Source organism: Sarcophilus harrisii, chromosome 2 (assembly GCF_902635505.1).
Source record: "Sarcophilus harrisii chromosome 2, mSarHar1.11, whole genome shotgun sequence".
NCBI classification, from domain to species: Eukaryota; Metazoa; Chordata; class Mammalia; order Dasyuromorphia; family Dasyuridae; genus Sarcophilus; species Sarcophilus harrisii.
In genome coordinates, this window is record NC_045427.1 from 310401247 (window position 1) to 310545425 (window position 144179).

Genomic DNA, 144179 nt, shown 5'->3' on the forward strand with positions numbered 1-144179 from the left:
TATCACAAAATATCAATCTGAGAGGAGAAGACCCTCAAAGTTTCTGGACAGAACCAAAAACATTTGCTATTTACACCCATTCTAAGCTATGAGAAACTAAGAATGAGCCATCAAAGTTTGGACTGTGGACTTTTATTGACCAAAATCAATTAGTTTTTCAAGCAAGAATTTGGAACTATTTGAGAGGCAGTGAGATAAGGGGCTTGGGAGGAGCACTTGATGGCTTGAGCTCTTGTTTCAACTCCATTCCTTTGTAAGAGGTAACTAAATTAAATATGCAAGTGATCTGCAGTCTCAAGAATTTGGGCAATTGGTCCAATTTCCATACAAGTTGAAACCCATCCATATATGTCCATCCAGGGTTATTCTTACCCTTTTCCTCCTATAAAATCTCCACAGGTAATCCACTTAAACTGCTCACAGCCTTCCTTGTTTTTTTGTTTTTATTTCAAGTGAAGTAGAGCATATGAAATGTCTAATTCTTGTATTTTCTCCTCATCAAATGACCAGGACATCTTTCTTTTTTATCCCACATTTCTTTGATGACATATTTTAGTCCTGTTCTTCAAAGTTACTCATTGGTTCTATCTTGCAGCCTTCTCACAACTTGTCTATAAAGTGGGGTTAATAATTCTGCTTTTATTACCTTACAAGTTGTTTTGAAAATCATATAAATGTGTGTCAAAGTCTCTTGAGGTTTCTATTGTCTTATATAAAAGTAATATCATGCACACAATATCATTAATATCTCTCTGACTTGATTATAATCTCTTTCCCTCCTCTCCTACTCACTTTGGGCCAGGAGTCAGCATCTCTGGGGATTCTAAGGTGACTGCCTTTCTCTCACAACCAAAATGATGAAAGGCTTCATACTATTATCTTATTTTGGTGACAGAGAGTAGCTTAAAATGGAATTGGAGCACTAAGAAGCCCATATGACAGTCCTCCTTTTCTGTGTTCCACTCCCCAACTCTATCCTCTTTTTCCCTCCCCACTCCCTTCCCTGTCCCTCCCCTCAAAGAACAATTACTACTTGGATTACAAGTTTTTTTGTGGCTGGGAAGGTGGGGTTAACAAAGAAGGGAAGAGATAGAACAGAAAGAGGAGAAATCATTAGCATTATTCTGTCTGCTACTGGACTTGTCTAAAAGATGCTTTCAGTGAGTCTACAGAAAATTAATTTGCATCTCAACACTTTAATTCAATTACAAAAAAATCGATCATTTTATCTACTTGCACAATAGTAGGCTGAACACTGAACATAAAAGCACAATAGTAATAATATAGTGTGACTAGTTCTAGGACTGTTTCTATCTGTACTTCATTGAACATAAAGGTGAAAACATCATCATTGTCATCGTCATCCATCATTATCATCAATAAGATCCATAATTATTGGCTCAGATGTTCTATAGTAGAGCATGAATTATTAGCAAGGCACTTTACCAGCTTAACAGAAAGCATCACATATCTATTACCAGAAGATGAGAACACCAATGACTTCCTCAAATATAAGTGAATTACACATTTTAGTACTTTATAAAAAGCATTTACAGTATCATGAAAAAAATTATAAGCACATAAAAAAACAACATATCGACTGAGCAACAATGTAAGCCAAAAGTCCTAGGATTGCAAAAAGAAACTTATTAGTGATTTGGTAACTATTGAACAAACCACATGAAAGTATTGTAACACTTATACTGCCTTTTGTTGATAGATATTTTTAGAGTACATAATTTACAGGTCAAAAACCTACAGAAATACTTTTCGAACAAGCAGACATCACTTTGCTGAGTAAAGGCTGATAACAGGCAAATGTTTTTGGATCTGTTGAATGTAACTTAAAGTGATTTATCATCAGATGGACTCTATGAAACAGCTGATATTTGAAATAGAATAAAAAAGGGCTTCATAGATGACAATTGTTTCAATTCACTCAATAATGGCACTAAGGAAGCATTAAACAAATGGCTGTCAGGTAAATTTGGGGGGTGGGGTGATGGTGGAGTTTAAGATAGCAACTTAGAAAAAGAACATTGCCATCAGAAATTACATAATGGTTATCCTACAGAAGCTCAGACTTAGTGATTAGTGTAAATGATACAAGGAAATGGCACAGAAACTATGCCACACATACTATATAGACTGTAAAAATGTAGCACCTACTGAATACTTAGCAAGGCTTGACCTGGTGACTAGAATTATGCATCAGAAGCTTGCTCAGTCTTTTGTGGCTTGATAGATGACAAATCCTCATACTACAAATTCAGGACCCTCTATTCCCCCACCCCCCACCCCCCACCAAAATCTTGACCATCTAAATCAATAAACTATTGGAACATACCATTTTCATAGACCAAACTGTTTCCCACAGTCACATGATCATAACAGTGATCCATAAAAACTTAAGATCAATTTAAAAAATAAATGTCATAATCTCAATCTACATAAAACAACATGCTTTCAAAATTTAGAAATGCAGTAGAGGAAATAAAATTCATGTGGGGATGGAATGGAATACATATCATTACTTTCATCCTCTCTGCTGCTGGAATTGTCTCAAAGATACTTTCAGTGAGCCCACAGAAGATAAGCTTACATTTTAATATTTTTATTCACTTACAAAGAACATTTATTTTATCCACTTGTGCAAGATTTCACAAAACATTAGATTTAAAAATACAGTAGCAGGATAGTGGCTTGTTCCAGGACCCTTTCTATCTGAACCAAATCCAAAAAATTGAGAATGATATTATTATTAGTAATAATAATAATAATGACAGCTGGCATTTATGTAAAGCTTTTAAGAGTTGCAAAACATTTCACATATATGTTATCTCAGTTTATCCTCACAGTAACCTTTTGCGTTAAGTACTCTTGGTATTATTATCCCCATTTTTCAAATGAAAAAAAACTGAGGTTCAGAGAAGTAGAATGATTTACCTATGGTCACATAGATAGTGAGTTTCAGACCTCTCTAGGAGTTTTTGTGCCTGGGGCAACTAGAGGTAGAGAGAGCTCACTGGTGGTACAATTTCCAGAAGGGGACAAGAAGCATCCTCTGCTATTTGAAATCTGTAAATTTCAGCCCTCTGAAAAAAGTCCCAGTCTCTCTGCTTTAGTTAGATCTTTGGGCTGTAATGAGATTTAAATCCAGCTCTCTCGTCTCCCACTCCTGCATTCTTTGCAACTGCATCACATTTTAAAGCTTGGTAGTCTCACTGTCCCATGGGATTCACTACTTCTGAATCTTTCTGCTACCTTACCGGTAAGAATGACAAATTACTGATAACCACTCCCCACACCCTAAGAAGAGTACTGGATCAGAGTATGTGAATTAGATCCCTATCTCTGCCATTCACTACCTGTGAATCCTTCAGACAAATCTCTTATACTATTTGGACCTTGATGTCCTCATCGCTTAAATAAAAGTTTTAGATTAGATTGACTAACCCACGTATCTTCCATTCTAAGTCTATGCTACTACAAAGACTAGGATCATGCTGGATACTTCTTTGTATCAGCAGGCACTCATTCAAAAGTAGATTGTTTTCCTGTACCACATAACCCAGTCAAATTTTGAATGAGCATTTAGTGATTAAAAAAGAAGTTTCAGGAGAAAGAAGTCAGGAGGATTGGGCTCTAAATGCATTTTGTACTGAGCTAGCCATGACTTTAAACAAATCCACCCTCTTTGAGTTTTCCTCATAAAATGAAGGAGCTAGATTAAGGTGATCTTTGAAGTCACTTCTAGGGTTTAACATTTTATAATTCTTCAACATGACCAGCAAATGAGCTGGAGCTCTTTCTACCTGATTCAGTTCCTTTCAGATGATTCACATGCACTCTGACTATGGCTGGACCATGGGTCCTAATACTTTTCTTAGAGAAGGGGAGGGGACAATGGAGAACATCACATGGATTTTTGTAGATTTAAAAAAAAATAGATGTATATTTATGCACACATGCATTTTTGATTTCCTTCACAAGCTAATTGTACAATAATTCAGAGTCTGATTCTTTTTGTACAGCAAAATAATGTTTTGGTCATGTATACTTATTGTGTATCTAAGTTATATTTTAATATATTTAACATCTACTGGTCATCCTGCCATTTAGGGGAGGGGGTGGGGGGGGTAAGAGGTGAAAAATTGGAACAAGAGGTTTGGCAATTGTTAATGCTGTAAAGTTACCCATGTATATATCCTATAAATAAAAGGCTATTAAATTAAAAAAAAAAAAAAAAAAAGGAAAAAAAAAAATAGATGATAGTCTTAATACCAGGGGTCAGGTATAGAGAGCAACCCAAGCATTTGCTTAAAGACCATGGAAAATTCTGCCCTTGTGTACATGGAGAGTTAGATGAGAAAATGGCAGCAGACCACTCCCTCTTTTAGCAGAGGGTTGGTATACTGGGATTTTGCTTTGACCTGGGCCTTTGTTGTTGTTGTTGAGGTTGTCCAACAGGATAGGGAGAAGGAAAAGGAAGCAGTGGAATGTGTTGGAAAGAGACTGGACCTATCAATCAACAACCATTCATTAAGTACTTCCTGGCTAAGTGCTTAGTAACCAAGTTAAAAGCTGGCTGTGACATTTATTAGTTATGTGACCCCCCTCATCTCTACCTCTTAAGATCCTTTGTTTTCTTGTTATTCAGTCATTTCAGTCATGACCCTTTTTGGGTTTTCTTGGCAATAATAGTAAAGTGGTTTGCCGTTTCCTTGTGTGGTTCATTTTATAGATAAGAAAACTAAGGCAAACAGAATTAAGTGATTTCCCCAGGATCACACAGCTGGTGTCTAAGGCCAGATTTGAACTCAGGAAGATGAGTCTTTCTGATTCCAGGCGTGGCACCCTTTTCACTTCACCACCTAGCCACCCCACTTAGAATACTGGCTTTCTTCAAAGCTAGGGCCAAATACCACCTTCTTCTATGAGTGGTCTTTCCAGATTCCCTCAATTGTTAGTACCTCCTCTACCAAAATTTCTTTGCATTTGAGAACAGAAAGAGTTTTATGGGTGACTCTGTATCCATAACAGCCTGGTACATATTAAATAAGCACTTAGCAAATGTTTACTGATTGATTTACCTTGGCAGATATGTAAGCTAGATGATCCTCAGTTTTCTCATTTAGAAAATGGAGATAACAGTCTTTGTACTATGTACCTTATAGAAACCTTGTGAGGAAAGTGCTTTATAAACTGTAAAGTGCAATATATAATCATGAACTACTGTTAGCTTCAGCTAAGGAGGAAGAAAAATGAGAATTAATCTCCATGCCTTCATTTGCTCTCAATGTCTTGATCATGGCTTAGTGTGACAGTTCTCAAGTATGTTCCATGGACCCCTATGGGATTCCATGACCTTTTCAAGGGTCTTTGAGATCAAAATACTTTTCACAATAATACCAAGATGTCATTTGCTTATTGAAATACTCTTCCCTTTTCTAACTACATATCTATATGAGGCCAGATATTCTCCATAAACTTCCACCAAAATGACCTTTCACAATGGATTGAATGTAAAAGCCAATATGAAAGAAAACACAGCAGTTTTCCAGTCAGACATTAAAGAGATTTGTGAAAATATGTAATATAATGCTATTCCTCAATTAATTTTTTTTCTTTTTGGAAAATAGTATTTTTCATAAAAATTTGTCATTTATGTTAATGTGTAATGGGTTTATTACCATTTTAAATGAATAAATATTTTAAACTTTTATCTATTATTACTATTTTAATACAGTAAATAACGATAGCTAGAACCCATATAAAGAAAATTCTTTGGGGTCTTCAATAATTTTTAAGAAGGTAAAGATGTCCTGAGACCAAAATGTTTTAGAACTGAGAGGCTGGCTAATGATAAGGATGAGTTGGGAAAAAAGAACTAATATCAGTGTCATTAGCAAGTTTTATGAAATGGTTGTCCTTGAGCTGAGTAGGATCATGGGATCTAAGATATGACATCCAAAACGATTTCATTGGTTTGGAATAATCTTGAGTTCAGAAAAACCAACTGCACAAGTACAAGATGAGGAAGATAAACTGACAAAGCAATTCATGTGACAAAGACTTGGCAATTTTTAATAGACTACAAGTGCCGTAGTAGTCAGCAGTGTGCTTTGGCTGCTGGAAAAGCTACCACCACCTTAGGGCATGATGTCCAGATGTAAGAAGTAAGCATGTCATTGTGCTCAGTCCTGTTCAGAACACATCTGGAATATTAAGCCCAGCTCTGAATACCCTGTTTTAAGGAAAGCAGAGTTCAAAAATAAAATGCCTATAGGACAACCAGGATGATGAGGATACTTAGGATATTAAGCCTAGAGAAGACTAAACTTAGTGGGGGATATTGAGGGATTTTTATGTGGAAGACAGATTCAATTTGCTTTGTTTGGCCCAGGATCAATGCCCCATTGCATTGTAGCAAGGAGATAGATTTTGTCTCAAAATAAGAGAAAACTTCCCAACAGTTCTAGCTATGCAACAGTGAATTCATCACTCAACTGAAGTCTTTCTACCCACCCTTGACTAGGTTACACTTAGGTTAAGGAAGGGAAGAATGCAAGCTCCTTGAAGGCAGGGACTATTATTATTATTTTGTCTTTGTATCCCCAGCACCTAAAACAGTCCTAGAACATAGTAGGTGCTTTATATGAATGCTTGTTGGATTGGATTGAGAGTACACATGCTGGGGGTAGACACCTCTGCAAAGGACACATAGTATAGAGTATAAGCAACTCCACAGGGCACTAAGCAAATGGTCAGCTGCTTTGAAGGGCATTCAATGCTATATGAGTACATCCTTGATTCAATGTATGGGGTGGGTGAGGGCTAGGAAAAATGGTTGGGGGTTGCTATTTCAAAAAGAAATGACAGAACTTATCACCTATTAATTTATTTTTATTTGCACTTAATTAGTCCATAGTTTTATCCCCTGATTTATTCAAAGCTTTTTCAGCTTTTGCATCACTGTCCTCTTCCCACCAAAGAGCCTACCCTTCCCTCGCCCTAACTACTCTTTCTGGCATCAGAATTGCTATGTGAGAATGGGATATAAGTTCACTGAGAATGCATTTAAGTGGGGGCTTTAGTGGCAGATGAGCTTATAACAGAGTCCTAGAACCCCGAAAGGAGGGATTTGGGGCACACAGAATGCAACAGGAGCCAAGAACAAGAGTATGGGAGGGAGAGGAAAACAGTATACACATCTACATCCCTCTAAGAGGGGGTTGGGGTCTCCAGCTCTTTCTGCACCCATCTTCCAGATGTGTCTGTTAGGACTGGGCAGGGATGGCTTAGTCCATCAGGGAGACGATTAGAAGGGACAAGCTTACAGACTCAAGATTGCCTTTAAGATGAATTGCCTTCGAAGCATGATCTTGGCAGTAGAAACTACCAACTGTGCCTTTTTTGCTCTGAAACAAACCTCTTCAGGCTTCTTTGAATCAGGGGAGCAGGGTTTGGCCATTTTCTGGCAACTGGCCAGGTTCCAAGATGGGCTTCTCTCTCTCTCTCTCTCTCTCTCTCTCTCTCTCTCTCTCTCTCTCTCTCTCTCTCTTCTCTCTGAAGAAGACAAAGAGTTAAGGGGGTTTCTGAAGGAAGGTGGGAGAGGTGCAGGAAAGGGACCAAACCCAGAAAGGGGAAATGTCCACCATGGGTCCATCTCTGAAGGAAGCTTCCTGGTTACAAGGCTTCTTTCTCTCTCTGGGAACATCTGCTGAGTTTCATCTCTGTCAGTTGGATATACCGTATCACATTGGTATCTGTAGGAAAAGGAAAGACAAATGTGAACTAATACAGATAAGGGAAAACTGTTGGCCTTTTCCCAAGCCCAAACAAACTGGGTTTATACAAAGTGGACAGACTAGAACCAACCAATTCAGCTGATCCAATACTTTTTCGCCGATTAGTCTGTGACCATCTGGCTAATGTTTTGTGAAAAGAGCCAGAAGGTTTTTTCTGAACTGGGGCCTGATGTACTTGGCTATAGACCTTCCCTTGGTGCGAGAGAGACAGAGATAGAGACAGAGAGAAAGAGAGGGAGAGAGAGACAGAAAGAGAGAAAGAGAGAGAGAGAGAGAGAGAGAGAGAGAGAGAGAGAGAGAGAAAGGAAAGGGGGAGAGAGAGAGAGAGAGAGAGAGAGGGAGGAGAGGAAAGGGGAGAGAGAGAGAGAGAGAAGACAGAGAGAAAGAAAGAGAGGGGGGGGGGGCTCCCTCTCCCAGTGAGTCTCAGTCCCTGGTCAATATGTTCATAAGGTACAGAAAGAGGAAAGGTAAGGAATGAAGGCAAGGGACACAGAGCTTTCATCTTTACCATCATTTTATCCTTATAACCAGGGCTGGTCTGACAAATTCCATGAAGCAGGCTGGACAGATTCCTACAATGCCAGACCACTGGGCAGAGTTTCCTATAGACAGCTGGCAAGATATCCCACTGGGTAATGGTAGGAACTAGGACACATTCACATACACCCTTTACTTGCAGACTGTCACTATAGTCAGTATGACAGAATAAGTACACAATAAGTACACAGATCCAGCACTATGTTAGTAGCTAGCATAGAGGGCCTTTGTCCTCAGAGAGATTATGGTCTAGCTGGAACACAAGATACATATAAATGAAACTTAAATAATACAAAACAATATGTAATTCTGTTGGTAGAGCTGTGAATTAACTGATGCAAGTATTTTAGAAATCAATTTGGAATTACATTCTATTGTTAGGCTTATATGTCAAGGAAGGGTGTGAATATGTCAGTACATACATATGTGTAGTGTATGTATGTATACAAATGGTGGGGGGGAGAAGGCAGTTAGGAGATAGATTGGTTAGAATTGGAGTCAGGAAGACTCATTTTCCTGAGCTCAAATCTGACTAGTTGTGTGACTCTGGACAAGTCACATAATCCCATTTCCCTCAATTTCCTTCCTGATTTGTAAAATGAGTTGGAGAAGGAAATGTAAGACACTCCAGTTTCTTTGCCAAGAAAACCCCAAAATAGTCATAAAGAACTGTACATAATTAAAAATGACTAAGCCATAGATATAGATGTATTTGATATAGAGACAATCATGTATATAGATAAATATCTATATACCCCTTATTTCCTCTGAATGTCTAGCTCATGAGTTAATGTAGCAGTTCTCAAAGTATGTTCCATAAATCTATGATGTCTCTATGACCCTTTCAGTGGATCCTAAAGAGATTCAATACACTTTGACGATATCTGGGAGACAATAGTTTAAAATCTGTATTGATATCTTTTGTTTTTTCATCACCCAAATTCCCATTATATGTTTCCCCCTCTCCTTCCCAAAAACATCCTTTATAACAAAGAAAAGAACAAGAGGAAAAATTTTTTTATAAAATAAATCAATAAAATAGCCAAATCTGTGTCCCACAGCATAGTGTTGTCATACACATTCATATACAGACAAGTACACAAACACACTCATATATTTATGGCAATAATTTTTGCAGTAGCAAAGAACTGGAAACAAAGTATCACATACAGAATAACAGAATTTGAGAGTTAGCAGGGATTTCAGCAGGAGTTTGGTCAAACACAAAATTATCACTATAAGTACCTAACAACTGCTCCTTCAGCCTCTTTTGACTGAACCTCTGACATTCTCAAGCTCAGCATCATGGTTTAGCTGTGCTCTCATCCTAGGATTTGAACTCAGGTACTCTTGACTCCTGAACAAGTGCTCTGTTGCTCCATTTATATATCTTCAGAGATACTTTGACTCATATTTCACTTACTATAGAATTTTGGAGCAAATTTCATAGTTTACAAATCTTTTGAAAAAGTCTTTGATCATATTCTTTGTCTACTTATCCTTTGGGAATGATAGTCATAAATTTGTGTTAATTTCCTTTATATTTTGGATATGTAAGACCTATCAGAAATGCAACAGTGTTTTTTCTTTATTTATTTCCCTTTCTATTCCAGATGCATTGATTTTGTTGTACAAATGTTTTCAGGTCCACATAATTGAAATTATTTATTTCCTTTATCTTTTATGCTCTCCATTATCCTTTTTTGTTTGTTTAGAATTTTCCCCCAAACATTGATGCATTGTTGGTGGAGTTGTGAATGAATCCAACCATTCTGGAGAGTAGTTTGGAACTATGCTCAAAAAGTTATCAAACTGTGCACACCCTTTGATCCAGCAGTGTTACTGCTGGGCTTAAATCCCAAAGAGATTATAAAGAAGAGAAAGGGACCTGTATGTGCACGAATGTTTGTGGCAGCCCTCTTTGTAGTGGCTAGAAACTGGAAACTGAATGGATGCCCATCAGTTGGAGAATGGCTGAATAAATTGTGGTATATGAATATTATGGAATATTATTGTTCTGTAAGAAATGACCAATAGGATGATTTCAGAAAGGCCTGGAGAGACTTACACAAACTGATGCTGAGTGAAATGAGCAGGACCAGGAGATCATTATATACTTCATTTTTTTTTTATTTAATAGCCTTTTATTTACAGGATATATACATGGGTAACTTTACAGCATTAACAATTGCCAAACCTCTTGTTCCAATTTTTCACCTCTTACCCCCCCACCCCCTCCCCTAGATGGCAGGATGACCAGTAGATGTTAAATACATTATATACTTCAACAACAATACTATATGATGACCAGTTCTGATGGACCTGGCCATCTTCAGCAAGGAGATCAACCAAATCATTTCCAATGGAGCAGTAATGAACTGAACCAGCTACGCCTAGAGAAAGAACTCTGGGTGATGACTAAAAACCATTACATTGAATTCCCAATCCCTGTATTTATGCCCACCTGCATTTTTGATTTCCTTCACAAGCTAATTGTACAATATTTCAGAGTCTGATTCTTTTTGTACAGCAAAATAACGGTTTGGTCATGTATACTTCTTGTGTATCTAATTTCTATTTTAATATATTTAACATCTACTGGTCATCCTGCCATCTGGGGGAGGGGGTGGGGGGTAAGAGGTGAAAAATTGGAACAAGAGGTTTGGCAATTGTTAATGCTGTAAAGTTACCCATGCATATAACCTGTAAATAAAAGGCTATTAAATTAAAAAAAAAGAATTTTCCCCCATAACATTGACTATAATGTAAATAGAAAGAATAATCAGGACAATAAATAGAAAATTAATGTTGTGATGAAACCATATTGACCAAGTTTGGTCCCCAAAAAGAAAAATCAGAATCTCTCTCTCTTTCTCTCCAAAGTCAGATTTAGTAGGTATGTCAATTTGTTGAGCTACACTAATTTTTTGTCCCACTTTTCTTTGTTATAAAGGATGAATGTCCAGGAAGAGGAGGGAAAATTACATTGGGAAATGTAAGTGATAAAAAAAAGAAACTGCCAATATAAATTTTAAAAGATTATCCCCAGTTAAAGACATAAAATGTAATGATCTCATTATTTTCTATGCTATTCTTTAGTATTCAGGTCATGTGTCTTTTTTGAGTTTATGGTGTTAAATGACATAAAGGCAGGTCTAAACCTAATTTGTGTCCAAATGCTTTACAGTTTCCTCAGAAATATTTGTCAAATAGGAAGTTTACTCCCAAGCAGTTAATGTTCTTGGGTTTATTGAAGACAGAGTTGTTGGGTTTGATTGTTTTTTTTATTCTTGTTCTGTTCTTGATCTGTTCTAGTGATCTGCTTTTATAACGTTTAACCAGTACCAAATTATTTTGCTTTATGATATAATTTGAAATCTGGCAATACTTTTGACTCTTCACTCTTTTAAAAAAATTACTTAACTTGAGCTTCTCAACCCCTGATTCTACCAAATTAATTTGTTTTAATTTTTTCTAGTTTTGAAAGTATTCTCTTAATAGTTTACTTGATCTATCATTGACTTTGCAAATTAATTTAGGTAATTTATTGTATTGGTGTAGCCCAACCATGGACAGTTAATATAGCTCCAATTATTTATATCATTCATTATTTCTTTAAAGACTTCATTTCTATGTCCTTGTAGATTGAATCCAAGATATTTTGTGACTTTTTTTTACTTATCTTAAATGGGATTTCTCTTTTCATTAGTTTTGTTTTAATTACACACTCAGCTCATTAATTCTCTCTCTATTTTTAATGTATATTTTCAGAGAAATAATTATTTCCTCTGAGGTCTGTTGGGGTGGCCTCTTGGAGATTTTGGAATGTTGTCTAATTGCTTTCATTCTCTTTTATGGTTATTAATTTTTTATGTTATTAATTTTTTATGTTTTATTCTTTTGCCTAATCATTATGTATGATGTCATTATTAAGTCTCTATTTTTGTCTACATCTGTTTTCTCCACTCATTGCTAGAGTCTATTACAAGTCTTGGCATAGTTTTAGGCTTTTTTAGCCTTCAGTTTCTATCAATATAACAAATATTACAACATTGTAATATGATATGATAACATTTATGGTATTAGCTAAATTAATTTGTAAATTTATTAACAGACCAATTAAAATACCAAGAGAGTACTTTATAAAGCTAGACATAATGATGCTACTAACGCTTAAAACTGCACGAAGATAATCTGTAGTTTTCTGCATTATGATATATATAAGAGATGTGTTTAACATTTCTGCTTCTTTTACACTTTTTAATAATTTCTCTTTTTCTAGCATTCTTTCGTGTTCCCATCCAAAAGATGGCATAGTTTTTCAATTCTAACTTCTCTAACAATCTTTTTTTTTCCTTTCTGTTTATTTTTCTGTTAGATTATTATAGCTTGATGGAAAAACACTAACATCTTCTAGAATTATTATGTTATTGCCTATGGGTGCTTTAAATTTTGGTTTAACATCCTTTGTGAATTTAAATGTAATATCATTTGATACACATGCATTAGTAACAATATTATTTAATTTTGTATGGTTCTGTTAAACACAACATAGTTTCTCTATTTCTCTTGGCATTTGACATTAATTGTATTTCTATGTTTATCTTTATGTCTCTAATGTGATTATAAAACTCTTGGGTTATTATTTTTGAAACCACATGATGTGGAGAAATTTTTGTCCTAGTCTCTTAATTTTATTCTATATGTTTATTTTGATGTGAACTTCTTTTATACAGAAGTGTTTGATTTTGCTTTCTGATCCATTCTGCCACTTTCATTTTAATAGAGTTCACATTTAGGCTTGTGTTTTTCTCCAATTATTTCTTGTGTACTGGTTTTATCTCTCTTTTAAATTCAGTACTTGACTTCATGCTTACATTTACCTTGAGGCTTTCCCCCAGCTTTCACTATTTGCAACAACGCAAGTTCCTTGAATTTATTTAAACTGATAATTTAAAAAAATTTTTTACTGCTCATGTTTTGTATTTTATCCATTAAAAATAGGTGGAAAATTACCCAGTTAATTAATTTATCCAATTAAATGTGAGGTAGAAAATTAAATCTTTCCTCTTTCTTTTTCACTTATTTACAATCTCTTATTTAAGCAGCATCCTTTTACTGCATCCTCTTTTAAGACATTTTCCTTTCTTTTGTCCTTATTTCCTTTCCCTTCTTCTCGAGTATGAATTTTATCAATCTATTCTTTTTTATCTTCTGTGTCCATAATGAGTTTAGACCTTCTGAATAATCAAATTTTAATTTTCTCCTAGCTTATTTCTAATTTATTACATTCATATACCTTACATTATTTTTCCTCTTTTCTATCACATTTCACTCTTAGACCAGCTGACCAGCTCTTTAAGGTGGCAATGTCCAATGAAAGAGATGATGTTTGTTGAGATTCACTCTGTATCCTAAAACATAAAGTCCTTGCCTTTACACCCTTCAAATCATCTCTCCTAAAGCCTTATTATTTCATGGCTACTTCTACCTTTTACCACTCTGGATACTGGTTACCAGGAGGGGGGGCGGGACTCAAAAATCCTTCCCTCTCTGCCCACCTCAGATAGGATGCAGGATGCAGTCCTGCACAACCTTTTATGAGAGAAGGTTGTCTTATAATGTGCTAATTCCTCTAAGATGAAATATTGCAACATTCCTCCCCCCTCACCATTTTATTCATGAAAAGCCTCCTCACTCCACAACTCACCTTGATCTCTTCTTTGAGGACTCATTTGTATTGAGAGAGTGAGAGAAAAGTTTTTTGAGAAGTTAAGAGGAGGGGTTCATGCACTCATTGTCAAAACAATGCTATTGAAAGAGTTAAATAATGTTGGTGATCCTGGCCACCAATCAGCCATCATGGCTAGTAGAAGCATAAGTCTCCCTGATTTCCCAGTCATATCAGATACTAAATTATACTCATTGGCCTAAATTAAAATCTTGGTGTCCTCTATATTCAGAATCTATCAGAAACTATCTTCTCTTGAATACCAGGATTAGAGGACTTCCAAAGGGCCCACTTCTTATTTTGTGAGGTAAAATTCATATGGATGTGGCTTTGCCCACTGAAGCAATGGCTGCAGGGAATTAAGTGAGATTTCTAGTACCTGAGAAAGCATAGTGTTTGGGCTTGCCATGTACTTGGTAGTTGTTTTCTGTACTTATTATGACTTCCATTGCATACTCTAATTATTATTTAATGTTTATTTTCTTAATGATTTTTTGCTGACAGGAAACATCACTTAAAGTAACCAGGTATGGCTGTCTGTTCTGCATGAAGCCCAGTCCATTATGCCAAGATCAAATGACTAATGCTAAACAAAGTAAGCCAATTCAAAAGGTGGGATGATTTCCCATAGATGGATAGAATGAAGAGGATAGAGAGGTTCCTGTGAAAAAGATGAAAGTCAACAGTTAGTTTTGTCTAGGTGCATACATTCACAGATCTCTTCATCATATTGTCAAGAGAAACAGAAGTGAGAGTCTGGCTAACAGGCAACCATAGAGTGTTGCCCTAACTGGGCATTTCAACCCCAGCTGGACATGGGATAAGGATGGGTGAATAGCTTTCAATGCCACTAGAACTGAAACTCAAAAATCTTCAGGAGCTCCCTATCCTGACAAGTATAGTTCAATCTTCTTTGCCTAGCATCTATGGGTCTTCTCAATCTGATACTACTTTAATTTTCTAGTCTCATGTCTTTATTACAGAGCAGCCAAATGATACAATGGGTAAAGATCTTGACCTGAGATCAGAAAGACCTGAGTAGCTATGTGACTCTGGCTAAGTCAATTCACCTCTGCTTTCTTTGCCTATAAAGTGGGATTAATAATAATAGCATCTACCTCCCAGATTTTTTGTGAAAATCAAATGAGATAATATTTGTAAATTGCTTTATAAATCTTAAAATGCTATATAAATGCTAACTACCATCATTACCACCACCACCACCACCACCACCACCATCATCATCATCATCATCATCACTTCCCTCCATAAACTGCAGCCAAATTGTGCTACTCTTCTATCCCTTGAAAATACAATGCATTTCCTTAATTCTATGTTCTTTGCCCACTCTAATCCCTGTGTTGTCTCTCCCTTTGCTTGTTGAATTCCTACCCATCCCTTAAAGTATAATTTAAATGCTACTTTCTTCACAAAACCTTGCATGATACTTTTTATCTGAAATAATACATTTTTCCCTTCAGTCTTACAAGTATTTTGTCTCACAATTCTCCATTGTACTTTTCACATATACTTTATGATTGAATAAGATGGTATATGTTAAATGGTTTGTAAATCTTAAAGCATTATAAATGCTAACTATTATTACTGCTGTTATTTTATTATTTCTCCAAATTCAGAATGTAAACTCCATGAAAGCAAGGACTATATCTCATTTAACAATAGCAAGGATAACAACAATAATAACAACAACAAAACAATAATGATGATGATAGCATTTACTTTGTATTTATTATGGGCCAGGCACTCTGCTAAAGCTTTATAAATATTATTTAATTTTATCCTCAGAACAACTCTGGAGAGAAGATGCCATTATAACCCTCATTTACAGCTGGAGAAATGGAAGGAAACAGAGTTGTTTTTCTTAATTGACTTACCCAATATCATACAGCTAGTAAGTATCTAAGGTCCCATTTGAATTCAGATTTTCTTTACTCTAAGCTCAAATCTAAACTTTTTGTATGAACCCTAGCATCTAACAGTATTTTTTTTGCACACAACAATTACCAAATAAATGCTTACTAAATTAAATATAATTGTCCAGATGACTCCTACACTTTTCAACAGGACAGTCTCCCAGGATTGCAGAGATCCCCTTTTTCAACTACAGTCATTCTAAATGGAGTTAAATAAAGTTCTTGTGTCTCCTGACCTTTGTTTTTTGTGCTGGAGAAGGGAGGAGGCGAGCAATGCAGCTGGCCTGCCCTTGCCTCTGACCCCTGATCTCTCTTTGGCAGCTGTTTGCAGAGTTCACTTCTGTGAAATGAGGGGGTTGGACTATAGATCTCCTCAGTCTTCCCAATTCTGACATTCAATGGCTCCACTAGGCATCCCTTTCAGAACAGAGGGAGCCTGTGTCAAGGAATTCCTGCATGCTCTTTATAAAAGTACTCACTCAGAGCTGCAGCTATACTCTGATGATATATTCCTGGAGTATGAGGAAGACTGGGACGATCAACAGTGGATGGCATGAGACCATACGGAAGCAGTCAAGGCCTGGCAAAAGACAACTGAGGCTCTTGAGATTCCATGAAACTGAACACATTTTTACTCCTTTAACTTATTTCTAGCTTCCTTTCCTTTGGAAGAAAAATCACTGTTTGGCCACACCTGAACTTTTTACCAGACCCCACTACAAAACACATTTTGCATCATATAGTTTATTAATTGAAAAGAGGATTGGTTTTTTGACTTTGATTTTCATTAGCGTGAAAATTTCATCCATCAAGGCAGTTGTCAACTTTTCCACAATTTATGTTCTTAAAGAGGTGTATCAGATACTAAGAAGCTAAGTAATTTATTGCCCAATAGCCAAGCTAATATTGCTTAAGTCAAAGCACCTGTGTTCAAATCTTCTCTTTGATACTACTTGAAATACTTTGTCACTTCATCTCTCTGGGTATCAGTTTCCTTGTCTGCAAAATAAGGGGTTTGGAGTAGAGAGACTCTAAAGGCTCTCCCATTCTTAGGTCTATGGGTTGTGTCAGAAGTCAGATTTGCATCCAGGTCTTCCTGATCCCATGACTTGTCTCTCTATCCACTGTGCTATGCTGTCTATCTCACTTTGGTAAAATGGATGGTTTTAGTCAACCATAAATTTTGTTGCCGCTTTATTTATTATATATTTCATTGTATTATATTATATATGTATGTGATATATAATATAAATATAATGTTTTATAATATTATATGTATTTTCTTTATATGGTGAGCTTTGTCAAGGAGATCAGGATGCTGAAAGGGAAGTGAATACCCATTATCTTTCGCATCCCAATCTACTTGATAAAACCAAGATGGTGTTAAACATATTACTATAAGCATTACATATATTGATCTTTTGATTCGGCTTTTTCCCTCTGCATCACTCCATACAAGTTTTCACATTTGAGAAAGGATAGAGAGTCATCTAAGGGAAAAACATAACCCAGACTTGGTGATTAAGAACTGAGTTGTATATGGGAAGAAATCCTGAGAGTTCAGATGAACAACCCACCTAAGAGAGATGCCTCACTCAAGAGGAGCTGTGTGAGAACTCTACAAAGAGAGAAAAGATATCCAGCCCCTCCAATACCAGAAGTTATAAGCTGCCTTTCCCTTATGTGTGTTCTACACGTATGCTTCAATAACACTGTAAGTCAACTTTCCCTGAGGATAATATACTTAATTTGTAGAAAAGTATAACCTGGAGAGAGAGAATATTTTATAACTATTGTTCTTGCTATACTATCTGAGTAGATAGTACTTTGGTAAGAGTTAACTAAGGTATTTATTTTTGGCTGATGATAAATGGGAAACATACCAGTGAGAGCTTAAAGGTTACAGTAATAGGATTACCCCTGGCACTTTGAGAAAATTGTCATTCTCTGGATAACCAATCTATGAGTAAGTATAAGTTTGAGGAGTAACCAGAGTAGGGGCTACATTTACAAACTATATAATTTATCCTCTTAGTTGAGAGGACCTCAGACCACAGGTACACTAGTGCCCTAAGATTTCCACCTTCTGCTAAATGCTGCTGCATGTTCCCTGACGAAAAGCTACTTGGGGCCAAGCCAGGCATCTTTCAGCTGCCCCTAAACAACCACTTTCATTTGTACCAACACAAGACATCTTGCTGCCAGCTTGTTTCCCAACTAGGCTATGGAGAAGCTTCATTGCAAAGAAGAGCAAATCTCCCTTGTCATCTCTTGCCACACCAGTCTTTTATGAGTAGAAAAGTGGTGCTCTCCACTCAACAATGCACATGTTAATACCTGGTCATACCCTTCAGATCCCAGGGACTCCAGGGATCATCATTCTGACTCCACTTCACACCCCTTTTCACTAGATTCTTTATTACCATTCCCCCCAACTCTCCTACTCCAACCTTCATCTTAGCTTCCACCAGTCCTTTCACTGTAATCTATGAAATGCCTGTTCCATATGAAAATATCTTCATCTTAAATCTATTCTTCTTCCATTCGTTCTGTCTACTAACTTACTAAATGCTGTCTTTCTTCTGATTTCATAGATTCCCTGGCCACCCTTTCCAATACTAGTTTCATCTTTACTCATCTCCTTTGGCTCACTGGTCAAGACAAGAGAGTTGTAGCCCTTCTTGCTTGTAATCCCTATTGCTACCTCTTTCATCACTCAGTAATGAGTGATTACTCTCTTTTTTTGAGGTTTATTTTATTCACATCTACCACCCAATCAAAAACCTGATAGCTTCTGTTTGCAGATCTGGTAATTCCCTAACTCCCCTTCCTTCCTCAAAAAGTTTGATAACTGGCTTACACTTTTTCTTTTTACTCCAATGTTTGCCCTCATACTAGTAGTCTTTAACATACAGATTAATTCTCCATCAAATACTATAACCATTCAGCTCCTCAGTCTGCTCACCTCCCATGAACTACTCTTCCACCCCACTTCAGTCACACCCCAAAATGGTCATATCTTTGATGTTTCCATCATGCCACATCCATGTTCAAGAATTCTGAAATTTCTTTATCCAACCCTAATCTATTGGTTTTTCATCTTTCCCTCTGACTTTCCTTATCAAACCCTATACTTTCTTCACTCTGTTCTTTTTTCACACTATAAGCTTCAATAAGTTGAATCCTCAATTCTCTCTCCTGGACCATTTCCTCTATACTAGCCACTGTCTCCACTTATCCCTATCTTTACTCCTTGATAAACAAATTCAATTTTCATAGGTCCCTTTTCTTGCATCTCTAGCTCCCTTATCTTATGGTTGAATATTCTCAGCCACGTCACTACCTTGGATCATTGCCATTATTATTGTCTCTGAGTCTACACCTGTGCTTCTGAAAAAAAGGAGGAGAAAAACTACACAAATATTTTGGCTTGGTTCACTTACAAATTTATGTTATACAACCTAAACTGGGCCCGCATTGCTGCTAGCAATTCTACTATACCTTTCTTATCAATTCACTATTCCATTTTCCACAATGGCTCTTCCAAACTTCTTAATGCCTCTTCAAACCTCCAATGGCTTCCCCTCTCCACCTCCAATCTCTTTTTTCCTTTTAGATGCCAATTTTATTTTTTAGATAGTATTTTATTTTTCCAATTCATAGCTTTCAATATTCATTTTTGTACAATTTTAAGTTCCAAATTTTCTTTTCTCCCTCTCTCTTACCTCCTCCATTAAGACAGCAATAAATCTGATATAGTTTACACATTTTCAATCACTTTAAACGAAAGAAAACTCAGAACAAAAGGGAAAAACCACAAAAAAGAAAAAGCAAACATGAAAAAAAGATGAAAATAGTATGCTTTGATTTGCATCCAGTCTCCATAGTTCTCTGTCTCTGAATGTAGATGACATCTCATCCCAAGTCCATTGGAATTGTCTTGGATCAATATATTGCTGAGAACTAAGTATTTTAGTTGATCATTGTAAAGGGCTGAAACTCTGAGTTGATGCACTTGGACAACTTAAGCACTTAAGGCTAATTACTGATTGGACAATACTGTATTAGCATATACTTGGAAAATGACCCTTCCCTCTATTCTGTCTTGGTTTGATCTTTTGGTGTATACAGAGAAGTGTGGGAAGGATTAGGGGGTGGAGTAAGACAAGCCAAAGTCACTTTGGAGATAGAGAAGGAGAAGGAAGGTTGTGAAGATCCTTCATCCATCCCTTTCACTTCTACCCCTAAAGACCAATAATAAAGACTAAGGACTTTTGCTTATCCTGACTCCAGCTGATTCTAAAGCATCCAGGGTGCTAACTCGGTCTTCACATTTGGTGCCCAATGTGTGGACCAAGGACCCTAATTTCACTGAAGAAGTCAGTCCCTGGTGACCAGGAAATAGGGTGAGTATTTTAATAGACAAACAGGGAGCTTATTTTGTTAAGGGCTAAACTAGTAACTTTTTCTAGCTGAAATGGGGCAGATGTTGGGAAAAAATTCTCCCCCAGCCCCAGCCCCAGCCCCACCCTGAGGGGGCGCTATAGAAAGCATACTTAAGTTAATCAAGGGACAAGGCTTAATTGTAACTTGGGAGCAGATTGCTGGATGCTTGGCTACATTAGAACAAACATCCCCTTGGTTCTTAAAGGAAGAAGATATAGGGCAGATAATTGGAAACTAGTAGGAGATCAACTATGTGAATACTACAATGATAAAGGTTCTGGTTCAATTTCCAAGGAAACATTCTATGCATACAACATAATACAATTGGCCTTAAAGAATCCTGCAAGTTATAGAAAAAAGAAAAATTTTAAGAACAGCCAGATGAGGAAGTGTGAGGAAAAAGAAGAAGACAAAGGTCAGATTAATGGCAATATAGCCAGAGGCATGAGGAGTTAAGTGAACCTGAAGGGCTGGTGACGGGCATGGTGATTTTCGCTCTCACAGGGCAGCTTCAACCCTACCTTAACTGGAATTGATTCTTGACACACCCCCATCAACTTTATCTTCCAGGATGGAGGGAGTAGGAGTAGTGGGAGGGGCACTGATATCACCAGCACCTCCCCCGCTAGCAATCACCCCCTCCTATTATTAAATTGCAAAAGGCACTACTTAAAGCCACAGAAGAAGGGCAGGATATAGCTGATTTGAAAATAGGAATGTATCCTGTGATTCAACAGTTTAACTCTTCAAGTCAAGAAAGTAGAAGATACACTCCTTTTGATATAGAAATCCTCAAAGACCTGAAAAAGGCTTGCACTCTTTATGGGGCTACATCAGCTTATGTTAAGATGTTATTACAGAATTTGGCCTATGAAGTCTTAACCCTTAGGGACTGGAAATCTATAGCAAGGACATGCTTAGAACCTGGACAAAACTTGTGGCTTTCTGAATATAGTGAGCTCTGTAGGATATAAGCCCAACAAAATAGTCATAGTGGAGTTCATACTCCAATCACCTATGACCAACTAACAGGTGTAGGTTCTTATGAAGACATTTCAGTACAGTTAATTACCCCATAGCAGCATATGAGCAAATTGTTGCTGCTGCTATCAAAGAATGGGCTTTTATCTCCGATAAAAATGACAAAGGTGAGGCCTTCACAAAAACTGCACAAGGGTCAAATGAACCCTTTGCTGATTTTATGTGGCATTTGCAGACAGCTGTCATACGAACTAATGGTGAAAATGCAGTAACAGAAATTATGATAAGGCAACTTTTTTTTTTCCATTGTGAGATATCTTTTTTAAATTTTTTTTTATTTAATAGCCTTTTATTTACAGGTTATATGTATGGGTAACTTTACATCATTAACAATTGCCAAACCATAAGGCAACTTTTGAAAGAAAATGCTAATGAGATTCGTAGAAGAATTATACTAGGACTATGCAAGGATGCTCCTTTAGAGGAGCTCATAAGACTCTGTGCCAGAGTGGACACAAATACCTTTTATAGCCAGGCTATGACTTAGCTTTCCTAAGATCTGAACATGGGAAGACAGGGTCCCTTTTGGCAAGGGACTTCCAAAGAGACTTGCCAATGCTTTCAATGTGATAAAGTAGGGCATCTGAAAGTTCAATGTTGGCATAGAGACAGAGTGATAAAACGGTGGAAGAATAAGACCCAATACCCCATGTCCAAAATGCAATGGAGACTTCCATTGGGCATCAGAATGTATACTGATTCAGGGAAATGGGATGAGGAGCCCAGCCCCAGGGCCCAAGGCAAAAAATACTTGGAGGCATGATGGCAGCCAATGCTACACCCATAGAGTGCCTAGAAGTTCAGTACCCAGACATGACCAATCAGCCAGGAAGCAATTTGATGGAAGAAAGGGATTACAATTGGGGAGAATAGAGTTGTATGCAGCTGGGACAACTGAGATACCCCCTGGAGAGGTGAAATCTGTTCCTCTCCAGCCTATGGATCCCTTGTCTCCAGGCACAGTAGGCTTGACCATTTCACCTCCTGAGAGTACTTACAAAACAGTGTTCATTCATTCACTGATGTGGGAAACTGGGGAATGTGTAGATAATATCCCAATTACTAATACAGGTAGACAATGTGTGACTTATCAACCAGGTGAAGTAGTAGCATCAGGTTTACTGATACAGACTCCTAATAAGCAATCTGGTGATTGTCTCCCAGATTCTGACTCCAAGCAACAAAATCCAGGAATATACTGGACAGCAGCTGTGACAGCTGACCGACCTATGCTCACTATCTATATAAATGGAATACCATTAGAAGGATTGGTAGACACAGGTGCAGGTCATACAGTCATTAGAGGTGCCAACTGGCCCAGTCACTGGCCAAAGATTAAGGCAGACACCTACATGTCTGGCGTAGGAGAATCAATAGCAGCTGAAATTAGTGCTACCTCTTTGAGATGGATATTTGAAAGTGAAACAAGAATTTTTACTCCTTTTATAGTTGAAAAACATCCCCATCAATCTGTGGGGAAGAGATATTTTACAACAATTAGGATTACAAATGAGTACTTCGGTTTTTTAGGCAGGGCTACTGTTGAAGGCCTGCCTACACTTTCACCTGTTCCTATCCAATAGAAATATGATACACCAGTGTGGATAGAACAGTGGCCCTTAGGTAGTGATAAAATTCAGGCCTTATTAGATATAGTACAGGAGCAATTTGACCAAGGACACTTACAATCTTCTCTAAGTCCTTGGAATTCCCCAGTATTTGTTGTAAGAAAGAAATCTGGAAAATGGAGGATGTTGACTGATTTAAGAAAGGTAAATGAACAGATGGAAACTATGGGAACTCTTCAGCCTGGACTTCCATCTCCTACTCAATTGCCTAGAAAATGGCCTCTTTGGGTTATAGACATTAAGGATTGTTTCTATTCTATCCTTCTTGATAAGGAGGATGTGAAAAAATTTGCCTTTTCAGTGCCCAACGTTAACTTAGCTGAGCCTTATAAAAGATATGAATGTATAGTTTTGCCACAGGGAATGAAAAACAGCCCCACTATGTTTCAAATGTATGTTGCTGCTGCTCTTACTTTAGTAAGAAAAGCATTTCCAAAAGTGATGTTATTACATTACATAGATGATATATTAGATGTGTGCCTGAGGAACAAGTGTTAGAAGCATGTCTACAAAGACCATAGAGACACTAAGGAATTACAAATTGTACATAGCTCCAGAAAAAAACCAAAGACATGCTCCTTTTCAATATTTAGGATATGAAGTATATCCTAAGGTTCTTACAGTACAAAAACTTTCCTTAAGAATAGAGAAGCTAAACACCTTAAATGACTTTCAGAAATTGATAGGAGATATCCAATGGATGCAACTCGTTTTAGGTTTGACTACCTATCAATTGCAACCATTATATAACATTTTAAGGGAAGACAGTGTTTTAAACTCACCACGCCAGCTTACAAAAGAAGCTCAAGAGGCTTTGAGAGAAGTTGAACTGGCTTTATCCAATGTGGTTGAAAGAGTCACTCAAAAACCCTTGGAAATATAAGTTTTTGCTACACAAGAGGCACCCACAGCAGTTCTTCATCAAGGAGATAGTGTGATAGAGTGGGTGAACCTCCCGGCACAACCAAAACAACCAGCCTTACTCCTTACCCAGTGCTTGTGGCTAGAATTTTATTAAAGCCCATTAAATGAGCAGTACAATTATCTGGAATAAGACCTGACAAGATATACACCTTTTATGCTAATGCACAAATTAATGTATGCTGTGAAACCATCCCAGAGTGGCAAATTTTATTGGCCATAGCTCCAAATTTTACACACAGGTTTCCATTAAAGATAACCAGACTATTACATAATGGATTCTTGAAGAAAAGGTTTCTAAAGTTCCTCTTAAAGGACCAATTATCTTTATAGATGCATCCAAACATAATATTTGTGCTGTATATTCTCATGTCTTAATTATAAAGAGAGTAGTCAGAACTCCTTTTCAGTCCATTCAGCAGAATGAATTGTATGTGATCATTCTAGCTCTTACTTATTATCCAGGAGGTATAAATATAATATATGATTTGGCCTATTCAGTAGGTGTGGTACAAAGAATTGCCACAGCCCAAATAAAATTTGTAGCCTCTAATATATATATGAGCTCTTTAAGAAACTTCAAGAGCAAGTGAGAAAGCATCCAGGTAAGATTTATATCTTGCATGTCCACTCTCATAGTGGGCTTCCAGGTCCTATTTTTGACGGTAATTCAAAGGCAGAGAGCCTTGTAACCATGTTGGCCAATACTCCTTTATTTCAAGAAGTCCAAGAAACTCATTCTAAATAACATTAGGCCACTCAAGCTTTACGTTTAAAATTTGGAATAACAAGAGAGGAAGCTAGGAGCATAGTAAAAGCCTTTACAACTTGCCTTCTTTTCCATGCTCCTACCCTGCCTCCAGGGAAGAACCCTCGTGGTTTGAGACCCAATGAAATTTGGCAAATGGATGTGACCCATTATAAATCTATTGGTCGTCTGTCTTTTATCCATGTTGTGGTAGACACCTTTTCAGGATTCACTTTTGTAATACCAGCAGCAAAAGAAACAGCCCAAGTGGTCACTGAATTCTTTATACAAGCATTTGCAATTATGGGTGTGTCACATGCAATAAAAACAGATAATGGACCTGCATATATTTCTAAACATTTTATACACTTTTGTGCACAGTATAAGATTTTACACACTACTGGCATACCCTTTAATACTCAAGGACAGGAAATAGTAGAGAGGAGAAACAGAGACATAAAGACGTTCCTCCAAAAACAAAAGAAAGGGGGAGCCACAGGTAACCCTAGAGAACTTCTAAATCTAGCTCTTTATACTATTAATTTCTTGATTTTTGACAAAGATGCACTGGCTCCGGCAGACAGGTTTTATAACCCACTGGAAGGGCAGTGTCCAGTGCGAGCAGCTCCACTATCTTTAGATAATCACCAGGTGATGTGGAGAGACCCAGGAAGTGGTGAATGGAAGGGACCAGATAGGTTAACTGCTTGGGGGAGAGGGTTTGCTTGTATCTCTATGGATGGAGAAGGAATCAGATGGGTGCTAATGAGCTGTATTTGCCTTGTCCATAGCAGAGAGACAGAGCAGATCCTTGAAACAAAGGAGAAGACCCCAGAAACATTGGGTGGTTCCATCGCTGACTGTGCTCACCACTGAAAGAGCGTGGCAGTTATGGCATTTGACTCATGGGCATCAAAAATTGTTGGACTTCAATACCCTCAGGAATCATTGGATTCTCTGAGACATGATAAGACTGTTGTAGGACTTGAAAACCCTCGGGAATCATTGGATTCTCTGAGACATGATAAGATTGTTGTAAGACTTGAAAACCCTCAGAAATCATTGGATTCTCTGAGACTTGATAAGACTGTTGTAGGACTTGAAAACCCTCAGGAATCATTGGATTCTCTGAGACATGATAAGACTGTTGTAAAACTTGAAAACCCTCAGGAAACATTGGGTTTTCTGAGAAATGATAAGACTGTTGCGGGACTTTAAAATCTGCAGCAATCATTGGATTCCCTAACACATAAAAAGCCTGTTGCAGGACTTCAAAAACTTGTGGGGATCATTGGATTCCCTGACACATGAAGCAATGGATAATAGATTGGTTTTGGACTGTCTTGGCTGATGAAGGAGGCATATGTGTGATTGTTGTTTACATACCCTCCTTCTAGGACTTCTGGAAATCTTTTACATCACCATGTTGATTTATATTGTTTGTTATATCACTACTTGCATGTACAATTTGTGTTTGTTACACCACGTTGAGCCTGCACTGGCTGTGGGGAGAGTTATCACTAATAGCCTGTGAGTTATTGCTATGTGCTTGTATAATACCTCCCATGCTGATGGGTTTGTGTATACCTGTTTCTAATAATACCCTTCAGCCCAGAAACCCGCTAGCAATATCTAGTTTGATTCCCCACTTCCCTTTGGTGCTTTTCATCTCCCTTCCTGAGAAGTCAGGGAGGGTGTGATCATCTTTTTAGTGCTTTCACCTCCCTTCCTGAGATTTCAGGGGAGACATGATCACCTCCTTTTCGGTGTTTTCACCTCCTTTCCTGAGAAGTCAGGGAGAATATGATCACCTCCTTTTAGGGGTTCTCATCTCCCTGAGAAGTCAGGGATGGCATGATCACTTGTGTTCTAAAACAAAAGAAAGCGGGAGATGTAAAAGGCTGAAACTCTGAGTTGATGCACTGGGGTCAGACAACGGAGCACTTAAAGCTAATTACTGATTGGACAATACTCTATTAACATATGCTTGGAAAATGGCCCTTCCCACTATTCTGTGTTGGTTCAATCTTTTGGTGTATACAGAGAATTGTGGGAGGAATTAGGAAGTGGAGTAAGACAAGCCAGAGTCACTTTGGCAGTACAGGAGGAGAAGGAAGGTCATGAAGATCCTGCATCCATCCCTTTCACTTCTAACCCTAAAGATCAAGAATAAAAACTAAGGGCTTTTGCTTATCCTGACTGTGGCTGATTCTAAGGCATCCAGGGTGCTAACTCGGTCTTCACAAATCATCATATAATCTTGCTGTTATTGTGTTCTCCTGATGCTGCTTGCTTCACTCAGCATCAGTTCATGTCTTTTCAGGCTTTTTTGAAATCAGTCTGTCAATCATTTCTTACAGAACAATAACATCCAATTACATCCATATACAATAATTTATTCAGCCATTTTTCAATCTACTCAATTTTCAATTTTTTGCCTCCACAAAAAACACCTCCAATAAGAACCTTGTCTTATACATGGGGAAAAAATTAAAGCCATTCATTTTGAACTCTCTCTTCTCCCCCATTTCTCATCTCCTATCACTCAGGTGCCTTCTGTCTCTCTCTCTTCCTTCATCCTTGTTTCATATGATAAACTGTCCTTAATTCTTTCTCAAGATTGTACTCTTTAACCTCTATTCTTTCAAGCAATCCCATTCTGTTCTGCCTTCACCAACAGACTATATCCCCTCTGTTACCTGACTATCACTTATTTTCAATCTCTCCTACTCTACTGGCTCATTTCTTGCTGCCTACAAATGTATTTATGTCTCCCTTACCCTGAAAAAAACTTCACTTGATCTTTCCATCCCAGGTAAGTAATTTACTCTTATCTCTTTTCCATCTTTGTAGCTAAACTCTTCACATCTACAATAAGCACCTCCACTTTCTTTTCTTTTACTTCTTATTAATCCTTTACAATCTGGTTACTGAACTTATCATTCCACCAAAACTGCTCCCTCTAAAGTTATTAATGGTCTCTTAGTTGCCAAACCCAGTAGTCTTTTCTCATTCCTTCTTTTCTCTTCCTCAATACTCTTATCTTTCTGGGTTTTTGAGACATTACTCACTCCTAGTTTTCCTCCAACTTCTCTGACCACTCCTATCTTCTTTCCTCTTCTAGATCATGGATTCTAACTTTGGTGTCCCTCAGGGCTCTATCTTGGACCTTTTTTGCTTCTCTCCGTGTACTACTTTACTTCACAATCCTATCAGCTCCCATGGATTTAATTATTATCTCTGTGTGGATTATTCTCAAGTCTACTGTTCCTGCTCTCTCTTTCTGCTGACTTCCAATCTTGAATCTCCAACTGTTTTTCATGCATTTTAAATTAGTTATCTGCTAGATAACTTAAACTCAAAAAATAAAAATTCCCTTAAACATTTTCTCCTTACTACATTCCTATGACTATAGAAAATAACAGCATCCTCCCAGATCCTCAAGCATGCAAACAGCTGGATTCTTCACTATCTCTCCCCACTCATATCCAAACTGTTGCCAAAACCTCTATTCAATGTATTAATGCAACTATTTCTTTGACACTGCCACCACTCCAGTGCAGACCCTCATGATCTCATGGTTAGACCACTGCAATAGCCTGCTGGTGGGTCAGTCTGCCTCAAGGTTTTCCCTCCTTTAATCCATTTCCATCCAGCCACTAAAGTGATTTTTCCTAAAATGCAGGTCTGATTGTTTCAACTCTTACCCACATCCCTCCAGGAACAAATACAAAATGCTCTGTTTGAAATTCAAAATCCTTCATACCCTTGCTCCTTCCTACTCTTCCAATCTTCTTATACCTTATTTCCCAACATCTACTCTTTGATCTAGGGCAGCTAGGTAGTGCAGTGGAAGTTCTGAAGTCAGAAAGACTGAGTTCAAATGTATCCTCAGACACTTATTAGCTGTGTGATTCTGAGCAAATCACTTAACCTTGTTTGCCCCAGTTTCCTCATCTATAAAAGAAGCTGGAGAAGGAAAGGTATCACTTTAGTATCTCTTCCACAAAAACCCTAAATGGGAACATGAAGAGTTGGACAAAACTAATTGACTAACTGATAACAGCTTTGACTTGGTAACACTGCCCTCCTGGTTTTTCCATGAACAAGACACTCCATCTCTCAGCTCTCTGTAGCTTTTCCCCATGTCTGGCATGCTCTCTCTTTCTCTGACTACTCATTTCCTTGGCTTCCTTTAAGGCCCAACTAAAATCCCACTTTCTATAAGAAGCTTTCCCTAACCCATCTTAATTTTAGTTCCTTCACTTTTTTCATTATTTCCTATTTATACTGTGTATATTTGAGTGCATGTTGTCTCCCTCATGAGATTGTAGTTTACTTGAGGCCAGTACTTAGTATTGTATCTAGTACAAAAAAAGGTGCTTATTAATTGCTTATTGATTAATTGATTGATTATCCATTTTCCAATTGTTGGTCACACAATTTGCTTTCAGTAAACTGTTATCCTAAATGATATGGATATTTTAATTTTCCCAGCCTTCTTTTTCAGGGGCCCCTCCTCATCAATAAGATGGGGAAAGGCTACGAGTCAGCACTGTGCTGGATTCATGGCTTTTTTTTTTTCTTGTCTCCCACATCTGTGACCTATCTGCTTGTCATGTTGACATTTTCTCTGTTGGTCTGGGTCTGTTTGGAGTTTCTGTATAATTGTCTTTAAATATAAATTCACAGAAGGCAGGGACTATGACAACTTTATTAACTATGCAGGTCCATATTCAATTAATTAGGAAACCCAATTGTAGTAACCATAAAATGGACACATTTTATCTAACTTCTCTTCCCTTTTGTTGCTTTGTCCTAGATTCCTTCACCACAGCTACTGATCACTGACTATATCTCGCAACCCAAACATGTTCATTATTGTTCCTCTTAGTCATAGTCTTGCCCCTGTCATGTGGTTTACTAAGTCATAGCAGGTTTGAAGGAGCAGCAGGACTGGTATGATGGGATTCTCATCCTATGTAAATATTGACTAGGTCAAATTCTGTTCTTCTAGATCTTTTAGGACTACTTTTGATAACAACTCATCCATTTTCACCCTGTCCCACCTTTCTTTATTTTTTTTTAAGTTTTATTGATGCCTTTCATTTTAAAATCATAGGCATTTTACCCATCCCTCCAGAAGGAACTCTTCTTTGTGGTAAAGAAAAATAGTAAAGTAAAACATCTGAATCGGAGACCATGTATGACAATTTTATAAAATATCCTCCCCCCACGTCCTTGTTATAAGAGAGATATATGTTTTTTTGTCACTTTTCCTGATCTTTCACTTTGATTTTTTTCCATTACTCAGAATCCACCTTCTTTTTTGCTATAATAGACATTGTTGTCTATTTATATACTACTTTGCATGAGGTCATACACATTTTCTTACTTTTCTCTTAATTCTTTGTCCTAATTTCTTATTGCATAACATTTTTCTGTTACATCCATATATTCGTTACAAGTTATTTTCCAGTTATTATCCAAATTATGGGTGCCCCACTTTGCTTCCAATTCTTTGTTACTATAGTGCAACTATGCAGCTTTTGGTATATTCTGGGCCTTTGCCTTTAATTTTCTTGAGGCATATGTCTAGGAGGGAGATTGCTAGATTAAATTGGATGAGCAGTTTGTTCACTTTTATTGTACAATTCCAAAATGAAATCAAGAAAAAGTACAACACTCCACAGCTCTATTAACTGTGAATCAATGTGCTTACATCTTTATATCTTCCCCCAGCACTTACTGTTTTTATCTTTTTTCTTCTTTGCCAATTTGCATTATGAAAACTGAGTTGTTTTAATTTGCATTAATAAGACTATTGGTTATTGCACATATTTTTCTCATTTGTAATTTATAACTCATTTTTAAAACTGTTTATAGCCTTTGTCCACTTACCTATGTGGAAATAGATCCTAGTTTTACATATTTGTATGATATATTATGGATAATAAAAGTGCTAGTCCCATATTGGTTATTTTTGTTTAAAATTTTTCTCACTTCTCCACTACTTTTCTAATTCCAGATCCACTGATTTTATTTATTCAAAAAGTTTTTAGTTTTATTTCCTCAAAACATATCCATTTTATTTTTCATGAGCACCTCTGTTACTTGTTTACTTAAGGGTTTTTACTCTTGCTATAATTTATCTTGTTCTCTTCTGATTTTTTTTATTATATATTATTATGGATGTGTTATCAATATTGGGTATGCTATGATATGCATGTTCAAGCTTGTGCAAGCTTGTGTTCTAAACTTAATTTCTGTCAAATGACTATCCATTCCTCCCCCTCCCCGAAATTATAGTAAAAAAACAGATCTTCCTAGGAATTTACATTCTTGGATTTATCAAATACAATTTTAAAAATTGCTGCTGTCTATTGCTTACCTATTTCCAATTATTTATTATCTAGTTAAAAACTATTATCAAATAATTTTGGTGACTACTGCTTTATAATACATTTGGAGATTTGGTAATGCTATGTTCCTTTCCTTTGTTTCTTCTTGTTTCTTTTGGCATTCTAGATCTTTTGTTCTAAATGAATTCTAATTTTTTCTGGATCTAAAAATAAGTACCAAATCAGTAATTTGATTGGTATAGCACTAAGCCATTAGTTAGTATTGTCATTCTGAACTCAGGTCTTCCTGACTTAATTTTCTCAGTTTTCTCACCTGCAGAATGATCTGGAAAAGGAAATGGCAAACCACTCCAATATCTTTGCCTCCAAATGGGGTCACGAAGAGTCAGACACCACTGAAAATGACTGAACAAATTGTCATTGTAATTACATTGACAAAGCCCATTCATAAGCAGTGAGGCTAAATGCTAGCTATTATCTCTCCCCAATTATTTAAGTCTACCATTATTTCCATAAAAAGTATTTTGAGTTTGTATGTATAGGAATCTTGTATGCTTCTTGATAGATTATTTTGCTGACATTTTGTGTCCTTTGCCTTATCTACTTTGTTTTTGTGTTATAGAAATGAAGATGTTTTGTTTTGTGGGTTTATTTTGTGTACTACCATCTTGCTGGAGTTACTAATCATCTCAATTAGGCTTCTTCACTGATTCTATGGGATTTTCCAAGCACACTATCATGTCATCTGCAAACAGAAATAGTTTTGTCTCCTCTTTGCTGATGTTTATACTTTATTCTCTAGTCTTATTGCTATATCTAGTTTTTCTAGAATTATTTGAATTAATAATGGGGGATCATCTCTCATTTTCAGAAACCTATGATAACAAAGGATATAGAATACTTAGATGCTAGGGAATTGTCTGTTGTGTTGTAAGGACTATTCAGTGGATATGGAACACTTTAAGGGCTAAATAGTTGCTTTCTCTGTCTACTATATGGCACCCAAATTCTGTCTATCCTTCATATACATACTGCAAAGCTCCAAAGGCACAAACTAACCATTGTTATCCCTTCATTATCTAGTCCTGAAAACAGGCCACTGTAACTAAGAAGAGTCCAGAAAAATCTGCTAGCTAATAAGCAACACTATCTTACCTGTTGGTTGCCGGGACCTTGCTTCTTTCAGGTAGTAGAGAGCCTTGTCATAGTCTCCCAGATGGTAGAAAGCCACTCCTGACCGGTAGAGGGCTTTAAAATTTTCCCCTTCTTTCTTCAGAACTTTGAGGCAATATTCCTTGACTCTCTCATAATTCACCAGTTCAGCTTGGAGCAGACAGGCTATAGAGATTGAAAGGGAAGAGGAGAGAAGGTTATGAACTGGAATAGAATAAAATGTGAGCCCCCTTCAGAGAATTACAGAACTGGAGAATTGGAACAGATTTGAGCAGTTGTCTACTCCAACCCACACACAAAGGAATTCTCCACATGTTATATTCACTAAGTGGCTTTTCCCAGGCTTTGCTTAAAGCCTCCAAAGAGAGGAGATCCACTATCTCCTGAACCAGTCCACCTGATTTTCAGACAGTTCTAATTATTGGGGAAAATTTCCAGACAACAAATTTAAATTGATTTATTTGAAAAAGACTTAATACTGCCAAGGAACAACCCAAACATGAAAAGATTTATAACTTGGCCATGAGATTTTGAGTTCTTTGGTCATATTAACCCAGGAGACAAAGAAAAATAGTTCTCCATCCTGTATCATTTCTGTAGTAATAGTGCTAGAACAGTAGAAAAAGCAGCTGAGGATGTTACAAATAACACAGATTTTAGTCTCTTTATAAACTTTAACTTATAGAAGCAGTATATTCCAATAAAGAGCTGACCTCATAGTTAAGAAAAATGTCTGACACATACTGACTATGTAACCCTGGTCAAATGGTGTAATTTCTTGGTTATCTAGGCAATTCTCTGATATTAAAAATTATAGAAAAGGTGCCAAAATGTATTGGAAAGAGGGAGTTTCTTTATCTAGAAGTCCACTATATCAATGAAATCATAACATTAACTGCTGTTACTTTAAACATGAGATCTTTAATGACCAATAAATTGAGAAATTATTTGAAAAACTGAATACATTAATATTCAACACCATGACTCAACATCACAGATATAAAACATACATATTCAATGTTATGAATATTCAACATAGGAAGACAAAAAGTTTCAGCTTATTTTAAGGATAGTTCAGAATTTTCTTAGAGAAACAAAAGGTTTGGTGGTGTTGGTTTCATCATGTACTCAATAGCACACCATTTCATGATTTCATTTGGCTCCTTATATTGCTTGTGATGAAACTCAAAGCATGAATAAAAACACATGTTAAAAATTGTTATAACATGTAATTGAGGGAAAATGAAATATATTTTAAAAAACTACCAAGAAGAAGACTACAATTTATGTACCAAACTACATTGTAGGAATGAGGAGATAAGGAAATTCTACAAAGAACTTGATAGACTGCTTCAAACCAAGTCAATATATATATGTTAATACCTGGTAACATCAGTGCAAAAGTGAGTTCAGGAGAGAATGGTGATAAGTTGGAAAATATGGTTCATATTGGAGAAATGAAAGGCAGCTGTCTCATAGACTACTAGACTATTAAGAAGTCTTACATTTATAGATTGTGATTACATTCCGGAACAGAGGTGGAAGTTAAGTGGAAGTTAAACAAGTTACTTAACTCTTCTGGGACTTCTGGGACTCAGTTTCCTTATCTGTAAAGTTATAAATTCTTACCCTAAATTTAGTAACGGTCTAGAGAAAGTAGCAGATTATGTAAAGAGCAGAATGAACTTAAAAAAAGATACAGACCTAGTTTACTAGAGGTACACCTGCATATTAGAACTAAATTTAAAATGCTTATAAAGATGCTAGACTTGGTGAACTGACGAAAAGCACAAAAAAGTGATCATATTAAAAGACTTTAAATGATTATTGATATAGAAGTCATATGAGAATATGGACAGTCAGATGCTTGATGAGTTAGAACAAATGGCAAAATCAGCATCTAATTAGAAGAAAAACTAAAAATAACAAGAAAATACTGTGTAATTGCAACTGCTTCTGCCTGTTCTATTCAAATCAGTCACTGACCTTGCTTATCATTATTTCCATTAAAAGTTTAACTATTATAAAGCTGTCACCATGTCAAAGAAAGAATTTTTAAAAGCCTAGAAACTGATTCAGCTGGCAAATGAGATGAATGAGAGGGCACACACATGGTAGTGAGATATCGGGGAAGATGCCCAGGAAGTAAAGTGAGTCATAGATGGAGCTTGCTTAGATATAGTGGGCCAACAAAGCCATTCATCTTTTTCCTTAGTCCTCTTTGCTCTTGCTCTCTCTGCAGCTTTTAATTCTAGGGACCATTTCCCCCAATGGATATTTGCCCATCCCTTGGCCTGTATGACAAACTCTTTCCTGGTTTTCCTATGAAACTGAATACTCTTTCTCAGCCTCTTTTGATGTAGCATATTATCATCCATCTTCTATGACCTTAGTATAGGTATTAACCACAACTCTATTCTGGACCCTAATTTTTCCCTCCTCAGAGAGATCTGATTAGATTTTCTATCCAGCTCCCTCTTTTGCTTCTGTTACTTCACTTTAAAGGATGGATCACCAAAGACCATGCCTGGGAGGAACTAGACCACTCATTATCTGGAGGATGCAGCCTCTTCTTGATGTCTGCCATTTTCTGCTCCGTCATCATACCCCACTTTTCCACCTCATGTTCTGAAAACCATTATTATGTCAACATTTTTATTGCTTCTGAAAAGGGTGTATTAATTGACTACCAAATTGTTCCATTCACCATCTTTGGGATTCCCCTGATCACAATTATTTTGCTGGGCCACCAATGTCCCATATGTGTTGTCTCTCTCATTAGAGTACAAGGTCTTTGAGGGAAGGGAATCTTTTGGTTTACTTGTGTGTTTTCTGCATTTTTATTTACAGTATAGCATGGTGCTTGGCACACAGTAAGCTCTTAATAAATGCTTTTTCTTCACTAATTTCAAAGATGATTTTTACTTAGACGACTCCAAAATCTCCACATTGATTTCTAACCTTCTTTCTGAACTCTAGCCATAGATCAACATCCTCCCAGGTATACAGAGTTTTCTTCTAATTGTTCTAATTAAAATTTAATTCTTGACTTTAGTTTTTCTTCAAATTAAATGCTGATTTTTCTGTTTGTTATTCCTCTGTCTCACCCCCATATATGATTATTTTTCAAATCTTGTCAATTTGAACTCTAAAGCATCTACCTTAATCATACCCTTCATTCCAACCATAGTGCTCCTAACTAGGTCAGGCTTCCATCACCTCTTGCTTAGACTAAAAAATTAGTCTAAGAGGATTCCCTGCTCCTAACTTTCCCTTTCTTCAATTCATTCTCCATACAATTTTCAAAATAATCTTCCTAAGACATAAATCTAACCATATCACTTCCCTACTTGAAAAATTTGAGTGGTTCCTCAATACCAATAGGATATAAATATAAATTTCTTAGTTTGGTATTTAAGATCTTCCTCAATCTAGTTCTCATATACCTTTGCAAACTTATTTCATAGTACTTTCTTTCTGGAATACTGCATACTTATCAAAATATTATATTAGCCATTCCCAGATCTTCTGTTTCCAAAAGTTTATATTCACTAGGTCTGGGATGTATGTTCTCCTTTTCTCCACCACCAAGCGCCCTCATTTTCCTTCAAAGTTCACTTCAGGTACCATATGAGATACATGGAACTTTCCCTTTTATCTTTAATTATTCGAGTGTACAGATTACTGTGCTAAGTACTTTGGGAAAAGAGAAAATAAGTAAAAGATAGTTCTTGGTTCTTGAGATATGGGAAGATAAGTGACTAATAAAGGAAATTATGACCCATTCATATTAGCTGACTGCTTCTCTCCCTGACCTTGCTAGATAGGTCCACAAGGTCTGGGAAACTATGATTTCTGAGACAGCAACAAATTGTTGAACCAGATACAACCCATCAATTTTTTTATATTACATTTATATATTTCCATTTATATATATCCATGTTGTACATTCCTTATAGTACTAGTAATAATAGTGATAATGATGATGATATAGCTAGCATTTATATAGCACTTTAGGATTTGAAAGATATTTTACATGTATTTTCTCATTTTATCCTCATAACAATCTTTGGAAGTAGATGCTATTATTACCCCCATTTTATAGATGAAGAGACTGAAGGAAGTAGAATTTAAGAGACTTGGCCAGAGTTATATTTCCAAGAAGTCTCTTCTTGTTATTCAGTTATTTCCAACTCTTCATGACCTTATTTTCTTAGCAGAGATACTGGAACAGTTTGCTATATCCTTCTCCAGCTCATTTTACAAATGAAGAAACTGAGGCAAACATAGTTAAACCATGGTCACACAACTGGTAAGTGTCTGAAGCTAGATTTGAACTCAAGTCTTCCTAACTCCAAGCCCAGCATTCTATCCATCATGTCACCTAATTGCCCTAAGAAGTTCCCTAAGGCTGAACATAAATTCAAATTTTCCTGATTCCAGCTCCACCAGCCTATCCACTGGATCACTCAGCTGTCAGCAGAACTCTCCTTAGTAGAATGACAGCTCCTTAAGGCTAGGGAATGTTTTATTTTTGTCTTTATATCCCCAGCACTTACCATGGTACCCTAATAAACATTTAATAAATATTTGTTGAATGGAGTCAGTAGATATGGAAGGCTGTGGGGGGAGGTGATACATTCTAGGGATGGTATTAACAATGATATCAGGCCAGGTGGGATAAGTTTGAAAGAAAGGTGACTGTTGTTTGTCCTTCATTCTCCAAGGGGACCATAACATCAGGGAGGTGATGCCATAACATGCAAGAGAATTGTATTTAGATGAGGGGGACTGTGCAAGGTCACTTGCCTCACTTTTTCCTCCAGAGCCCATCTGGGTCTAGTGGCAAGAAGCAGCTCAAGAAGACTAGACATGGCTCTGGATATAATGGGAGACCTCAGCCTTTCTTAAGCTAAGGTCTTCAACAGGTCTCAGTTTGACCAAGGTCACACTAATTCAGTGATTAAAACTAGGTACCAAGTGGAATAAAGAATCTCCATTTTTACCTAATCCAAAAAAAAAAATCTAAATAAATGAATAAATGAATCTGGAAAGGAAAGATCCTCAGGGTTTCTGACTAAAGCAGAAATGATTGTTATTAGCATTCAGTGGGAGTCAATCTAATTTGATTGTTCATAGATTACATGAAAAGGAATAGTGTGAGCTAAATAAATGACAAATGGTAGTAACCCTGCAGCTAGAGAGAGGGCCAGGTCTAGTGTCAGGGAGACTCATCCTCTTGAGTTCATCTGACATACTAGCAGTGTGACTTGAGGAACATTTGTTCAGTTTCCTCATCTGTACAATGAACTGGAGAAATCTTTGCCAAAAAAAAACCAACCCAAATGGGGTCATGAAAACTCTGACATAGCTGAAAAACAACTGAAAAATGGTAGAAAATTAGCAATTTTTGCCTTAAGTGTCTCCCTGATAGTTCTATAGCCTTTCCTCCACTGGAATAATCATTCAATCAATTATTAAATACGGGAAGGTGCAGAACACTCTGCTAGGGATTTTAGGAGTTGAGAAAATAAAGTGTATAATTCTTGGTTTTTGAGAAATGGATGGGGACATGAGAAGCTGATAAAGGAAATTATGGCCCATATATGTTAACTGGGCCAACTCCCCTCTCTGACCTTGCTTCAAGCCTACACTGAGAAATTGTGACTTTTGTAATGAATTGTTGCACTAGATACTAAAAAAGTTCTTTTAAAGTCTTACACAGCCAGACCCAACCTATTTTCCCATCCTCCTTAAGTGTTACTTTTCCCTTTTACACTATGACACAATCAAATTGACATTTTCTCTGTTTTTACATAGAACTCCCCAGCTCCCCTTTTTGCTTTGGCACTGGCTATGCTCCAAGACTGGACTTCACTTGTTCCTCATCTCAACTTCAGAGTCCTTCTCTTCCTTTAAGATCTGACATAATATTCTCCCCAAACCCACTTCTAGCCCCTTGAAACCTTGCCTGATTCCCACTACCCCTCGTCCAACTGCTAATGCCCTTCCTTTCAAACCATCTTGTATATATTTGTATTTATTCACTTTATATTTATGCTATATATGTGTGTATATATGTGTATTTTGTATATGTATATCTAGATTTTTGTGTTTATATATATAGTACATATATATAGCTATGTATGTATATATCAATGTACTTGTCTTACTCATTAGATTATAAAGCCCTCTTTTTTATTCTTTGAACTTGTATTCCCACAGTGTCTTAATATTTAAGATAACTAGATGGCTCAGTAAATAGAGGTCTGAGACTGAAGTCAGGAAAATCTGAATTCAAATTTAGCTTTAGACACTTAATATTTATGTGACCTTGAGCACATTATTTAACCTGTGTTTTCCTTAATTCGAAGGAAAAGGAAATGGCAAACCACTCCCAGATCTTGTGGACCTACAGCAAACCAGTCCAGTCTTTGTCAAGAAAATCCTGGTCACAGGGAGTCACACATGATTGAACAACAATGAATAAATACTTGTTAATTGATGTCTCCTGGAAAGGTCTGACTTCAATCCTGCCAATTCAGATACGTTCCCAGTCATCAGGAATGTGTCAATGTATTCATTCAGAAAGAAGAAACCTTTCATTGAGTGGTTTGTAGCTGACAAGTTTTGGATGAAAGAAAACCTTCCCATGCAACGTTTGGGAGCCACAAACTAAGCTCTCTGAAGTTGAATACCTGAGGGCAAGAAAACTAGGAAATGGAAGAGAATGGGAAAGGATGCAAGGAACTGGCTAGTCAGGTTCACTGGAAGGGAAGGCAGGAAAGTCAATAGAAGCAAAACACTTGCCAAGAAGTTAACTTAATGCTTTTCTTTTATTTCTTTTTTTATCCTCATGTCTCTATTTTTGCCAGGAAAGTGCTTCTAGGAGGATCAATTTAATTTCAGGAGCGAACTGTTAACATTGTGGGTGGCCTGTTAGTCAACATCACAAACCTGTTTACAACCAAGGGGATGACATTCCAAGGAGTCTGGTAAGGAGATAGTGGAGTCATTTCTTCCCTGGCTCAGTGACTAGTTCTCTGTGAGGTCACCAAGCCCAATCCCTTTCTTTTTTCCCCCCAAGGAAATGGAGAGATTCATTCTTAGGGAGATAAAAGCAAGATTAAAAATCTTAGAGCTAGCGTTTTAGCAACAGAGTGGCCAAATGGAAATAGCATCAGTGTTCATATCTCCTTCAGGGAAGGAGTTGTTTCATTTAGTGTAGTCTGGGGCCTGATCAATTGAGTTCTCCCCAAAATTTGGATATGTGAATAGATTTTAGGGGTCACTGAATGTGGATAAGGGAAAAATGTATCTTTTTCAATATCATTTGTTTCTTTTTAATATATTTTTTGCATTTAAAATATTATTCTAAGAAAGTAGACTTCAATGGATTATGAAAAGGTTATTATGAAATGGTTAAGAACCCTGGTCTTTTAAAAAAATTAATAATATTTTATTTTTCCAAATATATGCAAAGAGAGTTTTCAACATTCACCTTTGCAAAATCTTGTGTTTCAATTTTTTCTCTCTCCTCTCCTCTCCCCTCCCCAAGACAGCAATCAACCCAATATAGGTTAAATATTTGCAATTCTTCTAAACATAATTTCATATTCATCATGATATGCAAAAAATCAGATCAAAAGGGAAAAAACACAAAAAAGAAAAAAAACAACAATAACAAAAAGATGAAAATTCTATTCTTTGATCTACATTTAGTCTCCATAGTTCTCTCTCTGGATGTAGACGGCTCTCTCCATCACAAATCTATTAAAATTGCCTTGAATCATCTTATTGTTGAAAAGAGCCAAGTCCATCAACAGCTGATCATCATATAATCTTCTTGTTGCTGTATATAATGGTTTTTTTTGAAGAACCTCAGTCTTGAAAGATGTTAAAGGTATCTGAGTGATATATAGCAAAACTTCTTAAATTTTGGGTCATGACTCCATATGGGATCACAAAATTATGATTTATTATCAATCAATGTTTCTTTTGTATTCTTAACTTATATATCTATGTATCTGGGGTCACATACAAATTTCTCAGCAAAAAGGGATTTAAACAAAATTATTTTTATCAGATTTCACTAGCTGTATTATTGTATACAAGTCACTTAACCTTCTTCCTTTTCCTCATCTGGAAAGATGGATTCAATGGCCTTGATAATTTCTTCCAGCTTCAAATCTGTCATTTTGGGGAGTATAAAGAACTTATCTCTTTATAAGATATGAGACACAAGAGTAGGTACTTCTGGAGGGGATTCTTTGAGGCTTCACATTCCTCCACTGGAGAAAAATTAAATTGTATATATTTTCAGTCTATCACTGATCTGTGTTCTGATAAATTTCCTTCACCAGTTAGACCTGTTTCTTTGAAATTATTTTTGATATTTATGTGCTGGTGTTTGTTGATATCAGTATTTCCATTATAAATATGAAAATTAAGGGAAGCAATATGAACATTAAACATCTCTATAATACTATGAAGGATCATCCATGTTAATATTTCAAAATTTTACTTTGCAGATCTGTATTGTTGGTCTGCATCTTGATAGCTTGTCTGAATGCTTTATGTACATTGGATAGCATTTTCCTGATGGCCTAGAAATCATAAATAGTCAACTTTGTACATAGGATAAGGCTCTTCTGATGACCTATAAATCATAAATAGTCAACTTTGCACACAGGATAATATTTTTATGATGACCTAGAAATCATAAATAGTCAACTTCAAGTGCTTAATCCCTTTCTGTGAGTCCCACATCTTTTGGGAACTTTTCTGAGTTTGTTTGATTTCTTTTTAAGCTAGCCTGCTTATCTTGGTAGTGAAGGAGGGTATCCTCTTGGATATCCTCTTTTCCGTGGGGAAAATGTCAGGTGCCCAAATATGTTGCAGACCCCAAGAAAATTTCACCTAGGAAGATAAGAAGGTGATTTCCAGTCCATCACAAGTCCTGTTAAAAGCTCTATTGAGATCAGACTTTCCCTCTGGAAGGGGAAGCTCAATTTTTCTCCCAATAATTGTCTTTGGTTTAGGCAGACTTTTGAAAGCATGAAAACAAGTGGAAACCTATGAGAATTTGGGAGTGTTTGTGTGTGCTCTCTAGTCCCATCAGCTCTGGTGGAGGATTATTAATTTTTAGACCATCCAAAAACTGTGATAGATGGATTTTTTTTTAGCACAAGACATTGGGGGACACCCTTCCCCACAGACTCACCCTCTACCCTCTCCTAATATTCTATGAACTATAACTGAAGATTCCCTAACCAGAGAATTTGCCTCCAATAGGTATGTGATTAGCTCAAAGCAAAGACATTTACTAAATATATAGTATTGATGATTATTACTTTCTGACATTTGGTATATCAAAGGCAGCAGCATCCTTCCTATTCATTATGTTGAGATGGTCTGTATTTGCTGTGATCCTCACTAATGCAGGAGTAAGTGATGAAAGGAGTCTTATGAGTTTTGTGTACAGTACATAAAGGGCATAGCCAAAGCTACTAGCAATTCAAAGTAAATTTCTAATAGTAAGCAAGATATAGACACAAGAAAGACATTAACGAGAGTGAACCATACATGTTGTAAAGAGATTTGATAATATGGTATATAAAGAACAGCTGGAGGATGTCTGACCTGGAACAAAGAGAAACTGCTTTGGGTTAAGGTAGGAGGTAGGAAATGAACATGAACTTCAGATATTTCAAATATTGCCATCTCTAGGATGGAGACTGGAGAAGGTAAGGGAAAAAAAAGAATGTACATAATTTGTATAATAAATACATCTATTTTATATTAAGAGGAATAACAAGCTGTACATAATAGATTTGCAGTTTCATATGCAATCATCTATTATTCTACTATATTAAGGAAATGCTTATTTTATTTCATGAATTTCAAATTATTTTATTTTAATAAAGTTTTTTTCCAGGATTATATTTTTCTATCAATTTCTAAAAGCGGATTTTGGCTCATTAAGAGACAAACTGTTTAACAAATAGAACTTTTTTCAACAACAGAATGAAGAGGATAGAAGAAAAGAGGGGATCAAACTCATTGTTGGAGGCCTTCAAGTTGAAGTTGGAAGACTACTTCAAAAATGTATAAAGAAGATCAAAGAAGATCCTACTTCAGATAGGCTGGACTAGCATACTAAAGTCTGGGACTGCCACCTGTTTTGGTAAAGCCGGAGAGCTAAGAATGGTTTTTACATTTTAAAATATTGTACAATAAAACTTCTACTAGCAAATTTAAGTCATTCTTTTCTCAGTAGCCTTACAAAAATAGGATGCTGCTCTGGCCTGCTGGTTGCCAATCCCTGGACTAGACTGCCGAGGCCTCTTCCAATTCTGTGATTCTATGTAACAGGTTTGTTTAATACCTGATAATGAATGGATTTTGAGGTGCCATAGTGAATTCACATTATACAGAATCAATAGGACATAGGGCAGCTGGGAAGGGATAGGAAGAAAGGAGGAAATGATGGTGACTGAAGAAAAAGTCTTGAGTCAGATTTATTTGCTCTATTTCTTCTTCCTCAGGCAAATGCTGACATACCACTTAGCTTTCAAACATCTCTACACCAATGAACTGTCCTGTTTATATAAAGATTTGACTCCAAAGAACCTTCCAGATAGATCCTTCTGCTTTTGTTTATCCAAGCATTGGCACAAACTATTTTCATTAGATCCACATAAATTCATATTATTTGCCTAAAACAGTTTCCATGTCTAGAAAAGATGCTTGGCAAGGTGGGTGGCATTAATTCCAATTTACAGATGAGGAAACTGAGATAGACACAGGGAGATTAAATGACTTGGGGGAGAGAAAGTCATATAGTGAGTTAATGCTTAGACCTATCTAAACAATCCTCTTATCTAAGTAGATGCTTTTTTCCATTTAGGTTTTGTTTTTTTCCCCCTCTTTTCAAAGGGGGGTTATCTCTATGGGGGTTAGAGGCAGCAGGGAGGGAGACGAGAAATGATTGAATGTTGAATGTTCAGCAGGTAGAAAGAAGTAATAGGGATCTGGGCCAATTCCTTCCTAATCAAATCCAGATCAAACTTAGCCTATGAGTCAACAGTTGGGGGAAGGAGAGAGGGAACTTTCTAGTTGGTAGCCCTGCTCAGTTTCCCTGCAGTCTCACCATCCAGCTGTTGTCTTTCATCTCCTTATATCACCAGCTACAGATTCTGATCAGAATTCAGCTGTCAGACTGAGAGCCTTCTGGATGGTGCCTGAGGCCAGCCAGAAGTCCCTTGGGCTCCTTTCCACTCTTTCCCCTCCCCCTTTGTCTCCCTCACCTCCCACCAGTTGTATTGACCCAGCAGAGCTCAGAGCTCTAAAAGTCAGTTTGTGTGAGGGAAAATAAGCAGCTCTGGCTCCATTCTCCTTAGCAGGAGCCCTTAGCGCAGAAGAAAGAATTTTTAGTGGTGCTCTTTTCTGACCCTTTTAAGCAAGTCTGAAATAGAATTTAGGATCTGTCTCCTTCAGTTCTACCACCAAATTGCTTGGGGTTCTTAGGGTCCATGAAAAGATTTAAGGCTAAGCCAAGGGACCTTGGAGATCTTCTGGGTCTAGGTCTCTCATTTTACAAATGGAGAAACTAAGGCCCAAGAATGAAGAAAAACTTGCCTAACACTTCACAGGTGATAAGTGGAAGAACTAAAGTTTTCAATTCAATCCAAAAACACCTACTATGAAGTAGGCAAAGTACTAAGTAAGCACAAGAACACAAATAAGAGGGGGGGGGAGGAAACAATCTGTCCCCAAGAAGCTTACAATATGGGAGAAGAAAATACACAAAAGAAACTGGAAAGGAGGGAAACACCACAGGATATCCAGGGGACTGGGGCACCTTGTTCCAAGAAGTTGAATCAGAAAAATGAAATGTGGAGTCAACTGGTAGTCAAATTTGAAACTGGTTCCTCTGACTCTCAGCTCTTGTTCTAAATTTTGTCTAAAAATGATGATAAACATGCTCACAGTCCCTCAATTTCCTTTGAAGGCACTGTTGTGGGGTCTAGAAGATTTCCTGCTTGCCAAATACAGCAGTTCGGTACATGAAAGGAACCCAAAAGGGATTAGTATGTGCCAGATGTAGTGGCAGCTGTCTTGCTAAGGTGTGGCCCTTAACTGATACTTGATTGTTTTCTCCTTTTTCTTTTAAGAACCATGCGCAGGATTTTCCCTTCTGCTCCAAATGATAGGTTCAACATTTCTTAGAATGAGATAAAATCACAGGGTGACTCCTGTAGATGACCAGAATTCAGTTTATAAAAGCACAAACTCATGTCTTTTACTTTGAGCCTTTCCACGAATATATCTGGCTTCAGTGTTTAAGGGCCCAGAGAACCTGTTTCCAGAAGCCTCCCCAAAGAACCAAATTCTAATCTGTTCCAGGGTTTATAATCCACTGCATGGCAGGGACCCCTTAGAGGACCTGGTAAAACCTATGGACTCCTCAGGATGATGGTTTCTTCCCACAGATGGCAATCAGGGCTAAGTGACTGGCTCGGGGTCACACAGATAGCTGGTGTTTAAAGCAAATAATATTCTTAAATAACTGAAAGAAATGTTAAATTTCAATTAGAGGTTAGTGAAAATAAAGATTTGATTTTTCCTCCTATTTAAATTCACAGCTCTCAGATAAAGAAACTGTTTTTACTGGCCCCAAAGCTGTCCCGTCACCTGCCAGGTGGTGTAGTGGATAGAGCAAGTCTTTAGTGAGAATGACTTAAATTCAAATCCAACCTCTGATACTTATTAGTTGGGTTACCCTGGGGCAAGTCATTTAATCTGATTTGCCTCAGTTTCTTCATCTGTAAAATGAGTTAGAGAAGGAAACATCCAGTATCTTTGCCAAGACAACCCCAAATGTAGTCATGAAGAGTCAGATATGATGGAACAATAAAAGAAGGGATGAGAAGATATGCTCAGCCCACTCATTTTCAGAAGTAGAAGGACCACAGGTGTGGATCATTGAATTTATTTTCAGACTTTTTCACTGTATTGAATAATTCTGTTGATTTTTTCTCTCTTCTTTTTCTTAAAAATATTTATTATGTGAGATGACACTCTGGGAAGGGAGAAGGAGGAAAGAGATACCAGGAGAAATTCTGTTGATGTTAAAAACAAACAATATCAATAAAAAATTTAAAAGACGCTTGGCTTTAGATGATTTCTTCCTCATGGCAGTGTGTGTGTGTGTGTGTGTGTGTGTGTGTGTGTGTGTGTGAGAGAGAGAGAGAGAGAGAGAGAGAGAGAGAGAGAGAGAGAGAGAGAGAGAGAGAGAGAGAGAGAGAGAGAAGAGAAAGAGAATCTGTTTTCCTGAGTGCTCACTGCTGTATTTATTTGGTTGGTCTACACCAAGAGAAGTTTAATCAAATAAAGGGGAAACTGTTTTATTAAGTTGTGGCTGTCAGCCTACTCCTCCAATTTTCTCTTGATCTCCCAATTCAATGTAATTTAATGTTATGAAGCACAATCAATCAACAGGCATTTATTAAGTGCCTACTCTTTCCCAGGCACTGGACTAGGTGCTAAGGATACAATTATGAAACAAATGTATACACAGGCACCATGTCAGGCACCCTAGATGTGAAAATACAAAATGACCTAGGCTTTGCCCTTAGAAACTCCTAATCTAATATGGGATAAGATTTAACCACAAAAATGTGAGACAAGAGGATTAGGAATGTAGAGCCATAAAGGACCTCAGAGGTCATAGAGCTCAGCTGTTTTTAACCTGGAGTGGGGTCTGGGAATTAAAAAAAAAAAAAAAAAAAATATATATATATATATATATATATATATACACACACATATATGTGTGTGTGTGTGCATGTGTATGTATGTATACATACATATATAAATGCATGTAAATAAAATATTAGTATATAAATATGTGATATTTCATATATATATATATATATATACATAAAACTTTAAATAAAATTAGTTTCCTTAGTAATCCTATGTATTTTTAAAATTATAAAGCATAATATTGAGATGAGTTCCAAAGTTTCACCAGACTGCCATAGATCAAGACACAAAAAATCAAGAACTCATCTTGTCTAACTCCCTCACTTTCCAGATGAGAAAGGGGAAGCATAGACAGGGTTGCTTACTTCATGTTCCACTGATAGTAAATGTCAAAGGTTGAATATAAACTCATGAGTTTTGACTCTAGAAACAGAACCTTTTACTCTCCTGGTCACCATCAAAGGTTCAGACCATTAACATCTTCAAAAGCTCCTTTGCTCCTCAGTCTACAGTCCTGCTCTCTAAGGAGACAAAAACCATGAAGCTGGCCCTGTGAGTCAGTTCACTGCAGCCCCTGGGAACCAGATCACTAAGTAGTTAGTGGTTCGGAGCTCTCTGCAGCCTCCATCTCTCACCTCTGTTATTTGGAGATAAGACATTCTTGAGATAGCTATTGACTCTCCCTTGCCTCTTCATATCTCTCCCTTCATTTAATCATCAAAGGGCACAGGTGTCCCCATCTAGCAACTTGCTCAATTATCATGACTTCTTTAAACTACAACTTTAAATCTCTTCACTCCCCAAACCTGGATCTTGGGCTCTGAAATTCTTCCCTTTCCTTATCTCTTACCCTTCTAGCTCTCTCTACCTCACTCCTAAGTTTTAACATCACTACAATTTCTGGTCTCTTCATTGTTCACTGTTCTCCTACTCTATTTACCTCCACTTGGTCTTCCTTTCCTCCCAGTAGCTAACTTATTCAATTCTATGTCTTGCTTGAATTTCTTGGCTTTTTTTTAAAAGGCCATTCATACTCTTCCAGTCCTTAATCTTCCAGCCGCACTGACCATCCGCCTTCTTCACTTATGTTCCCATGCTGCCTAATGTTGCCCACAACATGACAACTAAATCCACTCCTACTTCATATTATCTAATCTCAACTGGGTCCTTGGAGTTGCATAGTTGATACTTTGATTCCTCCCTAATCAATTCTTTCAAACTCTAAGCAGGCTGTTCAAAACCTGTTTTCTGTCCTCAAGGTTGGACATCCTCTCCCCCATCCTCAAAAAACTTCCATTCACTCTTTCCTCCTTTTTTCACTGTCAGGTTCCTAGAATAAGAATCTACTTTTGCTGCATTTATATTCTTATCATCCATTTCTCAAGGCTTCATAATCAAGATTTCTGACCTCATCACTCACTACAAGTGTAATCTTAAAAGGATTTTTTAAATTGCTCAATCTAATCGTCATCTCTAGGTCTTTCTCCTCACTCATCTCTAGATAGCTTCTGAAAGATGGGCATTTAGTTTCCTATTTATTGGTAGCATTTCTCAGATGTTTGGGGGTCTCCTGAAGCATTAAGGAGACTTTTTAAATGTACTCATTCTTTGGCAACATCAGTTAATGCCTCCAAGCCTCAGTTTCTCCATCTGTAAAATGCTAATGATAATGAATATTAAACTTTCTATCCCCTAGAGGGTTGTTGGGAGCATTGAATGAGACAATGTATATAATCATTGTATTTGTAACCTGGAAAGTGGAACAATAATGGCTACTATTGTTACTATGAAGTCTGTCTACTCTCCTGAAGCACAATGGCACTATTGCTCTGGATACCACTTGTATGCATTGGTCCTGGCTGTCAAGGAGTTGATGAAGCCATGTTATGACTGTGAGAGAGGGGGCCTAGCTGCTCTTAAATACGGACAAAAGATTTATTTGTGAGTGGACCCTGGCTTGTCAATTTGGCAAATTTCGCATTCCCATAGTCCTTGGCTTTTGGAAGCCTAGTGTAAGGATGGGAAGGAAGACTAAGCACTGAGGGATGGGGGATCGGGAAAATATGCAGGAAATGAGTGGAGCTCAGCACTTAGGTCTCTAGAATCAAGCTTTGATCAGGCCTCCAAAGCAGATGAACAGAATCTGTCTGTGCAGTGGTCTAAAAGGAAAGCAATTTATTTGATAATTAGTTAATGTGGGACTTGAACCCCAGTATTCCCTGCCTCCCAGTTCAAAACTCTTTCCATTAGAACACACCATTCCTTTCCCATTTCCTCAAATCTTTCATTTTACAGATGAAGAACCTGGTTCCCAATAGAGAGAACAATGGAGTCAGAAAGAACTGAGTTCAAATTCAGCCTCAGACATGTTCTAGCTGTGTGATCTTGGTCAAGTGTTTTAACCTGTTTGCCTCAAGATCCTCAACTGAAATATTGAAATAATAATAGCACCTACCTCAGAGGGTTATTGTGAATATCAAATGAATTCATATTTGTCAAGCACTAGGGACAGTAGCTTAGCATATAACATTGTTGTTTTGAGTGGTTTTTCAATCTTGTCTGACTCTTTATGATCCCACTTGGGGTTTTCTTGGTAAAGATACTGGAGTGTTTTGCTATTTTTCTTCTCCAGCCCATTTTACAGATGAGGAAACTGAGGCTAAATGACTGGGTTAGGGTCACTCAGCTAGGAAGTGTCTGAGGCCAGATTTGAACTTATGAAGATGAGTCTTCTTGACTCCAGGACATCCACTTAGATGCTCCTAGCATACAATAAACACTTAATAAATGCTTGTTTCTTTCCTTCCTTTTCCCCTCTTATCTATTTCACCAAGTCATATTCTATGACTTGAAAGATGTAAAGAGACAAGGGAGAGACAGTGGCTTCCCCTGGTCCTCAAGGGCTGCAGTGAACTTACTCCCAAGTCCAGCTCCATGATTTTTTTCCCTCTTACAGGGAAAGGCCTTTGTAGATGTTAATGACCCAAACAGTTGAGTGGTGACCAGGAGAGCGTGGAACAATGAGAAGAGTTCTGTCTTCTGAGTCAGAGAACCTTTGACATTTACTACCAGAAGATCTTTCTGTTTTCTCCTTGTCACATTGGTATTTATATGACCTACTACAGATTCTTACTGTTTGAGTCCCGAGAATTATATTGCATATTTACTTATGAACAGCACTTCAAGCTTGTCTCAACCTGTTGGGTCAGTCATTTACAGAATGGCATTTAACTGAGAACAAGGTTATGAATTCAATTCTCATATGGACATTTAACTGTTTACAAAGTGAAACTGTTTATCACTGGCACCAAATAGACCTCGGATCATCACTTGTTGCCTAATAAATACAGAATGTGGGGAATCATATGATGAAAACTCCATAACAAATTCATCAGAACAGGTAGCTCAACAGCACAGGTAAAATTCAATTCAATTTATCATGTATAAAACACCTCCTGTGTTTGAAGTGAGATAGATGTCAATATTAAAATGATCCAAATCTTGAGTAGAACATTGTTCACAGAAACAAGAAGTTTATATAATGATAGATTTTGATAGACATGGCTCTTTTCAACATTGAGGAGATTCAGGCCAGTTCCGATAATCTTGTGATAGAGACAGCAATTTGCATCTAGAGAAAGGACTGTGGGGACTGAGTATGTATCACAACATAGCATTGTCACTTTTTTGTTGTTGTTTGCTTGCCTTTTGTTTTTTTCTCATTTTTTCCCTTTTTGATCTGATTTTTCCTGTGATGAATAATTGTGGAAACAAATATAGAAGAACTACACATGTTCAACATACATTGGATTACTTGCTGTCTAGGGAAGGCGGGGAGAAAGGGAGGAGAAAAAAATTTGGAATACAAGGTCTTGCAAGGGTGGATGTTGAAGACTATGAATGTGTTTTGAAAATACAAAAAAAAAAAACTTTATAAAAAACAAAATGAGCCAGATCAAAAAGAAATAGCATGAGGGCTAAGTTAAGAAATGAGCTAAAAGTCCATACAATTAGTTTCTCCATATATCCATCCAGCTTTGCCAGACTTGCTATAAGACCATAGGCAGATTATTTTCTCATTTTTGAACCCCAGTTCATCTGTGATTCCTGATAATGAAAAGAACATGTCTCACAAGGTAGGCTAAGCTAGACAGAATTGTTTTGAGATCTACTTTTAGTCCAAAGTGTTATATAATTATATAGTTACAATGGAAGGATTTCTAAGACCTTTGAGGTCTGTTGTTAATGCCTATTTGATCAGTAGTTAAATGTTGGGGGAAAACACCTTTATCTGAATCCTATGGACCACTCCTTTGATATTTCCTAGTGCTAATGAGTTTTAACTCGCCTATTCTAGATAGCTGCTGTCCTTAAAAACAAAGGATTTTGTTTGTTTTTTAAATACTAGGTCTCCTATCTCACAGCAGGCTGGAAGTACAAAAGCTAATCACTAGCCTGTCCCACTAACTGATTGGCATGGGAATTCTGATCTATTTTGTTTAGGACAGTGTGCCTCTTCCTTAAGCAACTTGGTGGTCCCTTAATAGAGATATCTGATCAACATAGCTCATTGCAGCTCAGAATTCCTGAATTCAAGAGATCCATCAGTCTCTGGCTGGAAGTTTTCTTAAGAATGATAGCCTCTCATTTGAATACTTCAGGAAATTTTCTGCCTCCTTAATCTAAGTCTCTACTTTACAGTGGGCTTTGCCCTTTGAAATCAAAGCTCCTAAACTCTATAGAAAGATGGAGTTCAGACTGAGAGCCAACAAGAAAGGCAATACCAAATAAGATATAGGTAGAGGTAATGCAATGGACTACAGAGTTCAGGGACCAAAGGCTGAAAACAACAAGATGAAGTTAAAAGGAAGAAAGATAAAGTCTTACATAGGCTAAAAAAATCCTCAATTAATTGTATAAATACAGATAGGGGAGATATGGCTAATAATAGTCTATGTAAAAATGCTTATGTGAAAGATTTTTGTTTTTATGTCAACAATCTGAGAAAGTGACACATAACCACAACAAAAAATTATATGTTAACTTATGCTACATTGATAGAAAAATAATGTTTAGAGCACAGGGTTTTTAGGTGGTACAATGTACAGAGGATTGGGCTTGGAATCAAGAAGACTCATCTTCCCAAGTTCAAATCTGGGCTTAGATACTTCATAGCCAAGTCCCTTAACCTTGTCTGCCTCAGTTTCCTCATCTGTAAAATGAGCTGGAAAAAGACATGCTGACTACTCTAATATCTTTGCCAAGAAAATCCCAAATGGAGTCATGAAGTTAGACATGAATGAAAAAAAAACAACAATAGGATTTAGAGTAAGGAGATAAGAGGCAATCACAATTCTATTGTTCTCCACATCGGTCAGACCGCATCTGTTCTGGGCACTACACTCTTAAGAAGGATACTGATAAAATGGAATACATCCAGAGAAAGGAGATCAGGTTGAAGGAGAATATTAAATCATGTGATTTGAAGAACAGTCAGAGGAGCAATGGCTGTTGCACCTAAAAATAAGATGATTTAATTGGCATGTGAGAGCCATTTTCAAAGAGCTACATCTGGAAGAGGGATTAGCTTTATTCTATATGGCCCTAGAGGGAAGAATGAGGTCCACTGAAGGGGATATAGAGGGAGTCAGATTTCAGCTCAATTTAAGGAAGAACTTTGTAAAAATCGGGGCTGCCCAGAAAAGGAATGGGCAGATTCTCTTGTGAGTTCCCTCTTAGGGAAAGAGTTTAAACAGAGAGTAAATGGTCCCTTTTCAGGGATGCCAGAGAAATGATTCCTATATGAGGTAGAGGTTGAAAATCCCTTTTAGTTCTAAGATTTTATATTCCCTGACAATGGAGGCTTCTGACAGTTTGTATCTTAGAAAATAGCTGTTAATATTATCATCAGTTCATAATAACATTATCCTTGGTATAATGCTGAAATTCAGTTTATCAATTATTGTTATTCAGTCATTTCCAGTCATTTCAGTCAAGTCTGACTCTTCATGAATCCGTTTGGGATTTTCTTGGCAAAAATAATGAAGTGATTTGTCAATTTCTGTTCCAGCTCATTTTACAGATGAGGAAATTGAGGCAAATACAGTTAAATGACTCGCTCAGGATACTCAGCTAGTAAGTGTCTGAGGCTGGATCTTAACTTAGGAAAATGAGTCTTCCTGACTCCAAGTCTGGCACTCTGTGGATTATGCTACTTAGCTGTCCCAAGCCTATGGCCCAAAAGAGCATTAAAAAAATAAAACAGCATTTATTAAGCAGCTACTATGAGAAAGGAACTGTGCTAAAAACCAAAGATATAAAGACAAAGGAAAATTGTCTCTATCCTTAAGGGATTTATATTGTGATAAGGGGAATAAAATACTCCAAAAACAGGGAGCCTTTAGTGATGCGACTGTTCTACTCCTGCTACTGTTTGAACAAAGCTCCCAAGAGACATCTTCCTCTCTGACTTCATTTGTAATTATCACACTGATCTCTGGAGAGGTATTGTGATATAATAGACCAGTGGAGTTGAATTCACAAGTGAGACTCAAGAGGAGCTGAATACAAAGTTTTACCCTCTTGAAACTAGTGGTTATTAGTAGAATAATAGAAAATAAATCCCCTAGGAGATGAGGAAATGCATCTATTTCTTTATGGAAGAGAGGTGGGGGATTACAGGTGCAAAAAATTGCATACTCTGTCAGATATGAACATTATGTTGGTTTGATCACTTATCTGTTTTTCTTTGTTACAAAGAGGGGAAAAGGAATTGGGAGAAGGGAGAGAACATATTTAGAAATGTTTAAAACTAAAAAAAGGCATCAGTGGAATTTATTTTAAAAAGTTAAAATTAAAACTTAAAAATAAAGTGAATTTCTTTCTTTCTGAACTTCTGCCTCTCCAAGTGATGTTATATTGTGGGTGAGTTTCATTAAAGACAATGAGAATACTTGTAACAATAATACTGCTCTATCTTAAGTTCAAGAGGATGACATTTTCAAGGATGATATATGACAAGGATAATGTATGACAGTCCAAAAACCCATCTGAGATTTTTAAAGTTCACTTGTACAAGTTGCCTGTTTTAGAAATCAGGTATATCTCTTCTTTTAATTCATTTTCTAGAAAATTCCTTACCACATTCTTTTGTATTCTCTATTTAATTTGTTGTTGTTTAGTACTTTTTCATTTGTGTCTGACTCTATAACCCTATTTGGGGTTTCCTTGGCCAAAAAACTGCTTTGACATTCCTTTTTCCAGCTCATTTTACAGATGAGGAAACTGAGGCAGACAGAATTAAATGATTTGCCCATGGTCACACAGGCAGTGTTCTGAAGCCAGATTTGAACTCATGAAGATGGGTTCCTGACTATACTCTAAAGTCTATAAAGCTGTGTATGCTCTTTGATCCAGTAGTGTCACTACTGGGGCTGTATCCCAAAGAGATCATAAAAAAGGGAAAAGAACCCATGTGTGAAAATGTTTGCAGCAGTCCTTTTTGTAGTGGAAAGAAACTGGAAATTTAGTGCATACCCATTAGTAGAGGAATGGCTAAATAAGGCATGGTATATGAAGGTAATGAAATATTTTTTATAAGAATTGAAGAGCAGGCCGATTTCAGAAAAGCCTGGAAAGACTTACATGAACTGATGTTGAGGTAAAGTGAGTAGGATCAAGAAACCATCGTACACAGCAACGATATAATTATGTGATGATCAACTGAGATGACTTGGCTCTTTTTAACAAAGAAGTGATTCAAGGCAATTCTAATAGACTTGTGATGGAAAGAGCCATCTGCATCCAGAGAGAGATCTATGGAGACTGAATGTAAATTAAAACATAATAAATTAAAGTTGTTGTTGGTTTGTTTCCTTGGTTTTTTCCCTTTCTCATGGTTTTTTTCCCCTTTGATCTGAGTTTTCTTGTGCAGCATGACAAATAAGGAAATATGTTTGGAAGAACTGCACATATTTAGCCTATATTGAATTGTTTGCTGGCTAGGGAAGGAAGAACAATTTGGAACACAAGGTTTCCCCAGGGTGAATGTTGAAATTCTTGTGTTTGGAAAAAAAGCTATTAAAAAGAGAAAATATATATGTTCCTGACTCCAGACTATTCTTATGTGATACATGTAGCTAATTCCCGTTGTTTCCTTGCCTATGACTTCAGAGAAGAGAAACCAACCAGACATGTCAGAATAAGAACCTATCTCTTTCCTCTAAAATCAAGGCCTTTGGCTTCCTTAAGTTCTGTGACTATGAGGACAAATGCCACTTGTCTATCCGTTGACCAACTCTCATCAACATCACTCCTCTTGGAATGATAAAAATATACAAGAATTGAGTATGTCAAAGCCAGGGGATGGCCTCCTTTCTAAAAGAACATGAAGACCCTCTATCCTTACAACATTATACCCAGGATTGGGCAAACTCCATGGTTGTGTTCTTCCTTTGTTCATGTCATTCCCAAGGTCCAACAATTGGATATTTCACTATAAGCCTTGAGTATTCCTTTTTGTGTTAAAACATCACCTTATTACTTTATTCATTACTAGTCTGATTGATTTTGTATGTAAAATATTTAGTCGCCATAACTACTCATCTGAACTTGAGACATTCCTCCATTCACCTTCTCTGATCTTCAATATTCTAAAACTTGAAGGGATCCTAAAAGATTTGTTTATTCTCTCCCAAATTTCACTCTCCTGCCTCCTTCACTCAACCTGGAAAGTTGAGTCCAATATATTCTGACAAACCTTCTGAGAAAAGCTTTTTGAATTCTGATTTTGCCTTCTTTTCTAGACATGACAACGATGACAACTTCATTCCATTCCAAATTCCATTCCAAAAATTTCAGCCATAGGTCTCAAAGTCGACCTCTAGGAACACCAGGAATTCTCTTACCTTACAGAATCATAGCGAAGGTGGTTTAATGGATAGAGGGCTAAGTCTGAAGTCAAGAAGAACTGAGTTCAGATATGACTTCAGACTCTGAGACCTTTGGCAAATCTAACTCTGTTTGCTTCAGTTTCTCATCTGGAAAATAAGCTGGAGTAGAAAATGGCAAAGCTTTTCATTATTTTTGCATAGAAAATTTCAAATAAGGTTATGAAATTGACCTTTTCGGAAATGACTAAATAAAAGAGAGTCACAAATTCTTCCTGACTCAAGTTAAGTCAACAAACATCTATTAAGTGTCTCCTATGTGTCAAGCATTATGGAAAGCTCTGTTGTGCCCTTCAGAATCCCTATTTATTATAAGCTGTTTTTTGTATTAGTCCAGTTTCCTGAAAATTAATTTGTGCATATTTTGTCCTTACTATATATTCACTTTATTCCATTTTTGTCTTACTTATATATACTTTATATATTATTATAGTATAAATTTGTATATTACTATATATTTACATATTATTTCCTTCTAATAGAATGTAAGCTCCTTTAGAGCTGGGATTGTTTCATTCTTGTATCCTTGGTCCCTGATATACAATGATTAGTATCTATACCTATAATATATAGTCTAAGTACTATACTTATCGTACAGGCCCCAGCAATGCTTACTGAATGTCAGAGTTGGTTGAAGCATAGGGTCCTACCCATATATTCCATCTATATTTCTCATACAGATAGTAAAGAAGTCTGCTAGAAGAGTTTTCAGTGAGGAACAACAAACTATGTCCTGATTATAGCTGATTACCCTTTGGAAGAGCTCTAATTGTTAGGAAGCTTCTTCTTACAGCAAGCCCAAATTTGCCTCTTTTTATCTTCCATCCAACAACAAATTACATGATCTAATTACAGAGAAGGCTTGCCCACCTGACCAAAAATCTCCACCACCCCCCAATGGTGCATTCAATGCTTTAAATTCATATCATTTGTAGCACTTTCGAAATCCTAAGGAATTCATGAGATCATAGATTTAGAACGAAAAGGGATTGATTAAAAATTATCTAGTCCAATGCCATCATTTTATAGTATGTTATCAGTAAACTCAGGAATTCTGCAAGGGATAACACATATTAGCAGGGTATAAGCCTAGTTGTTACCCCTTGTTACTTGGGAAAAGGATGCAGAAGAACTAGGTCACAGACTGGCACTTGGGTAGAAGAAATGATCAAGAAAGATTCAGAACTTGACATTACTAGAAAAGAAGAGGGAATTAAGTACCAAGAAGGGAAAAAGGCCTATAAGGGAACATGAAAAGTAAATAATCTAAATTATCTACCTCTTATTTTGCAATGGACTGCACTGCTTGTCCTAATATCTCAGGAATCATCACAACTCCTAGGCTCCTGGGATATTTAACATTTTTAATCAATGTCTTGTGTAAAGGTATAGATAGTATTTATTTCAAGTTTGCAAATGAAGAGAAACTTGGAGAAATAATTAATATATTGAATGCTAGAGTATGGTAGGCCAAAAAAGTTTTTTTTTTCAGCTTACTCTTTCTTTAAACAGGCTTACCCCTTCCCTAAAAATGATGACAGTAATAACAATAATATTAATAGCTAGCATTTGTATAGCCATTTCAGTTGTGTCTGACTCTTTATTATCTCATTTTGGGGTTTTCTTGGCAAAGATACTGAAGTGGTTGGCCATCTCTATCTCCAACTCATTTTACACATAAGAAAATTAAAGTAATCAGGGTTAAATGACTTGGCCAGGGTCACATAGCTAATGGTTTGACATTTTATTCTCTAGCTCATTTTATAGATCAGAAAATTGAAGAAAACAGGTCAGCAAAGAGCTTTACATATGTGATTTCATTAGACTGTTACAAAAGTCTTTAGAAGTAAGTTTTATTATCCTTTTTTACAGAAAAGGAAACTAAGGCTGAGAGAAATTTAGTGATGTGCTGAAGATCATAAGAATCTGAAGTAGAATTCCAGCTCAGGTCTTCCTGACTCCAAGCCTTAAAAGCTCTATGAACTTCTCCACCTAGATCCCTTCTTCTTTCAGTATGTTTACTCTTTTGTGAAATCTTTCTTAGGGGGAAATAACTTTGCTGGCAATTTCTAGCATCTTAATTAACTGATGCTTACCTGCCTGCCTGCCTGTGACATCATAGATGGGAAACCAATCAGGCAAGCCTGAGCAATGTCTCTCTCAATCCTGTAAAACACCTAACCTTTTTCCTTATCTCCAAAGTACAGGTTCACATTCCTGTTTTGTGGGAATGAATCCTCCCACGCTGTACTCACACTGGGTGCGGTGTGATACCCAGGTGTAGCCATCCTGAACCAGGAAGATCCAGAGGGCATGATCTTTGACTCTTCCCTTCTTCCTGCTCTACCCTCAATATTGGTGGTACCAAACTTAAATTGAATAAAGGGCCCCTAAGCAGAACATGTGGAAGGCTGAACATTGATTTTATTAATTGAGTTTTTGTTGTTATTGAGTCATTTCAGGCATGCCCAGTTTTTTTATGACCCCATTTGGGGTTTGCTATTTCCTTCTCCAGTTCATTTTACAGGTGAGGATACTGAGGCAAATAGGGGTGGGTGACTTGTCCAGGGTCAAACAGCTAGTGTCTGAGATGATACTGGAATTTAGGAAGAGCCTTCTTGATTCCAAACAAGACACTCTATCCACTGCGCCACCTAGTTTTATTGTATATTTTTCTTTTGTTAAACATTTCCCAATTTTAATCTAGTTTGGACAGTCTTTGGGAGTGTTTTGGGCCACATTCAAAAGGGTGTGTTTGACATCTCTGCTCACAATCACCTCACCCACAGGCAAAGTTGAGTATTTTATCTGGGCTTGTATCACTATCCCTCTCAGGTAACTGTGAACCCAATTCATGTTTACCTCTTTTTCCTTTAACCTCCCTGCTCATGTACCTCTCCAGATGTCTCAAGTTAAACTCTCTCTTCCTATGGGGTAAAATGCATTTTTTTAAAAGGCCTACTTTATTTCTCTGATGACCTCTGAGTCTTTGCCAGACCTAAGACTTTCTGACTCCAGGTCCAATATTCTATCCACTTTGCCACCTTCCTATTTTGATGTTTCCTCATTCCCTTGCGTCTCAATGCTCTGTGATGTAAGTATCAGTTCTCACCTCAGCCAGCTATCCGGTTTGCTAAGCTCCATAATTGATCACAGGATATTTAACTTTCTTCCAAGCAGATATTTAGCATCTGATGACAGGACTCTGTACTAGACAGACCAGTTCAAGAGCCAAGTGGCTTCACCCACCCCTTGAGGCAGGGTGGGGACTCTATCTGGGCAGCTCAGTAGCCAGCTACCCCTGGGGAAGCAGTCTGTTGGGTTTTCTCTGGTTTTGGTCCTCATTAACCCACAAAAAGGTACCACTTTTAAAAATCCCTTCAAAACGTGATGGTTCTTAGCACTTGAGGACTAGTTTTGTTGTCTCAACTGCACTTTCACTAAATATGCTGGAGCAGGCAAATCATATTCTTTCCCTTCTTTTTTCTTCTCATGTCTTTCCTTTCCTTTCCAGTATTTATTCTTCTGCTACCATCTCTTCTTTCCTCATCATTTTCTAACCATTTTCCTCTGCCAAGATAGGATTTGAACTTGAAAGCTGATGTTCTGAGTTTCATAGGCCTTAATACGCCAAAAAAAAATCACTCTATGACTGCCAAAAAGATTTGCTGTGACCTCTCTTAAGTTCCGCTACCTCTCTCTCCTTTTCCCCTTATCTTCTGAGCCCCTTTGACGTAAGGAACAGAGATTTATTGGTCAAAAAACCTGTAGCTAGATGTATGGGAGGCACCCAGATGAAAAGAAGGAAAGCATCAGATGCTCCCTAGTGCTAAGACTTATAGTAGGTGGTTCCCAGACCCTGGGGCCAAGGTGGATAAACCTGGGGAATTATCCCTTCTGGGTTTTGTCAGAAGAGGTAGTTTTTTGAGGGGTGGGAGTGAGGTAAGGTTGGAGGTGAGGATGTGTAGGAGGTGAGTATATGGAATGTGCATATGTGTGAAAGAACATATTTTTCAACAGCTAATAGATTCTTTGGGGTTTTGTAGACTGAGAGATTAAATAAATAATGAGAACAGCCTAAACTCAAAATTTGCTTGTCTTCTCCTCTGTAACCTTATTCTGATTGAAATCCACTTGAAAATCTCAAAATCTGATGTCATCATCATTCATACCTTAAGACTTGGCAGCTGCTGGGATTGCTATCTGTGGCTATGATTATATGCTATCAACTATTTGGATGAAAATGGAAAGTCGGCCTACTCAAAGCTAACAGCTGGGCATTTGGAGACAGGATAACTCATTGAAGTTTTTGGTTTTAAATATGGTGTTTGGCACCATGGGGCACCTCTGGGATGCAATACCACAAATCTGTGTGTGTAATCTGACCACCTAGAGCCTTTCCCGTTGTGTGAATATTTCCAACATCCTGAGATCTGAAGGCCCCCACAATCTTTCTTATTCTATTCTCCCTAACAGTCTCTCCTTTCACATATATTTCAACCAATTTGGACGATCTGTTGTCCTTTGAAAACTAGACACATTTTTCTGTCTTAATGCCTAGATCATATTATTCCTAACTCCTGGAATGCCTTCTCTTAATTTATCTGTCTCCCACCCCCTTCTTAACCTAACAGTTTAGCAATTTATCCCTCATGGCCCAGCTCAAATATCACTTTTATTTTTTTATTTTTATTTTTTTTTAAATGAAGCTTTGCTAATCCCCTAAGCTAGAAATGATCTCTTTGATTTAATTTCACCGAATTTTATACTCTTCTCATTCATTCACTTATATTCTAATTAGTATTACACTGATCTGTATGTATGTTTTCTTTCCCCTGCTTGACTGCAACTTCCATATTAGAGAACCTCTCTTATCTATCTTTGTAACAGTCCTGCCTCCCACCCCAGCCCCTAGTCAATACACAGACTATGGGTATTTAGAAAGGAATGGCAAACACAACCTATTGTTCTTGCTTATTTGGTCTCTTGGTCTCTCACCTGCACTGGCTTTGTGTTGCCTATTCTTTGTAGTCCACACTGGGATGGTTCTGCAGTTATAAAAGCTTTCCTGGATATACCAGCGACTGGGGAGTGGGGGAATGAGTCATGCAGTCTGCTACTTTGCATGTAAACTATAAAATGTCCATTCCATTTGTCTAGGAAGATTCTGAAGTCTCCTTTAGAAATATATCCCTTTTAATTACCTTTATAGACAAAAAGTTCTTTCTGACACCTAATCTCGTCTCATCAAGTGTTTTTTCTACAAATGCCTGACCAATGTTAATTCTCACACCATTCCTCAGAAACTTCGAAACATCATCAGTTCTATTGGTGGCAACAGTGAGAAAAGTTGATTTTGACACCTAGGAAAGGCAAGGTAAGTGATAAGATTTCTCCAAGGTCATACAGTGACTCAGGGGACAGAAGCTTTAGGCTCCTAGTTCCATGCTCTAATCCCATGACTACCCTTCTATATTCTTGACATTTGATCCTCAAACCTCATTTGAAGGCATTTTAAAAAATCAATGTGTTTTGTGCCAGCTCCTGAATTTATCCTAGCCATCTTTGTAACAGCAGCAGGCCAAGAATAAGGGGTTGGCCATTTACCTGTAAGATCATCTATATTTATGGCAATGAAGCTATAAGGGACCTTAGAGATCAATTCCCCTAAATGAAGAAACTGATATAAAGGGGTAAAGTGACTTGTCCAAGGTCACCAGGCTACAGAGGCATGGTTCAAATCAAGGTCCTTTTATTCAGAAACCAGCACTTTCTATTGGATCAAAGTGCCTCCCAGTGGGTCTACTGAGAGTAAAAAAGGTGCCTCGCTCAAGGTCAGAGACAACTCACTGATATCTGTAGTGAAATGGACTTCCTTTGGGGCCTCGATTGCCTAGAGATCCCTAGAGGTACCTGTGTAGGGCTTGAGGCTTTTTGTCAAGATTTTCTTCTTATCATTACAGGGCAGTCATTGAAATTCCCTCCTTTATCCCTGAAGGGATTACTATAAAAGAAATGCACTTCAAGTCCAGGGAAATCACAACATCATTTCAAAAATAGATGAGTTCAGTACAGGTCACCCATTTACACTTTGCAATTCACCTGTGCACTGTGGCGTGAAGGCCTGACGTTCTCCAGCCCAGCAGACACTCACTTACTCAGGGCTGGCCTGATTTAGCATCTCGGGCAGTGCCTCCTTGCTATTTCTTTGGTGAGGCGTCCCCAGAGCTGAGTGAAGCTGCTCCAATCAGCCTGGGCTGCTTCACAAATTCCTGGATGCCGCACCTCTTATTTGGAGCAGAGATTCCCCCTTAGCAACATCCTGATTGCCATGGCACTTCTGGCCCAGTTTGGGTTACCTCCTCAGCCCCTGCATTGCTCCACCCATTCTGGATTTACGCAGCCCAGGCAAAGGGAGGGCAGATCAGAGGAAATCTTCAGAGACTTTGATGCCTCGAACCTGCCTGGTTACTAGTAGCTGCAGCCCAGCTGGAGGCAGACTACAATCTTTCTATGTGACTCTGCCATTGTTTGGGCTCTCAATTTTTTCTGTGGGTGAATGGGAGAGAGTAAAGTCTTACAAGTGGCCAAATCCATCCCTGGAATAATGTTTCTTTCTCTTTATTTTTATGCTTTCTAGCTCTTTCCATCTATTGAATGTTTTAAAAAAAAATCATCCTCCTATCATCCAGGGAAAGCCCCCGAGGCAGTGGAAGTGAATTTTACCTATATCTGTCTCTCCAGACTTAATTCATGTCAACATCCTGGGAAGAGTCCCAGTATGAATGCTACCCAAGCGACCAAGGTGATTTCTCATGCAGCTGTCCACAGCTGCCTTTTCTCCTCGACATTCTAAGCCAAGGAGTCTGTTTTAATTCCTGAGTCTAAGAGCACTGCTCTGCCTCCTTTCCTTTTTCTTCCATATATGAAAATAATGTTGAGAAATAACCCCCATTTCAATTTTTTTAAAGGAGACATTGATTTGCCTAGCAACAGTGGCAGCCACCCCCCAGCGGTGTTCATGAAGCACAAGGCCTTGCAGAGCACGGGTGATATTGCATCCAGAGGATGATGGGTGCCAGGCATATTTCAGGAAGGAGGGAAGGAGCTAGGAGAATATGAGGGTCTCAGTATCTCATTACTTCTCTCTAATCTTCGGACCTAGCTACATAACTCTACACCAAAGTTGTAGAGAGTGACTTACCAAAGTGCCAGGCCCTGGCCTCAGCATCACCTTATGGAAAGCCTACAACTGACCAAGGACATGCCTCTGGTTCTGTTACACAGATGCAGCTAGCTACAGGGAAGAGGGAAAGAGTGACTCCCAGGCATGAAGACAAAAGTCTAGGGGAAGAGGAGGAGCCTAGATGCTGGTCACCAACACTGAAACTTTTGAAAAGACTCAATTACCATTGGGAATTCATTGCATTATCAAGCCAACGGTTTTTTTTTTTTTTCCCAACCTTAAATTGCTTTCTCCTCCCTCAGTTCCTCCTCAGTCCCATCCTTTAAATATTAATTGGGGAGCATGTGTGCCAAGGTGTTATAAGAAATAAAGGGAAACAAACCAGATCTTTGGATGGGTTTAGACATTTCACCTTGAAAATGGGTCCTCTTAATTTTGTTTAATAAGCATACAACCTTTCTCAGGGATCTAACTCATCTGGCTAGCACTGCTACTTAAGATTGCATGGAGGCAGGGGGTCAGCCTGCATGACAGAATCATGGGGAAAGGAACAGTTCTGCACTTAGAGAAGGACAGAATAGTTCTGGAAAATGTTTACTTTTATTTCCAAACTCCCCTATCCTCAAACATAGTACAACCACACAGCCACACCCATGAGTGTATACACAAATACATACACAAGACCATTTATGTCTAATTTTGGAAACCCTTCAAGGGTTAAGGAAAATGGTTTCCTCTAACCCAAATAGGATTGCTCAATCCATCCAGGATTGTACCAAAAAGGAGAGTATGAGAAACCATAGGCAAATTCAATTCAAAGCTACTATCTTCCACTTTCCAACAGGCAGTCTGTAGAAAGACCTAGCTTCTTCCTCCACTAGTAATTTTAAATCCTCTTCCTAAGTTAAAAAAAAGAATGGGGGCCAGAGGATGAAAAAAAGGACAGAAGGAAGAATTAGATGTAGATCACAAACCTTTAAAATCAACTCTGGAACTCATCACCATCACTATCACCATCACCATCACCTCTCATCCTAGGGGCCCACTCCACCTCCCGGTAATAGTGGTTGCATCTAGTGTACAGAACTGATGCCCTGTGCTCCAAAAATAGGAGGCAGAAGATTTCTATTTGGGGGGTTAAGGGGAGAGAACGGAACACATGGTGCAAGCCCAGACCGGATCTCCAGTTCTTGTGAGGTATCCCTCCTCACCTGACAACACAGAGGAGGAGGAAGAATAGGAAAGAGCTTAGCAAAAGTGGTCTCTGGAGAATCTACTTGGCTACTACAGTGTAGATATTGTGGCAGCCTGCTCTTGTAAAGGCGAGGAATAGAACTTTATGGAAGGGTATTTCACTCAGCAGCTTTCAATTCTAGGGTTATTTTCATTGGTGAGGGAGGAGACAGGCTTGCAGCACTTGTTCAATGAAGGAAAGTATCAATATTCCTGGGAAATTCAACAGATCTATAAATGGCATGCCTTGGTCCTCTGCTTTCCCCCAAAAGTCATTCGGTTGAAGTAAACGCTGTAGGAGAGACCCAGACTCTTATCTCATTTGGACCTCTGTCCTCTTGATTAACAGTGCCGAGTCTCCCTTTCGGTCTGTCCCATTTATTTGGGGGAAGGGAATATAGAAAAGAATCAAACTGACCTCGTCCTGTGTCGGAAAAAATTTAAAAAATAAATAAAGTCATATTTCTTCCTCTCCAAAGCCCTATTTTTGGTCCTCCAAAGAGGTGGTCATATCATAGGGGGTGGTTTCCAAGACCTGGACACACACGATTGACAATAAAGGTTACTCAAAAGATGAACTGGAAAAGTGGGAGGACTCGGGATAGATAGGAAGGGGGCGCGGAGGGTGGAAGAGAATGGCTAATGATCAAAAGATTAACTGGAAAGTAGGAGAGCGTGGGGCGCATGGCCTCGAGTAAATAAAGGGGAAGGAGAGATTAGGAGAGCATGGGGAAAGCGGCATTTTACCTGCCAGACTGTTGTAACAGTCGATCTCTACGGCTTCCACCGTCTTGCTCTGCTCCTCGGTTAGGTGGCCCAGCTTGGCCCCGTAGGCGGTGGAAGGTGCCTGGGTGTCCTTGTCCCGCTCCTCCAGGGCAGGCAGCAATCCCTTGAGCTCCAGAAGCGCCCGGTGGTATTTGCCGATGGCTTCGCGGAATTTCTTGTCCTTGTAGCACTGCGCTCCCTGGTTCTTGAAATCCTGGGCTCTCTGGAGAAGCTCCCCGAGATCCACCGCCGCCCCAACTTGGCCCCGAGGGGCGCTACCAGCGCCGCCGCCGCCGCCGCCGCCGCCGCCGCCCGCGCTGCCCAGGGCACAGGACTTCAGGGTCTGCTGCTGCCCATCCCCTGCCAGGCGGTGGCTGGCACTCAGCTTCGCTCCGCCCGAGCTGTTCCTCTCCATGCCCCAATCTCTGCAGTTACCGTGCCCAGGCTCGCCAGCTCACTGCGATCTTGCCAAGCCCTCCGGGATTCAGAAGCCCCAGAAGCGAGTCTCGGAGCGCCCAGTCTTTCCAGAAGCCGTGACACTCCTTGGATCTCTTTTGCCCCTTACTCCCATTCTTCTCTCCCGCGGCCAGAGACTGGCTCCTCTTTTTTCCTCGCCCTCCTCCTCTTCCTCCTCCTCCTCGTCCTCCTCCGCCCTCCTCTTCTACTCTCCCCTCCCCGCCCCCGGATCCCCCTCCTCCTCCCCCTTTCCTCCACCCCTCCAGCAACCTGCGGGGCTGTGGTCGGCCTCCGCTGCCTTTATTGCTGTGGTGCTGGGGATCGCGAGTGTGATTAGAAGGATGATAATTATTGTTGACCCGGAAGGAGCTTGCACACCGTTGAGGGAGAAGAAAAATGACAAAGAAAGCCGAACTCTCTCCCATTCAATCCAACCTTCAAAGCAAGGTCTGGAAAAGAGGGAAGGAAGAAGGGTGGAGGGAGCAGAGGAGGAGAAGGATGAAAAAATAAAAATAAAAACAAAACGGGGGAGGGGAAGATGGCAACGCAAGGTCTACGTGTACACACAGTGAATCATATATATACGTGTATGTATGTATATACATCCATATATATGTATATGTGCCTATACATATAAAGGTAGTTGGGTGGGGATGAGGGCAAGAGAAACAAGATCCATCACCTTGCTATTTGCAAGACCGTACAGTGTTCTTAAAGGAGAAGTTTCCAGTTTAGGGGTTCCGATTTGTGGCTAGGGTGTGAGTTTGCATATGCACATCTCTATGAAGTGGCTACCCAAGTAAGGGTAAACCGATTTATATCTAGGCGTCTCTGTGTGCCCCCTCTTCCCTTTGTGGGATAAACTGTGTCTCTAGAGATTTCCTCAGAATCCTTGACTTTAGAACTATTAATGTTGCTTATCAGTGGTTCTGCTTTTGAAAGTGTTTTGGTTTCCCATCTCCATAGACACTGTCCAGGATCACATCCGTATTAGGGAGCATCCCATCTCCACAGACTATCCTTAGTCTCTTGGGAAAGTTTTAAATTAAATATGATGTTCCCTGATATGGATGTAACACCACTACTACTACCACCACCATTTATATGGAGTTTCAGAGTTTTCAAAGGGTTTTCATATTTATTGTCCCTTTTGATCTCATAACAACCCTGTGTAGCATTACAGAACAGACATGGTTGTGGGCAGAAAGGAAATGGGGCCACAGCTGAGTTCAGCAGCAGAGCACATAGTAGGCACAAAAAATAATTTGTTGATTGCTCAAGATCATAGAGCTAAATGGATGCCAGGCTAGCCTAGAATGAAGGCTTGCAGGTGGGAACTAACTTTTTTTTCCCTTGGAGGAAGCTGTCATGTTAGAATTATTATTAGCATCATTATGTTAATTGTTAATAGTAATAGCAATAACAGCCTACATTTATAAACACTTTCCCCTACTAAAATTTCAATGCCTCATCATAGCTTGGAGGTGAACCTACGTTCTTAAAGGCTAGGGCAACAGAGCACAGGCCCTGGCAAGTCCAACTGAATCTGAAAGCTTCAATTATGGGCAGTGATGGATTGGATGTCTTTTGTCCCAATACCAGGAGACCAGCTAAATTTAGAGAGATTCTTTACCAGGGTGACTACAAAGCAATAAATTTTTCAGTCACAATAGTGCCAGAAAACCAGTTAGATCAGGGCGTCTTGGAAGCTCACTGTACTTGGAATCAGGAGGATAAGTTCAAACCCTAGCTCAGATTTTAGTGTGTATCTCAGGGCAAGCCATTTAATCTCTCAGTTTCACTGTCCTCATCTATAAAAGGAGGATAAAAAGAGCATTTCCTTCCCAGGATTATTATGAGAATGAAACGACATAATATTTGTAAATAATTTTTCAGACCTTAAAGAAATATGTTAAGGACTATGCGTAAATGAAGGGGCAGGCCAGTTCTCTGAAAGCCTCCACAGCTGTGAATGATAACACTTGAAGGAGACTGGGAAGGAAATAAATTGGAGAAAAGAGGGAAGAGGAGAAAGAGGTCATTGAACTGCAACTGCCTCTCAATCTCCTTGTATCATCATCAATCCTCCTCCTCCTCCTCCTCCTCCTCCTCCTCCTCCTCCTCCTCCTCCTTCTCCTCCTCCCTTCACAGAGATCCATTCCACAGGTCTGAGTTAGACCTCCAGCAGCCACTGGCAGGTGGCTCCCGTATCACAACAGAAATATATACTTGTTAGTCATTATTATTATCCAATAAGTAATAAAGAGTTTGGGATTTATATCCAGATGGATGGAGAGTAGCCACACTAACAATCTCACAGATCCTTGAAGTGTTCAAGCATATTAGCCCTTTACAGCTACAAAACACTTTACTATTTCACGATTTTCATTTTATGTTCACAAAAACCTTTTGAGACATGTAATAGGAAAGTGTTATCATTTCCATTGTACAAGTAGCACAGTCTCAGAGAAGTTAAGTGACTTACTTGAAATCACACAACTACTCATTTCTATGAGGTCTTTTGACTTCAAGCCCAACAAGCTTTCTATGCCTTCCCCCCCATCCACATTAGTCATGTGAAAGAAGAAACAACAAAAAGGAAAACTCTCTCTCTCTCTCTCTCTCTCTCTCTCTCTCACACACACACACACACACACACACACATACACACACATACACACACAGAGTGAAAATAGTATGCTTCTATCTGCATTCAGACTCCTTATTTCTTTCTCTGGATGTGGATAGCATTTTCCATCATGAGTTCCCCAACCCACTTTGTACAACTTTAGTGGAGAACAAAGGTAAGAACTTGGAGACTGAGTACGAGTAAGAGCTTTGAATTTTTCACTGCGAAAGAGGATTAAGGATACAGGAAGAAATATTGAGGCATAATGTTGGAAAATTCAACCCTGGGATTTGGCTAATGACAGAGCCAAAAGATGAATTAGGGCTGCCAGGTCATAGACATTTTAAAGGCAAGAAGCCCAGAAAAGAAAAAGGAGTTAAAAAAAAAAAAGCTTTTTGTTTCCCACAATGCTTTCACTTAATGGTCTAGAAGTTAGTTCTTAGGTTTTAAGTTTGAGAAAATGACAGCAAAATATAAAATCTATTATGTTATGTACATTGAACACAAGGATAACTCATATTTTTGTATATTAGCTCTACAATTTAGAAATCGCTTTCTTTTGATCACCCTCTGAGGTGACAGTGTTAAAATTCCTGTTTTTTAAAAAATAGATTTATGGTTCAGGTGGCTGGATGATTTTTTCCAATTATGCATTTATGCTCACACAAGATACAGAAACAAAACTAGAATCAAGATCTTCTAATCCCAAATCCATCAGACCAGCCTGCCTAGAAATGGTTTATTATATGGATGTGAGTCATAGCATCTATACCACACCTCTCTACAATACATATCTTCCTTGTACCTTTATTTAACATCACAATTTTTCTTGTTTTGTCACATATTGTTATTATTACTAGTAATAATAATAATAATATTTATTTTTGTCAGAATTTAAAGTTTGCAAAAAATTTCATATGAATTATTTCAATGATCCTGGCAACGATCTTGTGGAGGTAGGTATTATATCCATTTGACAGACTGAGGAAGCTGAGGCTTAGCAGCAATATGACTTAGCCATACTCACTCATACAGGATTTAAAGTCAGATTCCCCACTTCATGACATAGTGCACTATCCACTAAGCTACTACAACTGTGTGGTACTTTCAAAATTGACTTCCAAATTCCATGCACAAATGAAAGTAGGTGTTGATAAAAATTCATCAGATATGTCAATGATAGTAATCTTTATTGTCAGATATAAAGGTTGCAGAAGGATTGAGAAGAATAAAGGCAGAGGAAAGGGTATTGAGTCTGACAATTAGGTTGTTATTATTGACCTTCCAGGATACAGTTTCAATAGAATGAGGTGGAGATAAGCCACATGACAAGGGCAGAGATGATTGTTTCTACTATAGGCAAAGCATATTTTAGGCCCTTTGTAAAGGGCTTTTACTTTTGTAAAAAGTAAAGAAGACACAGCTGTGGTCTCATATTGAGGGGTGGAGATGATGGGACAGAAATGTCATGAGAAAATCGGGTTTGGCTCAAGGTCAAACAAAAGAATTACAGAAATTTTACTAATTATTACTAATTATAGTCAACTCAACTAGAATTGCTAGATTCAGGTGAATTTAGTGTGGGAAGTCTTCTTAGAGGGAGTATATTTGGAACAGAATTTTAAAAGAGAGGAGAAGCATGGTATAATGACAAAGGCAGCTGCATATTTCCTACTGTCCTGATTTGGACCGGGGATGTTTATCTACTTGTTATTTTTCAACCTCATTAATATTTCTCTGGACTTGTTGTTGTTCAGTTGTTTTTCAGTCACATTCGACTCTTTGTGATTCCATTTGGGATTTTCTTGGCAAAAAAATACTGGAGTGATTTTGCCATTTCTTCCTCCAGACCATTTTACAAATGAAAAAAAAACTGACATAAACAGGATTAAGTGACATGCCAAGGTCACTCAACTAAGTGTCTTGAAGTCAGATTTGAACTCAGGAAAAATGAATCTTCTTGACTGCAGGCCTAGCATTCTAGCCACTAAATCACCCACTAAAGTGCCCTTTGGGTTTATTACTCTATGCTAAATGGTTATTACCATGCAATTATTTCTTTACCATTGAAATTCTTCCCCTTTATGTTCATTTCTGTGTCCTCTCTCTATATATTTCTTGGTTTTCTTGTGTTTCTTTCTCAATAATTCAGACTTGGTCATGATCAGTCAAAAAGTCTATGTTGACTTTTTCTTTTAATTACAGCTTCTTTTATAATTTACCTGTGAAAAGCCATTGCTTTTACCCAGCAGGGTTCAAATGAAGACTCTTGAAATACAAAAAGGTTATGTATGTCACTCAACTCATTTGTAAGTCTCCCTTCTACCTGGTACTTGACTAGTTTCTATATTTAAATTTATCAATCTGAACTCTAGAGGAGTCTAAGGGTATGGTTAGGTATTGCCTCATTAATTAATAACATTTTAAAATATATCTCTTCAACCAAGCTCAGAGCCTCTCCCCAAATTTATCAAATTGCATTTCTTTAATAGACTGAAAAACTTTCTTCCCCAACTGCAGTTATATCTCTTTGCCTTTTAATCTCTTAAACTCCTAGGATTAAATAATAAAACAAAGATACAGATAATTGTTTTGGATATGAGAATCATCAAAGCTACAATTCACTAAATTCACCTTAGATGCTCCCTATTGTTCACCAAAAAATTCAATTCTGAAAATACAATCCCACATCATTTAGTTCATTCAGAATAACAGTCTTTTTGTAAGAATCTTCTTTGTGAAGAAGTTTACCATAATTTCAGAAAGAAAGATCATCTCTTTATCTTCTTTTTCTCTATCTTCTCCAACTTCTCTCTAACCATGACAGGAAAACAATACCTTCACTCTTAATAGTCTTTCTTTAGACTCATGAAAGTCTCATTGTAATATGATTTAATAAAAGTTGACAGTTCACACAAGAAAGAAGTTTCTCTTCACTTTCTTTCACTCTTATCTTCTCCATGACTTATCTCATAGATTGTTACAGATCAAAGGTATAAATCCACACTCCTGACTCTACAGGAAGAAGCAGTAACAATTATACGTAAAATTTTCATAGTTTCTTTTTTTGTCTTAAAGTAGCAATAAGAATTTTTATAGCTTCTGTAGAAATTTTTGAAACTGGGGCTACACCTATGTCCTATGTTTGTATCAATAAAACAATTCATAATTATTCTTGTTTTTACCTCATGGGAAAAATGAGTTATATTTTTATTCATTCCACTTCCTTTCATTTTCTTCATGATAAAGATTATATTAGTTCCAGAAAGAAAGAATCATTCTTCCTACCTCTGCTCATTCTATTTTTCTTCATTCTCTTTCCTGCCTTGTCTACCAGCTCCACTTTTGTGGATAGTTTTTTTCTTCTTCCAGATATATGTCTCCAATGTGGATCCATGTTACAGTGACATCTCTCTTTATAACTTTGAAAATAGTTATTCATTCATTAAAGAAATGAAAATTTTTGTTAGAAACCCACAAAATTTCAAGCATTTTAGACAAGAAACACTGGAGACCAGTGATGGGATTCAATACTGATCTCTTTTTCTTGGATTTTCCACCTGTACTCTCATCTCAATTGAATATGTTACAAAGTAAACTAATATTCTCTTGCCCCAAAACTAGCTATTTTTTCTGACTTCCCAACTTCCAGTGCAAAAACTTGAGACAAAAACAGTTCAGTGGAGAAAGGAGTGACTTAGCTGTCACTCCTGTTTGACTCTTTGTGATCCCATTTGGAGCTTTCTTCTCAAAGATAGTGGAAGGGTTTGCCATTTCCTTCTCCGGTTCATTTTTCAGATGGGGAAATTGAGGTAAACAGGGTCACTCAACTAGTGGTTTGCCATTTTCTTCTCCAGTTCATTTTATAGATGGGGAGATGAGGCAATCAGTGTTAAATAACTTGTCCAGGATCAAAAAGCTAGGAAGTGTTTGAGGCCAGATTTGAACTCTGGAAGATGAATCAGTAGTATTCCTGATTCCAGCACTAGCACTTTGTGCATTATGGCACCTCCTGGATGCCCTCTTAGTAGGTGCTGATGCAAAAATAAAGTCTGATTAAGGATGCAGTCATGATAAAAAAAAAAAAAAAAAGAGTTGTACAATCCTTGCTGCAATGGGGTAAAAGTCAGGCTCCACTATCACAGTGACAGAGCTGTGTAGAAGGGAGGTAGCCTGGAGTTCTGTCTGTCTAGACCCATAATGTCAAACTCAAATAGAAACATGAGTTATTAAATCATACAAAAGGATTCCTGCTACCATATTGACACTGAAAGCCACATATTTACATTATTTATGTTCTATGGTATTTTTATTTTGTTAAATGTTTCCCATTATATTTTAATCCAGTTTGGGTTATACTTTAGGAGTATTGGAGTCATTATGGGTGTTGTTTAACACTTATAGCATAGACCATAGTTTCTTAAACTTTTTTCTATTCGTGACCCCTTTTCACCTGAGAAATTTTTATATGACCCCATATAGATAAGTATATAAAACAATTATGCAAATCAAACATTTGCTATTAATAAATACAAAAAAAACCTCAACAAAATATGGATCACTTTTGCCTCTAGGATTTATCTCTAGCCCATTTTAAGGACACACACACATACAATATATATATATTAATTATACATGTATGTATAAGGAGATAAAGTATACATGCACATATATGTATAACCATCTTTGATTATAGTCTCTTTTATTTAAAAGTATTATGTCAATATGCTTTATTGCATTTGGAATTTTCCAAATGGAGTTATTGTCTGCTCTTCCCTCCCTTCATACCTCAACCATGCCGAAGTAAAGTTGAGCCTCCTGTCCATCTAAGGACAGCCCGCTGCCATCATTAATCATACAAAAAAAAGATTCAATGGTTACTGTCTTTTCTTTTAGGGTTAGACAGATACATAAGCAATAATAATAATAGTGAACAATAAAATAACAAATTATTTAAGGAAACAGCTGCCTAAGCTTCTTTAGATTGCCCTTTAATATCTTAATTTAGTGTGGTCATTATCTTAATTGGGCTTGCTATTTTGTGACCTGATGACATCTCTTCTCTCATCCTTGAGGAAGATGATGGTATGCCTATTGAATAATATTATCTTAAGTTGTAATATGATCCTTATGACCTAATTGTTGGAAATCCCAATATCCCTAGAATGATTATAATAATTCATAGTCTACCAACAGTATATCAGTGCACTTGTTTTCCCACAGACCCTCCAACACTTACCATTTTCCAATTTTGTCATCTTTGCCACTCCAATGGGTGTGAAATAGAATCTGAGAAAAACTTTCATTTGCATATCTCTAATTAGTAGAGACTAGAGAACTGTTTTCCTCCATATGGTTATAGAATTCCTGGATTTCTTCCCTTGAGAACTGTATCTTCGTATCTTTAGATCATTTCTCAATTGGGGAATGGCTCTTTTTTTCTATAAATTTGTATCTGTTCTTTATATATCATGGAAATGAGACCCATATCAAGGAAATTTACTGAAAAGATTTTTTCCTAGTTAATTGTCTCCCTTTTCATCTTAATCTCAATTATATTTCCATTTGATTGTAGCCCAGATTCCTAGGTTTCACAAATAGTTTTCACACCTTATTTTGATATCACCATAACTGGATCATAGACCTTTGGGATAAAGCATCTATATCCATCTTATTCTTCCTTAGCCTGTAAAGCATATGTTACATTCTTGGCTACCCAGTGTTACCTACCCCTGGCATGAAACATCCAAAATAGCCTTGATCAAAATATGTCAGTACATTAGAATTTTGTTAAGAACATCTACTTATAAATGATATATTGAGTCTCATTATTAATGAAAACTTCTGGCAAATGTCATTTATCTCAAGTGACTATCACTAGCTATCATAGTTATTTACAAGCCTATGAAAAGAAAAAATATATAATATACAAATAATCACGAACACTGCATAGCAGATGTTACTCTGCTATTATTATAGCATGAGTCTGTAAGCAAAATAATATGAATATTTATCAAATATGCAGTTATTGACGTGTATAAATGAATATGCAATTACATATGCCCATATAAAGTATGCGCAACCTCTACTGTTGTCACCTGACTTTATGCCAATTGACTTCTTCAAGGTTCCCTTTTAATGTCTTAATTTTAGTCTGGTCATAATCTGAATTGGGCTATCTATTTTGTGACCTGATGAGGGCTCTGCTCCTCTAGGAGTAGATGGTATGCCTGATAAACTCTCCAAGCTGGCATTTGTATGTTATACAAAAGGTTTGCTTGGATCTGTGTAGCTATCTGTGCTGAGACAAGTATGAGGCAGTAGCCTAAATCTTGGAAAGTGTATTCAAGCTGTATATCCAAATGGCTTTGTGGGTTTTAAGACAATTTGGCATTTCTTGTCCTTTTGTTTGTGGATCCTTTAATTTAATGGTCTACTAGAATAATTCTTAACAAATTACAGATGACTACCAAACTCTAGGGGAACAGGCTTAGGTCTTGAGTATTGTGGAGATGCAGTTAAGTCAGAAGAGTCTCTATCTTTTCTAAGATATAGCCCATGCCTTGTTGTGTGACCCACATATTTAACTAAGGCTTTGCAAATCTGCCACCTGTCCATTGCCAGCCCTATCCAATATGTTCTTCATTCTCTTCTTGTAAACCTGAGAGCTTTGGGAATAGCATTGCTAATAGTCCACACCTTCCACTAGCATCCTGGGGAGCCATCTCTGTGGAGCTGCAACCTAGCAACTGCTCCTGCAGGTGTTACAGCCACATCTACTGAAGATCCAGAAAAGAAAGTCCTTGCTTGGTATTTATCAAATGGTTCATCAGTAAGTGATAAGATTTTAACAGAGGAAATGATATTAGCATCTGCTTTACTTTTGCACCCTAACAATGGGATCTTTACATCTGACTTATATAGTTGTAACTTATAGTTTTAATGAATTGTTAGCTTTGAAAGGTGAGGGGACTTGCCTATATTACACATTTAATATATGCCACATATCTAAGGTCTTCTTAACTTCAAGGCTTTCTGATTATAACACCACACCACGCTATTAATAATAACAATAATAATAGCTTACATTTACACAGCACTTATTATATGCCAGGCATTGTGCCAAGTACTTTGCAATTGTTATCTCATTTGGTCCTCACGATAACCCTGGAAGGTAGGTGCCATAATGATCCTGATTTTATAGTTTTGGAAACTGACGTAAACAGAGGTTAAATGGTTTGCACTGGATCACACAGATAGTAAGTGGCAGAGATCAAATTTGAACTCGTCTTCCTGACTTCAGGATAGCACTTCATGTACTACACCATCTATTCAGACTTATGAATGCAAATCACGAGAAATGGTGTCTTTTAGAAGTTCCAAAATTATATTTCTAAATATTCATAAGTCCTCTTTACCTGTATGTTTTGTTACCACAAACTTAATAACTCCTCTTCTTCCCCCCCCCCAAATTTCTGACATGTCTATTATAATAGAAACATCATTCTTCCAGCCACTCATCCAATTAATTGGAAAATTCCATCAGCTCCACCTCCTCCACGTCCTTCATGTTTATCCTTTCTATTCCCACTACAATACTTCTAACTCAGGGTGGAATCTTTGTTTATCAGAGTCAGAGGGCACTAGAGCTTTTGCAAAAATTTCCCAACTTGTCTAATTCTGCTCTAATCCATTCTATTTAGTACTGTCAATGTAATTATTGTAAATATAGAGTAGTTCCCCTCCCAGATGGGCAGCTAGGTGGTGCAGTGGATAGAGTTCCTCACCTGTAGTCAGGAAGACTCACCTCCCTGAGTTACAATTCTACCTCAGATACTTACTAGATGGGCGACCCGGAGCAAGTCACTTAACCCTGTTAATCCACTGGAAGGAAATGACAAACCACCCACTATCTTTGCCAATAATTTTATGGACAGTACTGGTGTGCTGTGATTCAAGGGTCACAGAGTTGGATATGATTGAACCACAGTACACGAAGTGTGGGGTGTCTTTTGGTGAAACTCTCTTGGGATCCTGCTGATTCAGTCCTGGGAGACCAACTCCATCTACTCTTATTTTTCACTCATCCTAATAGAGAATGAAGACCTCACTCGTTCTGCTCCCCCTCATCCACTCCTGCCCACCATCCTTACTCTTTACTCCACCTCCTTAACAGGCTAAGGAACTGACATTTGGAATTGTTATCTCATTATGTGGCATTTTGAGTTTCTTGTTATGCACTTGAAATTGTATTAAAATCAGATAGCTCTTGATTCTGTGCCAGCTTTACTTAATTAAATGTATACCAGTAGATTAGAATGAAGAGAAGGACAACCCAAAAGGGAAATGATCTAAATTATCGAGAGTTTGTAAACCAATTTGGATTTTGCTTGTACAAACTAGCTAGGGGTTTGGAGCCACACATCTAATAAAGATAAGAGTTTATTAGTTTGTGTTAAAAGTTGATCATAGGGAAAGAGAGAGAACAGACAAGGCAAAGATGCTTCTAGTTGACTTGGAACAACACAAGACATACATGAACAAAGGAAGGTTGTTATTTTTTCTTTTTTCCTGGAAGACAATGCTGAGTTTTAAATAAAAATCACATCCCAGAAGGGGTGTGTGTGTGTGTGTGTGAGTTGCTAGGGAAACTCTACTCGTACAAAGAAAAGTAAAAATGAGTTCCTCTGGCAAACCCAAACAAAGCCCTAAGTTTAGGGGTGATTGAATGGTTAGCCTGCCTTGCTCACCATCACCACCTGGTGGTTTTATTATCTCAGATTTTGTTATTCCCTTGTCCAACTTATTATTCTTATATGCAAGGCCTTCCACAAATCTTCATTTCATTTGCTTTATTTTCCCTCAAACATTCACTATGTTGTTTAGTCATTCAGTCATGTCTGGCTCCTCATGACCCTGTGGATTATAACATGATAATACTATCCATGGGTTTTTTTTTTTGTTTTGGGGGGGTTTTTTTTGGCAGAGATTCTGGAGTAGTTTGCCATTTCTTTCTCTAGAGGCAAACAGGGTTTAAAACACTTGCCCAGGGTCACACAGCTATTGTCTGAGGCTAGACTTGAACTCAAGTGCATTGTGCCTAGAGTCAGGAAGACCTGAGTTAAAAATCTCTCAAACTGTTCCAGTATCTCTGCCAAGAAAACCCCATGGGTAGTATTGTTTCTGTCACTTATTACTTATCTGACCTTCGGCAAATCACTTAACTGATCTGGGAATGTTGTACATTCACTAAAAAGTGAATGAATAAATCAATAAAAAGGAACACTGTGTTAAATTCTGAGGATACAAATAGAAGAGAGACATAGGCCCTGCTTTCAGGAATATTACATTCCAATAATGATTCATTCACTTGGTTTAGTTGAAGGGAAAATAGAAAGGTCTGGTGGTTCTTAGAATTCAGTGGCAGGACAAATGGTGAAAATGGACAGTCCAGATGTCAGATCTTTCAGTTTGGCTGGAGCATCAAGGACAGATAGTGTCATTTCATCTTTTTAAATTATTATTTTAATATGTATTTTATTTCATTAAATATTTTTAATTACATGCAAAAATTAACAATCTTTAAAAATAATTTAATAGTATTTTTTCTAACTACATGTAAAGATACATTTTCATGTTCATTTAAAAATTTTGAGTTCCAAATTTTCTCCCTTCCTCCCTTATCTCTCTCTTCCCTAAGAAGGTAAACAATTTGGTATATATTATATATATGAAATCATGTAAAACATATTTACATATTGGTCATTAACAATCATTTTGAGTTCTAAATTCTCTCCCTCTATTCCTCTCCTTGCCTGCACTTGAGAGAACAATTTAATATTATTTATACATACAAAGTCATGCAAAATATATTTCTGTCTTAGCCATGTTGTAAAAGAAAATATATCCCCCCCCCCAAAAAAAAGAAATAAAGTATACATGGGGGCAGCTAGATGGCACAATGGCTAAGGTACTGATCCTAGAGTCAGGAAGACCTGAGTTCAAATGTGACCACAGACACTTAATTGTAGTTTGTGACCCTGGGCAAATCACTTAACCCCAATTGCCTCTTCTCTCCCAAATATTTAAAAGTATACATCAATCTGCATTCATAGTTTATCAGTTGTTTCTCTAGATGTGGGATAGTATTTTTCATCCTGGGTCCTTTGGATTTGTCTTAAATTATTGTGTTGATCAAAATAGCTAAACTTTTCATTGGTTCCTCTTACAATAATGCTGTTACTATATATAATGTTCTCCTCATCCTGCTGACTTCATTTTGCATAAGTTAATTTGTCTTTCTAGTTTTTTCTGAAACCATTCTGTTCATCATTTCATACAGTACAGCAGTATTCCATCAGAATCATATATCACAACTTGTGCAAGCAATGCTAATCCACTGGTGTTCCCTTGATTTCCAATTCATTGCCATCACAAAAAGAGCTGCTTTACAAATTTTTATACAAATAGATCCTTTTCCCTCTTGATGTCATTTCTCTTGATAAAAACATGCCTTTTTTCTAATGGTGAGCCATTTGACAATTCTGAGAACTTAGTTTTCCAGAATTGTCTTTTCCACATCTTCAGTAACTATGGCTGTTGAGCAGTTTGAACATCGTAGCACTAGTAATGGTAGCTGCCTAGCCTTGAGCCTTCTTCAAGATCAGAGGAAGGTATGATTGTAATGGGGTTGATTTAATCCCTTTTTTTCGTATTTGGACTAATTGGACTAATTGAATTTTGAGCTTCCCCTTAATATCTAAACTTATGTTCTTATGATAAATACACATGGAAGAAAGGCTGATAAGAAATGATTTCATGAATGGGAGATGATCCTTCACTTTTCTAGAAAATGATACTTTGTTTAGAACATTGAATAATTCTTTCCCTATAGTGTGTGTATCCTATTGTCACACTATTAAGAGCACAAAAAATAACTACAAATTAATCTTGGGGCTGCTCCCAAGATGATTCAATTGGATTGGGTCCATTGGCAGGCTGACCTTTATTGTGAGGGGTCACTTTCTGCTGACCTATAAATATGATTTGACTTTTCCGTTGACAAAGTGACAGGACTGTATTTTTCCTTATGTCTTTATACAGAGCTTAGGGTAGGGAGAGAGAAGGAAGGAGCAGACATTTCCTTTTCATCACCAAGAGCCATGAATGGTTACTTTATGTCAAAAGTAAATGGCACCTACATTTAATCACACACAGAGCCAGGGGAGTTCATGAAAAATGTCATTCCTGAACCCCTGCTTTCTAATTAAAGAAAAGCAGATTTCCTCAGCAGCAAAACTAGTCTTCTAGCCAGTAAAGAGAGATACTTTAGGCTATCTTTCAGGGTTTTCCTGTGAAAAACCCAAGTTTAAGCACTTGGAAATTTTTCCCTCTAAATTAAGTTTCTAGGTAAGTTTCTGAGCATCATCCTTCTTGGAGAGAGAAGGATTACTCATTTGGTCCCTGTAGCTAGAGGGGAAATAAGGAATAAATGTCAAAATGTGGGGGAACAGAAGGACTATATTTTGCTCTTCCCTATTACCATAAGTTATTCAAATGATGCAACTCTAATAGGAAGGAGGTTGCTTGTCTGCCAGTCCCAAACAAGAGTGGCACTATGGAAAACACTATATTTGGGATTTAATGCAAAAGTTAAGGATTCTCCAGAATGTTAGGGTTGGTGTTTGTCCTTCATTCTCGAAGAGGACCATGCCATCAGGGAGTTGATGCTATGCTATGCAAGTTTCTTTTAGAAACTGTCCTGGAATTGAAAATGATTGGTGTGGACCCTGAGGTTAGAGATATATGGATTATGAATTTTATATAGTAGAGGTAATGAATAGGGTGAATAAGAAAAAAATAATTCAAGGCAGCAAAATAATCAATCTTGTTTCATGTGTTATATTTATTATTTTTATTTTTCAATATGTCAATATTATGTTGTAATATTGCAGTTTGAACTTTGATGTCAATATTTTCTTAATTTTGTGATCATTTCAATTTCATACTAAGAAGTTTTTTCTTAAGTAAATTTTAATTGCTCTTTCTATTTTTATCTTAATTTGTTAGCTAGACTTTCATGCATTTTATTTTTGAATAGCATACATTCTGCCTAGATATATTTGTGATTTTAACCTAAATTTCATAAAAATAATGGCAAGATGATGGAGGAAATATTTTAATTGAGCAATACTCACAAGAGATTACTTTGTAAGTTTGAACTCATCGTTTTCGGTGTCTATATTCTACTCTGTGTGAAATACTTATTTTGTCTCAGTGCTTTTAAAAGCCTAATATGTTTCTCCATCTGAAGACTGAAATAGTAAAATTTAAAATAAAGTTATATTTTGCCTTTTAACATTTTCCTTTTTTGGGGGGGGTAAGGAGCAATGACTCCATTGGAGTAATTCTTCATTGGAAAAGATAACAAGGGATTTGGAGTCATAAAGAGAAGTCTAGATTGTAGTTAAAACAAGGAGGTAGAAGACACATGAGTTCTGACATTAATTAGAAAATTTGAAATCATAGGATATAGGGTATAGCAGAGTAAACTGGATAAAAGTGAACAAAATGTTAAAAGTGAGTCTAGAAAAGAGTAGAACTGAAACTCAATCATCTGTGCTATATAAATGCAATGGAATAATGATTCTCTGTAAGAAATACTGAATCTAATTCAGAAAGATTTAGGAAACTTGTATGAAGTGATAGAACTAATTGAGATGTGATGCTGTTTTCTTGGAGCACACATCCAGTGCCAGGTAGTACTCTTCCAGGGAATGCTGAGTGATGAACAAAACAAGGAGGACAATTTACATGCAAAGGAAAGTAACAATGAAGACTTCAGTACTCTGATCAATACAAGTCATTAATTTCAGTCTTAGAGAATTAATGATGAAACCTCTGAATTTCTCTAGGTGTATGACTTTGGACAAGTCATTTAACTGTTGTTTGCCAGAGTTTTCTCAACTATAAAATGGGGATAATAATAGCATCTACCTTTCAAGATTTTTGTGAGGATCATTTAAAAGTGCTTAGTACAGTACCTGGCACTTAATAAGCATTTGATAAACGCTTGTTTTAAATAAGGCAGTTAGGCGGTACAGCTGATAGAACCTTAGGCAGGAAGATCTGAGTTCAAATATGAACATTTACTAGCTGTGTGATCTTGGACAGACCACTTAACTTTTCTTTGCCTCAGTTTCTTCAATTGTAAAATGGGGTTAATAACAGCATCTACTTCTAGGGGTCAAATGAGAATATTTGTAAAGAGTTTAACACAATGCCTGACACACAATACTATATACAATGCTGTGCAAATACTTATTCCTTCTATCTTCCTACTTCAGAGAGTTAGTGGGATATCTCTTCCCAAAAGTCTTCAAACAAATGTTGGGAGCTTTAGCAAAAGAGAGTCTTCATTAATATGGATGAGAATGATGGGTCTCTTATGGTTTTGCCAGATTCTGAGATTCTCTGACTCTCTGGTTTTCTTTCCTCTGACTTCACACTAAAGCTTGTTTTTCTTTAGAAACACATCACATTTTGCTTCATGTTATGATTCATTTACAATGTTTTCTTTCCCTTGAATAAGCTCTAAGCTCTTGGAGGACAAGGACTATGTCTTTTGCATCTTTGTAAGCTTCTATATGCTTAGTGGAGGGTTAGGTATGAGGCAGGCATCCAATTATCATCTGTTGAACTGACCCTTCATGATCATCAGATAACATTTACTGAGCTTACTTTGTACTCAGAGCCACACTAGATGCTAAGGATACAAAGATGAATGATTATGGCCACTGCCCTCCAGGGGTTATATAGGGAGTTAAGATACACACATAAAAAATATCTCATAGCTATGTCAGAACAGTGTTTCTTCTCTGAGTATAAGCATTTCTAAAGTGACTTAAGTGTTACATGGGAAAGAACTCTTAGTAGCTACCCTGGCTATGGATTTGAATTAATATGTAGCAACTGAAGTTCCTAAGACCATGAAGTCTTTCTGTAGTTCAAAGTTTAGGTTATTTGATGAGGGTTAAGAGGAATGGTGAAATTGGAGAATATCACTACCCTTTCCTTCCTCCCTATCTCAACTTCATGACCCAACAAAACCTGTCAGTTTGTACTTCTATAAACTTTATGAAATCAATTCCTTCCTCTTCCTCCTAATTCCAGCCTGTCACTGCCTGATTATGTATCAGTTGGACTACTGAAATAACCTCCTAACATGTTTCCAGTCCATTTATACCCTACAGCATCCTCCTTACACATGACTGTCAGATTAATCTTTATAAAACATAGTTCTGATAAAATCTTATCATCCTTCAAATCCTAGATCAAAAGCTACCTCCTCCAGATGGTCAATGAATTTCTATAGGGAAAATAGCACATCTTAATTTTCACTAACCTCTAACCACAACTGAGCACTTTCTTCATTACAAATGTAGGTGACAAAATAGTATTGGGAGAAGAGATTTATAGGTTTCACTAGCCTGAAAAAGGCTTCCAAGACATGCAAAAAAAGTTAAGAACCCTTGCTCTATGGCCCGAGACAATGTTAGGAGGAGATGTAGGTAAAGTAGCTCAATGGGGGTTTGGTGACTATCTCCACTATCTCTAAGATGGTATCATCCATGTAGAAGGCTCCTAGGAATAACTTCCTGCTATATTCTCCTGTGGCTTAGGGGCCTTCTAGTTTCTCAGGCTCATTCCTGGCTGTTCAATCCAAATCTCCCAGTGTTGTTTTCATGGAGGGACATGGTTCTTATGAAAAGAACAATGCCAACTTTGTTTCTCTGTCTACCCAGAAGGAGTCTGACCTCAGCTTTATTTATAGATGAAATGACATTTCTGGATATAAATGTGATTCCAGTTTCTTTATAGCAATACTTCTTGTGATAGGTTAGAAGGGTTCCTACCTCTTTCAGCAATTCTTACTTATCAGAGGGTGGACTAGTATGAAATGCTCATGAATAATTCCCTAGTGTCAATTCCTCAGATATCAGGAAGGAACTCCCTAGAGTTTTCTGTGTGGATACTACCTTGGGTGCTATCAACATTTACCAAACCACCACCATCCCTTATGCAATCACAGAGCAACAAACAATCATTCCATTAACGAAGAGTATAAATGTCTAATCATGTGTCCCATGTTACAGCTACTCCTGAGAAGCTTCTCAAGAGTAGAATCTCTGTATCAGAACCTGAAGTGTTTGTTTTTAAGGTCCTCTCTTTGAATGAAAGTATTATTAATAGAAAATATTTTTAGAAACACCAACAAATGAAGTGAGTGAAGTAACATGTAGTATATCCCAATTTAGTGTCATACATTTTTTTTTTCTTCTTTGAAGAAGAGGCAAGGGAAAGGGAAGGTGAATTCTTCAAATCTGTTATCTCATTCCTGTGGAGAACTGCCAGCATGGAAACAACCCCCATTAGTACAAATCTGCAACTAATTCATCTATCACTTTCAGTATTAGTTTCCAACAGTGTGGAGTTGTACAGTGATTTTTCCAGCATTACATAGCTAGTATCTTTTACTTCAGAGGTTTTATTCAAACTAAAATTTTAAGTCTAAGGCTAGCCTTCTGTTCACTTAAGCAACCCTTATCATTATCAGTCATTTGTAAAAGCATGTTAAGCTTTTTGTGATAATTGCATTCTATTGGATCTATCAGATTTTCTAGGACTGGGACTTAAAACAGGTAAATTTTGATGAAGGTCCAGAGCTGGAGGAAGAAGATACAAGCCATAGACCTTGGGTAGCTATTTACTATTCAAGGACATACTGAATGTCAGAAGAGATGAGAAAAGGTTACCAAAGAGGAGTGAGAAGGCACCAAGAGAGGAGGTAAGGCTTAATTCACATGTACTCAGTTTTCTAAATTTATTTGAGTCTCAAAAGATGGTAGCCAATGCATTTCTACCCCACCCCATGCCTTATCACTCTTATACCAACTTTTCCATGGTACAAGAAATAAGGTTGAGATACATGAGAAAGCGGTTGGGATGAATCAGAGTGATCCCCAGATCCCCTTTAGAAAATGCAAAGAACACTCCGTTCCTCCTTGTCCCAGGAATAGCACAGGGAATGAATGGGATGTTCCTTGGGGAGGCAGAGCTTCCACTGGTTAAGAGGATATTCATCATATGAGTAAGCATTGAGCCTCTAAAGGATTCTCATAAGCAGTGGAGTGGGCTCTCTAAGACTGAAGATTTGCTTTATTGTGCTAAATATTTTTTAAAAAAGGCTGCCACAGAACAGTGCTGGCATAAACAGGGATATCTGGAATTAGGAGTTACAGAAAACTAGGCTGCCAGCTAAAATCTCCATTCATGTGCCTAATTTATCTGCTTTAGAATCTTAGGGTCAGCATTAGAAGTCTGCAAAGTGAAGCAAGGAGGAGAATAACTGCCAGATGGGTTTTTTTTGCTCCATCCTCATGCTTTTTATCTCCTCAAGCACCTGACATTATTGACCATCCTCTCTTCCCAGATAATCCTTCCTTCCTGGGTTTTTCTAACACTATTCTTTGTGGATCTTCCAATCTCTTACCTATCTTTTTCAGTTTCCTTTCATTAATCATCACTGAAATATCTTACTCCCTCCAACCTGGGGCTTCTCCCCTCCTCCTTCTAAGCTCTTTCTTTCTTGATGAACTCTTTAGCTTTGATGATCTTAATGAATATCTCTATGCAGATAATTCCCAGGTTTTTGTGTTGTTTTAGTCATTGGATTTTATTCCTTTCAAGAGTTTATAAAGGTTGTTGTTTAGTCATTTTCAGTATGATCCCACTCTTCTTGATCCCATACAGGGTTTTCTTGGAGTGGTTTGCCATTTCTTTCCCTGGATCATTTTACAAATGAGGAAACTGAGGAAGACAGGGTTAGATGACTTGGACTGGGTCAGACAATCATGTCTGATGTCAGTTTAGCTGACCAAGTTAGCTCATAGTCTTTTTCTTGACCACCAGTCCTGCATCACTCACTGCCAACTGGACACTTAAAACTGCATGTCTCATAGACATCTCAAACTCAACAAGTTAACATTTAACTCATCATTTCTCCCCTCATACCTCTTCAACTTTTCCTTATTTCTTTTGAGGGCACTGACTTTCTTCTGATCAAGCTTGAAATCATTCTTGCCCCTCCTTCTTTTACTTCACATGTCTAATTAGTTGACAAGAGGTGGTACTGTGGAACCTAGGAGTCAAGAAGACTTGAATTCAAATGTGACCTCAGACACTTTACAGATTGTGTGTCCCAAGGCAAGTCATTTAACGTCTTCCTCAGTTTCCTTTTCTGCAAAATAATGGCACCTGTCTTTTAAGGTTGTTCTGAAGATCAATTGATATAATATTTATAAAGCATTTTGCCTACTATCTGTCATTTTGTAGGTTTGCTTTTTTTTTTTTTAATATTTTGTTGCTTATATCTCCAGCACATCTCTGGCATTTATCATTTTCTCTCCACTCACACAGTCAACACTTTGTTTTAGGTTCTTATCACTCTCCTACTGGACTATTGCAAGGGCCCACTGAGTGATGCTCCTAGTTTAGTTCCCTACTCAATCAATTCCAGGGGTTCCCTGATATCTCTAGAATTGAATACAAACTTTTTTTAACATTTAAAATCCTTTCCATCCTGATTCCTACATTTCTCTATAGCCTTATGTACACATATTTTATATTCCGGCCAAAATGGTCTTCTTTCTATTCTTTATACGGGTGTCAGTATACCTTTGCTCAGTCTCTTATGCCTAGAATGTACTGATTGTTCAACTCTATTTCTTAAGATCCCTTGTTTTCTTCAAAGGTAAGCCCTTTCTTCCTATTTGCTAGTTCCTTTTCCTCTACAAAATTAGTTTATGTTTGTGAATAGCTCAGTTGACATTCCAGTCAAATGAATGGAACTTTGGAGTGGACCTGTTTCTGGTGTAAGTAATGAATGGGAAACCAAAGGAACACTACATATATATTTTTGTGTGTGTCTGAGTGTACACATATACACATAGACACACTTACACTCACACATATATAACTATCTCCCCTGATAGAATATAAGCTCCTTGAAGTCAGAGCCTATTTCATTGTTATTTTCTTCCTGTTTTCATTATATGTCAGTACCAGAAAAGAATCATGATATAACAGATAGCTGGCCACAGCAACTTGTTTCAAGTCCTAAATCCAAAATACTCCCTAGATTATTTGATATAGCACCAAATCTGTAAATTAATTTGGGTAGTAATGTAATTTTATTACATTATCATTACACCACTATTAGCAATGAATGTTGTTTCAATTATTTGTTATTTTTTATATCTTTAAAGAGGATTGTTGTAATTTTGATGAAGGGACCCTGAAATTCTAAAACTCCTTGAAGGACAGATTCTCCTTGAATCCTGCCTCTGTAAAGACCCTGCCTGTGGACAAACAGCTTCATTCTGTTATCTAGGGGGGATAGCTCATTCCAGAGTTTGGAGAGTCTAACCTCATTGAATTGGAGAAACACTCATTCAATTCTAAGATTTTCTATTCAATTCCAGCTCAAGCAGAAACCCAGCTTATAGATTAAAAAAGCCAATTTGGAACTCATTCCTTGCAGAGGAGCTAATATGCCATGCCAAGAAAACTCTCTCTCTTTCTGGCATAGCAACCTCTGCCCATTGGAATACCCTCCCTTTATCTCCCTCACCTATTTCTCTAAAGACACTTTATATCTCTCTGTCAGGATTTCTCTACTAGAAACTTTACTTCTCTGCCAGGACTTCTCCACTACTTTACTCTCCTGTCAGGACCTTACCACTAAGGAATTCAGGCTTTCTATTCATGCATAGCAAAGGCTGACTTCCCAATATCTATAATAAACTTCTTTTTATCAGTCTAGCTTTAGGTTCATAGATTCCTTTACGAAGGACCTCTGCACCATCAAAAGAGGGATTTCCCCAAAACTCCCTACCTTGTGCCAATCCTAAAGGGGATTTAGGGGAACCAAACCTCTTCATATGGTTCCCTGAACCCTGAATCTGCCACTAACCTTATAATTTAACTCCCTGACCACCAGGAACCCTAATCTCATCATTTGGTTCCCTGATTCTAACCTCATCATTTGGTTCCCTGACTGGGAAGAACCCAAAAATCTAGATCTCATCAATTTGATGTGATTTGTTAATTATGTCTGACTCTTTGTGACCCCATTTGGGGTTTTCTTGGCAAAGATATTAGAGTGGTTTGCTGTTGTCTTCTCCAGCTCATTTTACAGATGAGGAAACTGAGGCAAAAAAGGTTAAGTGACTTTCCCAGGGTCACAGAGCTGGTTAAATGTCTAAGGTAAGGCTAGATTTAAACTCAGGAAGAGGAATCTTCCAGCACTCTGTCCACTAGGTCACTTTACTGCCTATTTGTAAGGGTAGAAATTGCTTAAATCAACCAAATCATCCCACTTCTCTTAAAACTAAGTGGGATTCCACAATCAACTGATCAAATAATTTAGGTTAAATGCAAAAAGTCATTGAATAAATAGGATGACATTGGCTGGAAGAGTAATCAGATTGGTTAAGAACATTTGGTCATGTCCTATGGATCACCCATATAACATGAAGCCAGTTCTGCTGTCAATTATCTATCTACTACAAATGTTCTTTAAATTTTAGCCCACTTTTCCTGGACTCTGTATATACTGTGGGAGAATGTGTCACAGACTTTTGTGGAGGGGAATGCTTATCATATTATCTTATAAATACCGCTTTAAAAAGTTACATAAGTCTGGCTAACTAGTTGACAGCTGTGTCAGGAAGCACACCTTTTGAGGTATAGCATAATAAAGATACCCCCCCCCCATTTTTGGTAACATCTCAAAGGGATTTCATTATAAGGGGAGAAAGAGTAGTTATGCTCAGGGGACTCAAGTCTTAGTGTAAGTGGGACTTGTGATGCCTCAAAAATTCACTAAAAGTATTTTGCAACTGCTGTTTTTAACCTTTGAATTTGCTTTGGTAAATTAATTGCTAAACATTTTATGGATTTTACAGTTATATTGAAAAGGATTTCTCTTTCTATTTCTTCCTTCTGAGTTTTATTATTGCCCAATGGCAGAGTATTATTATTGCCTAGGAATGCTATTGATTTTTGGAAATATGTTCCCACTGCTTTACTAAGCTACTAATCGATTTGATTTTTTGGCTGATTTAAAAAAAAACAAAACCATAATTCAATAAGTATTTATTTTTTCTTTTCTTTTTTTATTTTTTTATTATACCTTTTTATTTACAAGATATATGCATGGGTAATTTTTCAGCATTGACAATTGCAAACAACTTTTCTCCTCCTTCCCCCAGATGGCAGGTTGACCAATACATGTTAAATATGTTAAAATATAAGTTAAATACAATATATGTATTCATGTCCATACAGTTATTTTGCTGTACAAAAAGAATCAGCCTCTGAAATATTGTACAATTAGCCTATGAAGGAAATCTAAAATGCAGGCGGACAAAAATAGAGAGATTGGAAATTCTATGTAGTAGTTCATAGTCATCTCCCAGAGTTCTTTAGCTGGGAATAGCTAGTTCAGTTCATTACTGCTCTATTGGAACTTATTTGGTTCATCTCATTGCTGAAGAGGGCCATGTCCATCAGAATTGATCATCATATAGTATTGTTGTTGAAGTATATAATGATCTCCTGGTCCTGCTCATTTCACTCAGCATGAGTTCATGTAAGTCTCTCCAGACCTTTCTGAAATCTTCCTGCTGGTCATTTCTTATAGAACAATAATATTCCATAACATTCATATACCATAATTTTCAACAAGTACTTATTAAATATCTGCTGTTCACTACGCACACTTATCATGCCTGAAATTCCTAAATGGCCTAACTTCAAACTCTACTTATACTCATCCATTCAGTATTAGCCTCAACTTAGAGAATCTCAATGGCTCCTGATGGCAAAGAGGATAGTTTTAAGGCTCCTAGGACTGGTATTCAAAGTTGCCTACATTGTAATCTCCATCCGACTTTCCTATCTTGTGGTTCTACTGTCCTTGCTATAGCACTAACTCCATCCAGATTGGCCTCCTTAACTGTCCTTGGAAGCTATTATATGCATTTGTGACTCTGTTGAACTTTCCTTTTCCTTTCTTTTTCCATTTTGTTTATTGGATTCTTATCATTTTCAAGAGCCATCTTGTATATCACCTCCTCCCAGAAAACTTCTTTAATCAAAATCATAAAACCACAGAATTTCAGATTTAATTGAAAGGAGTATTAGAAATCACAAAGCTCAATATGCAAATCCCCAAACATAACTCAATGAGTTGCTTGTCTAGGTGCAAGTCATAGTCTGGGTAATATAACTGTTTCATCCACTTTGTCTTCCCAACATGGACTTCAGATATATTGCCATTGCTGTGCCAATTGCTACAGCACTAAGTAAGTTGATGTTCCTGGAGTTGATATGATTACTATAATGCTATCTATAACAAAAATTATTTGGAACATTTCACCATTATTTATTTTTTGTTAGGACTCTTAAATGACTTCTTAGGGGAACATATGTCATTATGTTCTATATCTTGCTTGATGTGAATTCTCAGTGGAACAATTGATTAAAATCATCTCCACTTTCCCATACATCTTCTAATGAATGCTTGGGAAACACTTTCTTTTTTTTTAATTAAATTTTTATTTTCAAAACATATGCATGGATAATTTTTCAACATTGACCCCTGCAAAACCTTGTGTTCCAAATTTTCCCCTCCCCTAGATGGCAGATGATCCAATATATGTTAAACATGTTAAAATATATGTTAAATTCAATATATGTATACATATTTATACAATTATTTTGCTGCACAAGAAAAATCAGATCAAAAAGGAAAAAATGAGAAAGAAAACAAAATGCAAGAAAACAACAACAAAAAGATTGAAAATGTTGTGCTGTGAACTACACTCAGTTCCCACAATCTTTCTCTCTGGGTGCAGATGGCTCTCTTCATCACAAGTTCATTGGAACTGGCCTCAGTCATCTCATTGTTGGAAAGTTATGTCCATCAGAATTGATCATTGTATAATCTTGTTGTTGCCATGTATAATGATCTCCTGGTTCTGCTCATTTCACTCAACATCAGTTCATGTAAGTCTCTCTGGGCCTCTCTAAAATCATCCTGTTGGTCATTTCTTATAGAACAATAATATTCCATAACATTCGTATACCATAACTTACTCAGCCATTCTCCAATTGATGGGCTTCCACTCCGTTTCCAGTTTCTTGCCACTACAAAGAGGGCTGCCACAAACATTTTTGCCACCTGTGGGTCCCTTTCCCTCCTTTAAGATCTCTTTAGGATATAGGCCCAGTAGAAACAGTGCTGGATCAAAGGGTATGCACAGTTTGATAACTTTTTGAGCATAGTTCCAAATCACTATCCAGAATGGCTGGATCCATTCACAATTCCACCAACAATGTATTAATGTCCCAGTTTTTCCATAACCACTCCAACATTTGTCTTTATCTTTTGGGAAACACTTTCAATGCTACATTCCATTCTACCAAATTGAGAGCTATTTCTAAAAAATCAATTGATAAATACTGCAAAATCTTATATACTTAATTCCTCTCAGTCAATTGTTTTTATTGTGAAAGTCTGCTTCATTTTTTTTAACATTCTATTTTTTTCTGGTTATACATGTATACAAACTTTCAAAATACAGAACAAAAGGGGGAAAACTATAAAAGAGGGGAAAAAAGCAAAAAAAAGTAGTGAACATGGCATGTAATGATTTACATTCAATCTTCATAGTTCTTTTTCTGGATGTAGATGTCATTTTCTACCTAAAATTTATTGAGAATGTCTCAGAATCCTGAGAAGAACCAATTGGGTCTTTCATAGTTGATCATCGCATAATCTTGCTATTACTGTATACAATTTATTTCTGGTTTTGCTTTTTTCACTCATCATCAGTTCATGTAAATCTTTCCAGGCCTTTCTAAAATCAGTTTTTTCATCATTTAATCTTATTTGTGCTTTATGGTATCTTTGGGAGGTAGATGCCATTATTACCCACATTTTACAAATGGGAAAATTGAAAGCAAGAAAAGTTAAGTGATTTGCCCAGAGTCACATAACAGTAGGTGTCTGAAGCAGATTTTGAACTCAGATCTTCTGGACTTCAAGTCCAAGAATCTATTCACTCCACCATCTAATCTCTTCTTACAATGTATGAATCATTCTCAAAAAGATTTTGTAGTAAAAAGAAAGTAAATACATGGGCTGGTCATTGTTGATATATCCAAAGTCAAAGAATTATAGATTTAGAATTTGAAAGGGATATTAAAACTCTCTGGCCTAACTTTATAGTTAAAAATCTAAGTCCCACTGCATTTAAATAATTTGCCCAAGGTGACCCAGATAGTAAATGGAAGAGCCAGCATTTAAAAATAATTCCTGAGTAGAGCTCAAACTTACTTTCCATTGTACTACATTGCCTTGGTTTCTTTTTTATTGCTTTGGGGGAATGTGTGTGTGTGTTGTTAAATTGTTGTCATTGCTATTATTATCATCATTATCTTTAGTAACTAGAGCCTAACTTTGCATTGCATGATTGCATTGAAAGTCTTGTTATATAAGTGCTAGGTCCTTTAAACACTGTATTCAGCAATAAAGATGATGATAGAATATAAGGACATTAAGTCCATTTACTTCCCTTGAAAAGCAATGAGTAGCATTCACCTAGTCTCATTATGCTAATTATACCAACCTTACCTTTAGCCTTCTATGATATGTTCAGTTGCTGATACATCTCTCAAGGGCATGTGACATTGCAGCAGAAATATGTTTCTCAGCTTTAACCACCCAGCTAAGACTGTTCTCATCTAATTGTTTATAGCAATTAGATTTAATTCACAGAGGGAAGCACACTGGTGGGGGCTCATTAACTACACCATTAGAAAACTACTCTCAATATCTCCAGGCTATTCCAAGAACCTGAGAAGAGATGCAGCTCTCTTACTAGCTTTCAATGTCCACAAAAATAAAAAAGGAGAGATTTGAGGAAAATGAATCTCATGATAGTTCATTTCCTTCTGTAGGAACAGATTGAAGTTTATATTGGACTTGGGATACTGCAGAGAAATTTAAAGAGAAATGAAAAACTCCCAACAATTTTAGCTTTAATGAAATATAAGGACAGTATACTTATCAAATTTGAATATTTGAGCTCAATCACTAGTATAAACAAGAGTTGAAATTCTTGGGTGTCAACACAGCATATTTGTGGCCACAAAAATAGAGCCCAGTGACTGGGTCATCTTGTTGCCTCAAGCATATCCTTTGTTTGAGATTGTTAAAGTTCCAATTTAATATCTATGTCCTCCTGCTCATGTACAAAAGCTAAGCTATGATTATAACCATGAGTATTTTAGTCAGGTTTAAGATTTCAAGGATATGGTTTCAGATTCATTTAATCCAAGGACAAGAATATTTCATGAATCTTAAGTGTAGTTTTAAGACAATAGTTTAAAATTACATTAAATCTATAGAATATCCTATATACAACCTATGTACACATATTCATTCAAGAAGGATAAATGAATTCATATGTTCTACTTTATTGTTATACAAGGGGCCTTTGTGTACTTTAGAGAAATGAACTCACAAGAATAATTGCTTTCCAGAAGTGAGCTCTATCAAGAAAATTAGTCCCGCCATTAAATGAGTTATAAATTTTAGGGCCAGGGCAGTTTTGTATTGAGGTAGATAATAGGAACTGGACCTTTTGGCAAATGTACCGTCTTAAGACAAGTAGACCACTTTTGAATACAGCAACTTCAAGTAGGTCAGAGACAACTAAACATGGTGGGTTGATAGAATTCCTTTAGAACCTGGGCCTCCATTAATAACCATCACTCATTCCAGGAAGATAGCTTGGTATACAATGAACAATGTATGGGCTTGAAGTCATGAAATCTCAGGTTCAAGTTCCTGTTCTGGCACTTGTGGAAATTACTTAGGGTCTCTCAGTTTTCTCATTTCAAAAAATGAGATCATCATAACTGTAGTATATCTCATGTAGCTGTTGTAGGGGTCAAACAACATCATGTATCTGTAAAGAGTGGGAACTAGATGGCTTAGTGGATAGAGTGCCAGGCCTGGAGTTAGGAAGACTCATCTGAGGTAAATCTGACCTCAGACACTTACTAGTTGTGCAGGCAAGTCACTTTACTATGTTTGCTTCAGTTTCTCATCTATAAAATAAGTTGGAGAAGGAAACTACCTACTCTAGTATCTCTGCCAAGAAAACCCCAGATGAGATCACAAAGAGTCAGACATAAGTGAAACAAGTGAACAACAGCAACAAAATATAAAAGTGATTGAGTTAATCTCCTCATCCTACTTAAAGTAACTATAACTACTCTTGTAGTTTACTAGTATTCTAGTTAGTAGTACTCTAGTTTGTATAATTTGATCAGGTGAGAAACTTGAAAACTGAATCAATCAACTATAGGTATGGAAAAGACCAAGATATCTTCACTGAATCAACTAATCAATCAAGGATATTAGATTAGATCTGAGAATACATAAGAATCATTGGGTCATTGCTTGAAATGGATTGTCATTGTAGAGGAAGTAATTAGGGATTACCTGAAGTTTATCCTGTGCATTTTGTATGAACTAGTAGACCAGTTTAGAACCTAGGATATTTCCCTTCCTACTCCCCTTATTCAGAGGAAGACTTTATGAACTTCAGAGGGCCAAAAATTTTAAACTTTTCATGTGTGCTTTAACAGTGTCTGCTTTGGGAACTGAGGACAAACTAGATACCTGAGAAAAAGTAGCTTTAAGACTCTATAGGGAACATCACAAAGAAATTACACCAATTCTAAAGGCAACTTCATGAAAACCCATAGGAGAAAAGGACTTGCAGCAACCAGGATATATGTTAACCTTTTGCCACATGGGCTTTCAAAACATAAGTGTACACTGAACTCTGAATGTACTAGTGGAAGATTGGGTCATCTACTGTGGCACATTGGAATCCAGAAAGTGAGCAGTATTTATACCAACTGTTTTTAATTATACCATCTTAATTAAATCTGGTTGACAAAATAATATTAGCCAATTATTATGAAGGGAAGCACAATGATGGGGGCTCATAACATTAGAAAACCACTCTCAAAATCTTTAGGCTATGAACCACTACATAGAATTCCCAATCCCTCTATTTTTGTCCACCTGCATTTTAGATTTTCTTCACAAGCTAATTGTACACTATTTCAAAGTCCAATTCTTTTTGTACAGCAAAATAACTGTTTGGACATGTATACATATATTGTATTTAACTTATACTTTAACATATTTAACATGTATAGGTCAACCTGCCATCTGGGGGAAGGGGTGGGGGGAAGGAGGGGAAAGGTTGGAACAAAAGGTTTTGCAATTGTCAATGCTGAAAAATTACCCATGCATATATCTTGTAAATAAAAAGCTAATTTATTCCCCCCCCCCCAAAAAAAATCTTTAGGCTACCTCAAGAAACATGAGGATAGATAGATGTTAACAACTGTATTCTAGAGACCAAGCCTGCTATTGGGAGTGAGGGAGGGGGAAGTTGAGAGAGTACTTCTAGAATATTTGCCACATTTACATTTGTTTGCTAGTTTGTTTATTTATTTAGTACTTGTTCTTCCCCCATTAGAGTGTCATCTCCTTATGAATAGAGATTTGTTTCATTCTTTGGACTTTATAAGTCCATTAACATAGTGCTTGGCACATAATAGGTGCTTAATAAAATACTCGTTGGTTGCTTGATTGTCTGAATTACACATGCTGTTCCCATTAAACATGCAAAAGAGCAGTCTTTTTGATGCAATACTTTCAAAGTTAAACAAAATGAATTTGCAAGGCAGCATGGTGTATTCTGCCCTGGACATCTCATTTGGAGTATTTTGTCCAATTTTAGACAATAAATGTTAGGAGATATTGGATAAAAATCTGGAGAGTCCCCAGAAAAACCTGTCTTGCATGGTGAAGGGCCTCAAGATCATAATATATGGGTTCTAAAAAACTGGAAATGTTTAGAAGAAGGGATTTAGTGGGACAAGGTAACTGTCTTTAATATCTAAATGCATTTGAGAGAATCTTATTTTGATTAGTCCCAGAGAGCAGAATTATAGTAAAGGTAGAAATTATGAGGAGATAAATTTACCCCTGATGTCAGGGGATGAGAGTTATCAAAATTAACATGAATTGCATCAAAAAGAAATTAATTCCTCTTCACTGGAGGTCTTAGAGAGCAGTTGACCATATCTCAGGTAGGTTGTAGTGTGGATTATAGATTAAGTAATCATGATTTGAAGTATTCTCTTGCAATGAAGATTCTGAAATTCTGTAGAGTAGCGAAATTCTAAATCAGATGTTTTGAAAATGAGTTTATTGTTGTATTTTATCATTAATAAGCTGTATGATCTTGGCTAAGTCACTTGACATGAGGTTTGCTCATTTTTGAAGTTGAATGAGTTAGACAAGATAATCTCTAAGGTATCTTACAGGTCAGTGATGAAGTAGTTCTCTAATGTCATGCAGATAGACTTCTGGAATTGAAGAGATCCTAAAATTTGCTCGACAAAGTCATTGTCTCCCTAGAGTTGATAATTTGGATTTGTTGATAATCAGTCTATGATTTATGATCACAAAATTTTAGAATTGGAAGAGACCTTAAAGGTCATCTAGTCCAATGTCTTTATTTTACTTATGAGAAAACTGAGATCCTAAGTGATGAAATGATCAGACCAAAGTCAAACAGAAAGATCAAGCACCTGAGATATTCTTCATCTTCTATCTTTAAGTCCAGTTCTTTTCACACTTCTTCCTCACAGCAGAAGAAAGAAGGATGCTCTAGACCATTTGTGCAGGGTGTGTAACCTCACTGTAATTCCAATCTGTAGTGAGGTGAGAACAAATGGGATTATTGGGCAACATTGTCACAAGATCCCAGTCCAATAATAATATTATTTACAACATGCCTTGTATATGAAACAGAGATACAGGGAGGGTCAAGTGTCTGGGAGCATCTAAGGGCAAGAGTCCTCTTATCCTGATGTTAATCTATTTCTGATACCAGTTTATAATGAATGCAATACAGAATGCCATGGGAAAGAAAGTAAAAGATGCTAGTTTATCAGTCACATAATTGCTTCATGTCTTAATGTATCAATCTCCCAGAAGAGTTTAATTGTTGCTGCTGTTGCTTGTTCACATTTTCCTGTCAATGCATAATTATGGATCTTGTATATGTTAAGTCTTTTTTTCTCTGTAGAATAACTAAATAGCCCACCTTATCTACACTGATTATTGAATATTTTTCTATTTTTCCCTTTGTGGAACCAAGGACAACTGGAATCGATTGTCAGGTTTAGAGTCAGAAAGATTCATCTTCCTGAGTTCAAATCTGGCTTCAGACTTTCTGGTTGTGTATCCTGGGCAAGTCAATTAATTCCTGTTTGCCTCAGTTTCCTCTTGTGTAAAAATTATCTGGAGAAGGAAATGGCAAACCCTTCCAGTATCTTGGTCAAGAAAACTCCAAATGGGGTTACAAAAAGTCAGATAGGATTGAATAACAACAAGACTTGGGCTAAATCTAAACTCTAAATAATTTTCTTTGGTTCCCTGGGGAGTAATATAAAGAGCTAGAAACAAAGATACAAAAAAACTCAGGCCTCTCTTTGGAAATTATGATCCTCTAAATTTAGATGCAGCTTTAGATCTTATTTAGAGTTAAGGGGTTCCAGAGAGGCACAGTACCTCAGGTCCACTGGACCCAGCACCAGTTATTGTCATTCTACTTACATAAATATACATTGTTTCCCTGGTTTCAATGTAAATACCTGGAAGAATCTGGGATTATTTTACCTTTGACTTTGCAACCTCAGCATTTAGCACAATTCAGAGAACATAGTACTTGATTGTTTATTGATTGATTATATTATTATATGTATTTCTCTGAAATATTTTAATATCAATATATTTTGCAAATTTATTTTATTTGAAGAAACAGAATAAGTAAAAAGAAAAACAGAAAAGCAATACAAAATAAAAGAGAACATTATCATGTGTCCAGGAGAACATCAGGCAAGATTCAAAATATGTGACAACCAATACCAGTTTAGGAAAGCATATATATAGAAGAAATTATATTCATGAGTGTCCATCTTTTCTTTACTTCCATATAAACTGTTTTCTTGTTCTCTGCTGTATACCTTATTTACTTTATTTTCCCTCCTTTCATTTTCCTTCCCCAAATCCCAAGAAGGCTATAATTAAGAAAAGATATATACACATATATTATATATCTATATCTATATCTATCTATCTATCTATCTATATATATATACTTTCTCTTCTTGATCTGTTCTCCAGATTTGTCATTTTTCTTATGCAATGTTTCATATGTTGTTCTATTTTCTCATTCTTTATAATCTATTTTGTTATTTCTTGGTCTCTCGTAGCTTCACTGGATTTCCCTTGCCTAATTCTAATTTTCAAAGAGTTATTTTCATCTTTGAGGTTCTGTAGTTCCTTTTCTAATTGGTTAATTTTTTTCCATAATCTTGTTTTTCTTGGATAGTTTTAATTGTTTTTCTTTCGTTTTTCCCAACATCTCTCATTTGATTTTTGAATTCCCTTTTGAATTCTATAAATTCTCTCTGGGCAAGAAGCCATTTCATATTTACTCTTTTGGGTAGAAACTTTTTTTTTTACTAAAGTGTCCTCCTCTGAAGATGAATCCCACTCTTCTCTATTCCCATGATGTTTCAACTCCATGGGTTTGGGGGGTGGGGATGCCTCAAGCTTCCCTTCAGCTCTATATTCTGACAGGAATCTCAACCAAGAACTCCACCTTCCTGCAAGTGCCCACAGCCAGTACCATCCCTGCCCTCTTGACTCTGCACTCACTGAGTGCTGGTTCCTTCTTACCCAGGGCCATGTCTCAGCATCACAGCTGGGCCTGTCATTCTCAATCAGCCTAGATTAACTCTACTTTCCTGACTCAACCCCGCCACTTGAAAACAATCCAGAAGGAGAAAGTCTCTGCAGTTCCTGCTGAGGCTCCAGACACATCTGACTAGACTTAGGGATCCCCACTTGATGTTTCTTAGGAGGTATTTGTACTTCAGACAGGATAATTCTGGCCTTAGGGTCTTTCTTCAGTTCCTGTTGAGTTGTATCTGGTTTTTCACCAGTCTATATTTATCTTGAGGCACAAATTTCTTCTATTTGTAGGGGAAATCAGGAGAGCTTGAAATTTACCAGTCTACCCCATCATCTTCCCAGAATCCTCCCCAATATCAATTTTCTAGTGATATATAGCTGTGAGTTTATAGACTGCCACAATCTCCAAAAAATTAAAATTCATGATCATCCAAATGTCAACAGAGAAGCATATGTTAGGAGAAAATAGGCTACAACAATTCTCCTAATGGAGAATTATGCAGAAGATAATAGTTGATTTTTTTTGTTAAAGCTTTTTATTTTCAAAACATATGCATAGATAATTTTCAACAGTCACTCTTGTAAAACATTGTGTTCCAAATTTTTCTTCCCTCTGTTCCCCCCATCCCTCCCCTAGACAGCAAACAATCCAATATCTATTAAACATGTGCAATTCTTATATGTATATATATATATGTATGTATGTATGTATGTATCCATCCACAATTATCATGTTGCACAAGAAAATCCGATCAAAAAAAGAAAAAAAGTGAGAAAGAAAACAAAATGCAAACAACAACAAAAAAGTGAAAATATTATGTTGTGATCTACACTCAGTCTCCACAGTCCTCCTTCTGGATGCAGATAGCTCTCTTTATCACAAGACCATTGAAGCTGACTGGAATCTCCTTGCTCTTGAAAAGAGCCATATCTTTTTTTTTTTTTGACAATTAAATAATTTATTTCTAAAAAATGAATGAGTCAAGTAACAAATCACAGAAACAATCCATATTTTCATCTTACAGAATGACAATAATGAGACAACATATTAAATCTGTAGAATGCAGCCAAAGCAATTCTTTTTTTTTTTTAATTTTTTTTTATTTAATAGCCTTTTATTTACAGGATATATACATGGGTAACTTTACAGCATTAACAATTGCCAAACCTCTTGTTCCAATTTTTCACCTCTTACCCCCCCACCCCCTCCCCTAAATGGCAGGATGACCAGTAGATGTTAAATATATTAAAATATAACTTAGATACACAATAAGTATACATGACCAAAACATTATTTTGCTGTACAAAAAGAATCAGACTCTGAATTATTGTACAATTAGCTTGTGAAGGAAATCAAAAATGCAGGTGTGCATAAATATAGGGATTGGGAATTCAATGTAATGGTTTTTAGTCATCTCCCAGAGTTCTTTTTCTGGGTATAGCTAGTTCAGTTCATTACTGCTCCATTAGAAATGATTTGATTTGGTTGATCTCGTTGCTGAGGATGGCCTGATCCATCAGAACTGGTCATCATCTAGTATTGTTGTTGAAGTATATAATGATCTCCTGGTCCTGCTCATTTCACTCAGCATCAGTTCGTGTAAGTCTCTCCAGGCCTTTCTGAAATCATCCTGTTGGTCATTTCTTACAGAACAGTAATATTCCATAATTTTCATATACCACAATTTATTCAGCCATTCTCCAACTGATGGACATCCATTCAGTTTCCAGTTTCTAGCCACTACAAAAAGGGCTGCCACAAACATTTGTGCACATACAGGTCCCTTTCCCTTCTTTATAGAAAAGAGCCATATCCATCAGAATTGATCATTGCATAATCTTCTTGTTGCTGTATATAATGTTCTCTTGGTTCTATTCACTTCACTTAGCATCAGTTCCTGTAAGTCTCTCCAGACTTCTCTGAAATCATAGTGCTGATTGTTTCTTATAAAACATTAATAATGGTTAACTGTAAAGAATAACATCAGGGAGATATGGAACCAGAGAAGTTTGGATAGATTCTATAATGCATCTGCATTATGAAGTGAGAAGAAAAGATAACTGATGGACATTTTATATGCTCCATTGATATGCAAACAATGTGTGGAAGGTACAAGAACCTTCCCCCCTGCCCCAAGTACATTCAATATACCCTTTGTGAATTTATAGAAGATGTGAATGAAAGATACAGGCAAAATGAAAAGGTTCAGTTGGATAGTAATATGCACCAGAGAGAATTTCACATCAGAGAGAGCATGGATCATGGTATTAAAGTGTAATGGATATGGGAGCTAATTAGGGGACTTCTGATCAACTGACTCTCCCCAAATCATTTGAAAAAAATTACTGAATGTAATTGTTACCTGTAATGTTCTCTTCTCTTAAATATAATCGTTATCTGGGAGCAGATTTCTTGGAGAGCTTCTGGAGGCAGCCTTAGTTTCACTTTAGAGTAATAATCACCTCAAATGCAGCCAGGAGTTAAAGTCCAGTCCTTTATTGTCTCTTCCAAAATAGCCCGGTTAGCTTTCTTAGAGGCCTATCTCTCTCCTTGATTCTAAGAGCTCCTGTTGCTAGTCCTTTAGCTCTACCAGCTTCTGCCTCTCTTCTTTCGAATCCTGGCTTTTCAGTCTCCCAAAAGTCTCTAGTTGGCTTGTGGGAGCTCCTTATATATGATCTCTTAAAGGTGTGAACTCAAAGGTTGACTCTTCCTCTGAGAGTGGGATTGTGGGTTCCTGATTTGTGAATCTTCCAGACTTGTGAATCTCTTCGACTGAATCCTGACTTGTGAATCTCCTGGACTTGTGAATCTTGTAGAACTCCAATGAGTACTAAATACATGTGAACCAGAGAACTGCTAAGCATGATGCTAAAATTAGATAACCGACTTAGCACCTTGTAAGAGTCCTAACAGTTACCTGTAAGGGACAGGTAACTGTGTAGGACAGTGAACCCAAATTAAAATCAGAGATTCTCAGAGCAAAAAGGGATTTATTATGATCTTGTGAGAAAGGGCAATTCCCATCTGACAAGGTGTTTGTAAAGAAGTGCAAAGCACAAACTGCAAAACACAATATTAAATAGAACAGAAGTCTGCCCTCTCCTTGGCCTTTTCTTCCATTGTCTGGGGGAGTCCAGGCTTAGGCTCTAAACACAGAAATCTATACCAGAAACCAAAGAATATATTGCTTTTAAAAGAAGTACTTAAATGCTAATTAAGAGATGGTGGGAAACAGGAGGGGAGGAACACCTGCAGCTTTTTAGCTATAGCTCAACTAGTTATTGCAAAGTTTCAAGTCATAATTAGGGCATAATTGGTTTAAGGCTATATTCCCATGAGAGGATCTTCACTCAGTTAATTCCATACAGTCACAAAGCCAATGAGGTTTTAAGATTTTGCTTCTTTTAGACTGAGATTCACAGGTTGTAAAGTACATGAAATCCTGAATGGCTCACACTCAGAGTGACCTAAACCCAGACTGTAAAGAATTCACCCTTTTCAGTCTGGTGGGGCTGTGTAAAAGAAGGTCACTATGTATAATACTTTATACCTTCTGTAAGTGTGAATCAAATTTGAAGGAATGAAAGGATGATTAACCATTGGCTGGCTGAAGGATGAATCATCTCCCTAATGGCCCTTTAAAAGCAAGTTTACCAGCTCTAGTCTAGACAAGAATAATTCATTCAGTCAAGAGAGTTATTTCTAGAAAAAGAGAAGAGAACCAATTAAAAGGAAAAAATTCAGCTTTTGAGAGGAAATTGTTTTTCATCTTTTCCCCATTTGATTCTTTGAGAATCCAGGAGGGAGAAAGGATTTTTCTTTTTCCCTCTCCCTCATCAGCAATGTACCTTGTAGTGGAATATACTTCCAGTAGGAGACACTTCCCCCAGCAGAGAATAAGTCCTTGGAGTTTAGCTGCAGAGTTAGACAATAGAATCAAGAGACAAGAGTCAGCCCTTAAATCCTTGAGATGAACTGGATGGTCTGTGGACTCAGGGTCACTGTATTTAGTCTTGAAAATGCCTAAGGCAGAGAAGAATTCTGGGAAAATGGCAGAGTAAGTCAGAAACTTCTAAGTTCTCCAGATTTCCATCACAAACAGAACAAAATTGCATTTTAGGGTGAACATAAATCAGTGAAAAATAAACAAGACTTGTGGCAGAATGGGGGTTCTCCTGGGAGAACTCAAGAAGACCAAAGAAAGACCCCAAGAGTGAAATTTATCCAGTGTGAAGTGTAAACAACCTCTGGCTAGATCCACAGAAACTGCAAGCAGGAGCCCTGGGGCTAACTGGTTTGGGGGAAAGCCTCAGCAACTGTTCACCTCAGCTTGTTTGCTGCCAGTCTAGTGTGTGAGTCCAGGAAGACTGAGGGAACCTTTGCTAATTAGGAGCAAGACGTCGCCAGGGGCCAGAAGAAACCAACATGCCAAGTGAAAGCAGAGGCAGTGAGGCATGAATGCTGCTGACTTCAGGCCCATGCAGGAGTGGGAGCTTTTGGTTTGAGGTTTCAAGTCAGATGGGAGAGCTGAAGTGAAGCTGGAGGCACCATCTCTCTAGCCCCACCCCAGAACTAAATAGTTAATATATACACTAATAGTTAATAGCTCTCATTTTTTTTAAATGAACAAGCAAAGAAAGAACCCAGCCATAGAAACTTACTATGAGAATAGGGAAGACTGGGATTTATCTTCAGAGGAGGACATTCAAGTAAAAAAAGCCTTTTCTATCCCAAAGAGTAATGTTAAATGGATATCAGAAAGAATTTATAAAAGAACTCAAAAAAGACTTCAAAAATTAAATGAGACAGATTGAGGAAAATTAAAAAAAAACCTTCCAAGATAAACAAAACTCTGAAAAAAAGTTAACCAGTTAAAAAAAGAGGTCCAGAGTGTTAAAGAAGAAAATGATTCTATGAAAATTAGAATTGGGCAAGGGGAAGCCAGTAAAGCTATGAGAGCAAGAAATAATAAAACAAAATATAAAGAATGAAAAAATACAACAGAATATGAAACATCTTATAAGAAAAGAAAAGAATCAAGAAAATATATGAATAATTGGACCACCTTTAAGTTGGGACCAAAAAAAGAACCTTGACAAAAGAATGCAAAAAATAATTAAAGATAACATGAGGAAAGTATAAATAGAAAAAAATCTACCTATCATCACTTTGTGGAGATCCTGCATAGAAAACACATAGGAATGTTATTGGCAAATTTCAAAACCCCTCAGATCAAAGACAAAATTTTACAAGAAACAAATAACAACAAAAACCCCTAAACAATTCAAATATGCTGGAACTACAATTAGAATTGCACAGAATTTATCAGCAGCTACAATAAAGATTGAAGGTCCTGGAATAATATATATTGGCAATCCAAAGAACTAGTCCTACAGCTAAAATATCATATTTAAGCCAAACTAACCATACTATCGAATGAAAATGGATATTCAATGAACTTAGAAATTTTCAGGACTTTGCCTCAACAAAATCTAACATATAAGAGCCAACATCAAAAATTAATTAAAAGGGACTGGATTGTTAGAATCCTTACAAGCTGTTAAGTCATTAGAATTGATAGAGACAATAATTATCTAATTTAGCATGGTTAAGTATGATTGATCTGATCTTACAAGGAGATGTTATGGGCCAGAACTCGAAACAAGGTACTAAGTGGAACTGATAGAAACCATGCTTGCGTTCACACCTTTAGAGAGCTCATATAAGCAAGAAGCTCTTAGGGCCAAAGAGCACTTTGGTAGGAAGCCTACAAGCCCACTCTTGGAGGTGGAGTTAGATTCATTCCATCTTCCACTTTTGTGCTGGCTGGAGGCTGAAGAAAGCAGAGGCAGAAGCAAAGGACAAAGGTGCAAGAGCTCTTGGAGAAATAAATGTTTGGATTTTATCAGCTGGCTGTATTTGGAGTGATTAGTACTCTAAACTGAAACTAAGGCTGCCTCCAGAAAACCTCCCCAAGGAACCTGCTCCCAGAGAGAACCATTATATTTTAAATAAGAGAACACTACACTGGATAAATTTTGTATACTTTTTTTTACATGGAACTGTATGTGGTATAAGATTGTAATGGAATATTATTGTGCTATAAAAAATGAAAAGCAAGATGTTTTCAGAAAAACCTGGTAAGTCATGAACTGATGCAAAGTGAACAGAAGTAGGAGAACATTGTACACAGTGGTGAAGAATTATAAATGACAACTATTCTCTGCAATAAAATGATCCAAGGCAACCCCAAAGGACTAATAATGAAGCATAGCATCTGCCTCCAGAGAAAAAATTGATATTGTTTGAATACTGGCTGAAGCCAGTATTTTCTAACTTTTTTCTTTCATTTTTCTTTTATTTGAATCTTCTTGTACAAAATGACATAGGAATGTTTTATATGAGGGAACAGCAAAAAACAAAGAGCAAAGTTGGAAAGGAGCATGAGATTGAAAGAAGGAAAGAGGAGAATGGGGATGAGGGAAAAGGAATGAAAGGGGGGAGAGAGACAAAGAGAAAAAAAGAGAGAGACAAAAACAGACAGAAACAGAGACACACAGAGACAGACATACACACAGAAAGAGGGTTACAAAGAATACTAGTAAAAACCATTACATTGAATTCCCAATCCCTATATTTATGCCCACCTGCATTTTTGATTTCCTTCACAAGCTAATTGTACAATATTTCAGAGTCTGATTCTTTTTGTACAGCAAAATAACGTTTTGGTCATGTATACTTATTGTGTATCTAATTTATATTTTAATATATTTAACATCTACTGGTCATCCTGCCATCTAGGGGAGGGGGTGGGAGGGCAAGAGGTGAAAAATTGGAACAAGAGGTTTGGCAATTGTTAATGCTGTAAAGTTACCCATGCATATATCCTGTAAATAAAAGGCTATTAAATAAAACAAAAAACAAAAAACAAAACAAAAAAAAAAACAAAGAATACTAGTAATCTGGTTTCTCTAGGATATTTTCTTTAACCAGTATTGTAGGCTAAATGCTAAAATTGTGAGTCATTTGTTGATGGTTCACAATTATCAAAATAAAGGTTTGTGTATAATTATCCTTGTTATTACCACCTCCAGAAACTCTTGAGGAGTGAACTCCACAATTTCCAAAAGAAGTAAATGTTGTTTAAACCTGAGAGGAACATCATAGATCATTAGAGTGACTACCATCATTTTACAGAAGAGGAAATTAAACTATAGAAAAGTGACTGCTAGGACTACTGTACAGTTAGTTAAAGCAGAGACAGAACTAGAATTCGAATCTCCTGACTCCATAATCAACAGACTATGTTGTCTTCTTCATTAAGCCCAAGTATAGATTTATAAAACTTATCTTTTTATATCTGGTCCTAGTCAGTGGCAGATACTGCTTTTTCTTTGACCTTACTGAATAGACTGAGTAGGATAGAGTTCTGCTCTGTAAGACCATGAGATAGAATTGCTGGACCTGTGGGAGTTTCAAGGATAGGTGATATCCTTGAGTGATGAAGGGAGAGGTTTAGGATATAGCAGACAGAATTTTCCTATTCTTTTAGAAATAATATAGCTAACATATATATATATATATATATATATATATATATATATATATATATTAGAGGATGTCTCTATTATTTAAATAATGCTTTTTAGCACTTTTCAGAGGAAAAATTTATTAGACACCAAATTTAACATAATAGACACTGAAATAATAGCCACTAATACAATTTCCTTGTTGAATCTGATTTTTAGTTGAAAATTCAATCTTTTCATTTTCCATTTATCAATATGATTTTTGTATCTTATTATCTTGGGGCACTTCCATCAAGCAAGATTAGCCTGTAAAATAATCAGGGGCCTTTGGTTATAGATAGATTATGTAACAGTTGTGAGAGCTAACAGTAACTTGAGTATATGTGGTACTGCTGTAGCTGAGATCCTGGTTCTGCCTTGACAGGTAGGTGGTGTTGCCACTTTTTCAATGTTTATTTCAAGGTGGGTATGATAATTGGTTAAGGAAACCTGATCTCAGAATTATCCAGGCTGCCAAAGGGATAAGACTGTTTGGTGCCATTTTCAGTTGGTGAACCTGTGCCCCATGAAACAATTCTGGTTAAGAATGGTTTTCATTAGACCCTCAGAAATCAACTGATTATTGATTTTTCAGTGGGATTTCTGTGACTTTTACCTTGTAGCCTAGCCTAATCATAACTACCATAACTACAATTGCCTTTTGGTGTCCTACAACCTTCCTTCTTGTAAAACTCAAAATATTTTATACTTGGTTGTCATACAGTATCATTAGAAAAATATGTGTATTAAAAAGATAACAAAGTGATACAGTGGAAAGATCACCTTTTAGAATATGAAATCAGAGGACCTGGAATCAAAACATGCCTTAGTAATGGGTCTCAGTTTCTTTATCTGCAATATAGAACTAGATGGTCCCTAAAGCTCTAAGTCTATAATCCTCTGAACCTATAATCTTTGTTTCAAAGTAAATCTTTAGGGTTTAAAGTCCTGAACAATTTGTAAAATGTTAATTATCTTGCTCCTTCCCTCCTCTTTAATTCTGCTCCTCTCTTTGGCTTTTATTTTATTTTATTTTCGGCTATGTGCAGTATCTATCCAAGATATTTGTTTTTTTATTGAAGCTTTTTATTTTCAAAAAATATGCAAGGATAATTTTTCAACATTGACTCTTGTAAAACCTTGTGTTCCAATTTTCCTCCTTTCCCCCCACTCCTTCCCCAGATGGCAAATTATCTATATATGTTAAATATGGTAAAAATATATGTTAAATCCAATATAGGCCTACATATTTATACAATTATCATGCTACACAAGAAAAATCAGATCAAAAAGAAAAAAAAAACATGAGAAGAAAAATAAAATTAAAGCAAACAACAAGAAAAAGTGAAAATGCTATGTTGTGATCTACCCTTAATTTCCACAGTCCTCTATCTGGGTGAAGATGGTTTTCATTACCACAAGATCATTGGAACTGACCAGATTTATCTCACTGTTGAAAAGAGCCACATGTGAGTCCTTTTCCCTGCTTCAAGATCTCTTTGAGATATAAACCCAGTAGAAACATTGTTGGATCAAAGAATATAGACAGTTTCATAACCCTTTGGGCATAGTTTCAAATTGCTCTCCAGAATGGCTCGATCTGTTCACAGTTCCACCAACAATGTATTAGTGTCCCAGTTTTTCTACCTCCCCTCCAAATTCATCATTATCTTTTCCTGTCATCTTAGCCAATCTGAGAGGTGTGTAGTGGTATCTCAGAGTTGTCTTAGTTTGCATTTCTCTGATCAATAATGATTTAGAGCACCTTTTCATATGACTAGAAATGGCTTCAATTTTTTCATCTGAAAATTGTCTGTTCATATCCTTTGACCTTTTATCAATTAGAGAATGGTTTGCATTCTTATAAATTTGTGTCAATTCTCTATATATTTTAATAATGAAGCCTTTATCAGAACCCTTGAATGTAAAAATGTTTTCCCAGTTTATTGCTTCCCTTCTAATTTTGTTTGCATTAATTTTGTTTATAGAAAAACTTTTTAGCTTAACATAATCAAAATTATATATTTTGTGTTCAATAATGAGCTTCAGTTCTTTTTTGGTCACAAATTCCTTTCTTCTCCACAGATCTGAGAGGTGAACTATCCTATGTTCTTCTAAATTGCTTATAATATCACTATATGTAAATCATGAACTCATTTTGGTCTTATTTTGGTGTACAGTGTTAGGTGTGATGGGTCAGTGTCTAGTCTCTGCCATGCTAGTTTCCAATTTTTCCAGCAGTTTTTGTCAAGTAGTGAATTTTTATCCCAAAAGCTTAGGTTTTTGGGGATGTTAAACACTAGATTGCTATAGTTATTGACTATTTTATCCTGTAATCCTAACCTATTCCACTGATTGACTGTTTCTTAGCCAGTACCAAATGGTTTTGGTGACCACTGCTTTATAATATAATTTTAGATCTGGCACAGCTAAGCTACCTTTATTGGATTTTTTCATTAATTCCCTTGAAATTCATGACTTTTTGTTCTTCCAGATGAACTTTGTTATTATTTTTTCTATATCTGTAAAATAATTTCTTGGGAGTTTGATTGGTATGGCACTAAATAAGTATATTAATTTAGGTAGTATTGTCATTTTTATTATATTCACTTGGCCTATACATGAACATTTGATATTTTCCCAACTGATTAGATCTGACTTTATTTGTGTAGAAAGTGTTTTGTAGTTATGTTCATATAGTTCCTGACTTTTTCTTGGCAGAGAGATGCCCAAATATTTTATATTACCTATAGTTATTTTAAATGCAATTTCTCTTCGTATCTCTTGCTGCTGGACTTTGTTGGTAATATATAAAAATGCTGATGATTTGCATAGATTTATTTTGTATCTTACCACTTTGCTAAAGTTGTGGATTGCTTCCAGTAGTTTTTTTTAGTTGAGTCTCTATGGTTCTCTAAGTATACCATCATATTATCTACTATATGGTGTAGTGTGATAATTTGGTTTCCTCCTCACCTACTGTAATTCCTTTAATCTCTTTTTCCTCTCTTATTGCCAAAGCTAACATTTCTAATACGATATTGAATAGTAATGGTGATAGTGGTCAACCTTGTTTCACCCCCTGTCTTAGTGGAAATGGTTCTAGTTTGTCCCCATTACAAATGATTCTTGCTGATTCTTTTAAATAGAGGCTAAATGCTTTTTCTTCATATATTGAGATAATAAAATGATTTTTGTTAGTTTAGTTGTGGATATAGTCAATTATCCTAATAGTTTTCCTAATATTGAACCAGCCCCACATTATTGGTCATGGTATATTATCCTAGGGATGATTTTCTGTGATCTCTTGGCTAATATTTTATTTAAGATTTTGCATCAATATTCATTAGGAAAATTGGTCTATAATTTTCTTTCTATGTTTTGATCTTACCTGGTTTAGGTATCAGTACCATATCTGTGTCATAAAAGGAATTTGGTAGGATTCTTTTTTCTATTTTTTCAAATAGTTTATATAGTATTGGAATTAATTGTTCTTTAAATGTTTGGTGGGATTCACATTCTACCCATCTAGCCCTAGAGATTTTTTTCTTATGGAGTTGATTAATATCGTGTTCTATTTCTTTTTCTAAAATGGAACTATTTAAGTAATTTATTTCCTCTTCATTAATTTGGGCGATTTATATTTTTGTAGGTATTCCTCCATTTCACTTAGATTATCAAATTTATTGATATATAGCTGGGCAAAAAAAACCTCCTAATTATTGCTCTAATTTCCTCTTAATTGGTAGAAAGTTCTTCTTTTTCATTTTTGAGACTAACAATTTGATTTTCTTCTTTCCTTTTTCTAATCAAATTAGTTAAAGATTTATATATTTTGTTGTTTTTTTCATAAAATTAACTCTTAGTTGTATTAATTCAAGTTTTCTTATTTTTAATGTTATTAATCTTTTATTTTCAGAATTTCAAATTTGATATTTAATTGGGGTTTTTAAATTTGTTCTTTTTCTAGCTTTTTTAGATGCAATTCCAATTCTTTGATCTTCCCTTTCTCTACTTTATGTAAATAAACATTTAGAGATATAAAAATTCCCCTAATAACCATTTTGGCTGTATCCCCAAAATTTTGGTATGTTTTCTCATTATTGTTATTATCTTGGATGAAATAATTGATTGTGTCTATGATTTGTTGTTTCACCTAGGCATCCTTTAGGATTAGATTATTTAGTTTCCAATTAATTTTTCATCTGTTTTCCCCTGGACTTTTATTTATTGAATATAATTTTTCTGAAAAAAATACATTTATTATTTCTGCCTTTCTGCATTTGATTTTGAGGTCTTCTTGCCCTAATATATGATGATTTTTTTGTATAGATTCCATGAACTACTGAGAAAAAAGTATATTCCTTTCTGTCTCCATTCAATTTTCTCCCAAGATCTATCACACCTCACTTTTCTAAAATTCTATTTACCTCCTTAACTTCTTTTTTATTTATTTTGTGGTTCAATTTATCTAGAATAAGGTTGAGATTCCCTGACTATTATAGTTTTACTGTGTATTTCTTCTTGCAGCTCTCTTAACTTTTCCTCTAGGAATTTGGATGCTGTACTATTTGATGCATATGTTTAGTATCTATATTACTTAATTATCTATGGTATCCTTTAGTAAGATATGATTTCCTTCCTTATCTCTTTTAATTAAATCTATTTTTGCTTTTGATTGATCTGAAATCAGGATCACTACCTCCACTTTTTTACTTTACCTGAAGCATAATAGATCCTGCTCCAGCCTTTTACCTTTACTCTATAAGTATTGCTCTGCTTTAAATGTGTTTCTTGTAAACAATATATTGTAGGATTTGGGGTTTTAATCCAATTTTCTATCTGCTTCCATTTTATGGGAAAGTTCATCCCATTCACATTCACATTCACAGTTAAAATAACTAATTCTGTATTTCCTGCCATCTTATTTATCCCAAGTTATGCTTTTCTTTTTCCTTTTCCCCTTTCTCTCCTCTGTAGTATTTTGCTTCTGACCACAACCTCTCTCAAACAGTTCTCCCCATTTACAGCTCCCCCTTTCTTATATTTTTTTTCACTATGACTTCTGTTTTCCCTTCTACTAACCTTCCCCTTTCCTTTTGCTTTTCCCCTTCCACTTCCCTATAAGGTGAGACAAGTTTCTCTGTGAAGCCAAATATGTCTGATATTCTCTCTTTGAGCTAAATTTGATGAGAGTAAGATTCACACAATGCTCATCCCCTTCCCTTCTTTCTTGTCACATCCCATTTTATTCTTTATTTTAATTTTGTATCAATGTTAGATTTTGGTCAAACAAGGCAGTTTCTAATTGTATAGGGACAGATGATAAATTTTTTTGAGTGAGAGACTGAAATTCCTATCCTATCTAAATTATGATAAATTTTAATTTCCAGGACTAACAAGATGAAAGATTAGTTATTTTTCTAGATCCCCTTATCTAATTATAATATTGAAAAAAAAAAGAAATTGTGTAGCAGATAGATAACCCTTACAACCCAACAACATTAAAATCCATATGTAAAGTTGGGGATGAAACCATTCCACCCCATTTTATAGCCTTGATACCCTAAATAGATGTATACATATTTCAATCACTCAATTCCTCATTCATAGGCCTTGGATTAAATACGAAAGCCTTTTAAAGCCATTAGGTAAAATGAAATGATGCCAGGCAGGAAATTTTGTTCTAATAGTTCATTCCTCCAGGAATTGCTTATAAATATGACTATGTAAGTTGAGAAGAAAGAAACTTTTCCAGAAACTGGAACATGTTGCTTTCCAGAACATTGCTAAGGAGGAATTACTTATGATGAGGTCCTGATTTCAGCTTCATCTGGGTTTTTTCCTGACTTCCCTTTAAATCAGTTAGTCAAAAAACATTCATTAATCACCTATAATGTACCAGGCATGATTCTAAGTGATGAGGATATAAAAAGAGGCAAAAGACAATCCCTCCTCTTGAAGAGTTCAAAATAGAGAAAACAATAAGCTAACAAATATGTACAAACAAGCTATATACAGAAAAAAAATAAGATGAAAGGCATTAAAATTCAGAGACATTGAGAAAGGCTTTTTGTAGAAGATGGGATTTTAATTGGGACTTGAAGGGAAGCCAGATACAGAGGATAACAAGAGAAAATGCCCAGAGTTAAGAGATATAGTATTTCATTTGAGGAATAATAAGGAAGCCAATGTTGTTGGATTGAAGAACACATGCAGGGAAGTAAGATATCAGAAGACTGAAAATGTAAGGGGTGTGTGTAGTGGTGCTGAGTTATGAAGGACTTTAGATGCCAAACAGGAGATTTTGTATTTGATTTTTTTGTATTTCAGCTGCTGGAATTTGTTTTAGGAGGATAATGTAGTCAGACCTGTGCTGTAGGAAAATCATCTCAGTGGTTAAATGAAGGATGGACTAGATTGGGGAGAGACTTGAGACTTATCACTTTGTGATAAGTCTATTGCAATAGACCCAAGTGTGAGGTGATGAGGGTAATAGCAGTATCAGAGAAGTGGGGCAGAAATACTGAAAAGGTAACACTGACAGGATTTGGCAACAGATTGGATATGGGTAGTGAAAGATTGTGACTATGTTTTGAACCTGGGGAACTGGAAGGGTGGTTTTGCCCTCACAAGCAATGGTGGGGGGATATAGAGGGAAAAATAATGAGTTTAGATTTTGACTGGAGAAAGACCTTTGAGTTTTAAAGACTTCAGAGGATGTTGAATTTCCTTTGTTCCCATCAGAGACCAAAATAACATTCATAGATAAGACAAAGATGTATCTATACCCTTAGCTGACAAGGACAAACTGTACTCACATCTCTAGAGTGAGCCCAGCAAAAAGACAATATCATATTGTATCCCCAGGGGCCAGCATTAGTTCCCATCTTTCTGCTGATGACCCAGTGAAGTTCTCAGATAGTGTCTACATTTGCAGCCAAAGAAAGATGGATAAAGATTGATTATGTTTATGGGGAACTTCCTGAATATACTATGAATGAGAGAAAATAATTTTCAGCAACCAGTAGCTGTGAATTACTGCTTTGTTGCATGCACTCTTAGTTCAAACCCATTTTTGCCTGAATTCTGTATGTACTGATGGGAAAGTGTGTCACAGACTTCTGAGGATATGCTTTGTTACCAATTGTTATTTCATCATCATAAATATCTCTTCCTAAAAACTACTTAAGACTAACTGACTAAATTGAATCTCAACAGATAATTTTTTGGGGAAGCACACTAATAGGAATTCAAGCTGAAAGTATTAGAAAATCACCATTGACCTCTCAGGGCTCCCTCAGAATCTGAAAAAAGAGATGAAACCTAGTTCTAGGAACCCAACTTGTCTGTGAGAATGTGTAATGGGTGAAGCTGGAGTTGATGCACTGAGGTCCCAAGTGCGTGAGGCTAAATAGTAATTGGACCATACTCTATTAAGATATATGCTTGGAGAAAGAATGGCCCCCACCCACTCTTTATGCAAGTCTTGATGTGTTGTATAGGAAATGACTATTTTGGTGGGTGGAGGCAGAGGGGTGGAGAGAGAAGCGGAAAAAGATAGCTGGCTGGCTTCTTGACGCAGCTGCACACATTGCTATTGTGATCCCCCCTTTACCTCTGATCCCCCTTCACCACTGATCCCCTTTCACCTCCCATCCTTCTTCACCTCTACTGAGAATAAAGATTGAAGATTTTCCCTTAACCTGAATTCCTGACTCCAGCTGATTTTAAAATATGCAGTCATCACATTTGGCACCCAAGTGTGGAACCAAGGACCCTACTTTCACTGAAAAAGTCTCCAGTGACCAGGAACTTAGGTGAGTATTGTAATAGACAAAGAGGGAACTTATTTTCTTAAAGACTAAACTAGTAACCTTTTTTGGCTAAAATGGGGCAGATGCTAGCTAAAGATTCTCCATCCCCCCCTTCCTAACCCCCTCTCCCCAACCCAGGAGTGGCGCTATAGAAAGTATGCTTAAGCTGATAGAAGACCAAGGGCTACTTATAACTTGGGAACAGATAGCTAGACTTCTCGGTACATTAAAACTCACCTCCCCTTGGTTCTTAGAGGAAGAGAAAATCTCTCGACATAATTGGACATTAATTGGGCATATGTTGCTGCTGCTCTTGCTCCAGTAAGAAAAGCATTTCCAAAAGTTATGCTATTACATTATATGGATGATATATTGGGATGTGCACCTGAGGAACAAATGTTAGAAGCATGTCTACAAAAGACCATAGAAACACTAAAGAATTACAAATTGTACATAGTTGCAGAAAAATTCAAAGACATGATCCTTTTCAATATTTAGGATATGAAGTATACCTGAAGGTGCTTACAGTACAAAAACTGTCCTTAAGAACAGAGAAGCTAAACATCTTGAATGATTTTCAGAAATTGATAGAAGATATCCAATGGATGGGATCAGTATTAGGCCTGACTACCTATCAATTGGAACCATTATATGACATTTTAAGAGGAGACAGTGCTTTAAATTCACCACACAAGCTTACAAAAGAAGCTCAAGAGTCTTTGAGAAAAGTTTAACTGGCTTTATTTAATGTGTTGAAAGAGTCACTCAAAAACCTTTGGAAATAACAGTTTTTGACACACCAGAGGTACCCACAGCAGTCTTTCATCAAGGAGACAGTATGGTAGAGTGGGTGAACCTCCCGGCACAACCAGAACAAAGCCTTACTTCTTACCCAGTGCTTGTGGCTAGAATTTTATTAAAGGCCATTAAGCAAGCAGTACAATTATCTGGGACAAGACCTGACAAGATATACACCTTTTATACTAATACACAAATTAATGTGTGCTGTGAGACCATCCCAGAGTGGCAAATTTTATTAGCCATGGCTCCAAATTTTACACACAGATCTCCATTAAAGATAACCAGACTATTACATAACTGGTGATGGATTCTTGAAGAAAAAAGTTTCTAAAGTTCCTCTTAAAGGACCAACTATTTTTACAGTTGCATCCAAACATAATATTTGTGCTGTATACTCTCATGACTTAACTATAAAGAGAGTAGTCAGAACTCCTTTTCAGTCCACTCAGCAGAATGAATTGTATGCGATCATTCTAGCTCTTACTTATTATCCAGGAGACATAAATATAATATCTGATTCAGCCTATTCAGTAGATGAAATACAAAGAATTGCCACAGCCCAAATAAAATTTGCAGCCTCTAATATATATCAGCTCTTTAAGAAATTTCAAGAGCAAGTGAGAAAGCATCCAGGCAAGATTTATATCTTGCATGTTCACTCTCATAGTGGACTTCCAGGTCCCATTTTTGATGGTAATTCAAAGGCAGATAGCCTTCTAACTATGTTGGTCAATACTCCTTTATTCCAAGAAGCCCAGGCATCTCATTCTAAATATCATCAGGCTGCTCGAGCTTTGTGTTTATAATTTGGAATAACAAAAGAAGAAGCTAGGAGCATAGTAAAAGCCTGTACGGCTTGCCTTCTTTTCCATGCTCCTATACTGCCTCCAGGGAAGAACCCTTGTGGTTTGAGACCCAATGAAATCTGGCAAATGGATGTGACCCAATATAAATCTTTTGGTCGTCTGTCTTTTATCCACATTGTGGTAGACACCTTTTCAGGATTCACTTTTGCAATACAAGCAGCAAAAGAAACAGCCCGAGTGGTCACTGAATTGCTCACACAAGCATTTGCCATTATGGGTGTGCCACAAGCAATAAAAACAGACAATGGTCCTGCATATACTTCCAACCATTTTGCACACTTTTGTGCACAGTATAAGATTTTACACACCACTGGCATACCTTTTAATCCTCAAGGACAGGCAATAGTAGAGAGGAGAAACAGAGACATTAAGACTCTCCTCAAAAAACAAAAGAAAGGGGGAGCCACAGGTAACCCTAGAGAACCCTTTATACTATTAACTTCTTGATTTTTGACAAAGATGCACTGGCTCCAGCAGACAGGTTTTATAACCCACTGGAAGGGCAGTGTCCAGTGCGAGCAGTTCCACTATCTTTATATAATCGCCAAGTGATGTGGAGAGACCCAGAAAGTAGTGAATGGAAGGGACCAGATAGGCTAACTGCCTGGGGGAGAGGGTTTGCTTGTATCTCTACAGGTAGAGAAGGAATCAGACGGGTGCCAATGAGCCATATTCACCTTGTCCATCGCAGAGAGACAGAGTAGACCCTTGAAACGAAGGAGACGACCCAAGAAATATCGAGTGGTTCTGTTGCTGATTGTGCTCACCATTGAAAGAGCATGACAGTTATGGCATTTGACTCATAGACATTGAAAATTGTTGGACTTGAAAACCCTCAGGAATCACTGGATTCTCTGTGAAATGATAAGACTGTTATAGGACTTGAAAACCCTCAGAAATCATTGGATTCTCTGAGACATAGGCCTTGAAAACCCTCAGGAATCATTGGATTCTCTGAGAACTGATAAGACTGTTACAGGACTTCAAAATCTGCTGGAATCATTGGATTCCCTCACAAATAAAAAGACTTTTGCAAGACTTCAAAAACTTGGGGGGATCATTGGATTTCCTGACATGTGAAGCAATGGACAATAGAATGGTTTTGGACTATCTCTTGGCTGCTGAAGAAGGCGTATGTGTGACTGCTGTTTACATACCCTTCTTCTAGGACTTCTGGCAATCTTTTACAACAACATGTTGATTTATACTGTTTGTTATACTGCTACTTGCGTGTATAATTCATGTTTGTTACACCACATGGAGCCTGCAGCGACTGAGGGGAGGGTCATCACTAATAGCCTCTGCGTTATTGCTATGTGCTTGTGTAATACCTCCCATGCTGATGGGTTTGTGCATAATAAGACCCTTCAGCCCAGAAACCCGCTAAACCCACATTTCCCTTTGGTGCTTTTCATCTCCCTTCCTGAAATGTCAGGGAGGGTGTGATCATCTACTTTTTAGTGCTTTCACCTCCCTTCCTGAGAAGTCAGGGGGGTCGTGATCACCTCCTTTTCGGTGCTTTCACATCCTTTCCTGAGAAGTCAGGGAGGGTGTGTGATCACCTCCCCTTGGGGGCTCTGACTTCCCTGAGGAGTCAGGGATGGCATGACCACCTGTGTTCTAAAACAAAAGAAAGCGGGAGATGTAATGGGCTGAAGTTGGAGTTGATGCGCTGAGGTCCCAAGCACGTGAGGCTAAATAGTAATTGGACCATACTCTATTAAGATATATGCTTGGAGAAAGAATGGCCCCCACTCACTCTTTATGCAAGTCCTGATGTATTGTATAGGAAATGACTATTTTGGTGGGTGGAGGCAGAGGGGCAGAGAGAGAAGCAGAAAGAGATGGCTGGCTAGCTTCTTGATGCAGCTGCACACATTGCTATCGCAATACCCCCTTTACCTCCGATCCCCCTTCACCTCTGATGCCCCTTCACCTTCCATCCTTCTTCACCTCTACTGAGAATAAAGATTGAAGATTTTCCCTTAACCTGAATTCCTGACTCCGGCTGATTTTAAAATACATGGTCATCACAAGAATGGAAATTGGGATAGTGCTTCTCTCAGGTTATATGGTTTCACTTATGTATCAAGAACACTAATACTTAGTCACTTACTACCCCTTTCCTACTAGGCTTTCAGCAGGGACACAAATTAACTCATATGCTCATATCTGGGGCCATTTGAAGAATTCCCTCCACTTCACTCCCTATTAAAGAGTGTCTGCTAGAGCACCCCCTCATATAAGTGTCAGACACAAATTCTGCCCAGTAAGTGGACACAAGAAGAGCTTAAACATACTGCCTTCCAACTGAAGCCCATCTCTAGGTTAAGGACCCCTAAGGATTCAAAGTCTGAATCCTTAGGGGTCCTTAACAATTATTCTACTCCTCTGCAAATTCTCCTACTCTCTACAAAAAACATTCCTCAGAAACCATAGAAGAAAAGTATAATCAAGGGTGTTACTGAGCTAAATACTAAGTACATATAGTAGCACCAAACATGAATGAAAAGGGGTCTGAAACCCAGCTAGAGTCAGTCTTATCCTCAAAAAGGAACTAGAGTCGGGGGACAGCATATCACTTTAGGGGTGTACCCATAAGCAAAGAGTGTATATATATATATATATATATATATATATATATATATATATATATATATATTGCTGAGGCAATTGGGGTTAAGTGACTTGTCTAGGGTCACACAGCTAGGAAGTGTTAAGTGCCTGAGACCAGATTTGAACTCAGATTCTCCTGTCTTCAGGGCTGGAACTCTATCCATTGAGCCATCTAGCTGCCCTGATAGATTTTTAAAAAGGCTGAAACAACAAGTACTTCAAGAAAACCCTCACTCTAAGTCCAGAGAACAAGAAAATAAATTATGAAAGGATCCCAAAATCAGAAGGAATACTGAGTAGTTAATCCTCAAAGAGAATACAAAGCTTTCTTAACAAATATTATAACATGAAGGAAAGTGAACCAATACTAGATGAAATGTAGAATTTTGTGAATTACCAGTGATACCTCGTATCTGAAGTGATACCCAGAGTTATTTTAATTTGTATTTCTCTAATCAATAATCATCGTTTCCATATGACTATAAATAGTTTTTATTTCTTTGTCTGAAAACTGCTTGTTAATGTTCTTTATATCATTTATCAATTGGGGAATGACTCATAGTCTTATAAATTTGATTAAGTTCTCTCTCTATTTTTTTAGAAATGAGGGCTTTATCAGAAACTTGCTATAAAAACTTTCCCAGCTTTCACTTTTAATTTTAATTGCATTGATGTTGTTCATGCAAACTGTTAAATATAATAAAATCAAAGTTATCCATTTTACATCTAGTAATGTTCTCTATTTCCTGCTTAGTCACCAATTTTTCCTTTATTCATAGATTTGACAGGTAGACTATTTTACACTCCCCCAATTTGCTTATGGTATCAACTTTTATTTCTAAATCATGTGCCCATTTTAACATTATCTTAGCAACTACTATAAGACATCGATCTGTACCTAATTTTTGCCATTCAGTTTTCCTTGCAGTTTTTAATCAAATACCGAGTTCTTGTTTCAATAGTGTGGGTCTTTGGGGTTATCAAACCCTATATTAGTATGATCATTTACTACTATGTCTTTTGTGTTTAATCTGCCTTACTTTATTTTTGTCAGTACCAGATAGTTTTGATGATTATCACTTTATAATACAATTTAAGATCTGATATAGCTAACCTATCTTCCTTCACATTTTCCCCATTAATTCCCTTGCTATTCTTGATTTTTTTGTTTTTCCAAATAAATTTTTAAATTTTAAAAAATTTTTATTTTTCCATCTTTCTAAAATAATTTTGTGTAGTTTCATTGATATGGCAACTAGTTTTTAGTTGGTTCTCTAGGATTCTCTAAGCATGCAAGTATATGATCTGAAAAGAGTTTTGTTTCTTCATTGTCTATTCTAATTCCTTCAATTTCTTTTTCTTCTCTTATTTCATTAGTTAACATTCCTAGTACAATGATGAATAATAATGATAATAATGGGCATCCTTACTTTATGCCTGATCTTATTGAGAATGCTTCTAGCTTATTTTAATTATAGACAATGCTTGTAAATTGCACACACACACACACACACACACACACACAGATGCACACACACCCTTATCGATTTAGGTAAAACTTTCCCTTGTCCCATTCTCCCTAGTGTTTTTTTTTTTAAATAAGAATAGGTATTGTATTTTGTCAAAAATCTTTTCTGCATTTATTGAGATAATCATATAATTTCTGTTAGTTTTGTTATTGCCATGGTCAATTCTACTGATATTTCCCTAATATTGACCAGTCCTACATTCCTGGTATAAATTCCGCTTGGTTATAGTGTATGATTCTTGTACTATGTTGCTTTAATCTCCTTAATAGTATTTTAGTTAAATTTTTTGTATCAGCATTCATCAATGTATCAGTCTATAATTTTCTTTCTCTGTTTTTTGTGATATAAAAATAATTTGGTAGGACTTCTTCTTTGCTTAGTTTTCCAAATGGTATGTGTGTGTGTGTGTGTGTGTCTAATATAATATTGTAATTAATTGTTATTTAAATGTTTTGTGGAATTCACTTGTGAATTCATCTGGTCATGGGAATTTTTTTCTTAAATTAATTGATGGCTTATTCAACTTATTTTTCTATTTAAGTATTCTATTTCATCTCCTGTTAATCTGTAATATGTCTTTCATATTTCTTTATGTGAGATAATTTATCCTACTATCCCTTTCCTCTTCTTCCTGTGAAATCCTTTTTCTATTACCTTAATTTTTTATATCATCCCATAAAAGTCTATTTATATCTTCATCCTCTGCCTGTGAGTTACAAGTATTTTCTTCCTTTAGGGATGTTAACAACTTAACCTTATTGAATCCCTTATGTTTTCCTCTCTTGCTTATGCTTTTTTTTGCTTGAGTCTTGTATTTGAAAATTAAATTTTCTATTCAGCTTTGTTCCTTTCTTCAGGAATGCTTGAAAATCATTTTTTTTCATTCAATATCCATTTTTCCTCCTGAAGAATTATGTTCATTTTATAGAAGGTGATCCATGGTTGTAATCCTACCTTTTTTGCCTTCCAGAGTATCATATTCAAAGCTCTCTGATCCTTTAATATAAAAGCTAGTAAATTCTGATATCCCGATAGTGGCTCCATAATATTTGAATTGTTTTGTTGTGGATATTTGTAGCATTTTCTCCTTGACCAGCCAAATCTGGAATTTGTTTATAATCTTTCTGGGAGTTTTAATTTAGGGATCTCTTTTTCAAGAGGTGATTGGTAGAGTCCTTCAATTTCTTTTTACTGTCATCTTTCCATGATAATTTCTTGAAATATGATACTCAGATTCTTTTTTAATCATGGATTTCAGGTAGCCCAGTAATTCTTAATAGATTTTTATTTACAAGTTATATGCATGGGTAATTTTACAGCAGACAATTGCCAAACCTTTTGTTTCAATTTTTCCCCTCCTTCCCCCCACCCCCCTCCCCTAGATGGCAGGTTGACCAATATATGTTAAATATGTTAAAGTATAAATTAAATACAAAATAAATATACATGTCCAAACAGTTATTTTGCTGTACAAAAAGAATTGGATTCTAAAATAGTGTACAATTAGCCAGTAATTCTTAAATTATTTCCCCAGGTCTATTTTCCAAATCAGTTGTTTCTTGATGTCTCATGGAGTCATTAGCTTCTGCTTGTCCAATTTTAATTTTTAAGCAATTATTTTCTTCAGCTAGTTTTTATACCTCCTTTTAAATTTACCCAATTCTACTTTTTAAGTAGTTTATTTCTTTAGTGAATTTTTGTCATCTTTTCCCATTTTGAGGGGGATTCTTTAAGAGTCTGTTGACTTTTTTCATGATTCTCTTGTATCACTCTCATCTCTTCAGTTTTTCACCTGTCTCCTTTGATTTTAAAATTCATTCTGGGCTCTTCTGGGAGTTCTTTTTGGACCTGAGACCAATTCACATTTTCTTTGAAATTCATATATAAGCATTTTGATATTGTTGTTCTTTTCTGTGTTTGTGTTTTTATCTTCCCTGTCATCATAGTAACCTGCTATGGATCAGGTTCTTTTTTTTTTTATTTAGAATTTTGTTTTTGCTCATTTTTCTAGTCTCTTCAGTGATTTTTAAAGTTGGGCTCTGCTCCTATGGTACAGAGGGTACTGTGACAATCTTCTTGTTTTAGGGACTAGGTGCCTAACAACTGGCTTGCTTTACTTGAGACTTGAGCTCTGACTGTTGACCTGCTCTGCTGCTGGTGAGACCACCTGTGTCAGGGGCATGGTTGGGCTAAATCAGGGGACCCCCTGGGCTTCCTGGGACATGACCTGCTGATGGCCTGCCCAGATGCCACCTGCAGACCCATATTTCCCTTTTACCTGAGTGAAACAGACCTTTTCTGCTGACCTTCCAAGTTATGATAGGCTGGAAAATTGTTTCACCTGATCATTTTGTTGGTTATGCTGCCCAGAATTTGTTCTGTGACATTATTTCATAGTTTTGTTTGGAAGGGAAATTAGAAGAGTTAAGGTAATTTTTCCCCTAATTCCACCATTGTAGCCCCACCCCTGGCTTTTTTGCCTTTTTAGACATTATTCTTCTTCATGTATTCTTCAATGCACCTCAAAATATTGTGTTTTTTCTGGTTTATTTCTCATCACTATGCCCTTGTACTTCCTCCTTCATGCCTGGAAAACACTTCTCTTTACCTCCATTTCTTATTAATATCAATTTTCCTCCTATGCTACTCCTTCAACTTGTATTAATATTCTTGAGTCCCTTGAAGATGGCTAAAACATTTAGAGCTAATCCTGTGGGAATATATTCTTAAAAGAATAACTCATAAACCCCCATCAATATGGTTCCCACTAATAATCAACAAGTTGGCAAACTAATAATTAACAAAATGGCATAGTAAAACCAATAATTACAAACATATTTTTACCATAAACATGGGATGCACTTTGCCAGAAATGAACAAAGTATCTGTGAAAAAAGGGCTTAGTGTACAATGCGAGGGGTATATATAAACTCACAACTACTTAACTATAAGACCTGAAATTTTTTCTTTTCTTTTCTTTTCTTTTCTTTCTTTCTTTCTTTCTTTCTTTCTTTCTTTCTTTCTTTCTTTCTTTCTTTCTTTCTTTCTTTCTCTCTCTCTCTCTCTCTCTCTCTCTCTCTCTCTCCCTCTCTCTCTCTCTCTCTCTCTCTCTCTCTCTCTCTCTCTCTCTCTCTCTCTCTCCCTCCCTCCCTCCCTCCCTTCTTTCCTTCCTTCCTTCCTTCCTTCTTTCTTTCCTTCCTTCCTTCCTTCTTTCCTTCCTTCCTTCCTTCGTTCCTTCCTTCCTTCCTTCCTTCCTTCCTTCCTTCCTTCCTTCCTCCTCCTTCTCCTCCTCCTCCTGCTCCTTCTCCACCTCCTCCTCTTCCTCTTTCTTCTTTTTCTTCTCCTTCTTTGCTTAGGCAATTGGGGTTAAATGACTTGCCCCAGATCATAAAGATGGAAAATATCAAGTGTCTGAGGCCAGATTTGAGCTCAAACTTTCCTGACTTAAAGGCTGGTGGTCTATCCACTGCTCCATGTAGCTGCCCCATTGTTTATTTTTAAGTCATTTATTTTGCTGCCCAGCTCTCTTGATTTAATAACCATTTTCTCTGATGCCAGGAGTAATACTCAGTGAGACTGCTTCCTCTCTCAAGCAACAAACTCTCTGCATCTGTGTATATCTAAAGTCAATTTCTTTGCTCAATTCAGCCTCAAAATCTTTTAAAATGACTCTCCAGCTGTTGGATTGAGTGCTTTTTTTTGTACTTTATTAAAGGAAAACTCATTAGCGTGTCCTTTATATTCCTTTTTTGTACTTTATTGTGGGGTTGTAAGAAAATTCTTAACAACTCTTTTATATCTTCAAAGTTCAGCTCAAGTATCATCTTTTGCATGAAGCCTTTCCTTATCACTGATAGTTATTATTGTTGTTCAGTCAGGTTTGACCCTTCATTTGGGGTTTTCTTGGCAAAGTTATTAGAGTGGTTTGTCATTTCCTTCTACAACTCATTTTAAGATAAGGAAACTGAGGCAAACAGGGTAAGGTGACTTGCCTTGGATCACACAATAAATATCTGAGGCCAGATCTGAACTCAGGAAGATGAGTTTTCTTGACTCCATGCTCAGCACTCTATCCACTTAGTTGTCCTTAGGTACTCCAAATTCAAGTCCTATTGTTGGTTTCACTACAACCTGTTGTCTGATTGGGGTCAGGTCATCTGATTCTCTACAGCTTTAGCAATTTTTCTCTAAAGCCGAAATAATCATACTCATCACTGTCTACCCTGTATAAAAAATGAAGCTCCAGAGATGAAGGCTTTTATGCAAATGTGTCCCATTGTTATTCTGATTTGTCAATTCAGTCTAACAAAAATCAACATTTTTAACTGAAAAAAAAGGAAAAAGAAAAATCCAGATGCACACCAGAGTGTTTTAAATTGTCAAGTAAACCCCCAAAAACTCTTCCTTACTTTTTCCTCTGCTTTGTCTACTAAATAATGTGACTAATTTTGGCTGGTTGCAGTATGATTGTGCCATGGTTATATACAGAATAATTGAAAAACAAGGTACCAGACAAAGAGTCACTGCGCAGCTTTAGATTATACAAATGAGGTTCTGGGAAGAAGAGAATTTTAGTAATTTTCTTGGAAGACATACTGTTCTGCACAAGAAGCTTATTTAATTCCATACTTTCTTACCCACTCTGAAATTCTGGCTGAAGAATACTAAACGATGATTCCCCATCTGTGCTGGCAAAGATATATTAATATATCTTTTTTTTAATGTGATAAGAGATGTTTAGAATGATCAATGAAATATCTTTTTATAGTCTTATTGTCAACTACTGAAAATGTTTATTTTTATTTCAAAAATGACTAGAGAAAAAAAATCTTTTATTTTTTTTAAACAAGTACCAAAATTGTTTTGATGATAACTACTTTGTAGTATAAGTTTGAGATCTGGTTCTGCTAAGCTCCCTTCCCTCCATTTAAAAATTATTTCCTTTACAATCTTTTCAGTTTCATTTCAGATGAATTTTGTTATATTTAGTAATTTAAATTTAATTTAATAATTTAAAATTTATCAATTTAAAATAATTCTTTGATATGCATATAATTTTTACCATTTATTAGAGATTAAATAAATTTATATAATAATGAGCCAGATATGCTTGTTTATACTTGCATATTTTTACATAAAAAATTAAATCGTGGCCGAATATTTGATACTTTCTACTATTGTTAAAATTTTCCTGACCTCCATCTTGTTACAGAATCATATATAGGATCACAACACACTATTTAAGAAGCTTTGCCTTAGACTAACTGATTATCTGTCTTTCTGTCTCTCCATCCATTCACCTTGGGAAAACCAAAAGCCAAAGACAGAAAGGAGACAGAGAGACAGAACTATACTGGGGTGAGTTCACTTGGGTTCTTCTACCCCACTGACCACAGTACCTGAACCTTACCATGCACATATGGTATGGTTCTATATTGAACAATTATTATACTTCTACTTTAAAATGATATGTTGTACAACTTACACATAGAAAGCCATATAGATTGGCAGCCTGAGAAAAGGCATAAAGAAGCATTAAATTTGAACCCTCATTCTTTTATAAATTTGTTTGATCTTGAATAAATCCTGTAACCTATCTGGGCCCTGTTGTAATATCTGTAAAGCAAAGTGATTATAGAAGTAATCTAGGGGAGACATTTACTCACACTATGCAGAGTTTAATTCAAACAGGATCTTCACTCGAAAAGATGGAACTAATAATTTAGAAAAGAAAAACAAACAAAAACCTCCCCAACACATTTAAGTTTTATGAAAGTAAGAGAAGTGCTAGACCTTTTATTTTCTCTAAAGTCTAATATTCATGTTCTTATATAAGCATGCTATATAGGGAAGAAAGAAAAAAAACATTTCTAAATGGATTTCTGAAAGGAAATGTATATATGTGATAAAATATAAATTTTTAAAAATTTAAATGCAAGGCAGGAAATCTTTATTAAAAATACAAAGAGTAGGTAAAATTAGTAGGAGAGAATGACAGGGATCAGGGTTACCAAGCAACCAGACTCTAAAAAAGAGTAATGAAAAGAGATGGAATCATCCAATCCTCATGCAGCCTAGGCAATTAGATGTCTGAGTAGGAGATGAACATGTTATCACTGCACAGAGGTTTAGGAAACCCAATCCAACAAGTCAGCAGAGAGAAGCCTGAGAAAGTAGGCTTATTTGATTACAGAGATGTTCTCAAAACATCTAAAAATTGCAAACTCAAAAAACCATCATCAACACCTAGAGGTTTATATACCCAGATAAAATAAGCCAAAAGAAAAAAAAGCTCAATTTTAGTTTTCATTTCCCTTCTTTCTCCTTTCTTTCTTCCCCTTCCCCTTCTCTGATACCACTGCTTATGGTTTGATTTCTTTTTTAGTTATGAAAGTGAAGCTTAATATGTCTGTTTATTTTTTCCCAATAAATTATCTTCTGTGAATTTTTAAGTATATAAATTAATTCATTTAATAAGTACTTATTGAGAAGAAAAATCAAAGAGCGAACATGCTAAAATGCATCAACTATCTGACTTGAGAGCAGAAAGGCCTGTAATCAAATCTCATCTTTGAGATTTATTAGCTGTGTGGCTACAAACAATATACTTCACTTCTCTGAGGTTCATGTTTCCTTTTCTAGAAAAAGCAAAAACTGGTCCATACCTCACAGAGTTATGGTGAGACTCAAATGAGATAATATAAGTAAGAGTTTTAATAAATGGAGAATTTGTATATATATAAAGCATTGAGACAGGCTGCATTTGGAAATTAAAGGAGCCCTTGACCTTAAGCAGCTTAAAAATATTATCAAGGATATGAGACATACACACATGAACCTTCTGAAAAATAATCTAAGTCAAGTAAATGCCAAAGGAATGGTAACCCTGACAACAAGTACAGCAGGGGTTGTTATATAGAGAATGAGGATTGACTATCATCATTCCCACTGAGGAAATAGGATTAAGCTATTACTTGTGAGATTTAGGAAAGACTTAAATTTAATTTCCTGATGGTAGGACTTATTAAACACAGGAATTAGTTTTTAAGGGAGTCAAAAATTCTATTTCTCTGGAAACCCTTGAAGACAGTCTGGTTTCTCCTCTAAATGGAATGACAGAAGATGAAAGGTGGTAGACCAATTAAGATATTCTCAGAAGACTGCTTGTAATGTGTGTATATATATGTGTGTATGTATACATATCCCACACATATATATATGAATGTACATACATATATATGCATAGATATCCCCTATATATGTACATATATAGGTATGAATATGCATAAATCTATGTTATCAGAGAAATGTGGGTATAGACTATTCTTCCAAAGAAGGCAGATCTTTGCTGTTCTTTGTGGCAATTGTAACAAAAGAACTAACAAAACCTGTTATCATAATCTATATCTATATCTAGAGAGATATATAGCAGAAGTCTTCTGGAAGAATCCTTAGACACTATTAAAAACCAATTCCTATATCTTATAGGACCTGCCATAAGGAAATTAAATATATCCATATATCCATATCTATACACATACACATTTATGCATATGTAAATATAGAATAAGAGAAATATACATGCATTTATATAAATATTTATATTTATACATATAAATATTTATCATATACATGTATATAAAATTGGAATAGATATGTATAATTATTATTATCCACTGAACTCAACTCTTAGAAGCATTCTTAGAAAACCACTGATACAATCCCATATGGAATAGGGTGGGGATCTTCCTTACAGGAGAATCATAATAAAGTATAAAGTGCCTTGGAGAGACAATGCTGGAAGAGGACAGGCCTTAGGCCATCTCTTTCCAAGGCTAACATGTGGCTCTTGAAGACAAAGCTCTATTTATGGCCTCAGCATTTGTTATTGTACTTAAGGAGATTAGAGGCTACAGTGCTAAGAGATTCAAAAGAAGAGGAAAGCAGCCATCTGAGGTCCAGGAGTCTGGGAAGTATTCATACAAGATTTTGCCACCAGTCTAGTTTTGATGCACCATGGAGTGATCTTTAGGACCCAACTCCGTGGTAGCCAAGACAGGATTCATCTGGCAGCAATGCCACATTTGGACATGAATTTGATGGAGACCATGCTAAAAAAAAAACTGCCATCTGTAGGATGCTGCTTGCCCATAAATGAAGACTCTATCAAACATTAATCAGATGGATGTGTACTTTCTGCCAGATTTTGCTCTGATGGAAATGTAGTCTCCAATGATGATTGCTCAGTTAGGTGCTCTCTGGTCTCAAACTTTGTTTGGTTCTAGTAGCAGTCCCTGGATATCTCTTCCTCAAAAACAAAAACTGTTGGCAAATATTTATATACCGTATCTTGTGGGTTTATTGAGAGCTTTATGGTTTTTCCCAGATATTTTAGAGAATGGAAAATACTCTTTTCTGAGATCAGCACAAAATCTTCTTTCAGGTTGTATATTATTCTCTGAGTCTTGGCAACTGTTACACAATCCAGAGAGAGGAAGAGGAGAGTAAAATCATAAGTTGTTTCTTCCTTGAAAGTCTACTGAGTGGGTGAATCTTCCTGGCTCAACGGCCAATTCCTTTTGATACAAGGATTCCTTGCTACTGTCACAAGGCAAAGAGACCAATAAGGAAGTTGTTTCAGGATCCCAAAGAACAAATCCTTCCATAAGTGTATGTGCCTGGAAGTGTCCAGGTAAACATAGCTCAGTTCCATGCATGTTTCAGTGCCAAAGCATATCATAGAAGCTCTGGTTATTTCTAGTACATGATATTCCAAAATTTCCTTGTGTAAGAAAGTTTTATTCCTTCCAAAGAGTAATTTTTTTAATTGCAGAGAACTTATAATTTTTCACATTATAGAAATAAAGATAATTTAGAATTCCTTTTCTTGTGGATCTTTAAGCATATAATAGATACAAGTGTAGTTGAAGGAAATTTATCTGGAATGGAGTTTTTTTCTTTATCAGCAGCTTCAAAAGATCCAGTCAGCTTCTGGATTCCCTAAACTTTGAAGACAACCTAATGCTTTTACATTTTAAGAGTTCCTTCTGAACTCCCTACCTCTCAATTTGTGGTAGGGTCAACTAAACTGAGAACTACAATATACTCTAAAATATCTGCTCTTCACATACCTCTTTTCATTATGTATGTAAGAATATATTTGCTATTTAGGATTTTTGCAACTTCAAGTTCCATTGTCCCTCTGTGAAAGTAAGCAAACTAACATTATTTGCTAGAAAAATATAATTATGTATAGACATCTATATGTAGTTATATTAGTAAATTGAGGCCTTTTATTCCCTAATATGGAGATCCTGAAATTCTCCTCTCCTCATCATGGTCAGCATTTCTATTTAGAATCAAGGCTTTATTGTGTTCCACCAAAGATCATTCATCAAGGATATTTCCCCTGGCAATGGAAAAGCTATTTATAAGACAAAGAAAACTTCTTAGAGTACTTTGATTATCTTCTAGCTTGCTTACTTTATTATTTCTTAGTAATTTGTCTTACACTTCTAAAATGAGGAAGATTTCTCCCAGCTTTCTGCAAATTACAATAATGTTCATCTCAGCTCAAATGGATCACAGATTCGGAGAACTCAAGTCATTAAATGTTTTACATTTTTGTTTTACAGATAAGGAAACTGAGGCCTATGGAGGTAAAATGACTTCTCCAAGGTAATAAAACTAGTGCTCCTTCAATTCCTGGGGTAATTTCATATAGCATACTAATCTGTATAAATGAGAGATTTCTCCATAGTAAGTGTAAGTATTTAATAAATAGTTAATTACTTTTATTTGGAATTGCACCAAAATTTTTGGTTCCTAAGACCAATGGATAACTATTATCCTTTAAAAGTGAGAAAGCCATGGGTTTTAATCATGGGGTCAAGAGTTAGCAGTTCTTGTAACTTTCTCGGGCATATAAGGAGGTTTAAGCTCCTAATATTAGATTCACAATCTAATGTTTTTATTAAACTATATTTGCAGTATGTGATGCCAAGAATAAATGTGGGGCAGATAGAAATGATGAGTAAAGGCAGGAGGTGTAAGGTTATTAGTATATGTTCTCGAGTAAATGTTGGTTTGATAGGATGTATGTGGTCAGTGAATTTACCTCGTTGTGAAGTAATTAGTATATATAATGAATAGACAGCTGTAATTACTGTATTAATACCTAGTAAGATAAGTGAAAAGTTAGATCAGGAGAATGAGGTTATAATTACTAAAAGTTCTCCTAGAAGGTTAATAGAGGGGGGCTGAGCTAGGTTAGCAAGACTTGCTAATAGTCATCAGGCGCATATTAGTGGAAGGATTATTTGTAAACCTCGAGTGAGGATAAGGGTTCGGCTATGAATGCGTTCATAGTTTGTATTGGCTAGGCAGAAGAGTATTGAGGAGGTGAGTCCATGGGCCACTATTAGTGCAGTAGCCCCTATAAAGCCTATTGGGGATTGTATAAGGGCTGCAATAATTACTAAGCCTATATGGCTAACAGAGGAGATAGAAAACATCTTTGATTCTATGCAAACAATCCCATTTAATCAATAATTTACCTAGAATCTCTAAGAACTAGAAAAATAAAATACCACTTATCGCCATCAAAAATGGGACATATTCTGGGTAAAAAAAAGAGTTATGCTGGGTGCTAGCATTCCTTCTGGAGCACTGCCACCCTCTTGCTAGCCATCAATGGAAATGATACTTATCTAATGCTAACGTTCAATCTTTAGTGCTGAAATCCACAAGAACCATCAAGAAGTTGTTCCTTTCCCTTTTCCCTGAAAAGCCCCCAAAGTAACTAATACATTTGGGGAAAAGGAGAGAGAACAAAGCCACCATTCCATGTTCTTAAATTGTGCCTTTAAAACTTGGCAGTAGTATAATACTTACTAAATAAAAGCAAGAAAAAAATCTTAAGAAGTATCTGGTTTCAAATGAATAATTATACTATTATTTATTCATTCTTTAAAGACTAATTTCCCCTTTCTCTAAATTCCAACTACTATTTCTCGTAGAATTATACCTTTATCTCTGTAGTGGAATTTGCATCTCATGGAACATGTACCGAGTTCATCTGGTGATTTCTGGGACATATGTCAGTATTGGATTACTTAAACTTTGATATGATGAAGCAAACTGTTCTACAGTATGCTTTATATTTTAATATTTTACCTTTTATTCTCCTGGGAAAGTATAACCATAGTTATTAGTTATTACTGCTGCTCTCTAAAGTATTTATCAATGTGTGCCTATGAGTCTTGTGTAGAGGAAATAAATAGCTGTTTCACACCTGATTTACATTGTAGATAGAACATCTCAGGAGACTTTAGACATTGAGCCAAAACCCATGTTTTTAAATAATTTCCCTAGTGGTTAATTTTCCTGCCTCAAGGGGGTAGTAAGGTGGGGTGTGAAAAAAGAGTCTTACCCCTGGATTAGGGGCCAAGTAATCCCAAAACTGAATGTAATTCATAAGTGCCTAGATCTAGGGTCCATTAGGAGAGAAAAGGGGCCAAGTGCCTCAGCTTTTCTGCACCAAGTAGCAGTTGTATTATCAGTGAAAAGTAAATCAAGAAGCATTTATTAAATTTCCATTATATGTCAGGAATTGTACTAAGCACTGAAGATACAAAAAAGGCAAAAGATATTTTTGGTCCCAAAAAGCTCACATTTCAATGGGGGAGACAACATGTGGATAAATATGTACAAACAAGATATATACAGAATAAATTGGAGATAATTAGCATAAAGAAGGCATTAGCATTAAGGAGTTTGGGAAAGCATTCTTGTAGAAGGTGGAATTTTAGCTGGGAAATGAAGGAAGCCAGGGAATCCAAGAGGGAGAGAATTCTGGTCATGGACGACAGTCAGTAAAAATGCCTGTAGTCAGATGGAGTATCTTGTATGAGAAACAGCAAGGAGATCAGTGTAACTTCATCATAGAGTACATGTATGTATGGCTGGGAGTTAAATAGAGAGGAATAAGCTGTATTAAGACTAAAGAAATAGAAGGGGACCAGATTATAAACAGCTTTGAATATAAAATAGAAGATTTAAAAATTTGCTTATGGACGTGATAGGGAGCCATTGAAGTTTATTGAATGGAGGTGGAAGTAACATAATCAGACCTATATTTTAGGAAAATCAACTTGACAGCTGAGTGGAAGATGGACCAGAGTGGGAAGATACAGTGCAGAGAAACCAACCACCAGGCTGTTGCCAAAGCCAAAGCATGAGATGATGAGACCATCTATCAGAGGAAAGAAGGGGGCATATAGTCAGTAAGGGAAGCAACTTAGGGAAAGATGGAAGACAAGATAAAGAAGGGAGATGATACTGCTAGAGAAGACAAGATGGCATGAGATGACTTGCTTTATGAAGATGGGTTGACCTTGGCAAGAAAAGTCACTCCTTCATATGATATAATGGTGAGAGGAGAGAGAGGCAGAAGTTTTTAGTGATCAGAGAGGAGAAGAGTTGGAGCTCTTGACAAATGACCTCAATTTTTTCTAGCAAAATAGGAAGTAATGATTGTTGTGCCCCAGTTCCCTTTAATTATCCCGACTTAGTTTCCCTAATTATCCTGACTCAGTTTCCTTAAAATGTCCTGCTTCAGTTTCCCTGAATTGTTCTGCCTCAGTTCCTAATTGTTCTGCTCAATCCTGCAACAACAACCCTCCCTCCTAATCATCATGATTATTAAAAACTCTCTAATCTCTATCTTGCCTCAGTTTCTCCGACATTACAATGATTAGCTAAAAGAGTTGGGGGAGAGAGAGAAAGAAAGAGAGAGAGAGAGAGAGAGAGAGAGAGAGAGAGAGAGAGAGAGAGAGAGAGAGAGAGAGAGAGAGAGAGAGAGAGAGAGAGAGAGAGAGAGAGAGAAAGAGAGAGAGAGAGAGAGAGAGAGAGAGAGAGAGCGAGAGAGAGAGTAGAGTCAGAGGAGGGCTAAAGAGGTTTGAAAAGGTTTGGAAAAGGCATTGCAGTGAGTGGGATAGTAAGACAATTAGAGGGATGTGAAAGGATTAATCACCATGTCACAGTGAGGGACAACTTGAGATCATGTAATATAAATTTGTAGTCGACCCAGTCGATACAATTTCAATTTTTCCTCCAGTTTTTTAAAAAGCACATGCGTAGGAGCAAAGGCAGAGAATGGTGGGTGAAATCCAAGGCTGAGTCATGGACAGCAAGATAAACAAAAGGATAAGGAAGCAAGGAACCAAAAGAAAAGTACACTATAGAATTGAGCTGAAGGGGTTAAGGTGGAAGGAAGGTGTAGTCATTTCATGGCTGGTGAAGAACTGCGGGCTGGAGGGTTTGGAGGGTCAGAGTGAGAATAAAGAACAAGATGTGGGATTTCAAAGCAGAGGGAAAAGCTTTTATTCTTAGCTATGTATCATCTGTTAGTTATTATTTAGAGATTTCACACTTGTACTTGTAAATTTTAGTATATAATTGCTCCTTAAAAATGCCAACATGTTCAGTACCTTGCATTAGTTGTCCTTACTTTTAAGGAGAAGAAAACAGAATTGGCAGAATGAGAAATGGAATTCATCACAGCTTCCTTATTAGCAGATTGCTTTGACTACTTGTTCATTCTCTTTTCTGATGGAATTTTTACTGTGGTCTGGTGACCCACAGTAGTAAGAATATTTTTGTGGTCTCAGTAGTAAGCGTATTTTTAGATCAGAGCCTTGTCTTCTGATGTAGTCGACTACTGTCCCCAAAGGCAGCTTTTGAATCTGCATGCAACTGAAGCAAATTCTGGGCCAAGTATTGCTTTGTACAATGAACAAGACATCTCAAGGGCAGTATTACAGTAAAACTCAGAAATACAGTTTGTCAGAAATAAAAATCTCCCAAAGTTGTGCAAAAGCCTAATAATTTGCTATATTTTGGGTGAATTTGGAAGAACCTTAAAAGCTGGGAGGATTACCTATTGGAAAGGCTGAATTAAATGATCCAAAAATGTGCAATTGTTCTAACCTGATCCCTCTACCTTTTAAAAGCAGCAGCTTTTAAATATGATGTAGTGGATCTTCTTTCTTATTTGCATATCTGAAAAAGGAGATGGGTGAAATAGCTTCAAGCATAATTCTAAAACTGCTATTGTATTCTGTGTGATGTCTACTCCAAGCACATGAAGGCTCCTCTCACCCCACTCACCCCCCATCACAGAATGAGCAGATGAAAACAATGTGTTCCAATTGCTGAAGCTTGAAAGTGCTCAGAGCTTGGTCAGACATCCAAGATGCCATGGTCATCTTCTTCCTCCTGGGCCATCACCAGTTGCCTTAACTTTTGTCATGTTCCTAGGCTTTGATAACTCTAGAAGAGAGGGTGAAGCTGACAAGTTTGAGCAATTCTGTCTCACTTAAATCCAATTCATGAGTAAGTCAAGCCATCTCCCTGTGATGCCATTGGTTCTCTTTGAAAATGAAAGACAGACAATTGCATCATAGGGAGAGAACACACTGAAGACTCACCTTACAGTGATTAGAGAGGGTTCATTTTTCTGAGTTGGGATGAGCTTCGCATATGAACAATCTGTTGTTCTGGGAATATTCTGAGTTCAAGAGCTACAGGACTAATATATCCTAGTGATGTGGACTTACTCTCTTTCCCTGTCAGGAAGAAGCGCAACCACTATTATCAAATATAATCATTTCCAGGCAATCCTGTTTGTATAGAATGATTGTGAAGAAGGAACTCTTTACCAGCCTCCACTGTCTATCACCTAAACTCTGTGCATCTTTAAATAACCTTTTAAGATATTGATCAGCATATCTTTAGACAGGTCTGAGACTAGGTCTGCCAGGTATTCCATCTGATTCCTCTTTGATCCCCCTTCTGAGCAACCTGGAGCTTCCCCTCCTTCTTAATCCCTCCCTTCTTAGTTCCTGTTTTTTTTCTTGGTTTCCCTGAAACCCTACCCCCCCCCCCACCAACGCTGTATTTCCCCTATAAGAGATCTGCTTATGATGATCTTTGCTAAATTATTTTCAAGACTAAGCCCTCTATGAGGTACTCTGCCTCCCTCTTAGTGTTTTACCTTTAACAGCGCCTTTTTCCTTACTCTAGCTAACTCAAGTTAGTGTGCTAAACTCCTCTATGGATCTAACTTGCCAGGCAATGGCATGCCTAAGCCTCATAGCATTTTCCTTTAATGGATTCTCTAGATTTCTTCCCTTGATAATGATAATCCTATTGCTCTCCCATCTCCATTTGATATTTATGACTCCTGGTGCCTATTTTACCTCTTATGTTGTCTGAAATCTCTTTCCCTAAATAAACCTACCTTTTGCCAGAGAATAACCACTGTGAATTTGTCACATGTTTATTTTGATCCAGAAATTGCAACCTGGCTTCATCACTAGTAGAATGCAAATTCCTAAAGTTAGTGACTGATTTCTTTTTTCCACTTCTTTAAAAAAAAAAGATTTTAATAGCTTTTTATTTTTCCAAATTTATGCAAAGGTAATTTTCAACATTCACCTTTGTAAAACCTTGGGTTCCAAATTTTTCTCTTTCTCTCCTCCTCTTCCCTTTCCCCTTGACAGCAAGCAATCTAAGATAGGTTAAACATGTGAAGTTCTTCTAAACATATTTCCATATTCATCATATAATACAAGAAAAATCAGATCAAAAGGGAAAAAAACACAGGAAAGGAAAAAAAAAACAAGCAAACAAATAACAACAAAGGTGAAAATACTACGCTTTGATCCACATTCAGTTTCCAGAAGTCTCTCTCTGGATGTGGATGGCTCTGTTCAACATAGTTGTGTTGTCACTCTTTTTATGACAAAGGCAATATTTTACTTTAAAAAGTTAAGCAACTAGGTGGTACAGTGGATAAAACTGAAAGATCTGGATTCAAATCCTTCTCAAATTCTAACAAGCTATGATCCTGAGCAAGTCACTTAAACTCATTCAGCCTCAGTTCTCTCATTTGGAAAATGGAGATAATAATAGCACATACTTCATTATGTTATTATAAAGATCAAATGAGATAAAATATGTATATTTCTTTACAAACTATAAAGCATTATATAAATGCTAGTTATTAATAAGTATTTGATAAATGTTTATCAAATTAGATTAACATATATATAATAACTCATGGCCCTATTTTACCTTTCCAATTTTATACATTAATCTCCTTTATATATCCTTTGATCAGCTAAACACATCTTCTTGGTGTTTCTCACATATAGCATTCCATCTCCTCTATGTGTGACTTTGTATCAAGTAAATTCGGCATGTCTAGAGTTCACTCCATCCTCAGCTTTGTCTCTTACTATGCCTAGTTTTCTTCTGCAGTAAGTACTTTCTTGGCTCACTATCCCAAAATCAAACTGGCTATATCATTTTCTCAGGATGTGAAGGGTTGCCATTGACTTAAGCCCTATTCTGATGTATTCTTGTTATACACCAGTCTTTTGGAATGCCAGTTCACCTAACTAAGAGGCATTTACTTTGTGGATATAGCAAGGGCTATTTCAAGGAATGTGAGCCCCAAGCATGTTCCCTAACCTCAGATTTAATATAATTTCTACATAGCATTGGTCTCACCAAGTTCATAGTCGAATTTGGTATCACTAACAGATGAGTCTCCTCTTAGCTATCACTGAGCTGGGTCCTAAAGATTGTAGCTGTCTGCAAAACCCAAAATAGATTCACCTCCAAGAATGGACTAATAGGGATGTAGGGGGAAGCAGGATGATCTTGTTCTCCTGTCCTTTGAAAACTCACAAGGTCATTGCTTTCAATCTCTTTCACTTAAAATAATAGGACAGATTTCAAGGTCATATGACCAATGCGTTGGAAGATTAAACATATTCTCAGATTGTTAGATCCCCTCAAACCTCTCTAAAATAGAAATTATGTATAAGAGGAATTTCATCTTTCTCTATATCTCTGTGTTTTAAGACAGCTCATGTTAGGTAAAAATCTGATGAACTAACAGGAAAGAGGGCTATAACATTGAAGTAAATAATGGAGATCTGTCATCATGGGCCATATATTCTAGCAGAGGGAAAACTCAATGTCGCTGTCTCTCACGGTATGGTCTTTATTCTTTCACTGGCACTCTGACAGCTGGAAAAAAGTCAACTTAAGTGAAAGGCTAAAGCTTTGGTAGCCTAATGCCTTTGAAATCTATTCTGTTTTAGCTACAAAGCCAATAAAAAAGACCCCCATTCATCATTTGTAAGCAAATTGGAATGAATTTCAGAATGGCTGTGTATATTCCAAAGTCCCTTCAAGGCATTCCCATTATCCAACATTGTGACTCTTCAGAACTAGGCTCAGAAGACTCTTCCCCATATTGCCTCAGCAAGTATCCTGTGAATAATCACAAGGATTGGACTCAATGTCTAGCACCCCATTAGACTTCAAAGCCTCTGCTAATTCTCCATCTCTTACATAATCTCTTTCTTGATACCCCTAAGTACTAGTGCATCCCTCCAAAATGTACCTTGCTGTTTATTTTGTAAATGTTTATATTTCTATATTCTCACTTCTGCTAATATGACAAAGTTATGTTTGTTATATTGTTTGTATTGAATTAAGTTGGCAATAAGAAGTTATTTTGGGAGATGAGAAGGTTTTCTAAAACTTTTCCAGTAACAAGAGCAGGATCTATAATTGAAAGGCAAAGGACTGGAGGAAAAGAGCTGCATAAAGCTACTGCTTGTACTTTACTGTTCTGTGATTTTGCCAATATGAGTAAGAGATTTAAGTTATATCAATAGATTATAACTTCTATACACTTGATTAGATGAAACCTTTTGTGTGAGTGATTATTCTCAAAAAGTGCATCATTCCCAGGCAATCCAGAGATCCTCATAAGACAGATTCACTAGTCATACTCTTGAAGCCTTTGATAGGACCAGCATGGATTTTGGAAAGTAGGCTGAGTCTGGATTCAAATCTTCCTTCCATCACTTACTATTTGTGTAATCTTGAGGAAATCAACAGGCCTATTTCCTTATCTGTAAGGTGTGGAGGTTAGACTACATGATTTCTCATATTCTTCTAAACACTAAATCCATGACACTTCCAATTTTCATTTATTTCCAGAACTTGTTCCTTATTGGAATAACCTCCAAGAATTCAGAGCCAATTACAATTTCTAATGAGGCATCAGAGTTTTAATGGAAAGTTCTACAATATAAAATATGCTTAATTTTGAAAAGCGATCACCCCATTGGCAAGGCCAAGCATAGATTACAATCTTGATAAATAACTGTCTGCATACAGAAATTGTTTTTGAGTTTAGTTCAGGACTCCTAATTTTTTGATTTTATATAATTTTTATATATAATTTATATATATAAATATAAATTTATAATATAAATATAATATATTTATAAATATAAATATTAATATTTATATATAAATAATATAATATAAATGTAAATTTATATAATTTTATAATACATTTTTGAAGTAAAAAAAATTATCCACATATAAAACAAGTGGTAATGACAAAAAACCTATTTATTCTCAGAGATGTTTAAAGGCTTTAAAATGGAATCCTTGCCCAAATTCTTTGAGGGACTTAGAAAAAAAGGTGTTACAGAAGTGCTAAGCTTAAGTATTTTTAGACCATGGTAGGAATAGTCTCACAAGAAAACTGAAATAATTTACTAAATATACATACATTTTAAATATGCCAAAGACTGATAGTATATTGTGGGCAAAATGTCATGAATCTGGACACTTTTCACGATATTTAAAAATAACAGTACAATTCTAGTGTAGAGAAAACACTCAGCTGACCTCATAGATACGTTAGTCCTCAAGTTTTCCCTGTTCTACTAGCAACCATTGCAATTTGTGGGCACAGTGCTATGCTGGGAAATTAGGGAAATTAAGCTCCTCACACTCTTGGCTCATTAAAAACAAAAAGAGAAAAACACCTAGGGATTTTACTTATGCATTATATCTAGTATCTTCTCTAAAATAGAAGAGTACAAGAAATACTTAATGATAACATAAATCACATAGAAGATAGGCAATTTATCTACTTAAGGGAAGAAGAATGAGGGAAAAAGAAGAAGAAGAGGAATAAGAAGAAGAAGAAAAGGAGGAGGAAAGAAGAGGAGGAGGAGAAAGAGGAGGAGGGGTGAGGAAGAAAAGGAAAGAGAAGGAAGGGGAAGAAGAGAAAAGAGGAGGAAAAGGAGAAGGAGAAGTAAACATAACTTTATTGTAACGTATTATAACAGAATGATTGAAAAATAATTCAATAACTTAAATTACAACTGCCATCAGCTAGAAGATTATATTTTTATTTTATATATTTCTCAATTTAATTGTTTTATAATAATAACTTTCTATTTTTCAAAATATATGCAAAGATAGTTTTCAACATCACCCCTGCAAAACTATGTTCCAATTTTTTTTTCTCTCCCTTCTCACCTACCTCCTCTCCTAAACAGCAAGCAATCCAATATAGGTTAAACAGGTACAATTTTTCTAAACATATTTTCAAAGGACACTATTTTAACTCCACCATGAAATAAAACAGTTTGCAGGACTGTTAATTAGACATTGTGACAGGGTGGGATGATCATCTTGTCAGTAGCAACTATTATCTCTGTTGCAGAAGTTGGCCACCAGCCAGCTCCTTACTGGAATCTAGGGCATTCAGCATACAAAAACTCACATAGTATTTATCACGGGATACTCATTTTTCTAAGATTAGGTAAAATAAAAGTCAAAGATGGCCATGTGCTAGTGGTAATTGTTCCTTCCCCACATCTCTCTTGACAGAGCTCAAAACAATTCTCCTACTTAGAATAGAAAAGGAAGGCAGAAGTTCAAATAGGTACTTTTGTACAAACACTGAATAATCAGTTCTTCCAGAATACCAGACAGTTATGGGATTCTTCATCATCTCCCACTCTAAGTTACTGCATCATGTATGGCTGGAAGTAAGTCTCCAATGATCCCACATGGTCAACCAGAATCAGGCAAAAGTAATCTGCCTATACTTTTTATGGCCAATGTTATATAGTTCTTATTCAATTTGCTAGTTCTATGGTTGGGCAAAATCATTTTATAAAATTCTACATTCAGCAATCTCTTGGATTCTGCTGAAACTTTAATTGTTTCCTGGGATAGACATATTTATCTTAAACACAGCATCTGGAGACTGAAAGATTCAGGGGGCCAGAGTTGGTCTATCTGGTCTATCTGGTTCTATCTTTAGTCCTTGGTTTAAATCCATTTGTTTTGAAAGTGCTAGAAAAATTATTTGAAAAGTTTTGCTACTCCCTATGCCATAAAAGATAGGTATGTATTTCGAGTCCAATCCCAAAGAAGCTAAGAAGCTATTGCCTTTATCAGCATCTCATTTATACATTCAAGAAATAGGAAACATTGTTTAACTTCAGGATTTTTCACTTGGTATGTAGTTATATACTTAGAAAATAAAGTTAATAAATCCAAAATGTTAGCACTTTAGTCTGAACAAAGCAGCACAAATTAAATTAGCATTCAGACTTAGTCAGTTGAACTTTAGTGAGTTGGGGTTTGAGAAACCCCAAAATATTAGAATTCTGAATTGGTGTTGCAGTTATTTCAAAATAATTTGAAGGCTTAGGTCATCTCCAAATCAAGAGACAGAGTTTTATTATAATTGCAATGCTTAAAATTTAAAGCATGATAAATTTAAAAAAAGGAAGAAAGAAATAGCAAAAAGCACAGAGTAAGGAAATAAATTTAGAGAGAAGTACAGAACAAAAAACACAACAGGGTAAATGCTGTTTGGGTCATGGGATTGGGTCAGTATGACTGGTTGGAAGTTTGTAATGGGGACTAATAATAACCCCCCTTTATTCTCTCATGAAATTAGTAAGTGCTCCTTGTTTGAGTCCAGGTGTGAGAAAGCAGCTCAGATATCCTTGAAAGATAATTTGATGGAATAAAGACATCAGACCCAACTCTCTTTCTTTTACATACATTCTCCGAGGTTGTATCATATTCCCAATAGCTATATTGTTAAGGTGAGATAGTCTGAAGACTGGACTACATCATTTTCAAGGCCAGGTGATTTCAGGTTTCTTGAAAGATATTGGGTTCTCTACTACTATTAGTATTTCTACTACATCAATATTAAAAAGTAAAAATATAAATATGTAAAAGCATTGCTATGTATAGTGTTTTTTATCTGTAACTTTTTAACATTTAAATAATTTTAATATTACTTAATATGAATGATGTGTTTTTGAGATATAAAGGTAATTTTAAAATTTAACTATAAATCAATGATAGCAGAAGTCACTAGGATAAAAGGGAGAATCAATCTGTATATGGATGTTGATTCTGAAAAAAAATTGATATAGTGCTTTGAAAATTTGGTAACTACCAACTTAACTAAATTTCTACTTTTGGCTTTTTCTTGTCTTTCTTAATTCTGGTACTTCTCTCCAAGATTACCTCCAAGTTATACTGTGTATATCTTGTTGTTTATACACAGTACTTTTCATGTTGTATTCCCTTAAGGATAGAAACTGTTTTAACCTTTCTTTGTATCCCCAGCACTTAGCATTGTGTCTGACACATAGTAAAGATTTAATAAATATTTGCTTATCAACAGTGGCTTGCATTGTAAGTGTTCATTGTTAGCTCTGAAAAGTAAATTACCAAAGAACCCACAGAGATTAGCAAAAAGCATTACAACAATTGTCAACTCTGAAAAAATAAAATGAAACAACAAAGAGATCACAGAAGGCAAAACGTTTTATTTCATTGAGGATACATGGGCTGGAGCTTGGTCTGGAACTGAGGAGATCCAAGACAGTAAGGCTAAGCCTGGATTCATATAGAGGTGGCAAGGCAAAGAATCAAATAGTAAGTTGTAATGGCAACAATGTGGCAAGTTTGCCTAGTGACAAAAAGTCTATTCATAGAGGGGCTTCTTCACTGGAATGTGGTTTCCACAGGTGCTCCTCCAAGCTCAGGGTCCACCTGGGGCTGGTTTGAGCCAATTCTGTACTTTGCATGCAGCAGAGTTCATCCAGAGGGTGAGCACAAAGGATTGTTGTTACGCCAATCTTAGGGCACAATTTGCTTGCTTAGATCTTAGCTCTGGAAAACAAGGTGTCTTTTAATAAGAAAAGAGAGGAGTGATCTTCGTGGAGAAGTCTGGACATCATTAAGTTTTGGAAGAATGGATGAAAATCAAGAGATCCAATCACTTTGTGACTGAGAGATAGCATGTTATAATGGAAATAACTATATTATTCCTTCTAGAAATAACCTATTTTACACTGTGGATTTGGATATAAGTTTGCTGATGATATAAATGTTCTTTCCACTTTCTCTCTATTCCCATCTTAGTAATCAGGAAACAGGCAGCTGAAATGCAATCACTGAAAGATAATCAGTGAATTTAGAGATTGTGTCATGCTTTGAAAGTAAAAGTGTACTGTAATGAAAGTGGAGATATAATGACCAAAAAACCCCAAACCTCAAGCAGTAGAATGAGCTGCATGGTATATTTAGTGGGAAGGAGATAAATGAAGAATAAGATTCTGTTGATGTTTTTCCAGTATCATGTGGTAAGTCCACATGGTAGAACATCTTTACTTAACTTTATAGCTGAGTTCAACACAGCTTCCCAAAGTAGAAGGTCATTTGGAAAAGGAGGTTCCTGAGCTATCAGGATTGCTGTGACAGAAGTTCATAGCAGAGACCATGGCAGAGCCACCACAATCAACTCAGATTAAAGGTCCATGCTCTATTCACTGAACCATATAGCTGGCCCTGTTTATTGTGGTCTTTTAAAAATAAAACTTATTTGAAACAATGCATATCATTAAAAATGGGACTGTAATAAGATGAATGTTAAAGGAAAAGATAGAATCATTAGTTAAGTCTTTCTTAGTTCAAGCCAGGCATCCTAGACTGTAAATCTGTAAATAACTTTCAAAATTATATACTCAGATTCCCTCATTTTACATGTGAATCCCACAGAGACAAAATGATTTGTCCAGGAGCTTACAATTATGAAGTCAAAGAGTTGGTGATTGAATCCAGGTTCCTTGACCCTGTGGCCAGTATTTCTCTCACACACCATGCCCCTTCTAGTCAGAATCTTGGATTTGTGCCAGCCAGTCTCTAAGTTGGTTGTTGCTTCTCTTTTTCCTTTACCAGTTTGCTGGGCTCCCAAACATTGTAGAAACTCTACTTTCTTATTATGTTACTTCCCAAGAAAGGAAGTATTGACATTAAAAAAAACCCTGAGTTCAAATATTGCCTTAGACATTTATTAGTTGTATGACTCTGAACAAAAATTGATTAACCTTACTCTGCTTCAGTTTCCTCATCTGGAAGATGGAAATAGTAATAGCACCTACTTCCCAGAGTTGTTGTGAGGATAAAATGAGATATCTGCAAAAGCACTTTGCAAACCTTAAAATACTATATAAAAGTTAGCTATGATGATGACAATGATAGTCATGATGATGCTGATAATTGAAGAGGGTTGTTAACTTTTTTGTATTATGATGGACCACTTTACAGTCTGGCAAATGAATGGTCTGGCATTCTCAGAGAGATGGAGTTAAATAAAATATATAAGATTATAAAAGAAAATAAATATGCTGAAATAAAGATCTATTTTTTCCCATCCAACTTCACAGATTCATTTATATAATCTATTGGTATCTGTGGGCCTCATGTTAAGTACCTTTGGTACAGAGGGAGATGGAGAAGGGAAAATCTCAAGTAGTTCCTTTTCACAGTTTGAATTCTCCTTGTTCAGGCTATTTGTCTTTTCTTATGTAAGATCATGGAGTATAATTTTTTGCCTAGCATAAGAAACTTCTTGAGAAGTCATTGGTTATCAGAAACTCAGAACAGAGGAGGATTTTTTTGTTGATTGACTTTGTATTGTCCTCATTTTTTCTGGAATTCTCCCATATTATTGGGTTCACTGAAGGATGATGGTTCAAGCCCTCATTCATTGTCTACTCTATTATTATATAGGCATGACATTATTTGGTGGGCATCATAAATCAAAGAGGAAAGTAATGAATTGGGACAGAAGAGCAAAGTAAACAAGAGGGAAAAATCAAGCAATAAAATTATTTTCAGCCTCTTATACACAAATGAGTACAATTGCCCATAGACTCATACCTAAGGATTTGGGACCTCTTCCTAGAGTAAAGCCTTTGAAAACTCATGCTTTGAGATAAGCCAGGGTTTGAGCTTCAGGAATTAGATTTCTCTTACTTATGTCCTCTTGGATCTAGCACCTGGCAGCCTTGTGGTTTCTTGGCTCTTTCATCTCTTAGCTCTTCAGGAATAGCCCAGAAACTCTCTTGCTACTTCTTTTCTGATAAGTGTCAGGAAGGCATTAGAAAAATTGAAAGATGAACGGCAAAAGTTGTGAGTTCTGCCAGCATTCATGCCCTCATTACAAAGCTTATGTCTAAAAGTGAAACACATTTCAAAGAACAATTTTGTGAAAATAGTTGTGAATTAAGTAAAAATTATCCAATATTTTATCATAAATTGAAACCCAGAAGTTCAGTATTAGATATGAAACCTGACTTTTATCTTGTGTTCTCTTTGGGAAAATAGGTATATTGATGGATCCACCAAGTATGACAAGTGTATGAATGAGCATGATTATCTATTTTTATGAAGATAGGAAATGTTTTACATGATTTGTATGTATATTTAGAATAGGAAAAAGAATGTTAGGATAAGGGGAGAATAAGAATGAGGAATGGGGTGTTAAGTATATAAATTTAAACAACATATGCTTGTGTTAGGAAAAATTATGTAGCTGGAGATTGATTTTGTGAAGGAAGGTGAATATAGCACAGTATAAATTATCCACATGGATCATTTCCTGTAAACAGTTAAATGTCACCCTCTCATACAGGATAACTTGTTTTTTACACAGTACTTGTTCTCACACACATGCATACAGAATTATGTGACTCCTCAAATTCCCAAAAATTATAAGAAGCCTTCAATGGTAGACAGTGCAAGCAAAAGTCAACTGGTACAAATGTAATTTGGTGTTATATAAAAGGAAGGAAAACTTAATTTTAAAGAGAATATGGATATAGAATCCTAAAGAAATCCAAAACAACATTTATTCCTGACATCTTTGTTGTCCATTTTATGTATTTCATTTTTTATCTTCTTTTACAGCTGAAAGTTTGAGTGACCAAGGTCAGAAATACAAGGGGAGCCTTGAGTTCACAGGGCCAGAATGGGGCCACCAAAAATATCATGTAGAAGAATATACTTATGTACATATTTGTGACCAACAATAACAACCAAACAATATTTGAATATGTATATCTATTACATTTGAACTGTGCACAAGAAAGCAGAAGTTTAAAATATATTCAGAAATAGTCTAGAAAAATACATACTCAAGTCTATTTCAGGGAAAAAGTAAAATATTTTGAATACTGTCACCAAAAAATGGAGTAGCACAAATATACTTCTGCTCTCCAGAGTCAAACTTCTTCCATGAGCTTACTATTACTACAATTGCCCAAAATTTAGAAACAAGAAAGAGGCTCTAGGTGATTTAAGAAAAGATATTTTAAATTGTTTTTGATATGTTATATAGTAATATAGTTAGTAAAGCTGTGAATTGAACTCTTCACTCTGGAAAGCAACTTGGAACTACACTGAAA

At 36.6% G+C, this 144179-nt stretch overlaps 1 protein-coding gene across 1 annotated transcript; it reads right to left on the bottom strand.

Annotated features, from left to right (window-relative positions):
* Nucleotides 1-7427: 7427 nt before the first annotated feature.
* On the bottom strand, nt 7428-64868 carry TTC9 (tetratricopeptide repeat domain 9). Its single transcript, XM_031952604.1, has 3 exons — nt 64217-64868; nt 32315-32497; nt 7428-7769 (listed from the first exon to the last, which is right to left on the bottom strand). Exons 1-3 carry the CDS (start codon nt 64647-64649, stop codon nt 7690-7692), a joined length of 696 nt encoding a protein of 231 aa, XP_031808464.1. The 5' UTR covers nt 64650-64868; the 3' UTR covers nt 7428-7689.
* Nucleotides 64869-144179: the final 79311 nt, after the last annotated feature.

What these genes read in the sequence shown, in the direction of transcription:
- TTC9 (XM_031952604.1), bottom strand. Translation starts at nt 64,649, where the DNA reads ATGGAGAGGAACAGCTCGGGCGGAGCGAAGCTGAGTGCCAGCCACCGC. An exon ending in CTGTTACAACAGTCTGGCAG is followed by an intron (nt 32,498 to 64,216) that starts GTAAAATGCCGC and finishes CAATCTCTATAG; the next exon opens with CCTGTCTGCTCCAAGCTGAA. An exon ending in AAGGTCCCGGCAACCAACAG is followed by an intron (nt 7,770 to 32,314) that starts GTAAGATAGTGT and finishes CTTTTCCTACAG; the next exon opens with ATACCAATGTGATACGGTAT.